Raw genomic sequence first — 144,179 nt, forward strand, 5'->3', positions numbered from 1 at the left:
CGGAGCAGCCTTCTAGGACCCACGCTCAACCAGGCGTTAAGCCAGGGGGCACTCGTCCGCTACAGACCAGAGGCTTCGTCGAGGGGGAGGGGGAAGCGTCATCAGTCGAGGAGGACGATGACGAGGATTTCCAGGAGGGAGAGGCCGAGAGAGCATTCTCAGATGAGTACTAACCTTTCCCCATACCTCCACCTTCCACCCTGTGTCTGTAGGGTTTTTGTTGATTCTTCTTTAATTTTTTTTTTTTTTTTCTCTCTCTCCTAGAATTTTCTTAGACGTCAAGAGCCGTCCATTAAGGGGGGGGGGGGGGGGGGTTCTGTTACAGTCTGCTTTCTCACTCACCTATTTTCTGCATTAACATTCCTTAGTCCCCTGGTAGTCACACCCTGTATCTCTCTCACTCTGTTACACCCATCAGCTCCATTAGTATTTAGGCCCACTTCACTTTCACCTCAGTGCCAGATCGTACTTTGCAGCATGCCAGTCTTTCCCGCATTACCCTTCAGATTGCTCTCCCGGTTTCGACCAGCCTGCCTCGCCTGCTCCCTGACCCGTTCTGTACCTGCGACTCCCATCCTGCTTTCACCTGGAACCCTCGCCTGTCCCCGACCAGCCCTTTGCCTACTATCTGCCGTTTTGTCTCCGACCAGCCTATTGCCTTCAATAAAGCTGGTTACCGACTATCCCTGGTTTCCCGTGTTCTGCATTTTGGTCCTCAGCTCGTTTGTGACAGGAACAAAGTGAACAAGTATGTTTGTTACCAATAATGATTTACATCATTATGCCATTTATGTCCTTCGTGTCACTCATAATACTGCTGTATTTATGATAAATAAAATTTGACTATTATGTGTCATTTTCCCAGTGTGAAATTATAATTTTGGTGTTACAAGGCAGCCATATAGAATCCATTTCATGCCAGCAGAAGTAATGTAAACAGTCCTGCCAATTACACAGACGACAATCCCTTTACTACACGACTCATTCAGGCTTTCATTAATATTCATATGGCAGATGTTCAATTGCCGGGACGATAAAAATTAATCGGGGACATCTCGTGGGGATCGCGTCTCAGAGTGTGACATCATAACTCATTCTGACATCTAGTGCTGTAACCGTCAAGCGAGACTTTATGAAATATGGAAGATAGCAGTTAACATACACACTCAAGCATGATTCAAAGGGGTTGGTTCATTGTTGTGGATCTGACATGGTTCACAAGCAACAGAAGGTTTAATCTGGTGATGAAGACTTCGAAAGAAAAATATTTGCCTTTTTTTTCTGTTCCCTCAACTTTTCAAGTCAACTGAGATATGAGATTTGGAGATTCACTTGAAACTCCCATATGGACTGCTAGAGTTTTATAGAAATCAATGAGAATACTATGTTGCCCTGTTGCTTCTGTTTCATCTTCCCAATGCCCATGGTGTTTGCACAGGGAGTTCTGTTGTTGGGAAGATCAAGAGTTTTTTTTTGTTGTGTGTTGACTGTGTTCTGTGTGTGTTTAGAGAACAGATGATGATAAGGGGAGCCACATTACCAGCCTCTGTCTCAGCATTCTAATTTTGTGAGGAAATGTTGTAATATTTTGTCAGTAAAGATCAAGAAACGTATCCAGAAAGATTCATTAAAATGTATAAGTAACATAATAGAAGTAACGCTTATGGATTAATGTATTTTTAAATTGTAAGAGAGCACCACAGCTAGTGGAAATGTCTCAGCCCTTAATGGATCCCAATATGTTTTCCTATAAACAGCAACAATACAATTATTGCTACAACCTAATAACTTCAAAATACAACTTTACATTTTAAAATTATTAAAACAAATTTAAAAAAATGTATTGAAAAATATCAACTCTGACTCAGTTATACGAGCAATATCTATTTAAAGTTGGCTTATGTTATCTAACAAGCCTGTAGCAGCTATAAGTATTTAATTGCATGACAACAATATGTTTTAGTAATTTATTATCCCATGAAAAATTATTCTTAACTGGAATTTAAGAGTATGGTCAAACTGGCCAGAATAATGCTTGATATTTTACATTCATCACAGGTAAATACATATATTTCAGTATGCTCACAAACAGATCAATACTATGTATATATATTAGTGCTGTCAAAATTATCGCGTTAACGGCGGTAATTATTTTTTTGAATTAATTGCGTTAAAATATTTAACGCATTTAACGCATGTGCAGAATGGCGCACATAACTGGTAGCCTACGCAGGTTATGTGCGTAATCTGAAATGCGTACCGTCACTTGTGTCACAAAGCGCATTTGCGTACCGAGTACTTGTGAAGCTTTTCCAGAAGGCGGTTAGATCACCGGACGACAGAGTCGGTCTCCGTGTGCACAGACAGGGCTGCTGTTAACGTCGGTCTGTACAACGGAACTGTACCAACACTACGCCAACCGGCTGCGGAGGGAGACTCCCCCCTTCACTGGAGAACTGCGCTAAAACAGCTGATCACAACGTTCACACTCTGTGGTCACGAAGTACTCCACTAGCGCGCCCCCCCCCCCCCCCTGTCGACTTTCCCGAAGTACTCCCCCGTTGATAGAAATCAACACGTCATGAATTAAGACCCCACGGTTTGATGATTGATAGGTGTGTGGGTTGTCTTTCATTTTGACATGCAGACAAATGTTATAATAAACATAGATACTGTATGTTAAATGGATATATCCGCCTTCTTTCATTTATCTTTCCATTCCCAACAATATACATAAATAAATGGCATATTTTGGACATAGTTCGAATGGTGATTAATCATGATTAATTAATTTTTAAGCTGTGATTAATCTGATTAAAAATTGTAATCGTTTGACAGCCCTAATATATATATATATATATATATATATACAGATGAGTAGCGAAAATAATGTTTCACACGGCTGATGGCCAGCAGTGGAGTGCACTCAGGGCACTGCCTCTAATTGGGTTTTATACTTGACCCAAAGTGTGATTATCCTTGCTCTCCATTTTCATTAGAGAACCTTCTACGCCCGGTCCCTTGGCCGCACAGCCACAGACACTTAAAGGCTTTAGGAAGAAAAACAAGAGAAAAAGAGAAAAATTACTGATTTATTACCTTTCACTGTGTCAAATAATGACTGACCTGAGGGTAACCGGACTAACTGCTTTATTTTCAAACACAAGAAAAGGGGGGAGCAAAGGTAAAGGAGAGGCTGGTGGAGAAATCTTGCAGGCTTAGTTAGTACATATGTATTTTTTCTCAGGTTTAGAGGTCTGTTGGCAGTGCCTTTGTCCCTTTTTATATTTGTCACTGTAGCATAGGGCCATACTCACTGTTTCCTCCGTTGTAATGCAAAGCTAAGCTAATCGGCTGCTTGCCATGGCGTCATGCACTATAGCAGTTTCAGTTTTTTCATTTACCTTTAGGATAGAAAGCACATTTTCCAAAATATCTAGATATTCTTTAACCACCACTTTTCTCAAACCCTGGCCAAGACAAGTTGTGCCTAAAAACTAACTAGAGCTTAAACATATAAGTGTTAGAAAAGTTGTATTTTTTATTTTCTATGGTTTTGGGAGTAACTGACAATAAATGTCATTCCATCACCAGACTATCACGGCAGTATGTGTCCCTCTTGTATGAGGGGAAATTACTGTAAGTTATGATTATCAAGTGGAAATCAGGCTCAGAATCATCGTAATCGTAATTTGATTATTGCTTTGATCTACATTCATATCGAAATAAGTACATTTCATACTGTATACACTTTAAACTGATGTGTTGTTTGACAGCATACATGTACATGTCAAGGCAATTCTGCACATTTTAATAAGTTTGGGTTAGGGGATTCACCAAATGTCTCTTAAAGGTGGGGTAGGTAAGTTTGAGAAACCGGCTCGAGATACACTTTTTGTTATATTCCATGGAATGCTCTTAACATCCCGATAGCAATGAATATCTTAAGTGCTTTGACAAAAAATCCATACAAAAATGTCATCTGTGGAAGCCGTAGTACTGTAAAAAGCATGACCAATCATTTTAGCCGGCCCGGCTAAAATAACTGGATGGCCTACCTGCCTGTCAGCCTTCCATCTGTGCACAAACCGCACAAACTTATCTCGTGTCCTTATTGGTCATGTGCGCTTTCGTGTGTGTTGGAGGAGGGGCTCTGTAAGGAAGTAGCAGATTTATTCCGGCTGTGTAGTTTCGAATTCTAGCGCACTCAGCTGGTTTCTCCAAAATTACCCCACCTTTAAGGGAGATAATGTGAAACAGTGCCTGCGCGACGGCACTGCTTCGGGATATCGCGTTGCATAATCCAATAGGACTAGTACAAAGCGATATCCCCGTGCACTCCGGTCTAATGGCCCGATGAGGTCCATACCAACTCTCTCAAAAGGCACCTCAATCAATGGTAACGGGCGCAAAGGCGCTCTGAGGATGGCCGGCGGGTTAACCAGCTGACATTCACGGCAAGATGCACACCACCGCTTCACATCTGCGCAAATGCCCGGCCAATAAAATGGGGCCATTATCCGGTGTAGTGATTTGTCGTACCCTAGGTGACCTGACATGGGGTTATAATGAGCCACCTGGTAAACCATTTACCGACGGCTTTTTGGCACCAACAACTGGGTATTTATCTCTCCTGTCTGTGTGTCACGGCTTACACGATACAGTCTGTCCCTAACCACCGTAAAGTGTGGGTGAGTGAGTGCTGCGTTTGGGTGTAGCTGGGAGCCATCAATACTCACCACCTGGCCGAAGGCGTGCTGAAGGGTCTCGTCCCTCGACTGCTCGAGGGGGAAATCCTCCACGGGAAACACCAGCGGGTCCAGAGGGACCTCCGCGGCCCCCTCCGTGTCCGTTTCCCCCATGACGTCGTCAGCTGCCTCCGACTCTCCACTAAACACAGCACACAACTCACATTTCCCTGCCGTCCGTGAACGCACCCCCATAGCCCCCGCTAGCTTAGCAAACCCCGGCCAATTCGTTCCCAAAATTAGGGGGTGCGTAAGGCGAGTGCTAACTCCAGCCCTGACTCTATGCTTTTTCCCCTTATAAGAAATGTCCAGCATCACCTCCGGGTACTGGTGAATATCCCCATGCACACACCTCACCTTCACCCACGATGCTTCAATCAATGCCCCAGGCCGAACCAAGCGCTGATGGATCATCGTCTGATTACAGCCCGTGTCCATCAGAGCCTGGTGTGTACCCCCCTGTATACATACCGGTATACGGTACGTCGCTTCCAAATCGGGGGAGGCAACTGGCGGTCCCGCAACCCGAACCAGCTGTCCGACCTCCATGAGAGGACACTCCCGTCGGAAGTGGCCGGGCTGCCCGCACCGCCAGCAATCCTGCCCCGATGTCTGAGGAGCCCCCCGTGGTGCCGGACGACCAGAAGCGTAAGCCGGACCCTGGGGAGAGATAAAAACAGGAGGGTAAGGTAGGGCTTGGGGGGAAAGTGTCGGGGCTGCGGGGTTGGGGCCGTGTGGTGGTGGGGAGGGAAGGGCAGCTGCTCCAGGAAACCTCCTCCTCGGGGCTGGGACGGGCCGGCCCGCTGAAACGGCTGGTGGTCGGGGCTCCTCTTTCATGCTCCGCCGGGGAAGCGAGAGGTGGTCCTCCGCGAGGACGACGGCTGCTTCCAGGTTGGCGGGGCGATGGCACTGGACCCAATTTGCCGTCGAAGATGGCAGGCGGCGATTAACTGCTCCAGCGCCACCTGCCCGACGACTTCCTCAGCGGAGCGCACCCCCGGCTGGAGCCAGCGGCTCCTGGATGCAGCGAGCCGCTGGCTCCAGCCGGGGGTCCACGAGTAGAATGAGCACGCAGGCCCGTTGGTGCCTGCAAACCCTGACTCGTATAAGCCAGAGCAATCGCTTCCACAATCCAGTGGGAGAGCTGTTGCCTGGTAACGGGCTTGCCCTTATGAGGGTTAGCCCAGGATATAAAGAGTTGGTCATTGCATCGAAACTCTTTTGACCTGTCCATATAGGTGCGTAAAGCACGGACTGGGCACAGCTAATTCGTCCGCTGTTCCTCAGAGGAACACAGTGGCAGAGGAAATGCCTCAATGTCAATGGGGGTACATGAGCCAACCACCTTAGGTACAAAGGCAGGGTTGGGCTTCAGCAACACTCTCGTTTGCCCCGGGGCAAACTGAGTGCATGAAGGATGTACAGAGAGCGCATGAATGTCACTGACTCGCTTGGCAGATGCCAGAGCCAGTAACAACACTGTCTTGAGTGACAGGTGTTTCATGTCAGCTTCTTCCAGGGGTTCAAATGGAGGTCGAGTGAGCCCATCTAAAACCACTGCCAAGTCCCATAATGGCACCAGCGACCTGTAAACAGGGAGGAGCCTGCGAGCCCCTTTCATAAAACGGCAGACCAAAGGATGTTGGCTAGCCGTCTTTCCCTCAAAGCCCACATGGCATGCAGCAATAGCAGCCAGGTACACTTTGATCGTAGAGAAAGCTCTGTGTTTATCAATCAGGTCCTGTAGAAATGATAGAATCACCCGAAAGGACATTGAAAAGAGTTGTCTCCTTTTTGAAGGCACCACTCCTCAAACACCCTCCACTTACAGTCATAGTGGGACCTGGTGGAAGACAGTATGTCCCTGCGTAGCGGGAGCTGCCACGGCTGCCCGCACAGCAGCTGATATATCTCTGCCAGCCAGTACATTGCAGGCCAGTGTGGAGCTATTAGGATCAGTGTGTTGTTCTCTCACTCTGGCTAGAGTTGGGGGTATCAGAGCCAGGGGTGGGAACGCGTACAGAAGGACCGGAGGCCAAGCGTGCACGAGCGCGTCCACGCCTAACTGTGCGTTTAAATCGCGCATTGAAAAGAACAGCTGACATTGAGCATTTTCTTTTGATGCGAACAGATCCACCGCGGCCCGGCCGTAACGCACCCACAGCTGAATCACAATTATTGGATGTAGAGTCCAGTCTGCATAAAGTGGTGCACCTCTGGACAGCAGATCTGCCCCGAGGTTCATCACTCCTGGTACGTGCGTCGCTCTCAGAGAGAGGAGACGTCCGCAGCTCCATAAGATCAGTTTGCGTGCCAGCATGTGTAACTGGAGAGAACGCAATCCCCCTTGGCGGTTTATATACGATATTATTACATGGCTTAGTTGAATACTCGATTCTGATTGGTCAATTCAGAACACGTGACACGTTGTTAATACCGAACAGACAGACCGCTGTCAAGGACTTATTGACCGTTGTTAAGGACGCTCACATCTTCAGAAAGAAGTCCGGTCGATTTAACTGTATACAGTTGGGCCGAAAAGCAAACTGCATGCAGTTTGCTTTTCGAACTGGGACAAGAAAAACAGCGGAGAAGTAACGGGGCAGAAACCCTCCTTTTTACGCAGCGGTCCAGACATAGACATCAAACGGCGACACATATTCACTTGCCAGTTACTTTGTCATTAGGGCAGGGATATCTAGATACTTTCCAAGGTTTGACATCATGAATTGTGCTACTTTTAAAGCAAGGAGCGATGTTTTCAAATCTGTAATCAAAAAGCTCCTCAAAAACGCAAGCAGGTCCTACCGTTGGCTTTTCAAACTGACAAGAGACGCTCTCACTGTTTTTCAAATGTAACAGTTTGAAAAGCAAGCAAACTGTTTGATTGTCTTTAGTTTTCCGCTGTCGTGTGATAGCAACATGGAGGATTTTAACATTCATTTTAATATATTTGGAGAGCACAGTAATTTGGAGTAATAGTTAGTGGCTGATGAGTCCCCAGTGAAGAAAAGAAAAAGACAAGAGGGACAAGAAAACAGCGGAGAAGTAACGGGCAGAAACCCTCCTTTTTACGCAGCGGTCCAGACATAGACATCAAATGGCAAAACATACAGTGTGCAGTTACTTTGGCATCAGGGCAGGGATATCGAGATACTTTCCAAGGTTTGACATAATGAATTGTGCTACTTTTAAAGCAAGCAGCGATGTTTTCAAATCTGTAATCAGAAAGCTCCTCAAAAACGCTATCGAAGCAGTTCCTGCCGTTGCTACGTTAGTTCAAACAGTAACATCGGACTATTTTTCTTCGCGGATGCATGTCAATTTAAATCAATACATACAACTATTTTTTAAATCAATAAAATCATTTTCTAAATCCATAAAAGCATTTCAATTAATATTGGGAGTCATAACGTTACTTTGTTGAGAATGTGGCCATGTAATAAGCGGGATAATGTGCAGCGACTTGGTCATTATGGGGAAAAGAACACCTTCAGGCCGATCTAGATCCCTCCGCTTCGCGTCGGGCTCCTGATCAGCCTGTCGGTGTTCTTTTCCCCATAATGACCGCGTCGCAGCACATTATCCCTTACTTGTGGTCGTGTTGTCTGTCCTCACGAGGACATGGTGTCCTCTGAGAAAAGGCAGAAAGCATTTCAGGGTGAGGAACACCGCTAAAAGCTCCAGATAATTTATGTGTGACCGTTGGAGGTCTCTGCTCCAGAGACCCCTCACAGGTCGACTTTCGTATATACCCCCCCAGCCCGTCAGACATGCGTCTGTGGTGACCACCTTCCGCGATAGGACAGCAGGACTGTACTCTTCCTGGGCGTAGGCCCAGGAAGAGTACAGTCTGGGCTGGGGACAACATGCTCTTTTCTGTGTTTATTACGAAACCCAGGTCGAGCAGGTGTTTTACGAGGACATTCGTCTGCGTAATAGCCTCTTGCTCCGACTGTGCGAGAAGGAGCCAATCGTCCAGATAAGTTGCCAGGCGAATACCCTGTTGTCTTAACGGGGCTATCGCGGCTTCCGTACACCGTACAAACACTCGTGGGCTGAGAAAAAGACCGAAGGGAAGTCTTCTGTACTCGTAACAGACACCCTGAAAGGCGAACCTCAGATATTTCCTGTGTGGATAATATACTGGGATGTGGAAATACGTGTCTTTCAGGTCGACTGATGTGAACCAATCCTTTTTGGCGCACGAGACGCAACAGAGATGTGTGAGTGAGCATTCTGAATTTGTATCTTTTGAGATATTTGTTCAGAGCCCTCAAATCTAGTATAGGCCGAATCCCGTTCCCTCGCCGTTTGGGAACGAGGAAATACTTGGAATAAAAGCCGCTCTGACTCTGTTCGGAGGGTATATAGGGATATAGCCTTCTTGTCTAGTAGCGAGAGGATCTCTTGCTCTAGAATATGGGCCGACTCTCCCCGGGCTTGCGAATGCAGAATGCCCGAAAAGTGAGGGGGGGTGACAGCGAATTGGAGTCTGTAACCCCGTGTTATTGTCTTGAAAACCCAAGCAGAATCTGTGAGCATCCTCCACTTTTCGCTTCTCAAAGCGAGTGGAGATGGACATCTTACTTCTTCCTTCTCTCTGTCTATACCTGTGTATTCTCATGTTCCGATTAACCCAGCTTCCCCAAATTTCTTTCTTTTTGGTGTCTATATACGCCGGGATCCGGAGTCATGGATGATCCTGCGGTCCTGTGTCCTGGATCGCGAGCCCTGGATCGTAAGTCGTGGCTGTGGTCCTGGATCATAGTTCCTGGATGGATATCCTCGTGGATTCATCTTCCTATTATACACACATGCATTTCCAAACATTTGGACTACCTATGTTGCAAATGTATTATCTTTTCAATTTACACACGGCATCTATTGCACGTCTGTCCGTCCTGGGAGAGGGATCCCTCCTCTGTTGCTCTCCCTGAGGTTTCTCCCATTTTTCCCTTTAAACTGTCGGTTTTCTTTGGAAGTTTTTTCTTGTACGATGTGAGGGTCTAAGGACAGAGGGTGTCATATTGTCATACTGATATTCTGTACACACTGTGAAGACCACTGAGACAAATGTAACATTTGTGATATTGGGCTATATAAATAAACATTGATTGATTGATTGATTGATTGATTGATTGATTGATTGATTGATTGATTGATTGATATTTAAAGGCAAATTGTTGGCAGGAACTAAAGCTAATTGTGTTATTTGGGGTTTTGAGTAAAATGTTGCTTTGTGTGCTGTATATAGTCGCAGTTAGGCATGACAGAACACAAAGGAAACTGACTGCAGCAGGGCTGTGAATCAGATGAAAGAATTGAATCTTTGAAATCATCTTGGACAGGGTGTTCTTCCCCAGAGTCATAAAGTCATGTTTTTTTCCCATGATTCACTCCACTACATCTACCAGTCTGCTAACTTGTGTCACTGCAGTGAGGAAGAGCCTATAAATAAAAGGCAGACCGATTTTTGTTCGATCTGCCAAAAGTTATTCAGGGTAGTTTATGTGGTTTAAACCGCTGCACTGCTCTCTCAGGGGTGTGTTTCCAAGCCCATCAGACAACAATATATTGTCATCAACTTCCACTGTGTGTAGATCGTTTACTCTTCAGACTCTGATGCACTCAGAGGGCACGAGATCATCGGAATCTGGTGGCGTTCACGCAGGGGGCGCGTATAATGATGACAGTTTATGGAGGAAAAGGTTATGATTAGATGTTTTAAAACATTTCCAGGCTATTATACCATTTCAAATGATGGGATGAATAACAATATATAAGTGAATGTCACTTCTGCGTATAGAAACAAATTGGGTTTTATGAAGATGTTTATGACAAGAAACTGCAATTTTAGAATAAAATGGCATATACTTTATTTTTAAAACAAGGACATTTTGGTTTGTAATATTACATGTAATGTACTATTGCCCATGTAATATTAATATTGTTACTAACTAACATCATATTTTAAACTAAATTATTGAATTATTTTCTACAACTAAACATTGGTTAAATGCTAACAGTGACACAATTACATTGTTGTGGCAATATTGGAAATATATAAAAAAGTGAAAGAATATAACATACTATCATAGAATTGTTTACGTCAGAGCCATTTGGCGCTGGTTTACGTGTGCTCTCTCTAAACACATTTGACATTGTGTGATCATGATCAAATGTGAAAGCCTCAGCTTTGGAACCTTTCGTCGCTGGGATTTGTTCCTACACGACGTTCCATTCAGAAACACCGTTTTACTTCCTGTTAGAAATCTCAACAACAGAGCCGAAGCGCTGAAGCTAAACAACTTTAGCAGCTTTTGGTCAACAAATATTAATGTAGCAAAAATACTGCGTAGCAACAATGATTCCGTACACTGTCAACATCAAACTCGCGGCTCGGACTCTGACTGGCACTCTCCATTTGCAGAATAAAACCGCTGTAGACTGGTGAGTACTGCACATCTGCCGTTAGCATCTTATGTAGCTTCTTCATTTAGTCAATGCGTGCGTATGTCATTTCATGTTTGATAAATGCTAATTATATTGTATATGCATCACGTTACATTGTTCCCTTTTATTACTACCTGCAAGAATTATTATGCCGATTTTCCCCAACAGAACATATCAACACCTAGGGCATCCTGTGTCATGTCATGTGATGTGATGTGACAGTTTGCTAGGCCTGATGCATTTTGTAACCCTTACCTTCCCATAGTATTCCAGCAGGGAGCACGACTTCACTGTGATTTCCTATGCGTTATTGCATTTCCGGGCCTGTGATAAAAACACTATACATATTAAACCTTATTATATGTTATTTAATGAGGTTGCAGATGTGTTGTACTGGAATGCTCTTTACTGAAATGTCATGTGTTTCTTATGCTTTATCCTCCCTATGTATTTATATTAGGTGGCATACTATTAACAACACCTCTATGACATCAATGCTAAATATATAATACAATGAAGATCTCTATGTCAGTGTCAAATATCGAATACACTAGATTTGGATTGTTGTAGATTCAAAGGTTTTAATGTCATATGCTACAGTGTAGAAATGGCAATGGAAATCTTATGACCCGAGCTCCTCCAACGATGCAACATATATCATAAAATACAAAAATTCAAATAAAAAATTGTGCAAAGTCATGGAAAAAGATTGAAAATGCACCAAGAAAATTCTTAAAAAGTGTTTTTAAATGGTGTAGGAATCCAATTGTCACCAAGTTGTATTGCCCATACATGAAGCTGGGAATGATTAATGTATTAATCTATGCGATAATAAGTGAGACTTACCATTCATCTTTAATAAAACGCTTTCAGTGGATATCATTCCTCATACATGTAGAAAACATGGCAATGATATGGAAGATTATTAATGGTTTAAGTTGTAAATTGTCTTCACTTGTGCACACTTCCTTTGCTCTGAGTTGTATCAGTCTGTTGTACTTTGAAAGTCCAGACAAAATAACATATTTAATATTGGAGTTACATTTTGTATGTGGAATTGATTTGTGACCTTTCTGTAGTCCCATCACGCATGCATACTGAAAGATGTAAAAGATCTAGACATGGAGTGGATGATGGTCATAGAATTTTTGCTCATTGTTAGAAAAATGTCACTAGTCACCGGCTTGAGTTTCAAAACAGGATACTTGTATTTATTATCCTTGCAAGAATTGCAGTGTGGGTTGTTTTACAGTCACAAGATGGAGAAACAACGGTTCAAGCCTGTATACACTGCTTTGTTCAGATTAGCTGAGGCCCACGTCAGAAATGATCATCTTTGTCATATCTCCCGAGAGACTGAATCATCATGTTAATCATTGCCACATAGCTTATCATACGCTTTAAACAGGGGTGGCATGCTCTTTTACTAGGTAATCATACATCTTGTCTATACACTGTTATAGACTTGGGCCATTGTTATCATATGCAACTCTGTCCTTGAAAGAGTACATTCAAGTATTTCCCAAACTTGTAAAATAAAATGAAAGTTGAAATGTTCTTCTTGGGGTCTTGTGGGTCTTGGCTCAATGGCCTGCGCACTCACAGACCCTCTGTGTTTAGTCTGTGTCGGGAAAAATGTCAGCTCCTTTTCACTTACCTCATAATTACTCTATCTTTGACTCCTCTTCCTATCATTCTCTCCGGCTCCTCATTTTCTGTAGGGGTTGGCAGGGGCTGATAGCTCAGGATGTCACTCCAGTATTCTTATCACGATCCAAAGACGTCTCAGACCATACAGGTGCTGGAGCGGCACAAGCCAACGTGGTCAAGGGTGAGTTCACAAAGTAAACTTTTTCAGCAGTTTATATTTGCAGTGTAGGGCTGCAACTTCTAATATTTGTATCCTCAAATACTATTCATCTGAATTTGAGTATCATTTGTTTAGCTTAAATTGTGTTGATACATAAAGAATGCCTACAACAGTTTCCAACGCTCACAGTGATGTCCAAGTATCCAAACAGCAAATGTTTTTTGCTTGAAAATGGGTGGAACAATTTATCACTTTCACAATTGTTCACATCACATTTTTTTTTTTTCAATTGACTTACCAATCAAGTGACTTACATTTTCAACTCTGCTCCATTGGGATACATAATAGCCTTTGCTATCTGTTAATAAGTCAAGCTGAAAACCTAAAAAATTAATCAGACAATTAACTGATTAATTCGTGTAGAATATTTCAAATAAAGGTTAATCAAACATAATTTGTTGTATGAAGACATTTTGGTTTTGGCCTCATGTTTCACTTATTTTCCAATTGATTTCTTTCTGAATCTCAAAGTGTTCATTGAATACCTGATTCCTAGATGCAGAATCATACCTGTTGCACTTAAAGTCAGCAAATATGTATGGGTATTATGATTTGGTAAGCTTTTAATGTGTCTATTGCCCCTAAAGTATGTATTTATATATATAGATATATATATAGATATATATATATATATGTATATATATATATATGTGCCAATTTCTCGTTGATATTTTGTACATTTCAGGTAAAAATACCGGAGAGGGGGAACAAGGGGGGAAAAAACTTTAAAACTTATGACTAATCTTATTCCTTGAAGCTAGGCGACTACAGAGAAGCAGAAGGAGTTTCAGTCGGCAGATGTAGATACTAAAACTGCTATCAACATAAAATGTGCTTCTCCACTGGCTCGCTTTGACACCCAGATGCTGGGCTTTGCGCTGACGTAATTCGTGTTGCAATAGCCGCTAACTGCAGGTCCATCTGCTAAACTGCTAAACGCTCTCCTTCAGGCGAGGTAGTCTCCTAGTGGTTGAAAGTAAGGCGTAAGGACCACAGGGTGCATTAGCTAGCTATTTCATGTCTTGCTTGTGGGTCTGATATACAGTAAATTCATTAAATATGTTTCCCCATATTGCAATTCACAACCTGTTTCCCAAGCACGGTAGCTGTCACATGGACCCTTAAGGAAAAAGTGTTTTGCTATTCATTGCAAAAGAAAATATTTTTCCTCCATGAAATAAAAACACACACATACTGATGGAGTATTATTTCATCAGAATATTGTTAGCATTGTGCAACCTTGAAGATAAGTTTGTTGTGGTTGCTTCTGGCACAAACACTGAGGTACCTACTGTAACACCAGACTTCTATGAGTAAATGGCACAGCCCTCTAAGGGCTATCGCTATTGGGTAATCCCCCTGCGCCCCCGCGCAGCACTGAAAACTTGTAGTCCACGCCCACCCGCAAGGTGGGCCCCACCCTCGGCTTTCTTCCGGTATAAATAGGAAGGAGGCCCCGCAATCTACTCCCATACAAAATAACTTTTCTTCAGCTATTCGTAGAGCCAGTGGGGCCCAGCGCTTAGAGGGGCTGCGCCATTTACTCATAGAAGCTGGGGTTACAGTAGGTAACCTCAGTCTATTTCGTATATTGGCTTCGCCCTCTAAGGCTATCGCTATTGGGTTAAGGGCGAAGCATGATGTAGTCTGCGCCCCACTGGGTCCGTCCAGCACTAGAAGCACAGATACAACCTGCTCAATAACACCCCCGCCTGTTGTGCCATGCGTAATGGCGCATCACCGTCCCTGGAACATAGCAAAACATGCCTGTCTTCCCGACGGGGTGAAGGCTGGGACAATACATACCGACCGCTGTGAGAGAAAGTAGAGACGAACGTCCTACCTTGCCGCGATCAATAGGGGGAACAGCAGCTCTCTGTGTGTCAGACAGGTAGGAGAGCGCCCAGCTGGATCCCTGACGTCACTCACTCTGACCAGGCACTCCGTACTAAGTGTGTCAGAGGAAAAAGGAACATCCCTCCTATAAGAGGGAAAAAGGGCCGCTTCTCCGCGTGCCGAGAGGCAGGAGAGAGAGCGCACAGCTGGCTCCCTGACGTCACTCACTCCGACAGGACACCCAGTACAGGGTATGTCAGAGAGGAATGGGAGACATCCCTCAAATAAAAATGAATAAATTAACAGGGGGAAGACCAAGATGCAGCAGTGCAAATATCTTCCACTGACATTCCTCCGTGCAAAGCCGTGGAGGAGGAAATTCCTCTGTTGGAGTGCGTATTGATGTTCTCCGGGGGCTCCACCCCAGAGGAGACATATGCCTGTGACACAGCCTCACACAGCCAGTGTGACAGCCGTTGTGCAGACAGAGGTTGCCCGATCGAGCGCTCTCTATAGTGCACAAACAGGCGCTGAGAACGGCGCCAGGCCAGCGTGCGCGCCAGGCCGGCGTGCGCGCCACATAGCAAGACAGCGCGCGCACAGGACAGAGGAGATGAGACGCGCTTCTTCCTCCGACCTGTAAGGAGGGGGGAATAAGCCAGCCAGGGTGATCACTCTTGACCTAAAAGAGTTGTGATGACCTTAGGCATGAAGCCGGGTTAGGGGCGTAAAACAGCTGAACTGCATCTCCTTGGATCCGGAGACATGACGAGCCACAGAGAGAGCAGACCAAATCACTCGCCCTTTTCTCTGATAGAGCCAAAAGCAGTACTACTTGGCTGATAACAGTTAAGGGGAACCTGATCAGGTTCAAATGGGCTTTAATTTAGTGCGCGCACACCAAAGCCAAATCCCCACTGAGGCGCCAGTGCGCGTGACACAGGTCTGTGTCTCCGTACTCCTCGCCTAACAGGCTTGCTGCGCTCTGCGAGCCCCTCTGTTAATTTCCGAGATTTAGAAAATAGCGGGGGTAAAAAACCGCGCAAGACACTGTTCCTGGGATGACAGGAGTGTTTCTTGTATCCCATGGACTGCTGGGGGGAGAGGTTTCTCTGGATGTGCCGTAATGGTCATCATGGTGACGAGCCACGCCATCGCCGCCGCTGCCCGTGAGGCAACAGGGCTGCGAGGGAGTTGCCACACGCTGCATTTCACTCCGTCTCTCATCATGAGGCGCGTACACGCCCAGGGATGAGAGGTGTGTGTATGCGGTCCACACGAGGCGTTATAACGGTGCTCGTGGATTTATTATGACCGTGTGTAGGAGGCATATCTGGGACAGAGGAATGCCGCGAGCTCTGTAGTTTTATAACCAATAGGTTAAAAACAGCAGGCTTCTGCAGCGAATGAACCACCTCTGGAGTGTCCCCCTGTTGGAAGAGACCCCGGGGGATCACCACGTGACCAGCTGACGCCAACGCCGAGCAGCTGCGTCACGGAGAGGGCTGTGTGGGTTGTGACATGCCGGAGGAGAGCTGTCAGTTCCTCCACTCGCTGCCGCGAGAGCCGCGCTCTGCTGGTTGAGTTTAATTCCACTCCAGATAAACGTTTGTTGAGAGGGAAGAGGACAGCTCTTCTTCCAATTTCTTATGAAACCCAGGCTTTGACAGATGCGATACGAGATGTACCATCTGTAAAGCGACTTCCTCCCTGGAGCGAGCCAGCAAATAGCAGGTCGTCCAGAGAAAACCACCCTCTCATCCCTCCTCTGTGTAGTGGCTCCAGCCTTCTCTACACAAAAATGGGAGGAGCCAGGAAATATCCGAACGGCAGACGATTGTCTGGTCTGATATTCCCTGAAATGGAAAACGCAGGAATTTCCTGTGTTTCGGGGTGATGGGTAGTGGAAGTATGCATCTTCAGGTGGAAGTGAACCAGTCTCCTGGTGAACACATTCCAGCACCTGTTTGATCGTCAGCATGTGGAATACTGACAGATCGAGGATGTCTCATTGCCCCAGTCTTTTTCGGGATTAGAAAAATAACGGGAGTGAAAACCCCTGATTTTCCTCCCTTTGAGGAACCCTGGAAATATCCTCTTTCAACAGGAGTTCCAGCAGCGCTGAATGGAGCGCAAGACACTGTTCCTGGGATGACGGGAGTGTTTCTTGTATCCCATGGAACTGCGGGTGGAGAGGCTTCTCTCAGATATGCTGTAATGGTCGTCATGGTGACGAGCCACGCCCTCGCCGCTCGCGCTTCTTGAGGCGAAAGGGCAGCGAGGGAATCTCCACACGCTGCATTTCACTCTGGCTCTCATCATGAGGAGTGTACACGCCCAGGGGATGAGTAGTGGTGTGTGCAGTGCTGTCCACACGAGGTGTTATAACCAGGGGTGCACATAACTTTTTTGCCCTGGTTCTCAAAGGAGCACCTGGAGATGTTGCTTGGTGCTCATCCTTAAAATGAAATAAACCGTAACTTTTGAGGGGGTCTTGACTTTATTTGCCAGACACACGGCACTGAACACACATGCAGAGGTGAACACAGAACACACATGCAGAGGTGAACACAAGACAACATTAGCACGACCAGTAATCCTACAAGCTGTCATCACTGTCTTCCTCTCTGTCAGACATGGTAGCTGATGATAGGCCTACTTCTTTCTCTCTGGATGCTGCTTGCATCCACAAGTCAACAGCTGGTTTTGGGTCGAAAGTCTCTGTTGTCATCTTAGACAAGTGGATGTAATTAAATAAGTATGTGAACATAACCAATAACCTACCATAGCCAATAACAAATTAATGTAACTTATTTTATTTATGTTGTTCATTCATATCTTATTTGACCAGTTAACATTTTTTTTTTTATCTCTCCAGTTTTAAAGGATATTTTTGGTTACTGTCCTATAGTATACATTGGAATGATTTAAAACGTGTTTATCCCAATAATTATAAAGGAGTACCTTGGAAATATGTGTTTACATCAATTGTGATCAAACCGTTTGAACTTAGACTAAAGTGAACTATCTAAACCCTCAAGAGTCCTTTACCTCACTGAGCTGTAGTTATCAGCCTCTCAGTCTGACTGGAGAGGACTCTCCCTCCACATTATTGTAGACACATCTTCTTCGAGCACCAGATTCTAATAACAACAGCGCCGGTACCGGTGCACCCTCCCTCTCTCCTCTCTCCCTCTCTCCCTCTCTCCCTCTCTCCCTCGCTCGCTCGCATCCCCGCTCACTCGCACTTTGGCTGTGAACTGCGGTTGCCAGATAAGCCAACATCCCCCATTTTCATCACTTACAGCGCCAATCGTACAGGGCAAATGAAAAGTGTAACCAGGATGAAAAGGGTGTTACATTTACTTAATTATGAATATTGTTACATCAAGGCCGAAAATTAGGATGAGCACCAACGGTCAAAAATGGGTTTTTCCCTCCCAGAGCTGCCAGCGCAGCGCCTCTCCAGATCTGGCGCCCTAGGCGAACATCTATTACGCCAGTGCTACGGGCCGGCCCTGAGTTCATATCATAGTTTCCTATGTAACTCGCAAATATATTTCTCTCTCTCTCTCTCTCTCTCTCTCTCTCTCTCTCTCCTCCTCTCTCTTTTTCTTCTTTTTTTTTTTCTTCCAGTTCGCTTCTTTCTACTCTTTCTTTCTCTTCCTCTCTCTCGTCCCTCTCATCTCTCTCTCCTCTCACTCTCTCTCTCTCTCAATGTTGGATTTATTATGACCGTGTGTAGGAGGCATATCTGGGACAGAGGAATGCCGCGAGCTCTGCAGTTTATAAACCAATAGGTTAAAACAGCAGGCTTCTGCAGCGAATGAACCACCTCTGGGGACTCCACCTGTGGGAGAGACCCAGGGGGATCCCCACGTGACCAGCTGACGCCAACGCCGAGCAGCTGCGTCACGGAGAGGGCTGTGTGGGTTTGTGACACGCCAGAGAGAGCTGTCAGTTTCTCCACTCACTGGAGCGATCACAGACAAAGGAATGCAACGAGCTCTGCAGGTTATTAACCGAGGTTAAAACCGGCAGGCTTCTGCCGCGAGCCCTGCTGTCTACTTAATCAACAGATTAGTGGCAGCCGGCTTAATTAGCGAGCTCTGCAGTTAATTAACTGATATGTTAAAACCAGCAGGCTTCTGCAGCGAGCGCTGACGCCGTGGCGCTGCGGGCGCTGCCGCTGGGAGCACTCAGCTTGTAATGGTCGTCATGGTGACGAGCCAGGCCATTGCCCTCGCCGCCGCTGCCCGTGAGGCGAAAGGGCTGCGCGGAAGCCTCCACACGTTGCGTTTCACTCCGGCTGTCATCATGAGGCGTGTACACGCTCAGGGGATGAGTGGAGATGTGCGCAGTGCGGTCCACACGAGGCGTTATAACGGCGCTCATGGGTTATTATGACCGTGTGTAGGAGGCGTATCTCGGACAGAGGAATGCCGCGAGCTCTGCAGGTTATTAACCGATAGGTTAAAACCAGCAGGCTTCTGCAGGGAGCCCTGCTGTCTACTTAATCAACAGATTAGTGGCAGCTGGCTTAATTACCGGCTCTGCTTCCTCGGAGGCTCTCGCGGAGCAGACCAGGAGCGGGGGAGCCTCACTCCCCTTTGACTCGCCGCCGGGAGACCCTGTCTCTGGGGTGTGGGGAGCGGAGACGTGGGACGGAGCCCCTGCAGCCGCCGAAGGGCGAGTCTGATGCCGAGGCGGTTGCTGTGCGTCTCTCCGCTTGCGGCCTCCTGTGGCCGGCGTGGACGCCGCAGCTGCTGCGAGCGTTGGTGGGCGCTCAGCAGGCTGGAGCCAGCTGTACATGCTGGCGAATGCCGTCCGCCTGTTCCGCGGCCGTCTTCATGGACTCCACCAGTGGGGAACTGGGGTCCGAACAGCCGTCCGGGCTGATTGGAGCGTCCTGTAGCACTTTTCTGGCCGTCTCCGTAACAGACGCCTGCTTCCGCCAGAGGTGGGCTGGATCTGTGTCACCCACACGAAATCCTCGCCTGGGAACAGCAAAGGACCGCACAGAATGAGCGCCATTGCTGGCCGCCTTGCTGATTTCCTCTGCCTCGGTGGTGGACCGCTCTACCAGTGTCACCACCGAGTTGGAGAGCAGCGCGATGTTATTCGCCGCTGTGGTGACGGAGAGGGGGAAAGCATGTTCGGCCGCCAAGCTGGCACCCTGCTCCGACTCTGTCTCCCCCGTCCGGAGGAGAGGAGGGAGGGGAAACCGAACGGTGAACCGTGGAGGGAGGCGGGGCAGGAGTTGCTTTTCTTCGGACTCCTGCCCGGCTCGGCCCCAGGGACACGAGGCCCCGTCCGCGGCTCGTAAGCCTGGACGGGTCAATCGTCCTCCTCGGCCGCAGCAAGAGCGTCCGCTCTCCGCTTCCTGTCACCCAAGGGGAGACGGGCGCAGTGTGTGCATGCTACCTGCTGGTTTAGAGCCGCGTATACGCGTGCTCCGACCCCAGGCAGGATTCGCATACTGATTTTATCTCTGCTGGTCATAATTCATTATGAACCCAGAGCCACATGAGGGACAATCACGGACGCAGTTGTTGCTCATGATGATTCTCAATTGCTGTGCTTCAGTAACTGTGCTGGTTTGCTGAAGAAAAGAGGGAGCAGATTGCGGGGCCTCCTTCCTATTTATACCGGAAGGAGGCGCAGGGGGATTACCCAATAGCGATAGCCTTGGAGGGCGAAGCCATATACGAAATAGAACTAAACGCTGCTTCAATGTGTAAGCTAAAAAGCAACACTGATAAAGGTTGCTTCTGTATTAACAGATAGCCCTTCTGTGTATATGTATGTGTGTTTGTGTCAGCTTATGTGTGTGTATGGTTTATGTTTGTGTGCTTTTGTAGAAGGGTAAATAATGGGCAATAAATCGTGTGGTGATTATCAGTGCCTGGGCTCAATCCGAGACTCTCATTCCTCACAGCAAAGCACACTTTAATCTTGTAAAGCACTGCAGCCACAGCAGCGAGCCATTCCTCACCACACAGCCCGACACAAGAAAGCTTGCAGAATAAAAGGGAGAAAAAAGGAAGGAGTTGGCATAGCACGAAGCATGCCTATTCAGGAAAAAATACACATACATAATCAATTATTTAAACACAAACTTGTTCAAAGTCATTTGTCTTTTTAGCATACATTTCTATGGTGTTAGTTCTTTAGAACTGCATAGTTTTTCTTTCCCTTAACCCTGCTTTGCACCATAGTTAACATGTAAAAGCACTTATACAGAACAATACCTGATCTGGATAGACTTACAGTACAGACAATATTGCCTCTGTTTTCATTCAAATTCATCATTTTCTTTTTTTAATGGTAAAATGTAAAAGTCTTGCAATATTTCCATAGTGTAGTGGTTCTCAAACTTTTTCTGTCAGGCCCCCCTTTGGAGAAAAAAAAAAGTCTGCCCCCCCCTGATATTTGGCAAAAAGTGTGTCTCATCACAGCATTAGTGGCTGCAATGAGCCTGTTTGCACTGCACATCTCTTCAAAACGGGGTTGCAGGCTCAGTGGCAGCGCCAGAGATTTTCTTTTGGGGGTGCTATGGGGTAGCTTGATGTTTCGGGTGCTCAAACATTTAGGGTTTCCCATTAATGTACCGGTCGCTACAGTGGAATTTTGTACTCAATCAATCAATCAATCAATCAATAGGATACGGCTGTAATAGGCCTAAGGCTTTTTAGTCGCTCATAAATAAGTAGATCACTGTTTTTTATATACTATGGATGCTGGCAACAGTCATATAGTCCAAAGTGAAGGTGATGTTTGATCAGTAATGGTCGAGGCCGGACTTGAGACAGTTAACCGTCTTGGATGTGACAACGCTTTCTGGCAGGTCATTCCACAAGTCAACCACAAGCAGGCTGAAAAAGTTGCGGCAGATAGCCAGCCTTGAGTACTGTTTCCTCGAGACAGTGTCCACGAGTCCTGGTGTTCTAATCCCGTTGTAGTGGGCATGATGTTTTGTAGATGTTGTGGAGATATTTGAAAACTTCGATCATATCTCCCCTCGCCCTTCTATAATACATACTCAGGATCTTAAGACTTTGCAGTCGTTCTTGATATGATAGGTCCTTTAGTTCTCGAACCAGCTTCGTTGCCCTTCTCTGTATTTTCTCGATGAGCTCAGCATCCTTTTTGTACATGGGGGACCAAGGGACATTCCCATACTCGAGGCGGGCCGTACAAGAGAGATGTATAAACTACGTACTACGTCACAGTCCAAATAAGTGTATGATCTGCGCATCATTGCTAGGATACCATTCGCTTTGTTACTTTCCCGGCGGATATGGTCACTAAATGTCAGGGTATTATCAACATTCACACCAAGGTCCTTTTCATTCTGAGTCTCGGATAGGTTTATAGTGTTTGAATCATCACCCATATTATACTCATATTTTGGGTTCTGAAAACCTAAGTGCATTACTTTGCACTTTGCTGCATTGAATTTGAGCTGCCAACACTCGGACCACCTCAGCAATTCTCTGAGATCTGACTGAAGTTTTTCTGCATCGTCTTTACACTTAATTACCTTGAAGACTTTAGTATCATCTGCAAACATCTGAAAATGGAGCTCACATTATCGGGTAGGTCGTTGATATAGACGACAAACAGTGCAGGACCCAGGACACTCCCTTGTGGAATTCCACTGATTACTGCAACATTCCCCACGCACATACTGTACACAGTACACCCGCGACACAATGTTACAATGAAGGCTCGATAATCAGCTCACGGCATATAGGTGTAAGCAGGGGTAAAATACTATTTTTACAAGTGGGGAGTGGACCTAACATCCTCTAGGGGGTCCGGGGGGGATGCTCCCCCGGGAAGATTTTCTTTAAAATATTGAACTTGAATGCATCAAACTGGTGCACTTTGAGAGCTAAATGAAGAGATCTATGGATACATCTCTCAACACCCATATGAAACAGAACTGTAAACAGATTGACTTTTTCTTTACGGATATTTACAAATCACTCCCCTTTTAAACTGTATTCTTGTTTTACTGTCATAGTATTTCATAACTGTTTTTCATTTATTCTCTTATTTTTTTATACCTATTATGATCATATAAACGTGTGCCTCGGAAATAATTGTTTACTTTAATCGTGACCAAACCGTTTGAGACACTGAGATAACTAATGTCAGTGGGTAATTTAAACACTGAGAGTCTTTTACCTCACTGAGCTGAGGTTATCTGAACCTCTCAGTCTGACAGGCAAGATCCCCCCACCTTGTTGTTGAAAAAGCTCCTTATATCCGTTAGCGACACACACACACACACACACACACACACACACACACACACACACACACACACACACACACACACACACACACACACACACACACACACACACACACACACACACACACACACACACACACACACACACACACACACACCACACACACACACACACACACACCACACACACCACACACACACACACACACATAGCAGAGCTTGAATGAAACACAGAGACCCAGACATACTTGTACTGTAGCATATTGTTTTCGAATCAATCATTTTTCAAATGATGAATTTCAGACATACAAAAAAAAAAGACATACATTTCTTGGGGGTGCTTAGGGGGTGCTATGGCTATCCTAGGGTGACCTGTAGCACCCCCTAGCGCCCCCCTGACGCCGCCTATTGACCTTCCATCCTCAACATGTACATTACACACCTGTGTCCTACAGCGCCCTCATAGGTTTCTAAGGTTTCTAAGTGTAACTTCCGCCGGTCATGCCAACGTCATAACCATTTGCTTACATCCTCGTGGATTCATCTTCTTATTACAGACACATGCATTTCCTAACATTCGCTCTATATGCTGTAAAATGTATTATCTCTTCGATTTACAAACGGCATCTATTGCACGTCTGTCCGTCCTGGGAGAGGGATCCCTCCTCTGTTGCTCTCCCTGACGTTTCTCCCATTTTTTCCCCTTAAACTGTGGGTTTTCTCTGGAAGTTTTTCCTTGTACGATGTGAGGGTCTAAGGATAGAGGGTGTCGTTTTTCTCATAATGATATTCTGAACAATCTGTGCTGTTGTATTTGCTGTAAAGTGTCTCTACTGTAGGCGATTTTAATGTTATGTACAGCACTTTGGCTCGACCAAAAATTGTTTATAAATGTGCTATATAAATAAAACTTGATTTGATTTTTTTTTGTCGTAACTGGTCTCACGCGCCCCGCCCCCCCTGTCATGCCTCTGCGCGCCCCCCACTTTGAGAAACACTGCCATAGCGACTGGCAAATATTAATCATATGTTTTGTGTTGGGCAGTGGTGGAAGTCTATTTACTCAATAACTGTACTTAAGATCAAATATTAAGTCCTCGTACTTCACGCTGTTTATACTTTAATTCTAGTATCATTTGGATGCACATACTTTTTTACTTGAATACTTTTTAGTTACTTGTTACTTTTTCACCTTTCAGGCAGCAAAGTGCTAAACAGAGCAAGATACAGAAAAACAACAAAACATGAACAATGATACCATTAAAATTAACCAAAATTAAAAGCCATTCAAGGATTAAAAAATCCAAGGGAGATTGCTGTTTTAAGATATATTATTACATGTAAAGCTAACCAACTGAATTCAATGTATTTCAAATAAACCCAACCCTTACCAAATGTAATGTTGAAGTTATGAAAACAATAATGCATCAATAACTATAATCCAATAATGTAATATATACGATTCTGAAATGGGCTATACTGCATAATGAGTCCTTTTCCCTTGTTACTTTAAATACATTTTCATCCTTATACTTTTGTACTTTCTTGAGTAGGAATTTGAATGCAGGACCTTTCCTTGCAGCTGTGTATTTTTACACAGTATTGCTACCAGAGGTGTGGACTCGAGTCACATGACTTGGACTCGAGTCAGACTCGAGTCACCAATTTGATGACTTGAGACTCGACTTGACAAAATCACAAAACACTTGCGACTCGACTTGGACTTGAACACCAATGACTCGGGACTTGACTTTGTACTTGAGCCTTCTGACTTGTGGTGACTTAATAATTTAATTCAGAGGTCTCCAACACGCCGATCGCGAGCTGCTGCTAGAAGAGCAGACTCCCGTCGGGGAGAGCAGAATCTTCAGCCGCTCCTACTCTTGCTGAGAATCCTTGCAGGCAGGGGCGGGACTTTATTTAGCTGGGCCACCATGCGGCCAATCATATGCGAGGATGCACTAGGATCATACCATTATGTGAAAGAAGGGTGGGGGGCACAGCAGGTGTAGTGGTACAGGCCAGCTGCACAGAGCGACGGGGAGACGAAATTAGCGAAAACCGAAAAAAGAAGCAGCATCTGGCTGCTTTTCAATGATATTGGAGAAAGCAAAGCTAAGTGCAGGATTTGTAAAATTAAAATAACCTTTTTTGGTTACCTTTATTTTGGTAAGCACTCATGGTTTACTGTTAGAGGTGGGAGAAGTTCAGATCTTGTACTTGAGTACAAAAGCACCAGAGTGTAGGAATACTCGGTTACAATAAAAAGTCCTGCATTCAAAATATTACAAGTAAAAGTACAAAAGTGTTAGCATCAAAATATAGTTAAAGTACCACCTGCAGAGGGATCTAGATGCAGGTGTTCTCTTCCCCATAGAGACCGCCTGGCTGCACATTATCCCTTGCATAAAGATAGATTGTGGGTCCCTTACAACATGTTGTACACAGTGGAAATAAACATTCTGGTCACCTCAACATCAGGGATCTTATACATTAAACTCCTTCTGAATCAAACCGTCACGGCAGCCTTACCTTACTGTTCCCTCTTAAAATAGAAAAAAACGTGTTACTTTACCAGCAGAGAGAAAATTGATTATATATTAATTATTAATGTACTAATAAAGAGCAATTTGATTATTAAATATTATTCTGTTGATCAATGTCATTACATTTGGTGAAAAACGCATAATGACTTGTTTATGACTCGTTTTGTCAAAGTTTAGGACTTGGACTTGACTTGAACTTGCCCAACCTGACTTGAGACTCGACTTGGACTTGAGCGCAAAGACTTGAGACTTGACTCGGACTTGCAAAACAATGACTTGGTCCCACCTCTGATTGCTACTTTAACTTACTGTATGTTACCTCTGGTGTTTTGTAGGTGAAATGGTCCAGGGAGAACTACTACCACAACCAGAGCTCTCCCTACTGTCTGCGGCTGGCCTCAGGAGACGCCTCGGGGAAGATCATAGTGTGGGATGTGGTCAGCGGCACCGCCCATTGTGAGATCCAGGAGCACTCCAAACCTATCCAGGGTAAGATACCTTCCACAAACCCCCCCCTCTTCCTCTCATGTAGGCTTGGATTGATTTCTTGTCCCTCAGTTCTGTAGAGGAAGGATATCAACCCCAGGGGCCCTGCCAAGGAGAAACTTGGAACTGTTGTTGACTATTTGTTTTCATTAAGAAGCTCTTACCATCATTCTCTGCCCTTTCTGTTCTGGCACTTACTTTACTCTTTATTCTCCCCTCTGTTTCTTGCTCTTTCTCTGCCAGACTTGGAGTGGTTATGGAATCAGGATGCGTCTCGTGATCTACTGTTGGCCATCCACCCTCCCAACTACATCGTGCTGTGGAACGGAGACACGGGCACCAAGCTGTGGAAGAAGAGCTACGCTGAGAACATCCTCTCCTTCTCATTTGACCCCTTTGACCCCTCCAATATGGCATGTAAGTTATCAACAAATGTGTCGAAAAAAATGTGACTCAGCCTTTGTTTATACGCTGTTTACATTTTTTATTTTGTTAACTTTTTTGTAATTGGAGGTGGAATTATATTTAAGATATATTAAGATGACAAATATGAGAGAGACTTTGCTGCCTTCCTTTTAAATTGAAATAAATATATTTTACCATTTCTCTTTACTGACAGTTGTGACAGCATATGCAGCTTTTATACGTTTTTTTTCTGTCTTTTGGCAGTGCTGACCAGTGAAGGAATAGTCTTTATCACAGACTTCTCCCACTCCAAACCCCCGGGCAGCGCTGGTAAAAAGGTCTACATCGCCAGCCCTCATGCAAGCCCTGCCCACACCAAGCCTGCCTCCGCCATCTCCCTTGCCCCCACAGGCGCCAAGAAGGCCCTCAACAAGGTCAAAGTGCTCATCACCAATGAAAAACCCACGTAAGTCAGAATTTCTTTATAAATGTATTGCTAATTTAAAACTTTGCCCATATGTCAGTAAATCCACCAGCAACCTTCTCTGCATTTTAAGTAAGGTCCCTAAAAGTTTTACTAGAACAACCTCGAATCAAGGACTTTGCTCTGGGTCAACTCACTTGAGTTTTATACAAGCAGTTCCAAGAATGTTATCAAACAATGTCTTGGTCTAAGGATATCTAAAGTGTTTGTATTTGTTGTATGCCCTTGACCTGTAGTGAATCTGCACCTGTCAGCATGTAGGTATAATATTATGTCCTCTGCTGCAGGTAAAAATGAAGACAAAAAGTTTAATTTCATGATATATGAGTTCATTGTTAATCCAAATGTGTAATAAAATGTAAACAAGTCTATCTATGTAGCACAATACACCATTGAATGAGCTCTCGGCAGGTTGAGAATGCCAATTATACACTCCTTTTGTGTCTCTGTAACATGTGCTGCTCTTACCCTTTTTTTCAATAACTTAAGGAAGACATATTCTGCTCATTTTCAGGTTCATATTTGTATTTTGTGCCTCTACTGTGACATATCTATATGCTTTAATGTTCAAAAAGCTCTTTATTTTCCTCACACTGCAGCACCTCTTTTCACCCTCTGTCTGAAACCAGAGCCCAGTCTGCTGATTGGTTAGCTGGCTGGCTCTATTGTGATTGGCCAACTGCCAAGAGATTTCCCGCCCCTAAGCAAATCACATACATTGTGTTGGAGCACTGGTGTTACAAAGTGATGTCACTATGTGGTTAAGTCTACTTGCCTCTTTGGGAGAAATGATGTTTGGTAGAATACACACAACAAAAAACAAACAAACTATTGATCACACCTGAGAGATCTGAAGTCGAAAATGATGTTTCTGTCAAAAGGATGAAATAACAGGTTTCGCTATTGGAGAATAATAATGGATTTTGGATTATGTTTTCATTTTGTGCCTTAGGTTGTTTATTTGTTCTACCCAAGCAAGATTTAAGATTGATCAATGTGACAAAGTAAAACATTGAATTTTCATTCTCAGGGTTAAACAAGTTAAAATGAGTGAATGTATTATGTGTTGTGACTTCACCTGTATTCAATACTTCAATTTACAAAAACGAGTACCTATTTTTTCTCCATTAAGTATTAAATTGAACACTGACATTTTAATTGTGTTAGACATAACTTTACAAAAAGTTTGGGTGGATCAGGGACCAAAGGCCTGTTTGATGTGCTGCCTGCTTCCTGCCTGAGTGGCTGTGGCTGTCACACAGGCTTATTTATAGCCGCCTCTCTTTCCACCTACTCAACCAACTCTAATAACAACCACTCCATTAATCTTACTTTCCTTTATTCTCTCTCACTTCACTCGGCCGCCGTGTCCATTTCACTCTTTGTGTCTTCTGTTGGTGTGTGACACGTTCTCATTCATAACACTCTGTTCGATGTCTCACTATGGGATGTGCCTCAACGCGTATGCAAACAGAAGCATCAATCTCATTACGCCAATCCTGATTGGCTGGTGATCTTGACGTCTACGTCAGGGAATCCACCCACCCTTTAAGTAGCTTGCGCTACGTCGCAGCGTCATTCAAACACCTCTTCTCGCTTCAGAGCACATCTCGAATATCAGTAGCCGGGCTAGCTTAACGGTCCACAGACTGAACCCAAGCTAACATTCGGTCGACGGGCGCTTGCCGGTTACTTTTTTGCTTTGCAGAAGAATTGAACAAATATTAACACACCAGTTAATATTGTAATTTGCCCCGCCGTTTTTTCTTTCGGAATAACGATAAGGTTGGATTTCTTTATTTATTTACTCGGTAACATACCTGTTACTAGCTTGTCCCTCTGCGCCGACACCCCGGCAAACGAGGATGGACCCTTCTCTCCCTCACACCAGAGGAGTCGGAGGCTCGGCTCTGCGGCTGCAGGTTTAAGATCTCGGACTCACACCAGGTCTGCTCGTCCTGCCTTGGGCTGGAACACGCCCAGGAAGCTATCGATACCCCCGGTTCGTGCGGGCATTGTGCCCGCTTCACCATCAATAGCCTCCGCCGACGGCTAGCGTGCCAAGCTAGCCTGTCGGGACAGGACCCCTTCATGTCCGTTGATTCGCCGGCCGGCAATCGGGACATGGTGGCGACCGCCGCGGAGATTGAGCCCCGCACTGTGTCAGGCTGGGGCTCGAGAACGGCGGTAGCCGCGGAATCGGAGCCCCGCGTCGTGTCAGGCTGGGGCTCGAGAACGGCGGTAGCCGCGGAATCGGAGCCCCGCGCCGTGTCAGGCTGGGGCCCGGTGGCGGCAAGAGCGGAGCCCCGCGTTGTGTCAAGCTGGGGCTCCCAGCTGGATCTCACCGTGGTTCCACCCGTGGAGGATGTCCTACAGCTGGATTATATGGAGGAGGATGAAGAGGATGCCTCTGAGTTCCTCTTATCCGACTCGGATGAGCACGAAGATGACATCCTTGTTTCATCTGCCCGGGTTGTCAAGCCGGAGGCGATGTCCGCTCCCCCGGGCGAAAGCACACCAGCTTCGCGCTGCCTCAGTATGGACTTGCAGGCCGTGTGCCAACGCACTGTGTCCAGGCTGGACATCCCCTGGCCTGAAGTGGCCAAGGAGACCTCCAGATCTCGCAATGAGGGGAAGAACTTGCCCCAAGCAGCGAGGATGAGGAAGCAGCTTCTCCCAGTCTTTCCAGAGATGCTGGACGAGGTGTCGGTCTCGTGGAGAGACCGCCCTTTCAGCAACAAGACCCCAATCCAGGGTACCTCCTCTTTGGACTGTGACGGTATGGAGAAGCTCAGCCTGCTCCGCATGCCGCCCATGGAGCCGCTGGTGGCAGCCCACCTCCAACCGCGGCTGACTTCGGCACCAAGCAGGAACCCCACGCTACCGGCAAAGGCAGACCGCTTCCAGTCAGCAATGACCGAACGAGCCTATAAAGCCGCAGCTTTGTCCGCCAGGGCGCTCAACGTCTCCTCGCTGCTGACCGCCTACCAGGCGGAGCTCTGCGAGGACATGACGGTCAAACCTGAGCCTGCCGTGTGGGACGAAATCGCGCGTGCAGCGCTGTGCAGTCCAAGCCACGGGCAAAGCACTGGGGATAATGGTGGTACAGGAGAGAGCCAGGTGGCTTACCCTGACGAACCTTCCAGACCGGGAAAAAGAGGACGTCTTGGACATGCCTATTGTTCCCGAGGGCATATTTGGCTCCGCTCTAGCTTCGATGCAGCAGCGGTGTGAGTCCAAAAAGAAGGAGGATGAGGCTCTCCAGCTTTGTCTTCCCCGAAGGGTCCAGCCGCCGCCTTCAACGGCCCCACGGCAGTCCTTCGCTCAGGCTGCCTCACGTCCTGCCCGTTTCAAGATCCCGAAACAGCAGAGGCCAGAGCCCGCCCCGGGTCTCCAGCCCAGACACGAGGCGAGGACGGGCTGGCCAAGAAAGTCTCCGGTTCCGGCAGCAGCCGCTTAGGCACAGCCGGCCCAGACTTTCAGCCACCAGACGAAGAAGAAAAAGAGGGCGGCCTGACAGCCTCCTCTCCTCGATAAAGGAGCTCTGGAAGTTCCCTGTTCTCCAGCTCCAGAACACGTTCCAGTGTTAGATGCTCATGTGTTTCCGGGGTGCAACCATGCCCCCATCTTCCCTCCGCCTCGAGTGATGTCAGAACGTCATCCTCAAGTTCGCGCCATGAGGGAACTGGACTTAACATCAACGACAGCAAGCTCCGCTGCTCGTTTAAGTCACACAAACACATGTCATCAATATTGTCTTTTAATCATTTTCCACTGTCGTTTCCAGGCTTAAAGCCAAGGGCGCAGTCAATAACAATGAAAAGAAAGACAATAAAAACAATAAACAGTCTGACGTCTACCCCCCCTTCTAAGAGTGGCTGCTACCTCTCTCAGAAGGCGGACGATGGACGGGGCTGTGAAGGCATCACCGCCACGCGCATGCGCAGTGTCGACCGGGGTTGTCAACCTGGGGTACCATCGTGTTCAGACACAAGAGGGCCCCATAACACAACAAATAAAGACACAGAGTGCAGACGACAGAGATGTGACATCTCCACTCGCTTTGAGAAGCGAAAAGTGGAGGATGCTCACAGATTCTGCTTGGGTTTTCAAGACAATAACACGGGGTTACAGACTCCAATTCGCTGTCACCCCCCCTCACTTTTCGGGCATTCTGCATTCGCAAGCCCGGGGAGAGTCGGTCCATATTCTAGAGCAAGAGATCCTCTCGCTACTAGACAAGAAGGCTATATCTATAATACCCTCCGAACAGAGTCAGAGCGGCTTTTATTCCAAGTATTTCCTCGTTCCCAAACGGCGAGGGAACGGGATTCGGCCTATACTAGATTTGAGGGCTCTGAACAAATATCTCAAAAGATACAAATTCAGAATGCTCACTCACACATCTCTGTTGCGTCTCGTGCGCCAGAACGATTGGTTCACATCAGTCGACCTGAAAGATGCGTATTTCCACATTCCCGTATATTATCCACACAGGAGATATCTGAGGTTCGCCTTTCAGGGTGTCTGTTACGAGTACAGAGTACTTCCCTTCGGTCTGTCTCTCAGTCCACGAGTGTTTGTACGGTGTACGGAAGCCGCGATAGCCCCGTTAAGACAACGGGGTATTCGCCTGGCAACTTATCTGGACGATTGGCTCCTTCTCGCACAGTCGGAGCAAGAGGCTATTACGCAGACGAATGTCCTCGTAAAACACCTGCTCGACCTGGGTTTGTAATAAACACAGAAAAGAGCATGTTGTCCCCAGCCCAGACTGTACTCTTCCTGGGCCTACGCCTGAATTTGGTGTCCTTTACAGCCCGCCTGTCAGCAGAGAGAGTGAAAGCCTTCAGGGCTTGCCTCGCTCATTTCCAGCCACGCAAATATGTTCTCTTCAGATCATGTCTGCGGTTACTGGGGCTCATGGCGTCAGCCGTCCTGGTGGTACGACTGGGACGCTTACACATGAGGGAATTTCAGCGCTGGGTGGCTGCCCTCAGACTGGACCCCGTGCGTCATGGCGCGCGGAGAGTGATGGTCACTATGAAATGCGTAATGGCACCACCCGACTTTTCTAGTACGGGGCGTGCCTATGGGTGCTGTCCTATCGCGGAAGGTGGTCACCACAGACGCATGTCTGACGGGCTGGTGGGGTATATACGAAAGTCGACCTGTGAGGGGTCTCTGGAGCAGAGACCTCCAACGGTCACACATAAATTATCTGGAGCTTTTAGCGGTGTTCCTCACCCTGAAATGCTTTCTGCCTTTTCTCAGAGGACATCATGTCCTCGTGAGGACAGATAACACGACCACAATATCGTATATAAACCGCCATGGGGGATTGCGTTCTCTCCAGTTACACATGCTGGCACGCAAACTGATCTTATGGAGCTGCGGACGTCTCCTCTCTCTGAGAGCGACGCACGTACCAGGAGTGATGAACCTCGGGGCAGATCTGCTGTCCAGAGGTGCACCACTATATGCAGACTGGACTCTACATCCAATACCCCCAACTCTGGCCAGAGTGAGAGAACAACACACTGATCCTAATAGCTCCATACTGGCCTGCAATGTACTGGCTGGCGGAGATATATCAGCTGCTGTGCGGGCAGCCGTGGCAGCTCCCGCTACGCAGGGACATACTGTCTCAGGCGGGGGGGACGATTTTTCACCCACACCCAGAGCGCTTGGCACTATGGGCCTGGCCCGTGAGTGGTATAACCTGAATACAGTGGGACTCCCTCAGAAGGTGATAAACACTATTCAGAGTGCGAGAGCTTCCTCCACCAGGTCTCTCTATGACTGTAAGTGGAGGGTGTTTGAGGAGTGGTGCCTTTAAAAAAAGGACAGATCTCTTTTCAATGTCCTGTCGGGGTGAATCTGTCATTTCTACAGGACCTGATTGATAAACACAGAGCTTTCTTTACGATCAGAGTGTACCTGGCTGCTATTGCTGCATGCCATGTGGGCTTTGAGGGAAAGACGGCTAGCCAACATCCTTTGGTCTGCCGTTTTATGAAAGGGGCTCGCAGGCTCCTCCCTGTCTCCAGGTCACTGGTGCCCTTATGGGACCTGGCAGTGGTTTTAGATGGGCTCACTCGACCTCCATTTGAACCCCTGGAAGAAGCTGACAAACACTGTCACTGAAGACAGTGTTGTTACTGGCTCTGGCATCTGCCAAGCGAGTCAGTGACATTCATGCGCTCTCTGTACATCCTTCATGCACTCAGTTTGCCCCGGGGCAAACGAGAGTGTTGCTGAAGCCCAACCCTGCCTTTGTACCTAAGGTGGTTGGCTCATGTACCCCCATTGACATTGAGGCATTTCCTCTGCCACTGTGTTCCTCTGAGGAACAATTTGCAGTGCCCAGTCCGTGCTTTACGCATATATATGGACAGGTCAAAAGAGTTTCGATGCAATGACCAACTCTTTGTATCCTGGGCTAACCCTCATAAGGGCAAGCCCGTTACCAGGCAACGGCTCTCAGGGTTTGCAGGCACCAACGGGCCTGCATGCTCATTCTACTCGTGGACTGGCTACATCCTGGGCTTTGTTCAAGGGTGTTTCCATCCAAGACATTTGTGCAGCAGCGAGCTGGTCCTCAACGCTCACTTTTGTCCGCTTTTACAGGCTAGATGTCTCTGCTCCAAGTGTGGCCCGCGCAGTGCTGGGTCCCGTGTTGAGACAGGGTTCTACCTGTTAAGTTCTGGTGTTTTGGTGATTTTCGAGATAAGCATGTCTATCAATACGGGAGTTTCAATATCCCGTATGTGAGACATCGAACGGAGTGTTATGAATGAGAACTATAGGTTACTTACGTAACCCCAGGCCTCAGAGTAACATGAAGTGAGATATCTCACCAGACAGCCCTTCTTGCTAAGGCGAAGCGAGAAGAGGTGCTTATTTTGAATGACGCTGCGACGTAGCGCAAGCTAATTAAAGGGTGGGTGGAATCCCTGACGTAGACGTCAAGATCACCAGCCAATCAGGATTGGCGTAATGAGATTGATGCTTCTGTTTGCATACGCGTTGAGGCGCATCCCATAGTAAGACATCTCACTTCATGTTACTCTGACAACTGGGGTTACGTAAGTAACCTATAGTTTGGTCTCTTCAAACATGTCTTGTTTGCTGTGTCTAAAACAAGAATGGCCAACGTGTAGGAAATACATTAATACATCATTAACCCTTTTTTTCGAGAACATTTTCCCAGTTCAGATTACCTGACACTGAAATTAATTAGATTTTTCTACTTTGTGTGCATCCCCCGGTCCTCCTCTTCCTGTGGCGCTGCAGTGCGGAGGCGGTGACGTTGAACGACTGTCTGCAGCTGTCCTACCTGCCGTCCAAGAGGAACCACATGCTGCTGCTCTACCCCAGAGAGATCCTCATCCTGGACCTGGAGCTCAGCCAGACCGTGGGGGTGGTGGCCATCGAGCGCTCCGGGGTGCCCTTTGTTCAGGTGAGGCACGCCATACAGTACATGAACAGCAAAAATGATATAATCGTTATCTATGTATAGCTTGAAAGAATCAAAGTTTGTGGAAATCGCAAACCTGAAGAGAGTTAACCTAGTTTTTGGTGGAGAGCAGGTGACTCATTTTGCAATTGCATTAATTTTGTATTCACAGAATTCTGTCTTAGGGAAAGACATTCCTTCTTTGCATTTCAAGGCTCACGCAGAGACATGTTTCCCAATTTTTGCTCTGACGTCTTTGTTAGTTCGGGCGAGATAAAAGAAAGCACGGCTGCACTGTCTCGCTCCAACACGCTTCCTACATCACCTTCTTTCCCCATAATATGATCCAGTTTCTACCTTCATTACTTTACTCGAAGGGCTCTTTTTTATCAATGATTCTCCCAGGGAGCCAATTCCGCCTGCTGTATATAATAAAGTTCTCTACTTTTCTTCCTCCTTCTCAGTGCTCACTCATTAAGGTCTGATGTCTGAACAGCAATGCCAGGCAGTGCTTAGCGTTAGCACAGAAATCTCACTGTCCTTACATATTGTCTGACCTTATGTCCTTTCTACGGCCCACATTCTTCAGCACCGTGACTTTAGGTGACTTTCCCATTTTTTTAAAGTCTGGAGAGGCATATCTGGGACAGAGGAATGCCGCGAGCTCTGCAGTTTAAACCAATAGGTTAAAACAGCAGGCTTCTGCAGCGAATGAACCACCTCTGGGGACTCCACCTGTGGGAGACCCAGGGGGATCCCCACGTGACCAGCTGACGCCAACGCCGAGCAGCTGCGTCACGGAGAGGGCTGTGTGGGTTTGTGACACGCCAGAGGAGAGCTGTCAGTTTCTCCACTCACTGGAGCGATCACAGACAAAGGAATGCAACGAGCTCTGCAGGTTATTAACCGAGGTTAAAACCGGCAGGCTTCTGCCGCGAGCCCTGCTGTCTACTTAATCAACAGATTAGTGGCAGCCGGCTTAATTAGCGAGCTCTGCAGTTAATTAACTGATATGTTAAAACCAGCAGGCTTCTGCAGCGAGCGCTGACGCCGTGGCGCTGCGGGCGCTGCCGCTGGGAGCACTCAGCTTGTAATGGTCGTCAGGTGACGAGCCAGGCCATTGCCCTCGCCGCCGCTGCCCGTGAGGCGAAAGGGCTGCGCGGAAGCCTCCACACGTTGCGTTTCACTCCGGCTGTCATCATGAGGCGTGTACACGCTCAGGGGATGAGTGGAGATGTGCGCAGTGCGGTCCACACGAGCGTTATAACGGCGCTCATGGGTTATTATGACCGTGTGTAGGAGGCGTATCTCGGACAGAGGAATGCCGCGAGCTCTGCAGTTATTAACCGATAGGTTAAAACCAGCAGGCTTCTGCAGGGAGCCCTGCTGTCTACTTAATCAACAGATTAGTGGCAGCTGGCTTAATTACCGGCTCTGCTTCCTCGGAGGCTCTCGCGGAGCAGACCAGGAGCGGGGGAGCCTCACTCCCCTTTGACTCGTCGCCGGGAGACCCTGTCTCTGGGGTGTTGGGGCAGCGGAGACGTGGGACGGAGCCCCTGCAGCCGCCGAAGGGCGAGTCTGATGCCGAGGCGGTTGCTGTGCGTCTCTCCGCTTGCGGCCTCCTGTGGCCGGCGTGGACGCCGCAGCTGCTGCGAGCGTTGGTGGGCGCTCAGCAGGCTGGAGCCAGCTGTACATGCTGGCGAACGCCGTCCGCCTGTTCCGCGGCCGTCTTCATGGACTCCACCGTGGCGTGGAACTGGGGTCCGAACAGCCGTCCGGGCTGATTGGAGCGTCCTGTAGCACTTTTCTGGCCGTCTCCGTAACAGACGCCTGCTTCCGCCAGAGGTGGGGCTGGATCTGTGTCACCCACACGCAAATCCTCGCCTGGGAAACAGCAAAGGACCCGCACAGAATGAGCGCCATTCTGGCCGCCTTGCTGATTTCCTCTGCCTCGGTGGTGGACCGCTCTACCAGTGTCACCACCGAGTTGGAGAGCAGCGCGATGTTATTCGCCGCTGTGGTGACGGAGAGGGGGAAAGCATGTTCGGCCGCCAAGCTGGCACCCTGCTCCGACTCTGTCTCCCCCGTCCGGAGGAGAGGAGGGAGGGGAAACGGAACGGTGAACCGTGGAGGGAGGCGGGGCAGGAGTTGCTTTTCTTCGGACTCCTGCCCGGCATCGGCCCCAGGGACACGAGGCCCCGTCCGCTCTCGTAAGCCTGGACGGGTCAATCGTCCTCCTCGGCCGCAGCAAAGCGTCCGCTCTCCGCTTCCTGTCACCCAGGGGAGACGGGCGCAGTGTGTGCATGCTACCTGCTGGTTTAGAGCCGCGTACGCGTGCTCTGACCCCAGGCAGGATTCGCATACTGATTTTATCTCTGCTGGTCATAATTCATTATGAACCCAGAGCCACATGAGGGACAATCACGGACGCAGTTGTTGCTCATGATGATTCTCAATTGCTGTGCTTCAGTAACTGTGCTGGTTTGCTGAAGAAAAGAGGGAGCAGATTGCGGGGCCTCCTTCCTATTTATACCGGAAGGAGGCGCAGGGGGATTACCCAATAGCGATAGCCTTGGAGGGCGAAGCCATATACGAAATAGAACTAAACGCTGCTTCAATGTGTAAGCTAAAAAGCAACACTGATAAAGGTTGCTTCTGTATTAACAGATAGCCCTTCTGTGTATATGTATGTGTGTTTGTGTCAGCTTATGTGTGTGTATGGTTTATGTTTGTGTGCTTTTGTAGAAGGGTAAATAATGGGCAATAAATCGTGTGGTGATTATCAGTGCCTGGGCTCAATCCGAGACTCTCATTCCTCACAGCAAAGCACACTTTAATCTTGTAAAGCACTGCAGCCACAGCAGCGAGCCATTCCTCACCACACAGCCCGACACAAGAAAGCTTGCAGAATAAAAGGGAGAAAAAAAGGAAGGAGTTGGCATAGCACGAAGCATGCCTATTCAGGAAAAAATACACATACATAATCAATTATTTAAACACAAACTTGTTCAAAGTCATTTGTCTTTTTAGCAACATTTCTATGGTGTTAGTTCTTTAGAACTGCATAGTTTTTCTTTCCCTTAACCCTGCTTTGCACCATAGTTACATGTAAAAGCACTTATACAGAACAATACCTGATCTGGATAGACTTACAGTACAGACAATATTGCCTCTGTTTTCATTCAAATTCATCATTTTCTTTTTTTAATGGTAAATGTAAAAGTCTTGCAATATTTCCATAGTGTAGTGGTTCTCAAACTTTTTCTGTCAGGCCCCCCTTTGGAGAAAAAAAAAAGTCTGCCCCCCCCTGATATTTGGCAAAAAGTGTGTCTCATCACAGCATTAGTGGCTGCAATGAGCCTGTTTGCACTGCACATCTCTTCAAAACAACGGGGTTGCAGGCTCAGTGGCAGCGCCAGAGATTTTCTTTTGGGGGTGCTATGGGGTAGCTTGATGTTTCGGGTGCTCAAACATTTAGGGTTTCCCATTAATGTACCGGTCGCTACAGTGGAATTTTGTACTCAATCAATCAATCAATCAATCAATAGGATACGGCTGTAATAGGCCTAAGGCTTTTTAGTCGCTCATAAATAAGTAGATCACTGTTTTTTATATACTATGGATGCTGGCAACAGTCATATAGTCCAAAGTGAAGGTGATGTTTGATCAGTAATGGTCGAGGGGGACTTGAGACAGTTAACCGTCTTGGATGTGACAACGCTTTCTGGCAGGTCATTCCACAAGTCAACCACAAGCAGGCTGAAAAAGTTGCGGCAGATAGCCAGCCTTGAGTACTGTTTCCTCGAGACAGTGTCCACGAGTCCTGGTGTTCTAATCCCGTTGTAGTGGGCATGATGTTTTGTAGATGTTGTGGAGATATTTGAAAACTTCGATCATATCTCCCCTCGCCCTTCTATAATACATACTCAGGATCTTAAGACTTTGCAGTCGTTCTTGATATGATAGGTCCTTTAGTTCTCGAACCAGCTTCGTTGCCCTTCTCTGTATTTTCTCGATGAGCTCAGCATCCTTTTTGTACATGGGGGACCAAGGGACATTCCCATACTCGAGGCGTGGCCGTACAAGAGAGATGTATAAACTACGTACTACGTCACAGTCCAAATAAGTGTATGATCTGCGCATCATTGCTAGGATACCATTCGCTTTGTTACTTTCCCGGCGGATATGGTCACTAAATGTCAGGGTTATCAACATTCACACCAAGGTCCTTTTCATTCTGAGTCTCGGATAGGTTTATAGTGTTTGAATCATCACCCATATTATACTCAATTTTGGGTTCTGAAAACCTAAGTGCATTACTTTGCACTTTGCTGCATTGAATTTGAGCTGCCAACACTCGGACCACCTCAGCAATTCTCTGAGATCTGACTGAAGTTTTTCTGCATCGTCTTTACACTTAATTACCTTGAAGACTTTAGTATCATCTGCAAACATCTGAAAATGGAGCTCACATTATCGGGTAGGTCGTTGATATAGACGACAAACAGTGCAGGACCCAGGACACTCCCTTGTGGAATTCCACTGATTACTGCAACATTCCCCACGCACATACTGTACACAGTACACCCGCGACACAATGTTACAATGAAGGCTCGATAATCAGCTCACGGCATATAGGTGTAAGCAGGGGTAAAATACTATTTTTACAAGTGGGGAGTGGACCTAACATCCTCTAGGGGGTCCGGGGGGGATGCTCCCCCGGGAAGATTTTCTTTAAAATATTGAACTTGAATGCATCAAACTGGTGCACTTTGAGAGCTAAATGAAGAGATCTATGGATACATCTCTCAACACCCATATGAAACAGAACTGTAAACAGATTGACTTTTTCTTTACGGATATTTTACAAATCACTCCCCTTTTAAACTGTATTCTTGTTTTACTGTCATAGTATTTCATAACTGTTTTTCATTTATTCTCTTATTTTTTTATACCTATTATGATCATATAAACGTGTGCCTCGGAAATAATTGTTTACTTTAATCGTGACCAAACCGTTTGAGACCCACTGAGATAACTAATGTCAGTGGGTAATTTAAACACTGAGAGTCTTTTACCTCACTGAGCTGAGGTTATCTGAACCTCTCAGTCTGACAGGCAAGATGTCTCCCTCCACCTTGTTGTTGAAAAAGCTCCGAGCGAGACACACACACACACACACACACACACACACACACACACACACACACACACACACACACACACACACACACACACACACACACACACACCACACACACCACACACACACACACACACACACACACACACACACACACACACACACACACACACACACACACACACACACACACACACACACATAGCAGAGCTTGAATGAAACACAGAGACCCAGACATACTTGTACTGTAGCATATTGTTTTCGAATCAATCATTTTTCAAATGATGAATTTCAGACATACAAAAAAAAAGACATACATTTCTTGGGGGTGCTTAGGGGGTGCTATGGCTATCCTAGGGTGACCTGTAGCACCCCTAGCGCCCCCCTGACGCCGCCTATTGACCTTCCATCCTCAACATGTACATTACACACCTGTGTCCTACAGCGCCCTCATAGGTTTCTAAGGTTTCTAAGTGTAACTTCCGCCGGTCATGCCAACGTCATAACCATTTGCTTACATCCTCGTGGATTCATCTTCTTATTACAGACACATGCATTTCCTAACATTCGCTCTATATGCTGTAAAATGTATTATCTCTTCGATTTACAAACGGCATCTATTGCACGTCTGTCCGTCCTGGGAGAGGGATCCCTCCTCTGTTGCTCTCCCTGACGTTTCTCCCATTTTTTCCCCTTAAACTGTGGGTTTTCTCTGGAAGTTTTTCCTTGTACGATGTGAGGGTCTAAGGATAGAGGGTGTCGTTTTTCTCATAATGATATTCTGAACAATCTGTGCTGTTGTATTTGCTGTAAAGTGTCTCTACTGTAGGCGATTTTAATGTTATGTACAGCACTTTGGCTCGACCAAAAATTGTTTATAAATGTGCTATATAAATAAAACTTGATTTGATTTTTTTTTGTCGTAACTGGTCTCACGCGCCCCGCCCCCCCTGTCATGCCTCTGCGCGCCCCCCACTTTGAGAAACACTGCCATAGCGACTGGCAAAATTAATCATATGTTTTGTGTTGGGCAGTGGTGGAAGTCTATTTACTCAATAACTGTACTTAAGATCAAATATTAAGTCCTCGTACTTCACGCTGTTTATACTTTAATTCTAGTATATTTGGATGCACATACTTTTTTACTTGAATACTTTTTAGTTACTTGTTACTTTTTCACCTTTCAGGCAGCAAAGTGCTAAACAGAGCAAGATACAGAAAAACACACAAAACATGAACAATGATACCATTAAAATTAACCAAAATTAAAAGCCATTCAAGGATTAAAAAATCCAAGGGAGATTGCTGTTTTAAGATATATTATTACATGTAAAGCTAACCAACTGAATTCAATGTATTTCAAATAAACCCAACCCTTACCAAATGTAATGTTGAAGTTATGAAAACAATAATGCATCAATAACTATAATCCAATAATGTAATATATACGATTCTGAAATGGGCTATACTGCATAATGAGTCCTTTTCCCTTGTTACTTTAAATACATTTTCATCCTTATACTTTTGTACTTTCTTGAGTAGGAATTTGAATGCAGGACCTTTCCTTGCAGCTGTGTATTTTTACACAGTATTGCTACCAGAGGTGTGGACTCGAGTCACATGACTTGGACTCGAGTCAGACTCGAGTCACCAATTTGATGACTTGAGACTCGACTTGACAAAATCACAAAACACTTGCGACTCGACTTGGACTTGAACACCAATGACTCGGGACTTGACTTTGTACTTGAGCCTTCTGACTTGTGGTGACTTAATAATTTAATTGAGAGGTCTCCAACACGCCGACCGCGAGCTGCCGCTAGGAGAGCAGCCTCCCGTCGGGGAGAGCAGAATCTCAGCGCTCCTACTCTTGCTGAGAATCCTTGCAGGCAGGGGCGGGACTTTATTTAGCTGGGCCACCATGCGGCCAATCATATGCGAGGACACACTAGGATCATACCATTATGTGAAAGAAGGGTGGGGGGCACAGCAGGTGTAGTGGTACAGGCCAGCTGCACAGAGCGACGGGGAGACGAAATTAGCGAAAACCGAAAAAAGAAGCAGCATCTGGCTGCTTTTCAATGATATTGGAGAAAGCAAAGCTAAGTGCAGGATTTGTAAAATTAAAATAACCTTTTTTGGTTACCTTTATTTTGGTAAGCACTCATGGTTTACTGTTAGAGGTGGGAGAAGTTCAGATCTTGTACTTGAGTACAAAAGCACCAGAGTGTAGGAATACTCGGTTACAATAAAAAGTCCTGCATTCAAAATTACAAGTAAAAGTAAAAAGTGTTAGCATCAAAATATAGTTAAAGTACCACCTGCAGAGGGATCTAGATGCAGGTGTTCTCTTCCCCATAGAGACCGCCTGGCTGCACATTATCCCTTGCATAAAGATAGATTGTGGGTCCCTTACAACATGTTGTACACAGTGGAAATAAACATTCTGGTCACCTCAACATCAGGGATCTTATACATTAAACTCCTTCTGAATCAAACCGTCACGGCAGCCTTACCTTACTGTTCCCTCTTAAAATAGAAAAAAACGTGTTACTTTACCAGCAGAGAGAAAATTGATTATTATATTAATTAAATGTGACTAATAAGAGCAATTTGATTATTAAATATTATTCTGTTGATCAATGTCATTACATTTGGTGAAAAACGCATAATGACTTGTTTATGACTCGTTTTGTCAAAGTTTAGGACTTGGACTTGACTTGAACTTGCCCAACCTGACTTGAGACTCGACTTGGACTTGAGCGCAAAGACTTGAGACTTGACTCGGACTTGCAAAACAATGACTTGGTCCCACCTCTGATTGCTACTTTAACTTACTGTATGTTACCTCTGGTGTTTTGTAGGTGAAATGGTCCAGGGAGAACTACTACCAACACCAGAGCTCTCCCTACTGTCTGCGGCTGGCCTCAGGAGACGCCTCGGGAAGATCATAGTGTGGGATGTGGTCAGCGGCACCGCCCCATTGTGGAGATCCAGGAGCACTCCAACCTATCCAGGGTAAGATACCTTCCACAAACCCCCCCCTCTTCCTCTCATGTAGGCTTGGATTGATTTCTTGTCCCTCAGTCTGTAGAGGAAGGATATCAACCCCAGGGGCCCTGCCAAGGAGAAACTTGGAACTGTTGTTGACTATTTCGTTTTCATTAAGAAGCTCTTACCATCATTCTCTTGCCCTTTATGTTCTGGCACCTTACTTTTACTCTTTATTCTCCCCTCTGTTTCTGCTCTTTCTCTGCCAGAACTTGGAGTGGTTATGGAATCAGGGATGCGTCTCGTGATCTACTGTTGGCCATCCACCCTCCCAACTACATCGTGCTGTGGAACGGAGACACGGGCACCCAAGCTGTGGAAGAAGAGCTACGCTGAGAACATCCTCTCCTTCTCATTTGACCCCTTTGACCCCTCCAATATGGCATGTAAGTTATCAACAAATGTGTCGAAAAAAATGTGACTCAGCCTTTGTTTATACGCTGTTTACATTTTTTATTTTGTTAACTTTTTTGTAATGGAGGTGGAATTATATTTAAGATATATTAAGATGACAAATATGAGAGAGACTTTGCTGCCTTCCTTTTAATATGAAATAAATATATTTTACCAATTTCTCTTTACTGACAGTTTGTGACAGCAGTATGCAGCTTTTATACGTTTTTTTTTCTGTCTTTTGGCAGTGCTGACCAGTGAAGGCATAGTCTTTATCACAGACTTCTCCCACTCCAAACCCCCGGGCAGCGCTGGTAAAAAGGTCTACATCGCCAGCCCTCATGCAAAGCCCTGCCCACACCAAGCCTGCCTCCGCCATCTCCCTTGCCCCCACAGGCGCCAAGAAGGCCCTCAACAAGGTCAAAGTGCTCATCACCAATGAAAAACCCACGTAAGTCAGAATTTCTTATAAATGTATTGCTAATTTTAAAACTTTGCCCATATGTCAGTAAATCCACCAGCAACCTTCTCTGCATTTTAAGTAAGGTCCCTAAAAGTTTTACTAGAACAACTCGAATCAAGGACTTGCTCTGGGTCAACTCACTTGAGTTTTATACAAGCAGTTCCAGAATGTTATTCAAACAATGTCTTGGTCTAAGGATAGTCTACAGTGTTTGTATTTGTTGTATGCCCTTGACCTGTAGTGAATCTGCACCTGTCAGCATGTAGGTATAATATTATGTCCTCTGCTGCAGGTAAAAATGAAGACAAAAAGTTTAATTTCATGATATATGAGTTCATTGTTAATCCAAATGTGTAATAAAATGTAAACAAGTCTATCTATGTAGCACAATACACCATTGAATGAGCTCTCGGCAGGTTGAGAATGCCAATTATACACTCCTTTTGTGTCTCTGTAACATGTGCTGCTCTTACCCTTTTTTTCAATAACTTAAGGAAGACATATTCTGCTCATTTTCAGGTTCATATTTGTATTTTGTGCCTCTACTGTGACATATCTATATGCTTTAATGTTCAAAAGCTCTTATTTTCCTCACACTGCAGCACCTCTTTTCACCCTCTGTCTGAAACCAGAGCCCAGTCTGCTCTGATTGGTTAGCTGGCTGGCTCTATTGTGATTGGCCAACTGCCAAGAGATTTCCCGCCCCTAAGCAAATCACATACATTGTGTTGGAGCACTGGGTGTTACAAAGTGATGTCACTATGTGGTTAAGTCTACTTGCCTCTTTGGGAGAAATGATGTTTGGTAGAATACACACAACAAAAAACAAACAAACTATTGATCACACCTGAGAGATCTGAAGTCGAAAATGATGTTTCTGTCAAAAGGATGAAATAACAGGTTTCGCTATTGGAGAATAATAATGGATTTTGGATTATGTTTTCATTTTGTGCCTTAGGTTGTTTATTTGTTCTACCCAAGCAAGATTTAAGATTGATCAATGTGACAAAGTAAAACATTGAATTTTCATTCTCAGGGTTAAACAAGTTAAAATGAGTGAATGTATTATGTGTTGTGACTTCACCTGTATTCAATACTTCAATTTACAAAAACGAGTACCTATTTTTTCTCCATTAAGTATTAAATTGAACACTGACATTTTAATTGTGTTAGACATAACTTTACAAAAAGTTTGGGTGGATCAGGGACCAAAGGCCTGTTTGATGTGCTGCCTGCTTCCTGCCTGAGTGGCTGTGGCTGTCACACAGGCTTATTTATAGCCGCCTCTCTTTCCACCTACTCAACCAACTCTAATAACAACCACTCCATTAATCTTACTTTCCTTTATTCTCTCTCACTTCACTCGGCCGCCGTGTCCATTTCACTCTTTGTGTCTTCTGTTGGTGTGTGACACGTTCTCATTCATAACACTCTGTTCGATGTCTCACTATGGGATGTGCCTCAACGCGTATGCAAACAGAAGCATCAATCTCATTACGCCAATCCTGATTGGCTGGTGATCTTGACGTCTACGTCAGGGAATCCACCCACCCTTTAAGTAGCTTGCGCTACGTCGCAGCGTCATTCAAACACCTCTTCTCGCTTCAGAGCACATCTCGAATATCAGTAGCCGGGCTAGCTTAACGGTCCACAGACTGAACCCAAGCTAACATTCGGTCGACGGGCGCTTGCCGGTTACTTTTTTGCTTTGCAGAAGAATTGAACAAATATTAACACACCAGTTAATATTGTAATTTGCCCCGCCGTTTTTTCTTTCGGAATAACGATAAGGTTGGATTTCTTTATTTATTTTCTCGGTAACATACCTGTTACTAGCTTGTCCCTCTGCGCCGACACCCCGGCAAACGAGGATGGACCCTTCTCTCCCTCACACCAGAGGAGTCGGAGGCTCGGCTCTGCGGCTGCAGGTTTAAGATCTCGGACTCACACCAGGTCTGCTCGTCCTGCCTTGGGCTGGAACACGCCCAGGAAGCTATCGATACCCCCGGTTCGTGCGGGCATTGTGCCCGCTTCACCATCAATAGCCTCCGCCGACGGCTAGCGTGCCAAGCTAGCCTGTCGGGACAGGACCCCTTCATGTCCGTTGATTCGCCGGCCGGCAATCGGGACATGGTGGCGACCGCCGCGGAGATTGAGCCCCGCACTGTGTCAGGCTGGGGCTCGAGAACGGCGGTAGCCGCGGAATCGGAGCCCCGCGTCGTGTCAGGCTGGGGCTCGAGAACGGCGGTAGCCGCGGAATCGGAGCCCCGCGCCGTGTCAGGCTGGGGCCCGGTGGCGGCAAGAGCGGAGCCCCGCGTTGTGTCAAGCTGGGGCTCCCAGCTGGATCTCACCGTGGTTCCACCCGTGGAGGATGTCCTACAGCTGGATTATATGGAGGAGGATGAAGAGGATGCCTCTGAGTTCCTCTTATCCGACTCGGATGAGCACGAAGATGACATCCTTGTTTCATCTGCCCGGGTTGTCAAGCCGGAGGCGATGTCCGCTCCCCCGGGCGAAAGCACACCAGCTTCGCGCTGCCTCAGTATGGACTTGCAGGCCGTGTGCCAACGCACTGTGTCCAGGCTGGACTGAAGTGGCCAAGGAGACCTCCAGATCTCGCAATGAGGGGAAGAACTTGCCCCAAGCAGCGAGGATGAGGAAAGCAGCTTCTCCCAGTCTTTCCAGAGATGCTGGACGAGGTGTCGGTCTCGTGGAGAGACCGCCCTTTCAGCAACAAGACCCCAATCCAGGGTACCTCCTCTTTGGACTGTGACGGTATGGAGAAGCTCAGCCTGCTCCGCATGCCGCCCATGGAGCCGCTGGTGGCAGCCCACCTCCAACCGCGGCTGACTTCGGCACCAAGCAGGAACCCCACGCTACCGGCAAAGGCAGACCGCTTCCAGTCAGCAATGACCGAACGAGCCTATAAAGCCGCAGCTTTGTCCGCCAGGGCGCTCAACGTCTCCTCGCTGCTGACCGCCTACCAGGCGGAGCTCTGCGAGGACATGACGGTCAAACCTGAGCCTGCCGTGTGGGACGAAATCGCGCGTGCAGCGCTGTGCAGTCCAAGCCACGGGCAAAGCACTGGGGATAATGGTGGTACAGGAGAGAGCCAGGTGGCTTACCCTGACGAACCTTCCAGACCGGGAAAAAGAGGACGTCTTGGACATGCCTATTGTTCCCGAGGGCATATTTGGCTCCGCTCTAGCTTCGATGCAGCAGCGGTGTGAGTCCAAAAAGAAGGAGGATGAGGCTCTCCAGCTTTGTCTTCCCCGAAGGGTCCAGCCGCCGCCTTCAACGGCCCCACGGCAGTCCTTCGCTCAGGCTGCCTCACGTCCTGCCCGTTTCAAGATCCCGAAACAGCAGAGGCCAGAGCCCGCCCCGGGTCTCCAGCCCAGACACGAGGCGAGGACGGGCTGGCCAAGAAAGTCTCCGGTTCCGGCAGCAGCCGCTTAGGCACAGCCGGCCCAGACTTTCAGCCACCAGACGAAGAAGAAAAAGAGGGCGGCCTGACAGCCTCCTCTCCTCGATAAAGGAGCTCTGGAAGTTCCCTGTTCTCCAGCTCCAGAACACGTTCCAGTGTTAGATGCTCATGTGTTTCCGGGGTGCAACCATGCCCCCATCTTCCCTCCGCCTCGAGTGATGTCAGAACGTCATCCTCAAGTTCGCGCCATGAGGGAACTGGACTTAACATCAACGACAGCAAGCTCCGCTGCTCGTTTAAGTCACACAAACACATGTCATCAATATTGTCTTTTAATCATTTTCCACTGTCGTTTCCAGGCTTAAAGCCAAGGGCGCAGTCAATAACAATGAAAAGAAAGACAATAAAAACAATAAACAGTCTGACGTCTACCCCCCCTTCTAAGAGTGGCTGCTACCTCTCTCAGAAGGCGGACGATGGACGGGGCTGTGAAGGCATCACCGCCACGCGCATGCGCAGTGTCGACCGGGGTTGTCAACCTGGGGTACCATCGTGTTCAGACACAAGAGGGCCCCATAACACAACAAATAAAGACACAGAGTGCAGACGACAGAGATGTGACATCTCCACTCGCTTTGAGAAGCGAAAAGTGGAGGATGCTCACAGATTCTGCTTGGGTTTTCAAGACAATAACACGGGGTTACAGACTCCAATTCGCTGTCACCCCCCCTCACTTTTCGGGCATTCTGCATTCGCAAGCCCGGGGAGAGTCGGTCCATATTCTAGAGCAAGAGATCCTCTCGCTACTAGACAAGAAGGCTATATCTATAATACCCTCCGAACAGAGTCAGAGCGGCTTTTATTCCAAGTATTTCCTCGTTCCCAAACGGCGAGGGAACGGGATTCGGCCTATACTAGATTTGAGGGCTCTGAACAAATATCTCAAAAGATACAAATTCAGAATGCTCACTCACACATCTCTGTTGCGTCTCGTGCGCCAGAACGATTGGTTCACATCAGTCGACCTGAAAGATGCGTATTTCCACATTCCCGTATATTATCCACACAGGAGATATCTGAGGTTCGCCTTTCAGGGTGTCTGTTACGAGTACAGAGTACTTCCCTTCGGTCTGTCTCTCAGTCCACGAGTGTTTGTACGGTGTACGGAAGCCGCGATAGCCCCGTTAAGACAACGGGGTATTCGCCTGGCAACTTATCTGGACGATTGGCTCCTTCTCGCACAGTCGGAGCAAGAGGCTATTACGCAGACGAATGTCCTCGTAAAACACCTGCTCGACCTGGGTTTTGTAATAAACACAGAAAAGAGCATGTTGTCCCCAGCCCAGACTGTACTCTTCCTGGGCCTACGCCTGAATTTGGTGTCCTTTACAGCCCGCCTGTCAGCAGAGAGAGTGAAAGCCTTCAGGGCTTGCCTCGCTCATTTCCAGCCACGCAAATATGTTCTCTTCAGATCATGTCTGCGGTTACTGGGGCTCATGGCGTCAGCCGTCCTGGTGGTACGACTGGGACGCTTACACATGAGGGAATTTCAGCGCTGGGTGGCTGCCCTCAGACTGGACCCCGTGCGTCATGGCGCGCGGAGAGTGATGGTCACTATGAAATGCGTAATGGCACCACCCGACTTTTCTAGTACGGGGCGTGCCTATGGGTGCTGTCCTATCGCGGAAGGTGGTCACCACAGACGCATGTCTGACGGGCTGGTGGGGTATATACGAAAGTCGACCTGTGAGGGGTCTCTGGAGCAGAGACCTCCAACGGTCACACATAAATTATCTGGAGCTTTTAGCGGTGTTCCTCACCCTGAAATGCTTTCTGCCTTTTCTCAGAGGACATCATGTCCTCGTGAGGACAGATAACACGACCACAATATCGTATATAAACCGCCATGGGGGATTGCGTTCTCTCCAGTTACACATGCTGGCACGCAAACTGATCTTATGGAGCTGCGGACGTCTCCTCTCTCTGAGAGCGACGCACGTACCAGGAGTGATGAACCTCGGGGCAGATCTGCTGTCCAGAGGTGCACCACTATATGCAGACTGGACTCTACATCCAATACCCCCAACTCTGGCCAGAGTGAGAGAACAACACACTGATCCTAATAGCTCCATACTGGCCTGCAATGTACTGGCTGGCGGAGATATATCAGCTGCTGTGCGGGCAGCCGTGGCAGCTCCCGCTACGCAGGGACATACTGTCTCAGGCGGGGGGGGACGATTTTTCACCCACACCCAGAGCGCTTGGCACTATGGGCCTGGCCCGTGAGTGGTATAACCTGAATACAGTGGGACTCCCTCAGAAGGTGATAAACACTATTCAGAGTGCGAGAGCTTCCTCCACCAGGTCTCTCTATGACTGTAAGTGGAGGGTGTTTGAGGAGTGGTGCCTTTAAAAAAAGGACAGATCTCTTTTCAATGTCCTGTCGGGGTGAATCTGTCATTTCTACAGGACCTGATTGATAAACACAGAGCTTTCTTTACGATCAGAGTGTACCTGGCTGCTATTGCTGCATGCCATGTGGGCTTTGAGGGAAAGACGGCTAGCCAACATCCTTTGGTCTGCCGTTTTATGAAAGGGGCTCGCAGGCTCCTCCCTGTCTCCAGGTCACTGGTGCCCTTATGGGACCTGGCAGTGGTTTTAGATGGGCTCACTCGACCTCCATTTGAACCCCTGGAAGAAGCTGACATGAAACACATGTCACTGAAGACAGTGTTGTTACTGGCTCTGGCATCTGCCAAGCGAGTCAGTGACATTCATGCGCTCTCTGTACATCCTTCATGCACTCAGTTTGCCCCGGGGCAAACGAGAGTGTTGCTGAAGCCCAACCCTGCCTTTGTACCTAAGGTGGTTGGCTCATGTACCCCCATTGACATTGAGGCATTTCCTCTGCCACTGTGTTCCTCTGAGGAACAATTTGCAGTGCCCAGTCCGTGCTTTACGCATATATATGGACAGGTCAAAAGAGTTTCGATGCAATGACCAACTCTTTGTATCCTGGGCTAACCCTCATAAGGGCAAGCCCGTTACCAGGCAACGGCTCTCAGGGTTTGCAGGCACCAACGGGCCTGCATGCTCATTCTACTCGTGGACTGGCTACATCCTGGGCTTTGTTCAAGGGTGTTTCCATCCAAGACATTTGTGCAGCAGCGAGCTGGTCCTCAACGCTCACTTTTGTCCGCTTTTACAGGCTAGATGTCTCTGCTCCAAGTGTGGCCCGCGCAGTGCTGGGTCCCGTGTTGAGACAGGGTTCTACCTGTTAAGTTCTGGTGTTTTGGTGATTTTCGAGATAAGCATGTCTATCAATACGGGAGTTTCAATATCCCGTATGTGAGACATCGAACGGAGTGTTATGAATGAGAACTATAGGTTACTTACGTAACCCCAGGCCTCAGAGTAACATGAAGTGAGATATCTCACCAGACAGCCCTTCTTGCTAAGGCGAAGCGAGAAGAGGTGCTTATTTTGAATGACGCTGCGACGTAGCGCAAGCTAATTAAAGGGTGGGTGGAATCCCTGACGTAGACGTCAAGATCACCAGCCAATCAGGATTGGCGTAATGAGATTGATGCTTCTGTTTGCATACGCGTTGAGGCGCATCCCATAGTAAGACATCTCACTTCATGTTACTCTGACAACTGGGGTTACGTAAGTAACCTATAGTTTGGTCTCTTCAAACATGTCTTGTTTGCTGTGTCTAAAACAAGAATGGCCAACGTGTAGGAAATACATTAATACATCATTAACCCTTTTTTTCGAGAACATTTTTCCCAGTTCAGATTACCTGACACTGAAATTAATTAGATTTTTCTACTTTGTGTGCATCCCCCGGTCCTCCTCTTCCTGTGGCGCTGCAGTGCGGAGGCGGTGACGTTGAACGACTGTCTGCAGCTGTCCTACCTGCCGTCCAAGAGGAACCACATGCTGCTGCTCTACCCCAGAGAGATCCTCATCCTGGACCTGGAGCTCAGCCAGACCGTGGGGGTGGTGGCCATCGAGCGCTCCGGGGTGCCCTTTGTTCAGGTGAGGCACGCCATACAGTACATGAACAGCAAAAATGATATAATCGTTATCTATGTATAGCTTGAAAGAATCAAAGTTTGTGGAAATCGCAAACCTGAAGAGAGTTAACCTAGTTTTTGGTGGAGAGCAGGTGACTCATTTTGCAATTGCATTAATTTTGTATTCACAGAATTCTGTCTTAGGGAAAGACATTCCTTCTTTGCATTTCAAGGCTCACGCAGAGACATGTTTCCCAATTTTTGCTCTGACGTCTTTGTTAGTTCGGGCGAGATAAAAGAAAGCACGGCTGCACTGTCTCGCTCCAACACGCTTCCTACATCACCTTCTTTCCCCATAATATGATCCAGTTTCTACCTTCATTACTTTACTCGAAGGGCTCTTTTTTATCAATGATTCTCCCAGGGAGCCAATTCCGCCTGCTGTATATAATAAAGTTCTCTACTTTTCTTCCTCCTTCTCAGTGCTCACCTCATTAAGGTCTGATGTCTGAACAGCAATGCCAGGCAGTGCTTAGCGTTAGCACAGAAATCTCACTGTCCTTACATATTGTCTGACCTTATGTTCCTTTCTACGGCCACATTCTTCAGCACCGTGACCTTTAGGTGACTTTCCCATTTTTTTAAAGTCTGGATTTCTAATTGGAAATTGATGAATGCTGTGAGGGTATTATATACAGAGCCAGTAATGGAACAGAAACGGTCTCTTAATGTCACTCTGTTCCCACTCCCTACTCTCTGTCCCTCTGTGAGTGAATAACCCTCGTAATTGTTGTGTATCTCACGTTTTTCATTGTGGTAGTTCTACTCTATTTTAGCCATAATATGCCATTTGAAATATATAACATAGCTATGCATATATGCAAAAGCAATGCCCAGATTACTCTTCCTCCATTTATCACAACAGCCAGTTGACATTTTCTGTGAGCGTGAAATTGTAAACTTTATCGCGCTCCCATAAATCATACTTGTATGAGACTGTCAGCGATCTTGTTTTTAATAAATGTCCATGGTTAAAGAGTACAAAGATGGAGAACAAGCCTTTGTAGTCGAGGAGTAAGTCCTGAAGTCACAGAGCCAGGTGTCCAGGGGTATTACTCAGCCGCCCAGGCCCTGTCCGGCCAACACCTCCCTTCTCTAAGTGTTATAAAGTGCTTGTCTCTCGGCCAATTTGCATGACTGATGACACCGCTGCAGCAAAGGTCCAGACCAGTGTAGACGCTCCAAGGAAAGACAGGGAAATATAGACACATCGATACTGCACGCTGTCAGATCTGGCACATATCCCATTTATTAGGTGTTCCTTCAGTTGCTGTACATGTAATGCAATCCATGGGGGGGATCAGGGTTTAAAATGATTATAACAATGAAGGTGAGGCTCATAATTGTAAAAAAAGGTTGATTGACAATTCCATATAAGTACTTAAACTGGCCATAATTCATTTTTCGATCGATGGATTCTGCTCAGTGGCGTAACAAGGTTGTGATTGGCCCCGGTGCAAATATTTGTTGGGCTCCCCATTTTGGGCCCCCCCATTGCCCCAAACCTGATGCGCTCACACATGCACAGACATACACTCTCTCTTGTCCTTTCTCTTTTGAGCGCCGCTCTTGTGCTTTGGTTTGCTGTACATTATAAATGCAAGCTATTACATTTTTATAATGCTGCCGAACTTGCTGCTGCTAGCTACACAGTACAGTACAGTTTGATTAAACGGTTTGCTCGTCATGCAAAGTATCACATGACATGAAAGGGAGCAAGGTCATTGGACAGACAAATTACAAATGCATAGGTTACTTGGTTACTTTGAAGACTGCGTGAACCGGTCAATGCCATTGGGGCCCCCAAAAAACCCCCATTAATATAAAAGTTATTAGGTTCCAGCTAATTGGTCCTTTTGTTATAATCAGGAGCACAGACAACGTCAGGGTTGAAGGACCCTAATAGAAGTGTAGCCGTTATGATTCTGCTAAATATCATTTGAGCATTTTAGTAATACACTGGACATCAAGGGCACACTTATTTTGTATTTGATTTTAGTATTTTATATGAATATTGTTATGAAAATTCAGGACTTTTTTAGAAAATTCCCCAATTTTTTTTTAAATAGCTCTCATAGCTCACAACTTGCTCCTTTTTCCGATAGCTTATATGCATTTAACCCTATGAATATAAGTCAATGCTGCATGGTACTTTTACACTGGACAAGTAGGACACACCCCTTATTACGTTTTTCCTATTTTATGAGAATAATGTTATACATTGTATGCAGTTTATTTTTGTTCTTCAAATCAAATCAAATTTTATTTGTAAAGCACATTTAAAAACGATTTTGGTCGAGCCAAAGTGCTGTACATGTAATTTAAACACATAAAAACATATTACATCACAATAAAAGACAATAAATCACAACAGATAAAAACAACACATGGAACAGTCAGGAGTCGTGACCCCACTCTAACTAGAAGGCCAGAGAGAAGTAGTGTGTCTTCAGTGTGGATTTAAAAGCCCCTAGGGTCTGGGCCGACCTCACATGGAGGGGAAGAGTGTTCCAGAGCCTGGGGCCAGCTGCTGCGAAGGCTCGGTGCCCTCTGGTTTTGAGCCTAGTCTTCTTCTAGTTCTTGTGACTCCGAATCAATGCAGTATTGTATTACAACACTGAACAAGTATTACTGTCCTTTATTTTCATTTTGTATGAATACATTTATAAAAATTAAGAACGAAGCCTACAAAAAAAGCCTCAACTTGTTTCCCTTAGGCATCAGAAAAGTGTAGACATTTTTATTCACCAAAAATAAATTCATCATAAAAAAAAGATTAGTAATTGAATCCATCTGTGCAGAGCAAAGAATACAAGTAAATGTATTGTTTTTCCTATCTTGTTACATTTGGGTTGGTTCTAAATAAAGAAAATGAAAGATACACACACAATGATGCAGTGCTACAAGCAAACTAAATAACCACCTGTTCAAGTATTCAAAAGACATGTTGGCATTTGATTCTGAACACACATTGCTCCCTGGGTCCAGGTGATTCCCTGCGCTCAGCGGGACGCCCTCTACTGTCTCCACGAGAACGGCTGTATCACCCTCCGAGTGTGTCGCTCCACTACAACCCAAGAGGAAGCAACAGGTAATAAAACCTCTTCATGGTACATGCTAACTGGGTTGTACTCTCTCCCCCCATCCTCACTCCTGTGTTATCCCCGTCATCATCTCTTCAGACACACTGCAGTCAGAGCCTGTAGCCTTGCTTTATGCTCCAGTGAGCATTTAGCCTCTTACTCTCATTTATCTTTGGCTTTGTGTTATAGGCCAGTGGGAGTCCTCTGTTGCTGAGTCTCCCTCCTTTCCTCCCCCCACTTACTCTCCTTGCTATCTCTTCCATGTTACTCCATTTCTTTTCTTTCCTTCCATTTCCTTTTGTGAGCCATTTATTTCTCGTCTTATTTTATTATCTCCTTAAATCCCTCCTCATATCTCCCGTTTCTTCTCACACTTACTTAAAACATTTTATTCACAGGTGTCTCAATCAGACTTTCTCACGCTGCTATCTACTTCCAATCTACCTTTTTTATTTTTCCCTTTTTAAAATGACATCAACTCAATGTCTTTATCCACTTTTCCCCTTTTTAATTTCCTTTTTAATTTGTTTATCAATTTGTATCTCCCGCAATAATCCTTATTTTTTGATCCATCACCCTCCCATCCTGCCCTTTTGTTCTACTTCTCAATTTGTTAAACTTCCTCCATCTCTCCTCCTCTCCCTCAGACCCCGAGCAGAGTACCCACGAGCTGGTGTACGACCTGCGTTCTCAATGCGATGCCATCCGTGTCACCAAGACAGTCCGGCCATATCGCATGGCCATCTGCCCCGTCAACGAGAACAGCGCTGCGCTAATGGTCAGCGACGGCAGAGCCATGCTGTGGGAGCTCAAAGCCCACACTGGCAGGGCTGTCACCAATCAAAGGTACACACACACACAGATCATTTGTGACCCGCTCTATCGAAATCAGTCGGAAGTCGCAACGGCTCATTTCAGAATAAACGTGGATTTACGTAAAAAACTATTTTTTCAGGGTTCGGGTGTTTTGTTTGATTTTAAACAAACCAAGTCTTGGCTTTCAGAATATGAAACTTTTATTTCCAAAATCACACGATAAATACATTTTTGAAGCTTGTGAAGGGACGAAGACAGGCACCTCTCACTCGCACTCTGCTCTTCCAGCAGCGCCGCCCCCCTCCCTCCGGCTGACATTATGAACGTAAGAGTAAAGTAATCATAGATAACACGGCAGGATCCGTTACAGTTTGTTTTCATCTGATTTAAATTAAACAGAGTCTTGGCTTTCAGAATATTAAACTTGTTTCGGCAAATTCAGATGATAAATATAACTTTGAAGCTTGTAACGGCATAATTACAAGCGGAGAACGGAGTAATTTAACGCCACAGCAGGCACAACAACAGCCGGTGTTTCTCGTGAGGGTTTTCCCCGGGAAACAAACACAATACACACAAACGCAAAAATACACAAACACACACACGTATACACGCACACTCGCGAGCTTCCCCTCCAAACGAAAATATCTTCCCTCCGTAGTATTTTGATCATTTGCTCCACTAATAACCAATCAGATCGATGGATTCCAGAGAAGAGGAAACTTTAAAGGCCTTTTTCTCAAAATGAGGACTCTGTGACAGTCATTATATAATGTGACATATTTCGCATAATATTTGGAGTACAAAAACAATCCTGATATCATTAGAAAGCTAGGAATCTCCTCTTTCCAACCGTGTATACAACTCAAAATGTGTCTTCGGGTCAATGCGACTGATTTCGATGGAGCAGGTCACATTTTTAACTTCAACTTCTTATGTTTTGTAAAATATTTGTTCCAAAATGTTGCAACTGTCACGTAAACCGGGGTAAATAGAGTTATTCTGGGTCTCATTCTGATGAAATCCCCAAAGCTACATAACATTTTTTTAAAGGTTGGGACTGAAAAGCAGAGAGCGTTTTAAAGGACTTTAACAAAATAATATTCTGACCTACATTTAGCCTTCTTAGTGACTAGCGAACTAAGGAGGTGCATAGAGATGTGTGAGGCAAGGAGAGATTTATCTGCCATTGTGCTGTGGTTAAAAACACAATAATCTGCATAAAATAAATAAAATATGGTTGGCATGTCTTTGTTTTTTGACACTTTGTGATTCATTATTTTATTATAGTCTTGAATATGGTTCGGATGTTTTATTCAGGTGAGCTTTCTATTTAAGGACTATTGAAATGTTGGCAGCTGTCTCATACTACAATATACTGGACATCTGGTGTTCTTTTTTAAAGAGGCCATATTGTGCTTTTTGGATTTTCCCCTTTCCTGTCGTCAGGCTTGACATTTCGTCATCTTAGGGGCAAGGCCATTTGGCCTTTGGTGTCACACATTTTTTCATGGCGCAAAGGCCACATGCCAGGGCACAAAGGCCATTGAGGGAAACATTTGGATTTGGAGCTTACAAATATATAACTTCACTTTCTGATAAGAAAAACACACGAATGACATGGGGAAAAAAAAAATATCACTTTTTTAATATCATTAATGTCAAACATTATATCCTCATATAGGTCTATGGCTCCTTAGTATTACCGTATATACAATGAAATACTCTACTTTGAATAATTAGTGTTTGGTGTCTTTTCCATCTACTACTTCTCCCATTCACAAATCCAAAATCAAATCAAAAATTCTATTAATATGTAACAAACATATTCCATTTCCGACCAGATGAAACAGCCTTCAAGGTTCAATCTCTGCACATAAATCATTCAGCCGTGCACAGTGAAGCTCAAACATTCAACTGTATGAACAAGCAATACTTTGGTGTGAGTGTGTGTGTATACAAGAGTCTCTTTAATAAATGTTTTCAACTCAAGCATCAAATTTGCCTGTCACGTTCTCGTGGTAGCTAATCAGCTGTGAGGATCTCAGCCTGCCGTCACTGACGTTGAATCAGAAAACCAAAACATCAGCCGTTACTGTAGCTGTGAGCACTCAGAGCTCACAGCTCCTCATATCTGTTCAGAAACTGGACAAAAGTTAAACATGAACAAACCACAGACTGTCTGTGTCATGGCGAATACAGTCGCTGCTTTATTTCTGTCTTTAGGACATTGTTGTGAGTGTGGACGGAGCAGCTACAGGTTTTAAAAGGTTTTTCGCCTGCCTGACGCAATGCGAATATTCGCGTTGCATCCGTGTGAATGCAGCATAATGCAGTTCAGAGACCAGGGGCCTCATTTATAAAGGGATATACGCTAAAAAAAATGGCGTACGCCAGTTTCTACGCAATGTTTGCGATTTATAAAATACTAACTTGACGGTAAAATGTGCGGTCCTCCATGCAAACTCTAACCCATGCGTACACACTAAGCACAAAAACGGGAGAGACGAGAAACTGCGACTCCGTTGGCAGAAGGAAGAATGGAGAGAAATATGTGGAAATAATACCATAAATAAAATGTTACCTCATTTATATGAATAATTCATCTTCACACATTGATTAAAGCCAATCTTAAAATGATTTAACAAACGCCAGTTTGAGACTCCTCAGTGCACACAAAAACATAACTTGGAGAAATAAATACAGATATGTTATTTAAAACCACCTCAAATATGTTGTGTTAATGTTATGAAATGTTTTCTCATAAATGATGCGGTAAGCAGGAGGACAGAATTACGTCTAAACTGATGCCGTTTTGCATTTCTATAGGTTGTAGATACGAGCATGATTTTATATACTATCACGTTTAATCATGTTTTATGCCGTTTGCCAAGACTTGATAAGTCGCTCGTAAAACACAGGAGGTATAAACTAAGACCACCCTATGTGGTAAATTGTACAGCTAATATAACACATCACATTAGTTTCATTTCCTTTAACTGGTGGATTATGGATATATAGTTACTGATCGACAGCTGGAACACAAACCACCAAATACAAAAAAATAATTCAGATCCAGTCGTCATGACTCCACTCCGGAGGGATTCCCCGATCATTTCTGCAGTTGCTCATCAAGGGGGGTCTCCTGTCCCCGGTACAAACACACTGCCTGAGGAAGGTTAGGCTATGTGTATTTATTTTGTCATTAACCTTTTTCGGACCACTTATTTATTTATTTTGGTGACGATCCGACCTCCATGCTGCTACTCTGGTTCAAACGGCATCCACCAAACAATATGATTTATCTCCACCTCCCCAAAATAACCAAAATCTGATACGGTGTGAGATGTCTTTTTTAGGTGTTCTGTCGTCATTTCCTGCGATCTTCTTCATGCAGTCAGTCAGAATGAATGAATGAATGGGCATTTCTTTGACTATTTATAGGCAAATATGGGCGTTACGTGAAGCTGCGCCGCATTTCAAGTCGATTGTGATTTATAAAGGGAAACCCGCGTAGGAAGTTCCGTACGCACTTTCCTCGCCGGTACGCAATGTTTTGTGAATTGGAAAATTTCTGTACCTATTTTTTGGATTTATATTACGTAAGCAACCTTCCCACGTGAATCCTACTCACGGCGTTATAAATGAGGCCCCAGACCACTGCTCTGATGCTCCAACTTTGAGATTTTAACGGTGTGAGGGGCACAAAGGCCATGGTGGCCGTAGGACGTACAATTATTTTAACGACGGCCATGGCCATTCCTACCCGGTGACTGAGTCAAATGGAAATATGCCTGCGTGGCAAAGCCAGGAGAGTGTCAAAGTGGCAAAGCCAGGAGAGTGAGTGTCACATGTCAGCCTGCGTAAGATTTTGACGCCTGATGTAAAAGAGCATGTGAGGGCTGTCATGTGACTGACACCTTCAACCTGAAACCCCGCAGGAGGAGCTGTGTCACACACAGCGGACGGCTGCTCTGGAGTTTAATGCAGCTGCTTATGTTGTATATGCCTAGTAATGGAGGGACTCCAGGAACAGGAGTAACAATGAATCAATCAATCAAAGTTTATTTATAAAGCCCAATATCACACATTTTACAGTTTGTACAAAATATGAATACGAATACAATACCCTCTGTCCTTAGACCCTCACATCGGACAAGGAAAAACTTCCAAAGAAAACCCAGAGTTTATGGGGGAAAATGGAAGAAACCTTAGGGAGAGCAACGGAGGAGGGACTCCTCTCCCAGGACAGACATGGAATAGATGATGTGTATACATTAAAAAGATAATACATCCAAATACTTGCAAAATGCATACAGTATATAAGAAGATGAAGATGGATCCAGGTGGATGTCAACAATCCTCTGGGTGCCATTAAAGCGGTAATAAGGTGAGCACCAGGCAGTTCCACAGGCACAGTCATCAAGGTTCATTTATTTGTATAGCACATTTTAAGACACAGGGGCAATTCAAAGTGAATCACATAGGCATTCAACACATAATAATTAAAAACAAAACAAACACACAATCAAAAAAAAAGAAGACAATTCATAAAAGGGATACAATACTGGCTGCAACTAAAAGTGCAATGATAATAATAATAATAATAAATAATCTTTCTATAGCGCTGTTCTTGAACCCAAAGACGCTTTACATTATGAGGGAGGGTAGACAAACAAGGACAGGCAAAAACAAACAACAACAAAACAGAAAAAGCAGTCAGGAGGAAGTTGGTTGAGAGGGAGGGGGGGGGCTTATGGATATACAGAGTTGAAGAGGTGGGTTTTGAGGCGGAACTGGAACAGGGTGAGGGACTCAGACTCACAGAGGTCTTTGGGGAGGAAGTTCCAGAGCTTCGGGGCTGCCACAGAGAAGGCTCTGTCCCCAAAGCTCTGGAGTTTGGCCTTGAGGATGGAAAGCAAACCGGCTGAGGTGGATCTGAGGGACCGGGGTGGTTGCTAGAGGATGAGGAGGTCAGTGAGGTAGGGGGCAGCCATAGTGGAGGGCTTTGTAAGTGAGGACCAGGAGTTTGCAATGGATGCGGTGTAAAACGGGGAGCCAGTGGAGTTCTTTGAGGACCGGGGTGATGTGATGCCATGATTTGGTGTGGGCGAGGAGTCTGGCGGCTGCGTTCTGGACACGCTGGAGTCTATTGAGGGATGTAGTGCTGATGCCGTAGAGGAGTGAGTTGCAATAGTCAAGGCGGGAGGAGATGAAGGCGTGAATGAGTCGCTCAGCTGCAGGGTAGGTGAAAGAGGGACGGAGTTTGGCAATATTGCGGAGGTGGAAAAATTAGGTTTTGACAACTTGGCGGATGTGGGGCTCGAGGGAGAGGGTGGGGTCAAATATAACGCCACAGTTGCGTGCCTGGGTGGAGGGGGAAACAGGGGTGCCATCAATGGTGAGTGTCAGGTTGGGGGTTTTGCTGAGGGTGGATTTGGAGCTGATGAGGAGGAGTTCAGTTTTATTGCTGTTGAGTTTGAGGAAGTTGTGTTGCATCCAGGATTGTATTGCAGTCAGACAGGATTCGATGTGGGTGATGGGGGGGTTGTGGGGGGATTTGGTGCTGATGTAAATATGTGTGTCGTCTGCGTAACAGTGAAAGTCCAGGTTGTAGTGGCGGACAATCTGACCAAGGGGGAGGATGTAGATGATGAAGAGGAGGGGGCCGAGTACTGAACCTTGGGGAACACCTTGGGTGACTGAAGCTGTGGCAGAGGAGTGGTTGTTGAGGGAGATGAAGTGGGATCTGTCGGAGAGGTAGGACTGGAGCACGGTTAAAGGATCTCAGGATAGGCTGCATTAAAAAGAAAGGTTTTTAACCTTGATTTAAAAGAACCCAGTGCCTGTCCCCTGATGAATACCTTACCCTTTTTGAACAACAACAAAACAGCAAACATTACATATTTTCACAGTTAATTCATTCCTTCAGCGTGGAACTGTAGAGGCAGGGCAAGAGCTTCTTAAACCAGTTGCTTCTTCTCTCCTTTCTGGTGACCTGGCTCTCCAAACCTTCCAGCCGAGCGTTCAGGGAGCTCTGTGTCTCCTTCCACTCGTCCTCCTTCTCCTGAATACTCTGCTGGAGGCTTTCTTTCTCCTGAAGGAGCGTTGACTTCTCTTCCTGCCACTGCTGCTCCAGATTCTGCCTCATTCTCTCTTTGAGCTGAAGCAGGTTTGACTTCAACATCTTCCACTCCCCCTGTCTTTTCTTCATTTTCTTTATTTCTGTGTCTGTCTCCTTGAGGAGCTGTGCTTCGTCCTCCTTGTACTGGATGTGGTTGCTTTCCAGCTGTTGCTCCACCTCCTTCAGATCACCTGCTAGTTTGTCGTTTGCGTGGAGCTGAGCAGCATATGAGGCCTCTGATTTTTCAGTCTGCTGCTGCAGGGAGGTTCTCTCCTGCTGCCAGAGGAAGCGCTCCCTCTCCACCTGATCTTCCAAGATTATCTGAAGAGCAGCCATCAGGCTCTTGCTTTTCTTCTCCTGCATCTCCACCTGGGCGAGATGGAGGCTCTGGGATTTATGCAGTGCAGTGAGGGCAGTATTCTCCACCTTCCACTCCTTCTTCTTCTCCTGCAGACTCTGCTTGAGGCTTTTTTTCTCGCGAAGAAGCGTTGACTTCTCCTCCTGCCACTGCCGATCCAGATTCTGCCTCATCCTCTCTTTGACCTGGAGCAGGGTTGACTTCAACCTCTGCCACTCCTGCTCTCTTTTCTTCCGTTTTTTTATTTGGGTGTCTGTCTCCTTGAGGAGCTGTGCCTTGTCCTCCTCGTACTTGATGCGGTTGCTCTCCAGCTGCTGCTCTGCCTCCTTCAGAGCAGAGATGTCTTTTTTTGCAAGTCCAAGTCAAGTCTCAAGTCTTTGGTCACAAGTCAAGTCTCAAGTCTTTGTGGGGTGAGACTTGATCAAGTCTCAAGTCTTTGGTCACGAGTCCAAGTCAAGTCTCAAGTCTCTAAAAAGATAAAAGTCTCATGTCTCTTCTGGTTGTAATAAGCCTTCTATTGTCTGCTGCTATCCAGTCTGTTAAGAATACTGTACAGCTATATCTAAGAAATTCAAAGCATTTACTGTGTTATTATCACTCCTATATCTATTAGCATACAGTATCAGTACTGATTAGTTGTTTGTTATATGATCACTTTAAACAGGCTATTGCAATGCAATATGAGGAAAAACATCACACTTTAGCTAAATGCAAACAACTTATAAGCAAAACACTTCAGAATCAGAAATCAGTAAGCAAGCAATTCACTAATCTTTTCAAATATTCAGTTACAAAGCTAGTAGCAAGCTAAGTTAACATTACATAGCTGATGCTGAGCTAAACATGTTTGCTAACCGTCCATATGCGTTATGTGACTGACCTCTCCGGGTGAGTTTTCAAGTGCCTGATGAAATTCGACGTTGTTGCGCCAGCATCCTTGATTTTGATATTGCAGACTTTGCAGTGTGCGCTCCTTTTGTTGGTGCCGCCGGCGTTTTGTTCGAAGTTTTTGTAGTTGAACCTAATTACAAGCGGTACAGCCGCAGGTGTGCCGCCGGTCGCCATTGTGTTACTACGAGGTAGTAACAGAGGCGCGCACGTCTGCGTAATGAGCCCGGCTAAAATAACTGGATGGCCTACCTGCCTGTCTGCCTTCCATCTGGGCACAAACTTATCTCGTGCCCTCATTGGTCATGTGCGCGTTCGTGTGTGTTGGAGGAGGCGGGCTCTATAAGGAAGTAGCAGCCTCGAGCAGATTATCTCCGGTTGTGTATTTTCAAATTCTAGCGATCTCAAGCCGGTTTCTCTCAAATGTACCTACCCCACCTTTAATACGCCAAAAATAGAAAACACAATGATTGTTCACGAGTCCCAACACACGAGTCCAAGTCGAGTCTGAAGTCTTTTGGTCACGAGTCCAAGTCAAGTCTGAAGTCTCTGTGTGTGCGACTTAAGTGCGACTCGAGTCCGAGTCGCAGACTCGAGTCCCCATCTCTGCTTCAGAGTAGCCGATAGTTTGTTGTTTGCCTGTTTCTCCTCTTGGAGCTGGGCAGCATATTCAGCATTCAGACATTCAGACTTCTTTAGAGCAGCAGTGAGGTTAGTAATCTCTCCCTCCTGCAGCTTTGTTTTCTCCCGGTTTTCTTGGAGGTAATCGAGAACGTTAGCCAGCAGGTCCTCCTGAATGTCCAGATGGACTCTGCCCTCAGACTTCCCCAGTCTCAGCCTCGCCTCGCTGTCCTTCAGCTCACAGCAGACCTGCTCTTCCAGGAAGCTCAGGTAGAAGTTTATCGGAGGTTCAACCTCTCTGGAAATGAAATCCATGTCTCCCACGTTTGTGTTTGACTGGATCATGGTGTTTCTCTCCTGTGTCTTTTGTTTCTTTTGCAATCTGCACTTTGTGTAGTAAAGTTAAAACACCAGAAGGGGGGTCTTCTCCCAGGAGATTTTTAGAAATACTAACATATAAACTACGCATTCTGGTACACTGTGAGAAGAAAAATAAATAAATCTATTACTACCTGTCATAGCAGTTTTAAAATCAGCTGTGGTCTAGAGAGAATAATCAGTAAAGTAACAAACGTACAGCAACACAATATTCGTATTAAAAGAAATAAGGATCTTTTATACTTGCAAGTATGACGTCTCCCCCAAAGAGCACGTACCTTTCTGAGTAAAACAGGCTCTCTTTATAAGAGGACATCATAGCAGATTTACATTACAACATCATTCTGGCAGGCCAGCTGAGACCCCCTGGCACTGTATGCAAAACCTTCACTCAATACAGAGCCAAAGGGATACAGATAACACCTTATCCTAACTTCCTTCCCCTCATCCTTCCTGTAAGCCCAGGGGTCGGCAACAGGCGGACCGCGATCCGGACCCAGACGCCGACCTATACGGACCCGGACCTATAATCAATACATTTATAGGTGATTTCAATTTTGACGGGGCGATTCTATTTTAACCGCCGCCGACAGGGGGCGAAAGAGACGAGTGAGCGACACAGGGAGAGAAACAAACACAGAAGAAGAGATGAGAGCGCGGCAGAGAGAAGCGGAGAGGAAAGTGTGAAGAGAATAATTATTAGCGATACAGCGAGAGGAGAGTGAACAGGCATGTTAGCGGCAGACAGGGAGAGACAACTAATTACACATGGCCCTTTCCAAGAAGAGGAAAGTGGACAGTGAGAACAGAGCTTTTAACCCCGAGTGGACGGACTCATTCATTTTCATCCTGCCCACTGGGAGAACAGAACCAGTGTGTCTCATTTGTTCAGAGACCGTGGCGCTCATTAAAAGTTCCAACACGCCAAACATTCCCTCTCAAGTCAGAACTGAGGTCACAAAAATTAAATATTGTTCCAGCGCAGACTAACCGAGAATAACCAATGAGCACCTGCATGTGTGTATGAGAATGGCCCTGACACCATTTCAGCCCAGATTTAAACTCCTGGCAGGACAAGCTCGAGCTCAATTCTTGCACTGAACAGAACAAAGTGACTGAGGGACTGCAACTTAAGAGCGAAAGAAAGAGAAACTTTAAAACTGTTCAATTGTTATGATGTGTAAAGACTGATATTGTTCTATAATCGTCTGAAACTGTTAAGTCATGATGTGAAACGGTTAACAAAGAAAAAGAGAAACTCAAGCTGCTGCTACACTTTATTTTATTTATCTAAAATTAAGCACTTTTAAGATGCACACATTTTCAAAAGCTATTATTTATTTTCTCTATTTTATTTTTAAATGCAGCCAGAGAGGAACATTACACATATCCACAGTATTTGCTGTATATCTGTACAGTTCAGTGTTAATTGACAATACATATTGTTGTTTATGAATTGTACTTTCTTTATTTGATTGGCAGTCAGTTGTTGATTACATGCAGACGTTGATAAAGCTACAGGCTACTTCAATATATATCACACTAATTCATAAAGCAAGTTAGAAATTTTGAAGTTCCGGACCTTTGCATGGGGAGATTTTCTTTAACTGGATACCCCTGCTGCAGTGTCATAAAACCCCCTTGCAAAAACATCTGTTGATCACTCACACACATTCAAAGGTCACTCCAGGGATTTTACCTAATCAGTCAAACCGTTGACATGACATTTTCAGAATACAGCAGTATTTCATTAGGTATACACTGTATTAAGCTTTAGTACCATAATTTCCATCACATACCCGACATATTAATAATATGTTCTGCCATTGTTTGTTTTTCACGGGCCTTCAAAATAAAAGTTTGAAAAACAAACAAAAAAAAGAAATTCAAAAAAACGTTTTTTTGGCAACCCACCAGTTGAAAACCACTGATCTAGAATGATGCTGCCCTATGACATCATAACAGATTATTAGAGTCAGAATCTGAATACTTCACTATGGCAACCGTCAGAATGTTGTTTTTGTCATATTTTTTACAAACATATATTTAAATTCAAGAAATTACTGAATAAAAAATGTGCAAAAGAAATTAAATGGAATAGAAATATTGATATGGTTCATAATAGGTTGCATTTTAAATTTTCAATAGAAAATACATTACATTACATTACATTACATTGCATTTAGCTGACGCTTTTATCCAAAGCGACTTACAATAAGTACATTCGACCAGGAAGACACAACCTTGAGGAAAACAGAATCATATAAGAACATCAGGTTTCAAAGAGCCAATCGTTTCAAGTGCTGCTCAACTGGCTATAGATAAGCCAGTCCTTTATTAGTATATAAGTGCTCTGTTAGCAGTTCTTTGTTAGTCATTCTATCGCTCGAAGTGGAGTCGAAAGAGATGAGTTTTCAGTCTGCGCCGGAAGGTGTGTAAGCTTTCTGCGGTCCTGATTTCAATGGGGAGCTCATTCCACCATTTTGGAGCCAGGATAGCAAACCCACGTGTTTTTGCTGATGGGAACTTGGGTCCCCCTCGCAGCGAGGGTGCAGCGAGTCGTTTGGTTGATGCAGAGCGTAGTGCACGTGCTGGGGTGTACGGTTTAACCATGTCCTGGATGTAGGAAGGGCCAGATCCATTCGCAGCATGGTACGAATACAATAAAAAAAAAAAAACGTGTTATTATTATAAGGAGTTTAAGCAAAAATGTGCAATAAAAAGCCAAATAAAATAATAACAATATTTTAACGAATAAAAGGAGTTAAAGTAACATTTTAATACAAAATAGTATCTCTGGGCCTTGTTCTCGAGTGAGGGGACAATGGAGTTGTGGTTGAGGTGGCTCGTGCACCTGGTTAGGATCCACCATGCATGTCCAGCTGGGAAGAGACCATGGGGCAGACCCAGGACCGGGTGGGGGTTTTATTTTACAGAAACATGTCATTATTCTGAAATTCGTTTCCAAACTACTAGATTTAAGTTTAAATAATGCCATTCATATTCAGTTTTCTCCATAATTATACAAAGTGTATAAATACTAGTGTCATATAGGTTTTTGTGCATATACACTGTATATATACAGTGGGGCAAACAAATATTTAGTCAGCCACCAATTGTGCAAGTTCTCCCACTTAAAAAGATGAGAGAGGCCTGTAATTTTCATCCTAGGTATACCTCAACTATGAGAGACAAAATGAGAGAAAACAAATCCAGAAAATCACATGTCTGATTTTTAAAGAATTTATTTGCAAATTATGGTGGAAAATAAGTATTTGGTCAATAACAAAAGTTCATCTCAATACTTTGTTATATACCCTTTGTTGGCAATGACAGAGGTCAAACATTTTCTGTAAGTCTTCACAAGGTTTTCAGTGCATGACATTAAGGATTTTGGGCCATCTAAGCTAATTTACAGATGGCCCTGAGCCCAATAGAGATTGCCCTGAAAAATGCGCGCGGAAGAAATGACACACAAAGGGTTTGGGGGGCCTCCCCCTAGAACATTTAGATTTGTGCAGGTCTTAGATACTGTCTGGTGCATTCTCTAGATTGAATTATAAGATGAACCACCACAATATTATATTGTACAATTTAAAAAAAAAATTCACCCCGACAGGGCCCTCCTGGAGTGAGAGTGTCTTGTGATAATGGCCGAAACACTCGATGATCCCGAGGTCCACAACTGATGATGTGTCAAAAAAAGGAAATCAATAATTAATTAATTTGAAAAATATTAAAATTAATGAATTTGAAAAATATTAAAATGTAATGAAAAATCAAGAGCAGGATTATAATCAACATTTAAATTAGATCAATCTTAATTAATTATTTAAACGTGGTGCCGACTGACCTCTGTTACCCTAGTCTACAGGGATAGCACTGTTCAGTGCATATTCCTGGTTCTCACTTCTTTTTCACCTTTTCCCACTTGTTTAGGAGAGTGTATTTACGTAGTCTCGTTGTGCCTCTTCACTTTTACACTCTGGGGGTCAGAGTTCATATGGTGAGGGATTCCATTGGCGGTATGCGCCGGCCTGTGCCTTTAACCGTGGACTTCTGGTAGAACTGCTCAGGTCTTGATAGATTGAGTGGGGAAGTTCATGAGACCTTTCTTGAAAAAAAGTTGTTTGTTTGTTCTTGTTTGTGTTTGCTCACTTGAATGCCCTGCATAGCTTTAAGAAATACTTAAGTTGTTGGTCAAGACACTTTCCATCTGATGAAGGCAAATGCCTTCCCAGATGTAAACAAGTAGAAAACATTACATTCAGTTATAACTGCCAAATCAAACATTATTTACACTACTATGGCCCCTGTTAAAAATGTTTGTAATGTTATCTACTGTAAGTTGGTCGAACGAATGCCTCCTCATCCGGAAGCTGACCGAGCAGACCTGAGCAGCAGTCGAGAGGACCCGAGCGCATCCGCGAAGCACACAAATTGGCGACGTCAGAGTTCCCGTTAGCCGGCAAATCTAAATCTCTTCGGTCAAAATGTCCAGTCAAAATAATTTCCCTTTAGCGCAATACCGCTTCAGTTGCGTCACTTATGTGACAGACAAGAAAGTATGTGACAGACAATAATAGTCAATTCTAATGTCTAACACTTAATGTGGAGAAAGAGATGTCCTGTATGGGTTGATTGTGCGTTGATCTGTTGGTAATGCCTCAGGGTTCCGGTGGTCATGTAAACAAATGCTAAATGCTATACTTTGTGGCCTCACCCAGTTGCATAGCGACACTTATTGTTTAGGTGTCTTTTAATAAGCAGGTAGAAATATCATTAGCTAGAACTAGCTGGATCTGATCGATATGGACATAAACGCGAGTGAAGTCTAATCTGACGGGAGAGAGAGAGAGATCAGCTGCTGCTGACGAGTCGACACGCAGCTCTGCATGATCACATGCAGCGGTGAGCAGAACAAAACACACACTGCAGGTTAGAATATCACACGTAGTTATTTTAATTACCTCTCAAATTACCTAAAATAGTTATAGATATGTTTAGTTTTACTGTCGGGTCACTCATTACTGGATCCGCGAGCTGCATGATACTGGCATAAAAGATTGCCTGATCGGGCAACCAGCAGGTGAGGATTCATTGCCCGAGCTAAATACTAGATGGTCCCGGGCCATCGGGCAGTCCTTAATGTCGAGCCCTGTTTTCACATACTGTTGCTGGTATTTTGGCCCATTCCTCCATGCAGATCTCCTCTAGAGCAGTGATGTTTTGGGGATGTCGCTGGGCAACACAGACTTTCAACTCCCTCCAAAGATTTTCTATGGGGTTGAGATCTGGAGACTGGCTAGGCCACTCCAGGACCTTGAAATGCTTCTTACGAAGCCACTCCTTCGTTGCCCGGGCGGTGTGTTTGGGATCATTGTCATGCTGAAAGACCCAGCCACGTTTCATCTTCAATGCCCTTGCTGATGGAAGGAGGTTGTCACTCAAAATCTCACGATACATGGCCCCATTCATTCTTTCCTTTACACGGATCAGTCGTCCTGGTCCCTTTGCAGAAAAACAGCCCCAAAGCATGATGTTTCCACCCCCATGTTTCACAGTAGGTATGGTGTTCTTTGGATGCAACTCAGCATTCTTTCTCCTCCAAACACGTCTCGTTGAGTTTTTACCAAAAAGTTCTATTTTGGTTTCATCTGACCATATGACATTCTCCCAATCCTCTTCTGGATCATCTAAATGCTCTCTAGCAAACTTCAGACGGGCTGGGACATGTACTGGCTTAAGCAGGGGGACACGTCTGGCACTGCAGGATTTGAGTCCCTGGCGGCGTAGTGTGTTACTGATGGTAGCCTTTGTTACTTTGGTCCCAGCTCTCTGCAGGTCATTGACTACGTCCCCCCGTGTGGTTCTGGGATTTTTGCTCACTGTTCTTGTGATCATTTTGACCCCACGGGGTGAGATCTTGCATGGAGCCCCAGATCTAGGGAGATTATCAGTGGTCTTGTATGTCTTCCATTTTCTAATAATTGCTCCAGTTGATTTCTTCACACCAAGCTGCTTACCTATTGCAGATTCAGTCTTCCCAGCCTGGTGCAGGTCTACAATTTTGTTTCTGGTGTCCTTTGACAGCTCTTTGGTCTTGGCCATAGTGGAGTTTGGAGTGTGACTGTTTGAGGTTGTGGACAGGTGTCTTTTATACTGATAACAAGTTCAAACGGGTGCCATTAATACAGTTAATAAGTGGAGGACAGAGGAGGCTCTTAAAGAAGAAGTTACAGGTCTGTGAGAGCCAGAAATCTTGTTTGTTTGTAGGTGACCAAATACTTATTTTACCGAGGAATTTACCAATTAATTCATTACAAATCCTACAATGTGATTTCCTGGATTCTTTCCCCCCATTCTGTCTCTCATAGTTGAAGTGTACCTAGGATGGAAATTACAGGCCTCTCTCATCTTTTTAAGTGGGAGAACTTGCACCATTGGTGGCTGACTAAATACTTTTTTGCCCCCCTGTAAATGGTCTGCAAACGCAGCCCCAGAGAGAAGGGTGAAAAGAGGTGCTGCAGCACGCAGTATGAGAACAAATAAAGAGCTTTTTGAGCATTAAAGCATGGAAACATGTCACAGTAGAGGCACACAATACAGATCTGAATCTAAAATTGAGCATAATATGTCCTCTTTAACATTCACTTGCTCACTATTTAGGAAAAATCCTAAAAAGTTGGTTTGCGTCCAGGTTGGATATACTGACATGAATAATAAATATTCGGCCATTTCCTCCGTGAGGGTGGTGTTGTCACAGTGTGCCAGCTGCAGAGATAAATTAAAAATAGTTATTAAGAATGGAACATTCCACTCCGCTGTATTTGCTCGATTATAGGTCAGGCCCCGAGTGTATAAGCTCCTTCACTGTAGCGGTTTTAAAAATAGGACCTACGAAGCGGCTCTATTTTTTATCGAGCAGCATCTAATCAATGCAAAATACAAATCAGTAGACATGTCTTCCTCTACTAAAGCTGCCATCTCCCTCTGGTTCAGTAATTTATTAAAAGGCGAATCACATTCATCATTTGCACAAGCAACATACATTTTTCACTCTCCATTCACTTGGTTTAATAAGTGATCTGTGCCATGCTTTCAAAACGATGTATTCATTATCTCTTCCTCCCCCCCTCTCTTTCAGTTCTGGGCTCTCGCCGCTCTACACCCCCATTTCGTTTTGTGGATCTCCACTGGGCACAAACCAGAAAAGGATTCAGGATCTGTCTCTCAACAGCATGATCGGTACAAACACTCATCACAACACCTTGTAGCAAGCACCAGACATGACAGGCTCTGCATATCCACCACGTTTCTGAGGCAAAATCTCACATACAGTGGGTACAAAATGAATACACCCCCTGTAGAGTGTCCTTGTTGTGTCTTTATTAGTGTTTTATTTATTTATTATAACATCTCAGCTTAGTTGTGAAGGTTTCTGAATTTTTAGCATGAAGTACTTTAATGCTGTGATTCCCCTATAAAGTGCACTACACAGGGCATATGCTTGTATTTTAGTAATGTTACTGCCGCTATCATATTACGAGTTCTATGTTTTTACAGAGTTGATCTTGTCTGCTACCTTCTTCAGTATTCACCAGACCTAAAGCGAGTAGTAGTTATGGTTCTTACTGATGTCTAGTCAGTGCAATACATGTAGTTTGCACCAATTTCTGTGCTTTCTTTGCCTTTACACTGCTATGGTAAGAATCCGTTGGGGTCAAACTTTGTAAATTGGTGTTAATGTTTTTATCTTGTTACGGTTTTTATATTAATCTTTAGGGTTAACACCTTAATGCCGACGGCTCTAGTATGTTTATTAATACATGAACATGGGACTTGTTTGGTCTATATGGACTATATGTATTGAAATCAACAAAACTTACATTTATTAATTTCTAAGCTTTACACCCTTGCTGAGACAATACGTGTTAGAAGCAATTTGCCTGGAACTACAGCTAGCAGTCTTTTGGGTAACTCCGTACAGGGTTGGCACACCTTTCCATGGATTTGGTTTGATCTGATGGACCGCAACCTTAAATAAACTGCTTAATATATTGGTATTTAGGTCCGGGCTATGATACGGCCACTCCAGAACATCGCCCTTGTTCTTTGCTAGATGGTAGCTTTAGGTCCAACCCATTTTCAGTCGTTTTTCAGACATAGGCTGCATCTCAGGTCGATTAAATGGAATCCTTGCGTCCCTCACTTGTGTCGTTTCCCTTGCGTTTAGTCCCTCCCACCAGGGAAGCATGGAGAGACGCAAGGAAACCACGAGAAGCAGGGAAATTAGTTTTAAGAGCAATGGGACGTCCTTTCCTCCGGAGCGCCACGTGAAGCGACGTCCGTTTGTGATGACGCTGCACAGCTGATTGTCTGACATCATCTCTGTCCCCGTTATTTTCACAAACACCCCCGCCTCTGTTAGTACACATTTACTGACATATACATTTGTATCATCTGTTGTAGATCCAAATAAATAAAATAAAATAAGAACTCATTCTCAAAAAAGATAAACGCCATTCTTAAAATGTATAAACGAAAAAAGCGATCATGAAAATGTTGCCAATAAATGAATAAAATAATTTTGGATCACTTTGTTGTTCAGATATATCACATATTTGTAACTAAATGATACATTAATTGAAACAAAACACGGTATAAACTGAGGAGTGACTCTCGTGAGTTTCATGTGTTTTCTTCACTCCGCTGGGAAACTGCTCTCATGTCAAGAAGCATCAGATCAGTGCATGCACTGCATTGTCCAATCAGTGAGCGATACACAGTAAGGGGGCGGGGTGAGTATCTGAGGATGTCATCGTAGGATGGTCTGGTGGTTCCTCCATTATCGCTCCTCCATTTTCGCTCCTCGGTCCTCCGGCAGAAATAAGAGCCATGGGACGGTACTCAAGATGGCGCAGACAAATCAACTTCCGGTGAGACCGAGACCGAGGAGCGAGGAAATGAAAATAATCGACCTGAGATGCAGCCCTTGTCAGGTTATTGCAAATGGCTGCTCTGGCAAAAACTGTGGCCGGCTAGGATAATAATGACAATTTTAAATATATTTCTAATAGCTTAAAATAATTAAGTGATTGATTTGACATTTCGGACAGACAAGGACGACTTCCAATTGCAGGCAGTAATTAATTAGTTCTGGATGATTTTTATAGTTAGTTTTTTACCTTGATGGCCTCCCTAGATGGATGACTTTCATTTTAGAAATCAAATGTGAAAAGCATAAAGCAAGACAAAGCTGTGTGGGGGTGTTGTTGTGCACATTGCCCTGTCATATCTCTGATTGTTTCTCACTTAGTTTTGTGGGCCTCAGGGCACCCCTTTTCTTTCTGCTGTAATGTGTGACTGCGCACTACACAGGCCGGAGTTATTTCCCAGGATGCACCGCTCTGCACAAACTGTCCTGTGGGTGCATGGCTCTCTCTTTTTACCTCGATCTCTTAATCATCTCATCCTTTAGCTTACGATGGGTTTCTTTCTTTTTATCTCTTTAGTCTTCTCCTTTTGCCTTTCTTCTTTTCCTTCCTGTTTAGTAAGAGCATAAGGACCTGCCAAAAGAGGAATGTGGGTATAAATGAGATCCCAGAGTTATTCACTTTTGTGTATTTGTTTGTGGTTGTTTTTTCCCTTTGTGTTTTGGATTCAGTGACAGTCAAGGGAATCGTAGTTAGTTATGAGGGGAAGACACACACACACACACACACACACACACACACACACACACACACACACACACACACACACACACACACACACACACACACACACACACACACACACACACACACACACACACACACACACACACACACACACACACACACACACACACACACACACACACACACACACACACACACACACACACACACACACACACACAGAGAGACAGAGACCCAGGTCGTCGCACCCATCTCTGCTTGTTTAGCTGACATCTCTCAGTGGATGTCCGCTCATCATCTCAAGCTCAACCTTGACAAAACTGAACTGCTTTTCCTTCCGGGAAAAGATGGTCCCACTCTTGACCTGACTATCAACATTGGCACCTCTGTTGTTTCCCCGACTCAGACTGCAAGGAATCTGGGTGTGACCCTAGATAACAACCTGTCCTTCACTGCAAACATAGCTGCTACAACCCGTTGCTGCAGATACATGCTCTACAACATCAGGAGGATACGTCCCCAGCTGACCCAGAAAGCCACGCGGGTTCTGGTCCAGGCTCTCGTCATCTCACGCCTAGACTACTGCAACTCCCTCCTGGCTGGTCTACCTGCATGTGCCATCCGACCTCTGCAGCTCATCCAGAATGCAGCGGCTCGTCTGGTCTTCAACCTTCCAAAATGTTCCCACACCACTCCTCCGCTCCCTCCACTGGCTTCCGGTAACTGCTAGAATCCACTTCAAGACACTGGTACTTGCGTACCATGCTGCGAATGGATCTGGCCCTTCCTACATCCAGGACATGGTTAAACCGTATACCCCAGCACGTGCACTTCGCTCTGCATCAGCCAAACGACTCGCTGCACCCTCGCTGCGAGGGGGACCCAAGTTCCCATCAGCAAAAACACGTGGGTTTGCTATCCTGGCTCCAAAATGGTGGAATGAGCTCCCCATTGAAATCAGGACAGCAGAAAGCTTACACACCTTCCGGCGCAGACTGAAAACTCATCTCTTTCGACTCCACTTCGAGCGATAGAATTACTAACAAAGAACTGCTAACAGAGCACTTATATACTAATAAAGGACTGGCTTATCTAAAGCCAGTTGAGTAGCACTTGAAATACTTGGCTCTTTGAAACCTGATGTACTTATATGATTCTGTTTTCTTCAAGGTTGTGTCTTCCTGGTCGAATGTACTTATTGTAAGTCGCTTTGGATAAAAGCGTCAGCTAAATGCAATGTAAAAAAAAAAACCACACCACACACACGAGCCAGTTAGTGCCCATGGCTCTGTCTGACAGTTGCTGAGTAAAGCTCTTGTTAGGAGGGAATGTCACTGTATTGCATGTTTTTAAATGTTGTCACAGCGAGCTTGTTGTTTAGACATGGTGCTGATTGTCTGACACAACAAGAGAATGAGGCGGGTAATGGCGACTTGATTATGCTAAGGGCAAGAGCTGCCACCTGTAAAACCATAAAGCATTCTATATTTTCAATTTCTGCACATGGCAATCTGTTGTATACATGATTGTTTTTTTTATTGCAGTATCAGTTTATGCAGACCTGCCCTCATCTCATTACCTCTGCCAAGAAGGTAATGTTTTTATTCTGTGTGTTTGTCTGTTTGCTGATAAAAGGAGGTAGCATGGACCAAAAAAGACCCTATTGCACTTATACCTTATTTTCTTACTAATGGAAAGTGGTCTGCGCTTTCAGAGTGTCCCTATAGTTTTATTATGTCTTTAAGCTGCATTGATCATTTAGAAAGACCAATGCAAAGAGGGTTGTTATGGAGCATGAAATGAAAGCTGATTTTCCATCAGTACCAATTATGAGTTCAAGGTGTTTTGGATTTTAAGAGGTGCCCTATAGCTCTGCAGAAGCAGATGATTTGTAAGAACTTACATAATAAGTAGAATTTAAGATTTGGAAGCGTATGGGTACTCTTGTGTGAAACATGGGTCGTGGCTTAATTGTCTCAAATCACCCCTACATCCTGATCCTTTATTAAAAATGCACCACTGCTCTTAATGAAAAAAATTAAATTAGCTTTTTTTATGTGAGCTTTTCCACTTCAGCCAAAATACAACTTTGGAATAAAGCCAAGTTGAACGTTTTCTTTTGTAGGAGGGCTAATGAGCTTTGTTACAAAATGATGTCTAGGATTCTGAAAAAAGAGTGAAAGAGAGATAACCACACATTTATCTCACAAATGAAACTGTGCCGTTCGATGTAAGATAACACCTGTAGAAAATTAGAACCCAGTGTTTGCGTCAGGTATATGCATCCTCCTCTGGAGTTTAAGCAGGAGCTACTTTACTTTACAAGCTGTTGGATACTGTAGCTGAAGTTGTTGCTGACAGTCTATTGGCTTCAGTTGGTGGTAGTTTGTGTCATAAAGAGTACATATTATGCTCATTTTCAGGTTCATATTTGTATTTTGTGCCATTATGTCTCCATGCTTTAATGTTCAAAAAGCTCTTTATTTTTCTCATACTGCCTGTGCTGCAGCACCTCTTTTCGCCCTCTGTCTGAAACCAGAGCCCAGTCTGCTCTGATTGGTTAGCTGGCCGGATCTGGTTTGATTGGTCAACCACCTGTTCCGGCAATTAGTCTATGACATACAATGTGTTGGAGTGCTATCCAATAGAAGCACGACTGTTATGTAGTGATGCCATTATGTTATGGAAGTAAACAAAGGAGTTCAATGGAGCATTTTAGGCAGGGGGGCAAACTCCCTCTGGAGAAAACTTGGGGCTTTAGACTTTGCAGACAAAAACGTACAACACACTACAAGAAGGGGAGAACCCCAAAAAGCATAATAGGGCCCCTTTAAGTTTAACTACATCTTTGTGTTTAATTTATCCATTCATGTTTATTGTAACGCAGGTATGACAGTTTAAATGTGTCAGATTGTGCTTTGTAGTTATGGTGTAAAACCACGTGCTGCCTGCAGTTTTAATGAGATATCTCAATGGATGGTTGCTTCAGAATAGAGATCCAAAAATCCTGTCCAAACCTTCATCCCAAACATTTACAGGCTGAGACTATCCACAGATATGAAACAAAATACTGTAGAACACAATATGAAAGTTAAAGGGAATGATTCAAATGAAGTTGTTATGTAGCCGTCAGATGTATCATTGGATCAGCTCGACTAATTTTATATTGGTCACAGTTGTATCAACACATACACAATAATAACGGACTTGGATCGGGGGCAAACAGCCTTTTAGCACAGAAATGGAGCTTCAATCCCATAAATTGCTCTGTAATTTTGTCATACCATTTCAGTTGTAATATTGATTTATTGCGGATTGCATGCCCAGGGAAAATTGAAATAAATGACATTTAATCACATACTCGTAGCAATACTCAAGATAAACAGATTTGATCAAGCCTGACAAAGATCTCTGTTTTGTCACATACTTGCTTTGTAGCATGCTATATTCAATGTGTTTGATTAACAAATGTTGTGGTTTATCTCCAGGTCAGACCTTGATAGCTGGTGAAGCCCTTCCTCCATCTTCCATCCAGCAGGAGGTCCAGTTGAAGTTCCTGCTGAGCGGTCTGCTATCCGGTCTGCCACTGCCACCATTTGCTCTCCGCATGTGTCCACCACTAACCACCAAAAACATCAATCACTACCAACCCCTGCTGGCTATAGGTAGGTAACAATGCACAATTGACACACATGCGCATAAGAAGTTCTGTTCTGTGTAAAGGAGTTGGTTTTCATCCTACTGAGAGTGGAGTATTGTGAAATATAACTAAAAGTAAGGAGCTCAGCATTACTATTTCACCGCAGGGTTTCTCAAAGCCTGTACCAGGTCTGCTTTAACAATTTAAAAGTTTCTGGAGGTCAGTTTTTTTCCACTTGTGTGCAGTATGTTATTTTGTTACATCATGATTTGTAGTTGTTTCCAAGCACAACCAGTTGCATCAGTGCTGCAGAACCAATAAATGAACTGCTTTTTGTTCATAATGAATGAACCGTTCGTTCTGACGTCTGTTGACAACAAGTAGTTTAACTAAACATTACTAAATGTGTCATAAATGTGATGTGTTGCTATGGAGTCAGATTATGGGTCAATATTCTAGCGCGTAAAACAAGCTACTCACGAGTGGAAAATGTGCTTTTACACGCGCGTGAAATGACCCCCGCGCGCAGATTAAACCCCCGCGAGCGAGCAAGAGGGCTGTCTCTCTCGCGAGCGAGCGCATAGCCGCTCGCAGGGGTTTAATCTGCGCGCGGGGGTCATTTCACGCGCGTGTAAAAGCACATTTTCCACTCGTGAGTAGCTTGTTTTACGCGCTAGAATATTGACCCAAATCTGACTCCATAGTTGCGCATTCAGATACAATTCCATCGAAAACATACTGAACGTTCTATGCATATGAACTCTATCATCTGATGATAGAATTTCAAATTTCAAAACATGAAGTGTAATAACTGCAGTTAGCCTCCCTGTCAGAATGACAAAGATCCTCAGGGAAGCTCAAGCCCATGTTTCACTACATTGTAAGTACAACTTATTAAAAAGATCAGTTCAATGCAGCTAATGTCGTCTTAGTGTTATTGCATGATGCTAAAATTGGTTTGCCATGAATTTAGTGATGGATTGTAAACATTTGAAATGTAGCATTTAAGTGTTTCTCAGTTACAAGGTTGTTGTTTTAATAAATCAGACACTGATGGTGCAGCGCTGTACTGTACCTCTTTATATAGGCTTGTTCCCCCTAACAAACAGTTTTTGCGCTGATCAGGGGGTACTTGGCTGCATTTTTTTTTCAAAAGGAGTGCATTATTGAAAAAAGTTTGAGAATCACTGCAGTAAACCTTCAGTTTAGATGTCAACCTCCTAAAAAATACCTACATTCATTCCCCTGACAAAGCCAACATGACTGAATCATACCTCAAAGAAACACTACCACTGACAGACCCAATGGCAAGCAGATGAATAATAACACTCTCAACCTACACATCTTACTACCATTTCAAATCTGTGTTTATGTCACTGTGAACACATCTACAACAGTGGGACACAGATCTCTTAAACCAAGATTACACATTATTACGTGGTGACTATATACTTCATACAATCCTAAAGAGGCCACTGCTGTTCTCCAACTGTTATTTTTAATCTTTTGTTTAAAGTGAATTGGGATTTTTTACTTAAAAACCACCACCACCCTTCTTTCAAAAGCAGCCGTTTCAAAATCAATTTCAGTCATAGACCTATTTGTATTTTTTTAGAAATCCAATCAGTGAATTTTGGAGCGAGGGCAGTAGGAGCCCCTCACACGCAGATGGTGAGGGGTCGACTTGGCACAGCTGGTTCCCATTGGCGTTCTCAATCTGAAACTAGAACAAGGCGATTTAGTTTTCTCTTCATCCTTTGTCAGATCCCCAAAGTCAGCTTGCAGAGCCAAGTAGAGAAACGGTCTCTAGTTTTATTTTTCAAATGTGTCTTTTTTTCCACAACCTATGAGCTCGTTTGTGAATAGTACGTTTTGTAGACTGGATAATTATGTCGGGGAATTAGATGGAAGGCACATCTTTGCTGAAAGGTGGAAAAGATGTCCTGGCGATTCAAACGCAACAGTATGTTTAGTTGAAATTGTATCACAGTCTAAGCACAGTTAGATATAACACATATACTATTGCGTCAATGTAGACGTTCAAATAACAGTAGAAAAAGCCTCATTTGGAGCCTTCAAATCTGGTATTTGCCTCACTGTCATGCTGTAGAAATTGGTTACATTCCTGGCTTACAGTTGCTGTACTCTCTCCCTCAGTAATGATGCCAAGCTTGGTACTGTCACCGAAGATCTGGCAGGCTTTGGCATCTGTCACCTCTTTTGTTTACCAAGAGCCAGAGAATACACCTTCTTGGCAGATACTGCACTGTCTCTTCCTTGGCTTCCTTTTCCATTCTGCATTAGGGTTTGTCACTAATGTGTAGTTGAGTTAAAAGGGGATTCTCAGTTCCTCCAACACCACATGCCGAAACAGCCAAGGGAAACTGATATATTACACCTTCCTCTAGGTGCAAATTAAGCATGAGCTTTATGCTGACGGTGTGAAAAACACTAGGAGTTGAAATTGCCAAACACATTTTCTTTACAGTTCAATATAAATCAGGCTTCCCTTTCTCTGTTTTCTCAATTGCTGTGTCTCTCTTCCCCCTTCTCAGTCTCCTTGCTTCCAAAATAAAGGTTACAAGCTGTGAAAGCCAGCCTCACTCCCCAGAAGCAATGTGGTCTGGTCTCCTGTCTAAAAAGCATTAATCTCTGTGAGACTTGACAGCTCCATTACTGATAGGTGCATTGCCCGGAGCCTTCCTTTTCAGTGACATGTACGCAAACACTGACTAACCGACAATACTCCCAATCATCTAAGTTAGGCATACCTAATTTATTTATCCGTGCTTCCCCGACAGCTATTCTTTGCTGCATTGTTTGGATCTGCTAAATGAAACCCCATTTAGATTAGAATAAAGAATCGACACATACGTTTGTCAATTGCAATGCGAGAAATTAACTTCTTCTCCACTGATTTGAAGGCAGCGACTGAGGCATGCAACTCTAAAAGCAAAACAATTATAAAATGGATTGATTCTCATTATCGTCTCCAGTGGTCCGTCGATGGGAATTTGTATACATTTGTAGATCACTACAAGACCCTATACCAGGCCAAGAAAGATATGATACCTTTTGATATAATTCTTCCAATCCAACTTTCGTCAATAATTTAAATGAAGGTGGGTAGGAAATGCAGTTTTAAAAAAAACCCTGATACATTATCAATCCATTGTTAAAACATTTTAAAATGTTTTAACACTACCTTTTCTGAGCATCGGAATGACAGATCACTGTTTTGCATTATTTTTTGAAAATACAATGGAGGGACAAACTGCTAATGCATCTTTTTGATTGGTGTGTTCAATGTTTCATCTGAATCTCACCACACACTGCCCTACGGAAGGGCGGCATCTTCTTGGTCATTTTGATGAAAGTAAACAAACATTGGCTCTGAGGCAACTCATGGTCGGGAGTGTCTATGTTTATCTCCATCTACCCACTTCAGCTTGACAGAAGTGTCCAACACTACATGCCATCTTTCAGCTTCTCAGGGAGTAGGCAGGGAAGACGCATACAGATTGCTTTGCAGCACTGCCTCTCTCCACCTCCAGATGTTGTGTCAGCATGTGGTTGTCTTGTTTGAAACCAAGTGCAGTCCTTTTGCAGAGGGACTGGCCACATCAGCGGAGCTTCATCACACTCAGGATAACTATAAAAGCAAATGGGTTCCTGCACCTGTCTGTGTGTACCACAAACATCAAAAATAACCCCCCCCCAAAAACCTTTGTAAAACAATGTCCAAGCGTCATGAGAATGGGCTTTTAAATGTGCTTTCACATCTGCTGGAGGTTGTTGCTTTTCTTGCTCCACAATTGAGTAATTATTTTAATTGTTGCGGCTTTCAGCTGCCTTGCTTGGGTTATAACCTCAATTGTTTTTGCCTGTTCACAACTGCTTGTTCTCTCGACTAATGTTAAATAAGCACGGGGCATTTTATAAAACCCATGACAAAGCTGTTGTAATCATTTAAAGGAAATGACCATAATGTAAATAGGATGTCAGCATTTTATTGCCTAAAGCTGAAAGCGTAGATAAGTGCTTTTATAACTTGTTTTGTTAAAATATAAAAACATATATGAGAAAATCCCATGATACACACATACAATGATTATAAGCATATGCACTGTCGAAGCCAAACATTACTTGTTTGAATCCCCAGAAGATGACAAAAGTCTTCAAAACCATCACTGCCAGGATACACTTCAGATTTTGAAACAACATCTTCCTTCATTTCATTTCATTTCAAACCTTTATTTATACAGATAAAATCCCATTGAGATCATTGATCTCTTTTTCAAGGGAGACCTGCTCAAGTAGTTCCACATGAAACATAAAAACATAAACAGAACAACAAAAGGACATCATACAGCATCATTTACATAATTATCCACATAAACAGGTACCAATAGCTTCCGATTGAGTAGCATCCAACCGAGCTTTAAAAACATATAGTGGCACCAGATTGTTCAGTTTCCATTTGCAGACTATTCCAAGACAGAGCAGCTGCGCATCTAAAAGCTGTCTTCCCTAAGACAGTCCTAGCAGTCCTTACATTTTCAAAACCTCTAGGATGACTTTAGGTTTAATTTAACCTTGGTACACATCAAAATAACTTTAAAATACATTCGATGTTCTCTTTCAAAGTATGAACATCACTTTGTCAAACCTCTTTAGAGTTTTCGATCAGTGTCAAATGTCACATGTTATATTTAATCGAGTGGAGTTTAGGGAGGGATGAAGCTGTTTCCCTCGCAGCAGATGAAACGGTGAAATGTTCTAGGGCTGTGATCTGAGTGACACAGGGTTGGATGTGCTGCCTCAATCCACACCCACTGCAGTGACAGGGAACGCACAGGGGTGTCACAGTGACACACCGTCCTTCTGATCCTGGATGGTAAAGGGATGGGGAAGTTATGTAACGTATGCCTTGTGACTGTCATTATTCTTATGCACTGCTCTTCTCTGTTTCCTCTCTCCAGGCACCAGTAATGGGTCTGTGCTGGTCTACAACCTGACCAGTGGCCTCCTCCACAAAGAACTCAGTGTCCACTCTTGTGAAGTCAGGTAAGATTTGTGTTGCTGTGAAGTCACAACAAGGCAGGGGTTAGTGGTTCAGTCCCCTCTGGATTACATGAAATATCTGTAAAAGGACAAGATGGATGAACCCCAGTGGCTAGTCAATCTGCTCGGGTGGATGGTTTTTGTGTTGATTGTTTTCTGGCTCATTAGTGCTTGTAGAGGCAATTGGCAATCACATAATTAGAGTGCCTTCTCAGCTCTTGTGTTTGTCTTAGCTTGCTTTAGGTTTGTATGTGAACACCGGCTGAGTATGGTAATCTTGTCTCAAGGAAATAAATAGGACAACCACTAGAGCAAAATAAAATAACCCAGAAGATATCAAGGTTAAAGATATTGTGTAGCTGAACAGGTTTTCACTTGATATGCTTACTGCATAATGCACTTTACAAAGCAAATCAAAGCAAAATCATGCCATGAAGCTGGTCATACCGTGTTTATATGCTAATTAAATCATGGGGACCATAAATACAAATGCCACCTGGTGACATAAAATATGTTATATACCCAGATCTTATTATTTTCAAGTACAACAACTACACACTCCCAATGAGCGGAAAATAATCAACTCTGTATGTTTATTCCAACAAATAACTGCATGGTGAATTTTTTTTCCGAAGTGTGTGTGTGTGTGTGTGTGTGTGTGTGTGTGTGTGTGTGTGTGTGTGTGTGTGTGTGTGTGTGTGTGTGTGTGTGTGTGTGTGTGTGTGTGTGTGTGTGTGTGTGTGTGTGTGTGTGTGTGTGTGTGTGTGTGTGTGTGTGTGTGTGTGTGTGTGTGTGTGTGTGTGTGTGTGTGTGTGTGTGTGTGTGTGTGTGTGTGTCACAGTGAAAAGCTTAGTTGCACTTGAACAATGGGACCAGCTTTGCATACCGTGTAAATCAATTCATCACAACTACACAATACATGCCCAGTGTATGTGCTTCTGTGTTTGTGTTCAACTGGCGGTAGACAGAAGAAAATGGTGTGTTAAAGTGATGATGTCCACTGTTGCAATATCTACTCACAGCAGTTGATGTTACAAAATTAGTGAGTTAGTGTTGTATCTGTCTAACCCTAACAGTAATACCATCACAGGGAAGTCTCATTCAATTTGTGACACGTGTTACTGATTTTTACTAAAGTACAACGCTGTTACTCCTAGATCTTATATACCAATGCCAGTTAATACTATATACAGATGTTTCACGTGTTCACTTGTCAAACAGGTAAACTAAATCACATTAATGCAGTGCTCTGTTTTTGATATGCTGTATTATATGCTCACTTGAACATCGCCATCATTAATAATATAAGTTACACCTGGGTTCTTCCAGCAACGACAAGTCCAAATGTGCTGGGAGAAAGTTCTTTAGATTTCTGGGTGACATGCATAAAGCAAATAAAATATAATTTTCCATGATTTTGGAAATAAAATGACTTTAACCTCTGAACACTACACAATTCCCTACTATTCATTTTTAAGTATGTGTTTCCCTTGATGTCCTTGATGCCAGCTGGCCAACAGTGATTGTGATTTGAGAATAATGTGTTTTTTCTTAATTTTCCCCAAAAATAATGGTCGACGTGTTGCCAGCATAGAGGTAGAATGAGAGTAGAACAGACATATATGCTATTTTATGCTATATAAATCAACATAGCAGAAGGGTTAAAGAGCCTGTGATGAAATATTGGGCTACTAGTAATCTCGAACCGTCAGTTTAAAAAAGAAGGTGCGATACCGTTCCGATAAATATCAATAATTTCGAACATCGCGGGGAAATTCCTTCGACTCATTTTGAAGTTTTGGGGGAAGTCGGAAGTGACGTCAATGCGGGAACGCTTCACTGTGCGGCGAGAGAGCCTAACACGGACAAAGTGTGTTGTCATGCGTAGAAATGGTGAATTACTGAGTTTAGGCACGTTAATAACGTTTTAATGAAGTTGACTACAGTGTATTCATATTTGTCAGTGCTTTCATGTCAATTCGGCGACATAAACATAAATGATCGTGGTGAAGATGATGATTACATTAGGATTAAAAATCGGTAGTGAGAGCTGCTGAATTTCCTCCCGTAGGATGTGATATAAAAACAAATCTATTATTTTTGTGGTTATAAACTCAAGTGGATGAAACTACATGTATTAGTGCTTTCATGTCAATTCGGCGAACATATGATACATTAAATGATGAGTGAGGATGATGATTAAAAATCGTTTGAGCCGGTCTGTTTTTCCTGATGAGAAAACAAACCGATGCTTTTTGTAGTTGTAGTACACCAACGTGGATTAAACGTGTGTTTTTTTACCACAATGTTGGGGAAATTAATGGATAAAATGCACAGATTATTGTTATTATTCCCACTCCGATCGGGACACTAGGTCCACCGTTTCCCCGCAGCGAGGCTCCCCCCGTTGACAGTTTACGTGGGCTGGGTGCAGTGGCGGACTGGCCATCGGGACGAATCCCGATGGGCCGGTCGGATAAGTCACTAGCACATCCCCCATAGGCGGCGCGTGAGGCTCAGGTTTGAGAAGGCTAAATAACTTCTTTTACCTGACGCTGCCCGCCTCCGGCGTCTATAGAAAAGAGATCAACTCAGTGTGCGGAGTTTAAATCTCTCAAGTCATATTACAGGATAAAGGAAATACAGTTTAAACTGCCGTATGTAGAGAAGACGCCGACGTGTCGCACTTATCATTCATATTACATCATCAATCAGATAATGGATCATATAATATCATAATATATCATATATTTCCTTATCTGAGTCAGCTTCTCCAGCCGTATCTGGCTGTGCAACACTTAGTGTCACAGACTGTATGCAGAAGTATTATTTTAAGCAACACATTATGTTGACGAAACACTCCAGTCAAATGTAATTAAAGTCAGATCCACTCGTGTCTTAGACGGGGCAGTGATATCATAAAACTATACGCTTTCAAACACTCTGTAGGCCTAGTTATTTTTTAACCAGTTGTTCCGTATTCACCTTGCAGGTGCAACTCTGTGGCTTGTATCCTGGATTATATGTTTAAGTCATGGATGTTTAAAGCTCATATTTGTCTAATATTAGTTTACTTTTCATTAATGAAGTATGACGCTGCGCTGTCAGTACACTTGTCCCTGTTTGTGTTTGGTCAAATGTAGCTAACCCCGCCCCTTTCACGTGAACGCGCTCTCAGCTGGAGAGAGAAACCCTGGCTTGATTTACCGAGTTGATAACCAGCGTCGTAGGACCGCTTAGCGAGATCTCGTTTGTTAGTTTGTTGTTGATAGTTTGTTTGTTACTCAAACATATCCAGGGTATGTTGAACTGGCTTCGTAGTACAGGGCACAGCTGGCTAGCAGCGCTAATGTCAAAGACACAGACATTATATTTGTATTTTACCAGGATGCAGTGACACAAATATTTGGGAAGCCTTCCCTAGCCTACAGCACCCGCCGCCCCTGACATCCCCCACTCCCCCCGTTGACAATTTACTAGCGGTACCGAAGTGGGCCGGTCGAGAGTCCCGGGATGATTTTTAGTCCCATAATTTGGCGGGACTTGAAGAATCCCCGAGAAGATCCAGAAAATGGTCAACATTGAAGGGCAGATTAATGGTTATCAAAGTACAAATATCCAAAATCAGTTCAGTAACGGTTTTCAAGGGGACAATATGTACTCAAATTGATGGGTTTGGATGATGGGGGAAACTCGTGTCACAGGCTCTTTAAAGTCCTATTGTAAAGAAATATGACCATTGTTGCCGGCTAACTTCTGCATAAAGTTCTTCATAATCTGCTGAGCTGAGGTTTTGCTGTAACGACTACATTAGTGAACTATTAAAGCATGGAGATGACTCTTTTGTGCACCATCTCTGTTGCCTGAGAGGATAAATGTAGTGGTGCAGTAATGAGTCCTAAAACCTCCAAATAATTTGTACCACATCCGGTTGCCTTGTCTTGATGTTATGGGTCTTTTGAACATGTGTTTGGTGAGAAGCCCTGAGAGAAGCCCTCTCCAGTGTACTGAAATCCATTGGTTAATTCCCATAGATTTTTGTGAAGGGAGCCCTTGTGATGCAAATTTCAGAGTTGGCCTACCAAAATACATCATCCTTGCACCAATCCATTGATGATTGCTGTATTTTAATTGCTTCATATTTCTATTGGCAAAATCATTACATTATTTTTATTGAATTATATTTTAATACAGCCAAGACATAGCTCAAAAACCAGTGATTTTGACACACTATATTTTACTTCACTCACTCACCACTGTCGCAATGTTCCTTTGAACTACTCAAATGAGTGCAACATACTTCAATGGCTATACTACTCTCATTATATTGCTATGGTTACCACAGTGATTGCAGAGAAATCCAAGGATACATGGTTTGCAGTCTACTCTGAACGTATTTGCCTAGAAAAATATAAATCGACCAGTAAACCTCATTTTGTTATGTTTTCTAAATGAATGGATCAATCTGTTTTTTTATTTATATTGATTGAGCCTACTAAACACCACTTACAACAAAGCAACTCATTTAGCACACAAAGTGAATATCAAGTAAGTTTAGACTATATATTCTAATTAGGACATGAACTTGCTTGTGTAGCATGTATTGGTTAATAATGGGGTGCGATGCAAGCCACAATGAAAAGCGACCAACTCCAAATCTCACACCACCTTCTGAGTCACCCACAATGCAACAGCCAAACATCAACAAAGAGCAGGCTTTGCTTCATTAAATTGGTATTCTCTAATGAGCAGCACGACTATTTTACCAGGATTAATTTAGCACAAGATTGAATCAAGTAATGCTGTTAAAAGATTGATCGGGAGATAACACTATCTGTTCAAGCAAAGCCAGCCTTTAATGAGAGAAGTTCCACAAATGTGAAACTCCAACAAACTTTAATGAGCCGTGCAAGAAAAGCACACGTTTTTTGAAATGTCTGTCGCTACCCTCTGGCTGTTATGTGTGGATTACAAATGAGTGTGGAAATTAAAGCGAGAGAGGCAATGTTTTTTTTTCTTCAGTTGTCAATGAGAATTGTATCTACAGTCCTGACACTCAACAGATGTCACCTCATCTTTCACTCAAAGCCACCGTACCTCCTGCTCACATCCTACATGTGCTATTTAACACCACTCATATTAGTTTTGAAGGTCTATCATCAAAATTAATGCGCAAAGCGAGAAATGTAAAATGAATGGATTCCATTAGACCAGACATTATCATTACAGGAATGGCATCAGATCAGGGCTTTCTCTTGCAAACCTAACTATTGGATTGTTCTCTTTTCCTGTTCAGGCTCTGCTTGAGTATTACTGTAATTTCCACATCCAAGATTAAGATCAAAGCGGTGTGTTTTTCTGTGGTGGAGAGCAGAGGTACTTTATGGAAATGAGCCTGGCAGCCCTTGCCCTGGCACAGCCATGCCAAACGAGCCCTTCCTGCTTAGCATCTCATTTACATTTAGTGGGGAAATCGACTAATTAATCATTTGGCTATTTACCATCTCATTACCGTGGAGTTTGTGCTCCCTGAGCTATGCCCCGCTCTCAGAAATATTCATATCTCACACTTCCTGGCGTGACTTTCTGTGCTCCACCTTCCCGATGGATTTTGTAGAAGTTTTAGGTGTCTCATTGACCTTTCTGCCTGCGAGGATGCAGCGGAGGAATATCTGACCGCTACACTTGCAAGTATTAGATAGAAATATTATTACTAAAACCTGTGTATGTGTGTGCTTACTCCACAGGGGAATTGAGTGGCTGAGTCTTACCAGCTTCTTATCTTTTGCTACTTCTGCACCAAACAACATGGGCATGGTGCGGAATGAACTGCAGCATGTTGACCTGCTTACTGGTAAGAGACACACACATTCTCACCTGTATCTGTTGGTAAGGCTAGTACCAACCAACACTTTTTATATCTTCCTTTGATAATGATCAGTCAATTAAATTGTATGTAAATACCCCAATATTACAAATGACACATTTCTCTCAGGGGGCTTTACAGTGTGTACAACATACAACACCCTCTTCCCTCAGTCAACAAGGAAAAACTTCTCAATATAAACACAATTCATAAATAAAATGGAAAAAATACTTAGGGAGAGCCACAAAAAATGGGATCTCTCTCCCAAAATAGGCGTGCAAAAAAAAATGTGTATAGATTAAACAAATTACAAAAACACTATCAAAATCTTCCAAGTGCCTTCAAACAAATAATAGTAAGGTGAGCATCGGGCAGGACCAAGTAACCTTTGATACTGGCAGGGGAGAAACACAAACACTCTGTTGGATTCTTCTGTTTTGCTCAGGCTCCCTGCAGCGTCAACGACAAAGAGCATATAGACACTTCAGTCTTTCACTCTATATGTGGTTTTTCTAAGAGACCCTTCTTGTTTTTCTCCAGAGGACACTTACCTCCAAATTAGGTCCAAACTAAACAGTGTTAGGGAACCACCAAGGTGCCAAGCTGAAAATGAGATCCTATCATGAGTGCCTGCAGAGCAAATGATATCCCCAGTGACGGCTCTATAGAATTACGGCACGAGAAACTTCCTCCAAGGGGTGGAAAGAGAGAGAAAGTAATGGATGGTCGGAAAGAGATGGTTTTAGTGGTGAAATGTTTGCACAATATAATGTGAGAATCAATAAATATGGTTCTAATCTTGGATAGGAATAATTGAGGAGCACTTCACGTGTCTGCTTCATATATATATATTTCAGGTCATTAGGATGTATGAGTGTACATATACACAGTCGGTGTATGATTTAAGTAGATGGCGGTTGATGCACCCCCAATTTGGAGAAACAGACTGGAATATTGGCACGGACCATGAGCAATCTAGTTCTGTGGACGGGTTGCAGTAAACAATCAATATCCGTTTAAGTATACAGTACCATTAGAATTGTTTCAACACTGTACTTTCCCATTTCTCTCTGGGAACTGCATTTCTTATTCAAAGCCACCAGCCTCCATTGATACATTTTTATTTGTCCTCACATTGTGCAATATTGCATCACAATTCTCAGGAATGATGTATGAGACAAGGACGTGTGTGTGTGTGTGTGTGTGTGTGTGTGTGTGTGTGTGTGGTGTGTGTGTGTGTGTGTGTGTGTGTGTGTGTGTGTGTGTGTGGTGTGTGTGTGTGTGTGTGTGTGTGTGTGTGTGTGTGTGTGTGTGTGTGTGTGTGTGTGTGTGTGTGTGTGTGTGTGTGTGTGTGTGTGTGTGTGTGTGTGTGTGTGTGTGTGTGTGTGTGTGTGTGTGTGTGTGTGTGTGTGTGTGTGTGTGTGTGTGTGTGTGTGTGTGTGTGTGTGTGTGTGTGTGTGTCAGACACAGTGAAAGCTTAGTTGCACTTGAAAAATGGGACCAGTGAGAAAAGAAAAAGAGGGTTGGAGGATGAACTTTTGCACCAAGTGTTTCTTTAAATTATTAATAACTTCCTTGGAGCACTGCTTTGTCAGTTTGTGACCCTCCCACTCCAACCCTGTGGGCTATGGGTTCACCCACGTCTCACTAAAACAGTTAAAATATTTTAAATATAGCCTATGCACTTTAACTGATATTGCTTTTAACTCAACCTTAAACAATCTTTTAATGGCTACAGAATTGTTAATCGTCCCTAAAAATATGGTCTCTATAATGTTTGGGTAACATAGCCTTCATCCCCAGTTCATTCAGAACAATGATGAGGGTAAATCACCTCTTAATGACCTTCTCTAAAGCACCTGAGTCATCAAAGTTAACAGTCCCCTGCATTAGCTTTGGTTACAGGCTTGCTCACGTTCCAGCACACATTAACATTATTTATTATTTTATTTTTTTTATTTAGAATTCTTTAAGGAGCCTGAAGTCCTCTAAGGAGTCTTAACTGAACATGTGTCTGCTGGTGGTGCTCTTAGGCTCTGTGTTTGCTTCTTCGTTTTTGTAAATATGCTTTTTATTGCGGTCATATTTACAGAGAAATTAAAAAGATCTGTGTGTTTAATACAGAGATACCATTAGTTTGGGACTTGTTTAGCCAGGGAAGCATATACGCCTTCAGGAGCTCATTAGCAGTGGTTTAATGTAACAAAGTATATGTACTCAAGTATTCAACCTAATTACAATTTTGAAATACTTGTACTTTACTTGAGTAGTTTAAATTCATGCTAGATATACTTTTACTCCACTACATTTTGCATTTTTTCTTCATTAGTTATTTAACACTAATAGTTAGCTAGCTACTTTTACATATAAAAACACATTATATTATGTAGTACTGTAATTTTATATATGCACGTTATTCAAGAGCATGTATTTGTTATTGATAGAAACTGAATAATAAAAAAATGTAACACTGTAAAATGTGCTAGAGAATTTGCAGACTGACTACTTTTACTTTGGAAACATGTAGTACATTTTACTGATAAAACTTATCTTCTTCTATTTAGGTCACTTTTTATAATTAGGACTTTAACTTGTAATTGAGTAGTAAAAGACTATAGTAATTCTTCTTTTACTTAAGTAAAATATCTAATTTCTTCTTCCACCACTACTGCTCATAAGATGTCCGACAGTATTTACATGTTACAAAATCTTCTCTACTTAGAAGTAAAAACCAAAATATTATGATTTTTCTTCTTTTTTTTGTACCGAGGAAATCAGTTATGAGATATATTTCATTGAATGTTCTAATGTAAGATGTATACATTGGCAATTCAACTATCCAACATTTAAATTGCTGCTACACCTAGACTACATTCAGTTGTCTGCAGGCAGATTTGCAGGATATAGTTTCTGTTTGTTGCGTGTAGGTTCATACCTCTCATTTAGGAAAGGTGAGTATATTTTTGCAGGATCAAGTTCTCAACTAGAACTGCGAGGTAGCAAGTTGAGTACTTAAATCCTCTGTGCTTCAGCTGATAGTATAATCCACCAATGCAGACAACTGGTGCCCTTTACAGCATTTTCTGATTAGATTTCAGACCCCAGGATAGAAACTCATCTTCCTCACTCGTCTTACTAAATTGTGCTGATACCTGGTCTCTGCAGAAATGATAGCAGCTAGTCTTTTTTGTTATCTAATAAAAAATATGTACCGTGTCCGTATGCTGTAATAACTCGGGGAAGGCTGGTATTGAGAAGTTGTAGTGAACTCTGTTTTCATTGCCTCACAAACAGTAAATATGTATGATGTGTGACAGTGATAATTACACATTATATTTAGTGGATGATCATCAGCTCAGCTCTTTAAAACCTATTTCCAGTAATCATCAGCAGTAAATAAAGGAATCAATCAAACTTTATATATAGGACCTTTTGAACAAATCAAACGCACCCTCAAAGTGCTCCACAAATGTGGTTGTTAAAAGTAATAAAATGCACAGATATTAAGAGAGAACTCATAATGATCAACAGTAAAGTGTTAATCTAGCAAAATACAATAATCTAAATGTCATCAATGAAAAAAAAAAGTATTAATATAGAAACCATAGTAGTGAAAATCATGCCTCTTCCCATTGCATACAGCCGATTGAAAAAATGTGACGTAACATGTTTGTTTTTTGTAAACGCACATTTGACCAGTTTTTAAAAAGTGTAGGCTAAAGAATGTCAACTCTTTGGTTTCAAAAGAAAAGCATTAGCCTCGAATGCAGCACAAGTCTCCCAATTTCCCTCTACACCATATGCCTAGCGATTTACTTACCTTCTGGAACACACCGACTGCAGTCCTGAGGAAACTGTTAGAGGTCACCCCCCCACCCTCTTCCCCACAGACTGCTCTGCACATTTTAAACAGGCCAACTTCCTGAGTGTCCTCAGCGAAAATCAGGTCAGCACTTCCTTTGGCAAATATGATCATCTGAAGGTTATTCTTGTTTTGTTTAAAGGGGCACCTTGAAGCCCTGCATAATGTCAGCTCGGTGGATGGCGACTTTGCGTAAATGTAAAGCAGGGATTAAAGCAGCTGGTGAGAATAAGTCGTCGGCAGTTTGCTCTTTCCGCTCCGGCGAAAGAGATGAAACCAAGATGCCCTGCCACTAAATGTAAAGTCAGTCTCTTCACAGGTGTGAGGAAAGATACCGTGTCCTGCTTTCTTTCATAACTCCCCCTCTCCCTCTCTCTGTCTGTTGTGATTTCCAGGCAGATGCTTTGCATTCAGAGGCGAGCGAGGAAACGACGAGCCACCCATTGAGATGATGAAAGTGTCTCATCTCAAGTAAGTCGGCTCTCCCCTCCACATGTAAAACCAAACACAAGCATCACTGTTCCTAATGCTTTTACCTGAGACACAAACACTAACTGTACATTTACATTATATTCAATGTACACCCACATACTCCTTCACCTTACTTGCAATAACCTTGGAACAATGTTATCCCTTTCCTTCTTTTTCTCTTTTTGTCTCTTAATATATCATATTTTAAAGGTGTGATGCTCTTGCTTGCTTTTTTTCCGAGGTGTCGAAATAACCAGAATTCTTTCTCTGAATATCACATATCTACCACTATTTGACAATGCCAAGCAACCTTGCTTAGCCCTGTGTATCAATTGCAAAGTAGGTGTGTAATGTGTTATACTGAAAACGTTCATCTTTGAATATTCTGCCTTAGGTAACTATTGCATTTTTGCTCTTTTGCTAAGAAGAGCAAAACTCCCTACATTTCTTTGCTATGGAGGCGATGAATACAATGCTCTAGGTGGCCAACCAGTCAGAGGTTAAGAGCCACAAATGTTACTATGTTACTGCAAAGAGCCGGATCAAGCACAGTCACAGATGCGCGTGCACCCCCTCCTTCTCTCTTTTGTTCTCAGCCTTTCTCTGTGCTCCTTTACTTTCTTCCTCCCCTCTCTCTCACACAGATAAAATGAAAATCTAAAACTTTACACACACACACACACACACACACACACACACACACACACACACACACACACACACACACACACACACACACACACACACACACACACACACACACACACACACACACACACACACACACACACACACACACACACACACACACACACACACACACACACACACTCAAAGACCCTCCCCACAGAGAGACACACCAGGGTTCATACACTTTTTCACCAATGATTTTCAATGACTTCTCCATGACCTTTACCTAATTTTCCATTACCAAAACAATTACTCTTTCTCAGCGGTGCCACTAAAAATGGGTTATTTTAACATGGAACAGGAAAATAAGCAAAATACCGCGACAGTTAAATGCCATTTTACGTTTCATTACTATACGATACAGTATGTATTATCATTATAGTATTACTATTTCGGCGATTAGATAAAATATAAATTATAGTTGATGCAACTTTAGTTACATTTCCATGACTTTTCCTAAACTTTTGGAAAAATATTGTTTTCCATAACTTTTCCAGGGCCTGGAATTAGTACTTTGAATTTCCATGACTTTTCCAGGTTTTTAATGACCGTAAGAACCCTGACACACATAGCTCTGCTCAGACAGATTTATTGTAAATGTCACACACCATAATATTGACAGAAATTGAATCAAACCGCTCCTACCAGTATTCAGAGGCCAGTTAACATAACAATGAACATTGTGTGCACTCACACACAAACTCGGTAAACAACATTTAAAAGGTTTTTTATCTTACTTTTTTATCTTACTTTAAAAGTGCTTCGTTATATTTTTGAAAAACTGTGTCTGCTTTTCTGCCTGACTTTTCAAGGTGTTTATCTTCTGCTTGCGAAATTCCGTACCCTTTGGGTAGTCCTGGTTGATGTTAGCACGGAGTGAGGTGAAATGGCGCTGAAGATTTGAAGCCTTGAAATGGGTTAATGCTGTCTGGCATACACGGCAAAATGGCTTGCAATTGCGTTCGATAAAAAAACATGAACTCTCCCACTCTACTAAAAACGTCCTATGTTCGTCTTCATATTTTCACTTAGCGGTGCATTTCTTCCCTGCCATTTTAGGATCAAACTCAATTCATGGTCAGTGTTTAATCAACGATAGGTTGTCCCCCCCTCAAAGGTGATTGGTTCACTGCATCACAGGTATTATTGTGATTGGCTCTTGGGCCACATCAAAATTAGACGCGCTGTCATCCTCTCATACTGACACCACACATACACACGTAGGGAGAGCCGGGACGAAAGTAACACGGGACGAAAGTAACGGAGCGATTTTATCCGAGCCCAAACAACTTTGACCGGCCAAATTACGTCAGAATTATCAGCACTCAATACTTAACAGACCTACTAAATATCAGGTTTAGCGGTCAGGAGTCAGTGTCTCTCCCCCACACTCACACATATAGAATTCGATATGAACTGAAGAGCCGCATGAAACTGGGCAAAGAGCCGCAAGCGGCTCGAGAGTCGTGGGTTGGCCACCCCTGCTCTAGGTGAACATACTATAGTATATTGTATCACTTACAATCTGCTTCACAAATGCAAGTAATACACTTCCCATACGGATACAAAGTTAAATATTAGAGCTTTTGAAACGCATTGCTTCTCATTTCAACACATTCAGGGCTGTTGCTGCAACAGCCTCACTTGGTCTTGTATGATCCAAGCTGTAATATAATGGTAATGTTAATACACTGTAGGTAAATATTGCTGTGTAACGGACATGAGTGTGTCAGTTAAAAAGGTCTTTATTTTTCTCAGCACCTCTTTTCACCCTCTGTCTGAAACCAGAGCCCAGTCTGCTCTGATTGGTTAGCTGGCCGCCTCTGTTTTGATGAATCAACCGCTCACAGATGTGTCGCAAACGTCCCCCCATTAGCCTACCACGAACAATGTGTTGGAGTGCCAGCCAATAGTAGCGTGAGTTTTGGGTAGTGATGGCACTATGTCACGGAAATAAACAAAGGAGTCCCATCAAAGCATTTCAGGCAAGGGTGTGAGAGAGAAACAGGAATTGGGAATGATGGGGCTTAACCTCTGCAGAATATTTACATGCACAAAAACCTATAAAACACTACATTAAAGAAAAATAATAGGGCTCCTTTAAGCTACTCTTACAACAGCTTAGAATTTTAGCTAAATGCTAAATAGAAGTTTAAGTAGTTTTACCAATTCAAGTAATTTTTATTTCATTGTGCATTGGGTGCCAGGGTGCATAAAGAATAACATCAACAACAATAGACTTTAATAATTTGTTTATCCAAAGAAGAAAGGAGAGGACCTTGGCCTTATTGTCCTCAACTCCTAGAAACACTCTTGTGTTATAGGAATTAGGGGGTTTAATATGAGTAATGTGCCTTTATAATATAATGATATCGCCTGCTGTCATTCAAAACTTGCCCCTGAACAAAGCAAATTGGGTATTGAAACCATATAAAGTTCAAAAAGATGTAATTACATCATATCTGTCTTTTTATCGGTTCTATCTTTTTCTTTTCAACCAGGCCTCTACAGATCACAATCTTATAATAGCATGGGCCAGGGGATGGAGTTACAGAGAGAGGTTCACCTGCTTTCATACACCGTAGCTGCAGTGTTTCACTCTGTTGAATTCTGAGTTTCTTCTCTGAAGTGTTTCAAGAAGGAGAGCTTGTTTCTTGGCCTGATCTTTATCCTGGGTAGGTAAGCGGTTTAAAAGTTGGACACATAGCAAGAATTGTTTTGAAAACTCATCATTGTTGCATTTACGCTTTTGAGAAATAGTTGAAAATAATCTAAAACGTATTGTACCCTATGGATAGTAAAGACATTTCTGAAACTATTCAATGTATTTGCTGGCAATATGACACATCATTAACGTATGTGGGACAGTCAACAGCCAACATTAAAGAGGCCCTATTATTCTCTGGGCTTTTCCCTTTCATGCAGTGTGTTATATAGGTTTTTGTACATGCAAATGGTCTACAAAGGCTCAGATTTCCCCTAACATAGTGACATCACTATGTAACACTCACGCTTCTATTGGCTAGTTCTCAAATACATATATTCTAAGGGATGGGACATTTCAAAGCGGTTGACCAATCACAAACGAGTCGGCCAGCTAACCAATCAGAGCAGACTGGGCTTTGGTTTCAGACAGAGGGTGAAAAGAGGTGCTGAATCACAGACAGTGAAAAATAAAGACCTTTTTGAACATTAAAGGATTAAAGCATGTCACAGTAGAGGCACCAACAAAAATGAACCTAAACATTTGCATCATATGTCCTCTTTAAGATATCCAAGTCACCTGACTGATTTTAAGAGCCCTTTTCAATATAGAAATAACCCTATAAAAGCCCTATAGACAGGGCTGCACATAACTGGTGCACATGCGCACCTCCGCCAAAAAAAGAGCACCGTGTCATTTGAAAAAAGGCGCATTTGCGTACCAACATTGAGAGAGAGAGAGAGGGAGAGAGAGAAGAGAGTGAAGGAAGAAGAAAAAAAAGAGAGAGGAGAGAGAGAGAGAGAGAAATATATTTGCGAGTTACATATGAACCTATGATATGAACTCAGGGCCGGCCCGTAGCACTGGCGTAATAGATGTTCGCCTAGGGCGCCAGATCTGTGGAGGCGCTGCGCTGGCAGCTCTGGGAGGGAAAAAAACATTTTTGACCGTAGGTGCTCATCCTAATTTTCGACCTTGATGTAACAATATTCATAATTAAGTAAATGTAACACCCTTTTCATCCCGGTTACACGTTTCATTTGCCCTGTACGATGGCCGCTGTAAGTGATGAAAATGGGGGATGTTGGCTTATCTGGCGCCCGCAGCTCACAGCCAATGTGTGAGTGAGCGTGGGAGCGAGCAAGGGAGAGAGGGAGGGTGCACCGGTACCGGTGCTGTTGTTATTAGAATCTGGTGCTAGCTGCTCTAACAGATATAAGAAGAAGATGTTTCTACAATAATGTGGAGGGAGAGTCCTCTCCAGTCAGACTGAGAGGCTGATGACTACAGCTCAGTGAGGTAAAGGACTCTGAGTGTTTAGATAGTTCACTTTAGTCCAAGTTCTAACGGTTTGGTCACAATTGATGTAAACACATATTTCCAAGGTACTCCTTTATAATTATTGGGATAAACACGTTTGAAATCATTCCAATGTATACTATAGGACAGTAACCAAAAATATCCTTTAAAACTGGAGAGATAAAACAAAAATGCATAAATAAAAAAATGTTAACTGGTCAAATAAGATATGAATGAACAACATAAATAAAATAAGTTAGCCTACATTAATTTGTTATTGGCTATCGTAGGTTATTGGTTATGTTCACATACTTATTTGATTACATCCACTTGTCTAAGATGACAACAGAGAGTTTCGACCCAAAACCAGCTGTTGACTTGTGGATGCAAGCAGCTAATCACAGACTCAACCAGAGAGAAAGTAGTAGGCCTATCATCAGCTACCATGTCTGACAGAGAGGAAGACAGTGATGACAGCTTGTAGGATTACTGGTCGTGCTAATGTTATCTTGTGTTCACCTCTGCATGTGTGTTCTGTGTTCACCTCTGCATGTGTGTTCTGTGTTCACCTCTGCATGTGTGTTCTGTGTTCACCTCTGCATGTGTGTTCTGTGTTCACCTCTGCATGTGTGTTCAGTGCCGTGTGTCTGGCAAATAAAGTCAAGACCCCCTCAAAAGTTACGGTTTATTTCATTTTAAGGATGAGCACCAAGCAACATCTCCAGCTGCTCCTTTGAGAACCAGGGCAAAAAAGTTATGTGCACCCCTGCTTATAGACCCTATAGTGGGGTCTTTAATTGGCAGTGTATGTTTTGAGATTGAATGTGTGTGTGTTTGTGATGTTTTTCCTCAGGCAATACCTGGTGGTTGTGTTCAGAGACAAACCTCTGGAGCTGTGGGACACCAGGACGGGGACGCTTCTCCGGGAGATGGCTAAGAACTTCCCCACCGTTACTGCACTGGTAGGAACCTACATAACAATGAACTTATTTTATCCATTCTGAGGTGCTAGTAAAAAAAGAAGAGAAGAATGCAACAATAAAACTGAAATATAAACAGAAAGAAAACATGTTTAGGTATGCTTCTTTAAATACACTGCTGCATAACTCCAGTTAGGATATTTACTGTAACAAAACAAACTGAAGGTGTTGTCTTAGCACCCATTGTTGACTCTTTCCTTTGTGATAATACCCTCTTGCTGTGGAGTGGGCCATTTGAAAGATTAGTCTGAAAATTTTTCCCAAGCTCAGCAAAGAGCAGCGGCTTCATTAGGCCAGAGAAATGCTCATAAAAGAAGAGTTATGCTGGACAAACTTTACAGTGGGGCAGTAAAATCCTCCACAGCACGAATAAAAAACCTTAATAATATATGCTGGCCTCCCTCAGCCTCGTAATGCTGTCTCATTTCCATATTGATTACAACCTTGAGTCAAGCAGACTGCATTCACAGTGCTCCAGCAGTTAGACAGGAAGGCTGCTCTCCTGTGGGCCTGAGCTTCATTTATGTGAGCAGATCCTCAGAATGCAAATCACCCCTCCTTACCTCCAGTCTCTGTCTGTCTGCTTTTCGTCTGTTGTTAGTCCAGAAAATGAGTGTGGGTCTGATTCTGTAACTGCTATACCCTGTGTGTCTAATCAGGAGTGGTCCCCTTCCCACAACCTGAAGAGCCTGAAGAAGAAGCAGATGGCAGCGAGGGAGGCCATGGCTCGGCAGACCGTGTCAGACGCTGAGCAGAGCATCGTGGAATCCTCAGTCATAAGGTCGGCGTTATAGATCTCACAATTTAGTTTTATGAAGTCTTTTGCCAGGATAGAAAACCCTCAGTCAGAGCTTCAACGGTGTGCAGTGTTTCCCCTACCATTGTCTTGGAGGGGCGCTGCGCCCCGCCAACGGAGCCCCCCCTGAACCCCCCCTGAAATTCGAGGTGTTTAAAAAAAAAAAAAAAATAATTAAAACATTAGTATTTCTTTATTAATTTTTTTATATATATATAGCACCAAATTGCAACTAATCTATATCTACTGTCACTTTTCACATTGAACATGTGCTCTTTTATTAAATAAACTAAACACTTTCATTTTAAGTTGTGAGTTTAGTGTTTTAGACCCTAAGAAACACTGATGCATTAATCAATAACAATAATCCACAGCTCCTCCCTCTGCTCCAGAGGATTTAAAAAAATATATATCCCAATGACACCCCCCATCCGCTCAGGCAGCACCCCCCCAAAGCAGTAAACCTAGGGGAAACACTGGTGTGTGAGGAATTGAAATAGGATCTAAAGAGACTTTGTGGCGGACTGCAATTTATTCAACTAATACCAGATTGTGTATTAAACAGTTAGTCCTTCTTATTCCAAAACGACTTTCTTATCTTTTATCATCTTCACAAAATGGAGTCTAAAATCTAGTACTTTTTTCCAGACATAAAAAAATGTGGCTTCGCTCAGGGCCATCCCCAACTCATGTGAGATTAACTTAAGCAACCATACAGTAGGCCACCAGTCATGCTCAGTCATGCAAACTGTATGCTATTTAACAGTAATCATTATACAAAAGTACATAGTATTGAGACCATGCTTTTAGACTGTCCTCGTCAGTTTGGTCAAATAAGTCAATTTATTCGTTACTTCTAGCTAACTATGTCAACTATTAGCCATTATATTATGCAATTTTCGCATCATCTTTTATTGAAATGACTTGTAGCTTTTCTACAATCCTTTCATTCCCCCCTGAGAATCCGTGGTTGGAAATCACTGGCCTAGAACTGGTTTACACTCTTTCAAATGTGAAATATTTGAAAGAGTGTAAAACATTACCACTGTCATGTTTCTCCTCCACAGTCTCCTGCAGGACGCAGAGAGCAAGTCAGAGTCCAGTCAGGCCATCTCAGCCAGGGAGCACTTTGTGTTCACGGACACTGACGGGCAGGTGTACCACATCACCGTCGAGGGCAACACAGTCAAGGATGGTGCAAGGATTCCCCCTGATGTGAGTGCGCAGACTGTGTCAACTGTTATGTTTCCTTAAGCTTCATATCCTCCTGGACTTTGTCAAGGTCATCCACATCCTCGCACGAGGCTATTCCCAGTGGTTCTGCTAATCCTTACTGTACACAAAGATGTAAAACCGTCCTCTTCTCTGCACAGGTCCCTCCCCCATGGAGTAAAAGCAATCATTCCCCCTCCATATACTGTGTCCTTCAGGTTCATTTTGTGTATCTTGTGTGGGGGGGTTGATATACATGTTGGCTGAATAATAAAAAGTGTGCACCCTCATGTGCAACAGCTTCTACAGCTTTACATTTGTACTAGATTAACTGAATGCGAGTGATTTGGCGTGTGTCATCACGTTGTCCCAGATATTGTTTTGCACTCCGCGGGTTCAGAGCGTGACTCAGGCTCAGGGGAAAAGAAAGAACATGTTACTGTATTTATTTACCTGAATGGCATCTAAAGCTATTAGTTATGCTGTGACAGCTAAACAGCCCAGCTGGTAAACAGACACAAGCTGTTACTGAAGACGGGGTTTATTTTTGATTACTTTGCAATTAGTCGTGTCTCCAAACAAGTTGCTTTTTATAATTGATTATAGAAAGGTGTGTAGTTGCCCAAGCGTCCCCCCCCCCCCCAAGGTAACATAACATTGAAGCTATTGTTTAAGATGTCTTTGTTTTCAGGAACCTTTTTTGGACTGCCTGTAATGTTTTCAAGCTGAGTCATGATGTAAAGTAGCAGCACCTTCTGTTGTTTTTCCTCGATTGCCTACATCTGCTCTCAAAATACTAAGTGCAATTTCACTTTACCTGGAGGATTTTTAAAGCCGTATTTTTCATGATGGCTGCAGATTCATCGCTCACAGATTTGCATAGCCTGGAGGTTTATAGTCCTTTCATATCTCTGTCAGGAAACTGACAGATTCTCCCCTAAAAAGTTTGGTCCTATTATCCACTGAGTGCACACTGAAGCAGAGCTGACACTAAATGTCTTCACATCAGCACTCTGTCTTCCTGCGCAGCCCTACTTAAACTCAGATGTCGTGCTTGTTTAGCACTTGGCTAGAGAGTATCGTGTTGTTATAGCTAAAGGAAAAGGCCTTTTATATGCTGTTGGTATTGCACTTTTTAAACGACCCATTTCTTGGCTGTCTGAAAGAGAAGACCTGTTAAAAGCATTTTTTTTATGTCCTTCCTCTAATCATGTATAAGATGATTTTGGACATGGATTTTTTTTGGGTTGCCTTAGTAGGGTACAACTTCAGTAACCACTACTAGATAGTGTAATTCCTACTATATCATTTTGTTTCTTTATATCAGAATCTGAATCAGAATACCTTTATTAGTCCCACAGATGGGAAATGTACGTTGTTACAGCAGAAAAAGAGCCACAGACAGCTTAATGTTACATATGTTACATATATTACATGCATTAAAAAGTATTAAAGTTAAAAAAAATCCTGTAACTGTCCTTAGGATTTAGCAGCCAGGTATATATTGCACAGTTATTAACGATATATTATATAATAGAAGATTACCATATAGGAAAGATGCTCACAATCAAGCCATGCTGTCAAAACTCTTAGTTATGAATAGATTTGTATTATTATTATTATTATTATTAATATGTCTTTATTGAAAAAAGACCATGCATACAATACATTCACCTCAGGGAGAGACAATATACTATATGCCAGATTATAGCTCAAATGAATTTGCATCTGCAGTCCCTGGGCTGGTACACAGATAACGATCAACAAACACTGAACACATTTCTTAGTTTATGAGAACACAATGAGATTTATAAAGTTTAGGAGATGGTATTTGGACAATATATTGGAATGATGGTGTTTTTAATTGTTTCTTTATTTAATTTAGCAGGGGTAAAAACCCTTCCTACTTTGTCCTGTCTAACTGTATATGTGCATCCCTTCTGTGTTGCAGGGCAGTATGGGTAGTATCGCCTGCATTGCTTGGAAAGGCGACACCCTGGTGCTCGGGGACGTGGACGGCAATCTCAACTTCTGGGACCTCAAAGCCCGTTTGTCCAGGTATCAACTTTAGGTTTTAAGACTCCTATAACATTGTACCTAAAGTATATTGCATTACTACCTTCAATTTTTCCAAAGCATTTATTTGCACTCGGTTGTTTTGTTTTACGGAGGTGTTTTATGTTGTTATATTCATTTCGGCAACAGTAGGCTGCTTTTGTTTTACGTGCTTTCACAGACAAACACAAAGTTAGAGTTTATTTCCAACCTGTTCCTCAGATAACAAAGGAACATTTCCATTTTATGGACCAAAAAACACATTTAAAAGTTCAACCTGGAGGTCTCCCTTGAAAAAGAGATCTATGATCTCAAGGGACAATCTGTATAAGTAAAGGTTTGAAATGAAATGAAAACTGTTTTTCCACCTGTTCTAAAGTCCTGTTTATGACTTAAAAACAGGTGGAAGAAAAGGTCAGATCAACAGTTTGTATCAGGTTTAGAGAGCAGATCATCTGAATTAATGTTTCTTGCTTGCCTCTCTTGGCTTTTTTCAGTTTTGATATATTCATTCGATTTTTGAATCAAGACCAAAGCAGACTTGCTCAGAATATTCATGGATCGACTGTCTATACTTATTATTTTTTTCTAACTCAAGAGTGAGTAAATACATTTGGTGAGGCAATACAAAATGAAAATCAATGCCCGAGGTGTTGATGCTTTCAGGGGAATACCAACGCATCGTGGTTGGGTGAAGAAGATCCGCTTTGCCCCGGGGAAGGGCAACCAGAAGCTGCTGGTGATGTACACAGATGGAGCAGAGGTCTGGGACACCAAAGAGGTGAGGCTACGGAACTAAAAACTCCCAGCATGCATCACCTCACTGCACTGCATAATACAAGTAAAACATCTGCAAGGGGCTGCAAGTTAATAGGAGAATATCAAACATTTAAACAGATTAACCATGGCAGAAAAATGTGTTTGCATAGCAGTGTAATCACTGAAGCACTAGGCACTGTGTTGCAATATATTCCACTAATATCCTCTCTCAAACTAACGCTGTGGTGATAACTGTAATTGTACTCTTATATTAAAGAATCTTTGCAATGCGCTGCACACATACACAAGAGCTTAAAGCCTTTTCAGTGGCGTAAATAAGCTCAACCATAACAGGATGGATGATCTCGTTTCCTGTGTGCGACACGCTTCCCCGCCTACTCTTTAACTGTGTTTCCCCGAAGTCGTCCCAAACTAGAAAGTCCTCTCTTTGCACTGTCTTCATTTCACCTCATCTAAGAATCCCTAAGGCTAATGTGCGTTCCAGTTCATCATATGATCTAATGTCACAGACTGGATTTTTCTTTTTTATACCATATCCACACCAAGATATGTGTGATCTTAGCCAGCAGCATTGTGTATACAAGTGGAAAAGCAGATGGATTTAGACAACCAAGAGATGATCCAGTTAACTAGTGTGAGATGGAGGGAGAGGGTATTGTCTTTCTGTAAGGGAGCTGAGATAAGACAAAAATGTTTGACCCTGATCGTAAAAGCCAGACAACGGATGGAAGAGGGAAGCGAGCAATACGGCTGGAAAGAGATGGAGAGGGAGGAAGGGAGGAGCAGGGGAGAGTGAGGGAGGAAGGGAGAAGCAGGGGAGAATGAGGGAGGAGAGGGAGGAGCAGGAGAAATCTTGGAAATGCTTTAGTGCTCTGCTGACAGCCGGGCTGCAATGACTCTCATAAAAAGCCAGTGAAAGAGGTTTGTTCTGAATAAAGGCTGTTTGTCCACTGAGCCTACCCAACATAAATTACTTTAATGTTACACACATCCTCTGCTTATGTTGAATCCAAAAATCCTTCCATATAGTTCCTTCCTTTCTCCTCTGAAATTCTGCTGAGAAATATTTAATATCCCACCATCTTCCTAGAGCTATTGCCCATGCTTTCAAATGAGCTTTAAAGTGACAGCTCGAGCATCTTGACCCTCCTCCTCTTCTCGCAGGTCCAAATGGTGAGCAGCATGCGGATCGGGCGCAACGTGAACTACCGCGTCCTGGACATCGATTGGTGCACGTCAGACAAGGTTGTTCTGGCCTCTGACGACGGCTGTATCCGAGTTTTGGAGATGGCCATGAAGTCCGCCAGCTACCGCATGGATGAACAGGACCTGACCGGTGAGCTAGTGGAGCGAGGACGGAAGGAAAGAGATGTGCATATTGAATTTTGATTGGGGAAATGAGTTGGATAAAGGCTTATTATTTAAGAAATAATTCATTAAAAATACATCCAATAACACAATGCAGGACATAATGACATATGATGTAATACAAGTTGGCATTAAAGGGGCCCTATTATGCCCATTTTCAGGTTCATATTTGTATTTTGTTCCTCTACTGTGACATGTTTAAATGCTTTAATGTTCAAAAGGGTCTTTATTTTTCTCATACTGCCTGTGCTGCATCCGTTCACCCTCTGTCTGAAACCAGAGCCCAGTCTGCTCTGATTGGTTAGCTGGCCGGCTCTGTTATGATTGATCAACCGCTTAGAAGCATGCGTGTTACGTAGTGATGTCACTATGTCGCACACGTAACAAAGGACTACAATGGAGGTGTTTCAGGCAGGGGGGGGGGGGGGGGGGTGTGTGGGAAGGACATTTTGTATTTTAGCCTTTGTAGATAATATATATGCACAACAACCTATAAACCACATTACAGGAAAGGGAAACCCCAAGAACCATAATAGGGCCTCTTTAATATGCCTGTTCCTTTCGATGGGGTGAATATCTTTCAGATCCAGTGTGGTGTCCTTACTTGCTGGTGCCCCGTGCTGCCCTCACTCTCAAGACCTTCCTCCTGCTGCAGCCCTGGTCAGGAACCTTCACCATGGACATCACTCAAGTGTAAGCATCAACTCCGAGTGACTCACCGTACAAGTGTCCACTTTTAAATTACCCCCTTTTAAGATCTCGGTGTAAGTTTTCAATTTTAAGTTTTTCTACCTCATCTGACCTGCTGTTTCAGGACCCAGGAAATGCACAGGAAAAATAAATACTTGGAGAATATATAGCAGCCCACTGCATGGCCCAGAGACACAAATCCAAGTCATGAGATGATTAAGATCTTTTATAAGCAGTACTGTGAGAACAGAGCACTTTTTTACAGCTCAAAATGCCATGTGCCAGTCTTCAACATCAATACCAGTGTTGATCAACGCGTTTTAATTTATTTATAAGACCTATGAAAAGTCTGAATTAATTTTGTGAACTGATGTTGAGTAGACCAGCTGTCAAATTAAAAACAAATACTGGCATCAACGTGTTTCCCTAAAGAAGCAGAGCAACATATTGATATGAGCCAGTGTTTCATTTATTTATATCTACACAGACGTAAAATGTAACTGCATTTGAACTCCCTCTTACCACAAACAGTAAAAAATGCTGCCCATAAAAAGCACTAGTGGAGGAAGAATTCAAATCCTTTTCTTTAACAGATATAATAATACACACTGTTAAAATGCTTTTCTACACATTGAGTAATTTATATTAAAGGAACGTATAATTTACAGTTTTGGATCAACATATGGTTTAACACACAGTAAGGCTTATTCCTTCAGTTCATCACATATATTCAGTTATGTCGAAAATGAACTAATGCTGTCAATCAAATCTAATGGAGTAAAATGATTCTGCATTCCTTCAATGATAAAAGATTATTGGCTGCCTATTTTTGTGTTTTTTGTAGGTTATTTTTATTTTTATTTGATATATTTTCAAGCTTTAGTCTCGGTTTCACCAGAAACATGAATAACTCGAATTTAGATTTTTGTTAAACTTGATATTGCCATTCCTATTAATACAATTCCACACTGATTTTCGTTCAGTTCCAACATCTAAACTTGAATTACAGGAATGACTTGTATTCATCAATACATGTAAAGTAAACTTATTTGTAAGTAATTAAGTTTTGAAAGATTCCTACTTAAGACCCAGGATGAATAAATTAACAAAAGTTAAGCCTTGGTGTGTTCTCCTATACCATCACACCATCTTCCAACCATTCAAGCATTCAGTCTGTGTAAAGAGATTCTGAAAGTTTCAGGAAAAAAGATTCGCTCACTTTTTGTCCTGATCCATTTATATAAAAACTGAAGATGAGCTGATCAGATTTTGGCCACTTTGTGATGTCATAATGTTTTTATTACACCTTATCGCCTGAATCTCCTCCTAGAGCACCATTGTGTTCTTTTTAACCAAATATCTCTCAGAGGGGCGTGGGGAGTGGCTCCTTATTTCCATCTAAAGTAACAGACTTTAGACTTTTAAAACAGGGCTGAAACAGAGGGTTTTATGGGATGCTACAATGCACGATCTGTTTGATATTTGGAGCCAAACACTTCAGATACATCAAATCAAGTTTTATTTATATAGCACATTTATAAACGATTTTTGGTCGAGCCAAAGTGCTGTTCATATAATAAAAATAGCCTACAGTAGAGACACTTCCTATTAATACAATTCCACGCTGATTTTCGTTCAGTTCCAACATCTAAACTTGAATTACAGGAATGACTTGTATTCATCAATACATGTAAAGTAAACTTATTTGTAAGTAATTCAGTTTTGAAAGATTCCTACTTAAGACCCAGGATGAATAAATTAACAAAAGTTAAGCCTTGGTGTGTTCTCCTATACCATCACACCATCTTCCAACCATTCAAGCATTCAGTCTGTGTAAAGAGATTCTGAAAGTTTCAGGAAAAAAGATTCGCTCACTTTTTGTCCTGATCCATTTATATAAAAACTGAAGATGAGCTGATCAGATTTTGGCCACTTTGTGATGTCATAATGTTTTTATTACACCTTATCGCCTGAATCTCCTCCTAGAGCACCATTGTGTTCTTTTTAACCAAATATCTCTCAGAGGGGCGTGGGGAGTGGCTCCTTATTTCCATCTAAAGTAACAGACTTTAGACTTTTAAAACAGGGCTGAAACAGAGGGTTTTATGGGATGCTACAATGCACGATCTGTTTGATATTTGGAGCCAAACACTTCAGATACATCAAATCAAGTTTTATTTATATAGCACATTTATAAACGATTTTTGGTCGAGCCAAAGTGCTGTTCATATAATAAAAATAGCCTACAGTAGAGACACTTTACAGCAAATACAACAGCACAGATTGTTCAGAATATCATTATGAGAAAAACGACACCCTCTATCCTTAGACCCTCACATCGTACAAGGAAAAACTTCCAGAGAAAACCCACAGTTTAAAGGGAAAAAATGGGAGAAACGTCAGGGAGAGCAACAGAGGAGGGATCCCTCTCCCAGGACGGACAGACGTGCATTAGATGCCGTGTGTAAATCGAAGAGATAATACATTTTACAGCATATAGACCGAATGTTAGGAAATGCATGTGTCTGTAATAAGAAGATGAATCCACGAGGATGTCAGCTACAATCCTGTGGAAGCCATCAGGGAAGCAGCATGACAAGACCCAAGGCAGGACCGCACAGACAGGTTCAGCCACGACCCGAAGTCCACGACTTAATCCAGAACTCAGGATAGAGGATCCGAGACACAGGACTACAGCAAGAGGATCTGCCTCGACTCCGGATCCCGGCGTAGATATAGATACAAAACAAGAAAAAAGATGTGGCTGGGTTAATCGGAACAAGAGAATACACAGACACAGACAGAGAGGGGAAAGGTCATTGGATAAAAGTTATTCTTGATAACGCTCTAGAAAGATCTCATGAACTTCCCCACTCAATCTATCAAGACCCGAGCAGTTCTATTGGATATAAGAAACAGAGATAGGGAGCACAACAACATATTTTGTATATATGGAGACCTATAATATACTGATGAAAAAGAGTATAATAGGGGACCTTTTAAAGGTAGGGCAGGTAAGAATGGAGAAACCAGCTCGAGTGCGCTAGAATTTGAAACTACACAACCGGAAAAAATCTGCCCCTTCTGTCAGACATCCTTACAGAGCCCCTCCTCCAACACACTCGAACGAACGAACGAACGTGCACATGACCAATGAGGGCACGAGATAAGTTTGTGCACAGATGGAAAGCTGACAGGCAGGTAGGTCATCCAGATATTTTAGCCGGTCCAGCTCAGATGATTGGTCGTGCTTTTTACAGCGCTACGCCTTCCACAGATGAATTTATTTTATGTATTTATTGTCAAAGCATTTAATGTATTCATTGCTATCGGGATGTTAAGAGCATTCCATGGAATATAACACAAAGTGTTTCTGAAGTGAATTACCTACCCCACCTTTAATATCAGGTCATGTTTTATTTTAGTGAGACATGTGAGTTTGACCCTTCTGTTTCAGAGACTACACCGAGAAAGACGAGATAAAAGGCCTGATCCAGGAGCAGCTCAACGCCATGTCTAAGTGAGTAATTACACTTTGTAATGCTGATGCTTAAAATAGCGTATATTTTTTTATGTTGTGATTCAACAATCAGATGTTTGCTAAATGTCAGTTTCCATTTAAGAAGTTTTCACTTGCGCTCAGATTCATGTTTAGACAGCAGGCCCAGAAAGCATGTAGTGTGTGGGTAGATGGATAAAAGGGAATCTCCCGTAACAGCCACGCTGGGCCCGCTGTGTCTGAGAAGTGTAATTGGCGCTCGCTGTGTTCTGATTGTCTGCCTCTGATTGGCTCCCCAGTGATATGAAGAGCGTGCTACAAGACCCGGAGCTCACCCTGCTGCAGCGCTGCCTCCTGGTCTCACGGTGAGTTTAAACTCAGCATGGAGCTCTAACACTGTTTGGTGTCTAGTCTACACATGACGCACTGTGTCAATGAGGTACCCCGGCGCGACTATTGTCTTAGCATTCAGACGGTGTCAAAGAAGTTCTGAGTCACTGAGTTCTAACAAAAGTATAGTTTATATAAGCAGGGTAATATTAAACAACAAACAAACAGCTGTTATCCCGGAAGTGGAAAGACGCTCTTTGAGGATACAAACACGTTTTTCTTACCAACATAGAAAAAACCCTCTTTTTGCCTCCATATGTTTCCCCCTGCTAGTGTCTTCCTATCTTTTTGTATAATCGCTACTACTGATCAATCTGGGATCGGGGACCTAATTAAACCAAGCGAGCGTAATTAAATGGAAATCAGTACCTATCATCATTACAGTTAATTGTGTACTAAAAGTATACAAATTAGATCTTATTAGCTGCTTTCCACAATATTTTCTCCTCCCTTTGTGGACCACAGTTTTTACCCGAGGAGGCTGGAGATTAGTATCTAGGTAAAGTGGTTTTAGCTATTGCAGATTTGCACTTGATTATTTATTTGTTACATTTTAATTCATTCAGATTATGTAATGGAAAATATAAGATGTATATTTTAAACTGTGAAATAATCTGCCTAAATAACAGGAGTTATTTTTTGCCGCAACTGTGCAGCCTTGTTTCTGTATCCCCACAAACAAGGCATGACACGAGAGCTGGTGTCAGCAACTCTGATCTCATCTCTGCTCCACTTCTCCGTTCCCTCGAGCATCCGACGTAACTAGAGCAGCCAGTCTGAGTAAAAATGCAATCCCCCCCTCCTCCCCCCCTGTTTGCATCCTGTTATTTAAGCCTAGAACATCCCAAAGAGCCCTTTCCTACGGTGATTGAATACAATGTCTCCGCTCACATTGAGAGCCCATGATTATGTCTCCACATCTGACTGACCGCCCAAGTTTTTCATGCCATGGATAATGTGGCAAGGTAACCTAGCAACAGCTGTGTGCCTCTGCAGATATGTTGAAAGGGATGCTGAGGGAAGTAAATTACAAGAGAAAAGGCAGTGTGTGGAGAGGGGGTGGACGGGAGCTGAAAGGGCAAGGCGTGGGCTGGAAGATGCAGGAACTGTGGTCATTAGTGAGCGAACTACAAGAAGAAACTCGCAGAATGTCTGACCTACACTAACTTCTCCCGAGAGAACATCCGCTAAGCTGATGTGATGTTGTGGTAAACCGCAGGCTGTTCGGGGACGAGTCGGATCTTCACTTCTGGACTGTGGCGTCCCACTACATCCAGGCGTTCGCTCAGGCCCGTCTGTCCACCGCAGAGGGGAACACCCAGGGTGAAGGAACCAAGCCACCGCCGCCTCAGAACCACCTGGACATCTGCAATGATATCCTGTGTGAGAGCTCTTACTTCCAGGTCAGTAAAACAACAAAACATTAAGTGTCAGCATCCCAAATCTGATCCCAAGTCAGACATGTGGGCTTGTGTTGAACCACAACCAGTACTCTTCCCCAAGCCACATCACAACCTTAAAAACGTTCAAATAATTCAAATAAAAAATGACCATTGATACATTTTTTAGGGAACAAATATTGACATCATCTGCTTAAGTGAAAGCAGCACTACCTGTCTCCCCTGTCCCACAGTTAGCCAATACAATAAGGCCAAAAAGAAGCCTTTCTCAAAGAATGGGTTGTACTTTCATGTCTTAGATATTATGAAACAACCAACTTTTTTCTGCATTATTGCACTCAAATGTGCGAAGTAAAAAATGCCTGATACCTCCAAACACGTTCTTTGCTTTCTTGCAGGTTTATAAAAAGTGTCACCTTGATTAAAAAATATAGTACAAGCCGTTTAAAAGACATAGTCTGAAATCTGGTTAGCCGGTTATTGCTTTCTCGGTCTCTGTTTCACTGACACAATGGAGACAAATACCTGATCCCTGCAGTCGACATTTAAAGATTCCCATAGGATTCCTCACAGAGACAGTTACTCTCCTGAAGTCAGAGCACACACAAACAAGCCCCTACCATGCTGTGTCTTGTCATCCAAAGTGTCAACACAGCACAACACAGTATATTCCATTATCAATGACATCGTGTATTAGGGCTGCTCGATTATGGCAAAAATCATAATCTCGATTATTTGGGTCAATAATTGTAATTGTGATTTATTAAATGCGATTATTCATTGACTTTGAAAACATCCATTTATTGGATAAAAAAAATGTGAACAGTATGTTTTTAACAGTTGATTACCCTGAACTTTAAGTATAATTCAACTGAAAAACCCAAAAATAAAAATATAATAAAAAAATAATCGTTTTATTTGTATTACGTTGTTTTCGTAATCGTTGCAAGTCATCATTGTAATCGCGATTAAAATACGATTAATTGAGCAGCCCTATTGTGTATGTATCTCTTCTGTTGTCTCACTAAGCCTCACTCTTTTAGGGAAGTATCTCACACTTTCAAACCTATCTTTCACTTTGACCCCACTAAAACATTTCCTCAATCCCACCAACATTTCCTCCAATGACTCTAGCCCACCCCAGGCTACGCTCAATGAGAAAAACATCTCTTGTTTGCTCCGTGTCATTGCTCGGATCAATTCGCTTGCTGATGGCTTTAATAAACAAAACCTTGGATCCCTTCTTTTTTTCCAGCACTAATTATTGACCCAGTTTATTCTGGAGAGTGTTGAAAAGATGTCTATTGATCTGTCCTCCTCCTCCGCCTTTTTCTACCTTTGCCGGTCAACACAGCACCATCATAGTCCATTTGAATAAAAAAAGAAATCCACCTTCATGTTTTCATCAGGAATGCATCTGTTTTCCATTAAAAGAAAAATGTTCCATGTTAGATCTTATGTGCCCTAACATTGTGTTTGTGTTGCAAGTACAAATCTACTTCTGCGGACATAGTTATACAAATAAAACAAATGGAATAGTTGTTTAAAAGTTGGTTGTCCAAGAGAAGCTAGACTGGATTTCTTCACCTACAAAGCTACATAATGTTCCTCGACCTTTTTTGATGAAAGCCAGTTAAGGAAAACGTCAAACGGCTGTTACTATTAAAGCTTAAATTAGCATGAATGGACTGTCTAATTTCATGGATGTTCTATTAAAAAACCTTTTATAAAGTCTTTTTTTCTCTCTGAGTGTCTTTCGAGGTTAATTTGATGGATTATGCACTATTCTGTTCTTTAAAATAGTTTTAACTTTTAATGAGCAGCCAGAGAGTGATCCCAAAGTTTCAAAGTGCTGCCCAGACACTCGGCAGCTACTCTCACAACTGTTTGTCATAAAACAGCTTCAGTGGCAGCAGCCTGGCTGTAATTATAATATCCACGACTCCAATACAGAGCATGCGGTTACTAAACTCATCTTGTATCTCTGCAAGGATTGTAAGCTCACGGCTGTGACTCACTGAAGAATTCATCATAATAAAGTGCAAAGAAAGTACTGCCTGTGTCGGATAAAGATGTCCTTGGGCAAGACACTTCACCCGGATTTGCTCCTGTGGGTATTGTCCACAGTACATGTATAATATCACTGTGTACTTGTAAAAGCGCCTCGATGACGGCGTGAAGATGGACGGTGTGGCGCAGTGCGCTGTGCAATGATCATCAGATCAAGGGGTGAAACCCGCCACTGCTGCGTCTGTAAAGCCGGTGTGTCCTTGGGCAAGACACTTCACCTGAACTTGCTCCTGTGGGTATTGTCCACAGTGACCATTGCATGTATAAGAAATATGTGTAATGTGTATCTGTAAAGCGCTTTGAGCACTGGAAAAGCGCTATAATAAATGCAAGGAATTATTATTATAAAGATACACCCTGTATCTTTATAATAATAATTCCTTGCATTTATTATAGCGCACACACACACACACACAAATATCCTGTGCAACTAATTTTCTACTATGCTGTTATCGCTCTCGTTATTGAACCATTTTCCCTCTAGTCCTCATATAAAACTCATTCTTTAAAATAGCTATCGCTGTTTAAATGTTTCAAGCCTATCATTTGCTCTCTGAAAAAAATATCTGAACTCCCAATTTGGCACATGTAATGAAATAATGGGGGGGAAAGCACTGATATTAAGTATGGGTGGCTCTGGCACCAGGGACACTGGGAGAACTCTTGAATATTTTAAGGGCTTTTTAATTGCGCTCTCCATCTCGGCTCTCTGTATTTCTATAATTGTCCTCCATTTCTTTTTTTGCACATCATTACTCTTTTTCTGTCCAGAAATGATACATCTCTACTGCTCACCCACACACACGCTTATGGATCTATGGAGGCATTTTGTTAAAATAAGCTAACTTTTGTCTTCACTTTCCTGCCCAACAGAAGTTCCAGTTGGATCGGGTCCACCTGCAGGAAGTGAAGCGCTCCAGTTATGAACACACTAAGAAATGTGCGGACCAGCTCCTCCTGCTGGGTCAGGTAGGAACTGCACCACACAGACTGTTCACACACTACAGAAACAATTATAACATAGAAGAGTGTCATTATAGAAGGGTTTTGGCTCACATTCCCCAGCCTTAAAATAACCTCGGAGATGATCAAACATGTCTTCTGTAATTGACATCAAAGTTACTAAAATATTCTGATCTACTTCAGTGCCCCACTACAAATAAACATCCTGCATTCAAAACCTTCCTTATGTCATGTAATTATGTAAAATGTTCCCTGCGAGTGTTTTATATGATGTTTTGGGATAAGTATTGCTGCTGCATTAATGTGTCTGTTGCCTTTAACCACTGCAGATGTTAAAGGTTGTCCATTGTGACTGTGGTAGTTTTCTCTACAGCAATGCATCATATATTATAAAATCACATGTTTGAAGCATTGTTGTCCAATGATGATGAAATATCTCTAAAAAGATGACTTCTTGTGTGTGACCAGCTTTGTGTGAGTTGCATTTAACAGCTTAACCAAGAGGCTTTTTAAATATGAGTAAAGTGCAATATTTGCCTTTAAGGGCAAACCTCCTTTTGATATTTCAAAAAATAAACCTGGCAGAGGTTTTGCTTTTACTTCTTTCTTGCTTAAAGCTTCCAGACTATATGCCACCATCCTGTCTCCCACAAAAACACTAACTAACACCTTCACACTCTATAGCTGGACATACAAGCATATTCCCATGAGGGTAAATAGGTGATGTCGCTGCTGTGGAGCCTAATGAGGCAAGATTGACGATAAGTGCTGCCTGTGTCCCCCCTGCTGTCTCAGCCTGTGGGGATTGCAGTCACCCCTCCCCACTGTGGCTCTAATCACAGGCTGCAATCAGCAGGCTGTACGTGGAGGCGCTCCCCTCCAATCGGCAGACAGGCTGAGGCCAGCATGAGCTGACCCTGCCTGAGCCTCATCCCCTCCAGATGAAACCCTGATAATGAACATAATTTCCCCTTGTTACTGCTGTTGTTTGTCCTCAGTCATTACATCCTCATCTCTTTGTTGTGGCTCTCAGACGGACCGGGCAGTGCAGTTACTGTTGGAGACGAGCGCAGACAACTCCAGCTACTACTGTGATTCCCTCAAAGCCTGCCTGGTGACCACCATCACCTCCTCAGGACCCTCTCAGTCCACCATCAAACTAGTGGCCACCAACATGATCGCCAACGGCAAGCTAGCAGGTAGAGTTGCTGTATGTCTGAAAAACAAAAAAACTTCTCCTCTGGGTTTTAATGAGTATCTGCAGCATTCATTGTGTGGGTGGCTGCAGCCTCAAAAGCACTTATCCTTAACCCCTGTGCCTCATTGGACAAGTTTTGGCCTTTTTCATTTTTTTATTAAATATGGCATACATTTTGGCAAGGGTGAGATTTTCTTTAGTTTTAACTTTTAACTATTCCGACTCTTAAGGACCCGTAAAAACCACTTATTTTGAGGAAATTCGAGGCATCCATTTTGTTGTATCAGACTTCATCTAAAGCCCTGGGCTGCAGTCGAATAGTCCATTTAGCTTAGGAACCTTCCTAATGGAGTGAAATGACCCGGAAGTCCCTCAGTGGCAGCCATGATAAGTGCCGTTCGAATTCTCTAGATGATAGGAAAGGAGGTTTCAAACTTCCTTTATAACCTCCTTTAGCTTAGGAACCACTGGACCTCCCTAATCGAAAGGAGAGGAGAAAATGCTGCCCCACAATGCCTTGCGGCCGCAGCATTTGCCGTCACACAACAGTCGGCCGTTCACGGAAACAACCGATTATGACCGAGAAATGATATCATGAAAGTTACGGTGCTTATTAAGCATTTTAAAACATAGGTGGTAAGTTACAAAGTGCTTTGTTCTGAACGTTCATCAGTATTATAATCAAAAAGAGAAATATGAACGTTAGTTTTTACTGAAATTATCAAATAAAGTCAACATTTCAGTCTTTACTGAGCTGTGTGGAGTTTGTTCAACTTTTAAAAGATGTTTGAATGGTGATATACACAGTGATAGATGTTAAGGACTAACGTTTATAATAAATACATTTGTATTGATTTTAAGATCTTTAGTTCATACAATCATACGTATTGGGATCATTGGTATTAATGTGGACCGGGGGGAGAGGGTGACGAGCATAAGTTTCACTTTCCTTTTTTATTTCAATTCCAACTTTGGTCATGAAGAATATGTTTCTCTGTTGTCCACGTTCATAAAGCAAAGCAGCAGCATCAGAGCACGGTGCAGAGTCTCTCGATGAGTTTACATCAGTCCCTCGTTCTTATTAAACATCCATGTTGTAGTCCGCTGTATAGAAAACTGTAGTTTCCATAGTTCCCCCACAGCAGCAGACGCACATTCATGACGTCCGCTGGCGCATCATAAACACGTTGGATTCTCTAAAGTACCGCAGTCTCTTCTCCTAAATCCTTTTGAATTCTCCTATCCACTATCCCTTAACCACGTGACGTTTCACTCAGAGGTCAAGGAATAGACGATAGGGTTAGAACTTAGGAGCTGATTTTTGGACTATTCAACTGCAGCCCTGGCTTAACATTTTTTGATTTCCTCCAGATAGAGCCGTTTTTCATGTTTGCCCTTCAGGACAAATAGATGTATTTTCCTGATTTTCTGTAAAAACAAAACCGCAGCAGTTTTTCCAACATTAATATCCTCGAAGGACATCAAAATAACTTTTTTTCAAAGTGAGGCACAAGGGTTAAATATTTATAAAAATATTGGATTCAACTTGATCCAAATATTGCATAATGAGTGTGGCTATTGCCAGCAGTGTGTAAATAAATAATCACACTGGTTTCCGGTCTTGCATAGAGATAGGCTATTATATCTCCATTTCACATGCATACACAAACTCTCCCCTTCTGCTGTCCGTCAGAGGGTGTCCAGCTGCTGTGTTTGATTGACAAGGCGGCGGATGCCTGTCGCTACCTGCAGACCTATGGGGAGTGGAACCGAGCCGCCTGGCTGGCTAAGGTAACTCAGCATGACGGCGTCCGTCAACAGGAAGCATCACACACTGTGAAATGTTTGGATAGTGTCAGAGTGAGTTGTGCGAGTTCAGAGTGTACTAACTGTGTACATTGTACAGTATGCTTGAGTTTCATATTATCTGTTGGTAATTGCAAGAAGAGTTGTGACAGATTATTCACATTTATAATCATAATAAAGCTGTATTTATATAGCACTTTTCATAGCACATGCAGCTCAAAGTGCTTTACAAAATGGCACACACAAATATAAACAAGAAATTCCCCTCAGATCAGATGTTAAAACCTTTACAGATACATGCAGCAAAATATAACATTTTAACATGTTAAGAGACAAAAGGAGGTCAAATGTATGATAATACAAATAAATAATGATTTATCTCGGAAAGATAAGACACAAGACAAGTGAATAGATGCAACAATATAAAACCCTACAAAATAAAGTGAACATATAGGTACAACAGAAATACAAATTAAATGATAATAGTAATAAAAAAGTCATTATTCTAATAAAGGTTAAACGATTAAAATATTTAAAAAAACAACATCAAAAATAAATGTTGCTATTTAAAGTCTTAAGTAAATAATATAAGATAACATGTTTGATTTATACTAAGCCACCGATTTGAACTTATCTTATGAATGTAATTATTTTAGCTTATTTGCAAAGTGTGTGTGTGTGTGTGTGTGTGTGTGTGTGTGTGTGTGTGTGTGTGTGTGTGTGTGTGTGTGTGTGTGTGTGTGTGTGTGTGTGTGTGTGTGTGTGTGTGTGTGTGTGTGTGTGTGTGTGTGTGTGTGTGTGTGTGTGTGTGTGTGTGTGTGTGTGTGTGTGTGTGTGTGTGTGTGTGTGTGTGTGTGTGTGTGTGTGTGTGTGTGTGTGTGTGTGTGTGTGTGTGTGTGTGTGTGTGTGTGTGTGTGTGTGTGTGTGTGTGTGTGTGTCCAGGTGCGTCTGAACCCAGCAGAGAGCTCAGATGTGCTGAAGCGCTGGGCGGAGCACCTGTGCTCCCCGCAGGTCAACCAGAAGTCCAAAGCCATCCTGGTGCTGCTGTCGCTGGGCTGCTTTTACAAAGTAGGAGAGATGCTGCACGGGTAAGACCCTGGACTGATGCCATTATGAGCCTATTGTATAAGAATAATAATAATACATTCGATTTTGATGGCGCTTTTCCTAATGCTCAAAGGCGCTTTCCATATATATATATATATATATATAATCGCAGACATAGCTCAAAAAACGTGCAAGACCATGGCATGGGCTTAGAATGAAGTCCTATGAAGTATTGCTTTGGAAAATATGAAGAAACCCTGGTCTTTCTTGTATTCATTACATTCCCAGAAATTAGGTAAATTAAAAAAGCCATCATAATTAGGAATACCTTTTAACTTTATGTCTTTTAAAATTCCAAATGTTTTACCCTGTGACTTTTTTCCTTTCCTTTGCTCCATTCTCCATCTTTGAGTGTATGGCAGTATAAATGGTCTGACTGACCCCATATATTTTTCCTGAAACGATTCCCTTGGTTTGTTTTTCTACTTCTCCTCCTCTTCTGAGAACTGACAGTGAAAGCTCAGGGAATTAAGGGGATATCGGGGCAGATGTATGCTTTGGGATCCCAGCCATCAGGGCAGGGATGAGGCTGGGGTCTGCCAATAGCTCTCACCTCCTCATGCCTGTGTCTTTGTCCTCCTCCATCCATCTCCCGGGCAGCATGCGGTACTTTGATCGAGCCGCGCTCTTCATCGAAGCCTGTCTGAAGTACGGGGTGATGGAGGCCGATGACTCTTCCAATATCCTTTTTGAAAACCCATTACTGCACTCCGAGGGACATTTATAACCAGGGTTAGGTTCCCTCTTAACGCTGTCCATCTGTACTGCAGATGTGCACTCCGTAGTAGAGAGCTCTTCACAGTAAAGGACATTTAAAAGCACATCGTATCTCATGAGAGAATTTTTATAACTTACTTTAAAAACGTCTGAACATAGACATACAGAAAGAATACATGTGTTGTAGTTTAGCCCATCCTGCAATGTTTTTCCTCAGATGTATATAAGTTTACTTTATTGCAACTGCATACATAAGTTCTACTAGTCAGCCTTTTTTTTGGCTTATATTATATTCTTATTTGTATCTTGTGTGATCAGCGTAATGTAGTAATAAACACACGACAGAACAAAGGATAAGGGGGTGGGAAAAGGTAAACCTCTAAAGTAATATTTCATCTCATGAGTTGGAAACATCCCCCCTGGCTTGTTCATTGGTCAGATCTGGCCTGAAGCCACTAAGTGATTTATCATTTATGGAGAGCAGACCAGGAGCACACTAAGCCTGCGCAGGGCCAAGCTGTCTTTCGAGTTTCCCAGTGTATTCCTTAATATCCTCCTTTAAGAAAGTGACATATCTATTTTAAAACCACTATAAATGTGGCCTAACTACAAACTCAAGTGTCTGTTTCCATCTAATCTTTAGTATTTTTGTGACCATCAAAAGTAGCCTAAACGAGGTGGGCCGCAGTGCCATCAGATAAATGCTGAATATATTTAGTTGCACTTGCTAAAACGTAATGCAGTCAAAGCAACAGTTCTGAAAAAAACAGGTCGTCCCTTCATTAAGGGGATAAAGACCTGTTGATGTGAAGCATTTTAAGGGAGGGTTTGATCTCCTACTCTTTGTCTTGCATGATGTTATGCATATAAGTGTTCCTAGTATTGTAATGACTGCAAAGATCTCTGTATATGAGATTCACATTATTTATTTTCTCACCAAACTGTTCAGTGGTGTCTTCATCCCGCATTCATTATATTAGTCAGGTGTCTGTATGTGATAATGATGATAAACATGACACTGTGCAGTGCATCTAAATCTGGCTGACTGGCTTCCTCTTTCTTTTTTGAAAGCCTTGGCAGCAGACTTTTGGACTAATTATGGTCTTGAAAAAACATTACAGACACTATTACAGTTATCTAACGTAATTCAAATCAATTCAGGAACTCTGAATCTTGTTGGGATAGAGAAGGCTGTACCTTTGCAGTCCCTTTTCTGTGGGATTTAAAGAGTACTTCTGAGTCAAGGATAATGCCCAGCGTCATTATGTTCATCATCGGCTACTTTTCCTTGGGTCTTTCTAAAAAAAAAAAAAAAGAACATTATCACAGATACTTACTAAAACAAACAAACATGTGATGTTAAAATCAGAGTATACTTTCCTGAGGGGGAATGGAAACTTTCACTGTGTTTTCTTCTGACTTATTCAATGTTATGAGTTCTCCTTGACCTCCTCCTGCACATAAACTAATCAAGTCTGCGTTTCTGGAGTACGCTCGGCTGCTGCGCTCCCTGGGCCTGCGGGAGGGCGCCGCTCTGTGGGCGTCCCGGGCCGGCAGCGCAGGGGAGCAGCTGATGGAGGAGCTGTTCCAGGGGGAGGGCAGCGTGCCAGAGAGCGTTATCAGCGAAGACAAAGAGCTGGGCCAGGAGAGCACCGAGTGACCTCTGAAAGATTTGGAGAAGAACGGATGATGGTGCAAATCAAGGATCCGTCATTCATTCTTCCTTCTAAACCTCGACCAGTGTGAGTGAGCTCTGTGTCGGCGCCCAGAGGAGTCATGATCCTCATCCGTAGAAGAGAGGAGATGTTTCCGTGTGGAGTCCGTCTCCCTGTTTCTATGACTACAAAGAGTTTCTAAATGTTTGGTATGACGTGTGTGTTTGTGCACATTTGTGAATGCATGCAACGGCCCCAAAAGAAACACTCTTCTGTCCTGATTCCCCCCCAACACGTGAAGTGATGCGCCTCGTGTTTTTGTAGGTTAATGGATTTAACTTTTTATTTATGGTTGCTTGGTAAGCTTTATTTTGCGTGCCTGTGTTAATGACTTCAAAGTACTGTTGTAGCTCTACGGGTTTAATTTGCCTTTTCTCTGCTGGGATGAAATACGGCAGAGTTAATTCATCCAAAAATAATACGTTCCATATTTCATTTGCACTGCCCTTGACGGCCCACATTACTACTCCATGACTGGATTCCCTCGTAAATTAACCAAAAATACCACATTATTAGAATGCTAACTATGATTCCCTGTACAGAGACACAGTATTTCTGTTGGCAGACACACGACAGACTGGGTGTTCCAGCCACAGCAGGAGGTGCTGTATAATTGAGTGACCAAAGCCTGCTGCCTCCCAGCCTCCTCAGCTGTAACTGTTGAGCGGCAGGAAAGTTAGCCAGGCCACCTTGCTCCTAATTCACCCGTATTATAATTGAATGTCCCTGAACACAGAGGCGATAGGAGTGATGCCGTTTAATTAGTTTGTGCAGAGTTCACATTAGTTGAATAGATCATTCCACTAAGGATTTTTCGTTTTCTACTTTTATGAAACCTTGAAACGAAAACTACTCTTGATGTTTGTGTGACGCGGTTGTTCTATGATGTGTATTACAAGATGATCTGTCAAAAATGTGTCTGTACTCATTTGAATCAGACTTTTGACATCATTTACACACAAACGGTAATCTCTGTGCTGCCCATCACAATTACAAAGGCAGACACACATATTTTAGGATATGACCCACTGCCATCCGTTCTGCTTTTCTGACCATCATACTCATCCTAATGACGATGCAAAATACATATTAAGTGGTTGTGTTTTTTATTGCGTTGTAGCGTGTTAACTGGTCCTGAAACGAGACAGTAACTCCATCCGTGGGACCATTGTTTGTTGTGCGGTTTTGTGTTTCATAAACACGTCAGTGCTGTTTCTGTTGTGTTGTGTTACGTATAACCCCGAATCACTATGGCAACCCAGGCCTATTTTAGGGCACTACATGCTCCTGTAGATCCATTTCACTCCCACTGACATACTGTAGGATCTCACACCCAGCAGATAATCAGCTGTAGTTTACCCATGCTGTGTTTCTTCCTCCAATCGTCATGCAGTATTGTGCAATGAACTGTACTTCCTCTTTATGATTAGTGTGACTAACACAGAGCAAACTATAGCCTTTGTTCATTGTTCTTTGTTCATTGTTTGTACAGTGATCCTAATGCTTTAAGCTATATAAATATGACAAGAGAAAAAAAATCTGTATATATGGATGGAAATAAAATCAATATTATTAACTTTATATGTCCTGTGTGCTGTTATATGTTGACTCAAGAGGGCGCTCTTGTCCCTCCAATGAGAGGCAAAGTGGCTGTGTAATGGCACTTTGAGAGAAAGACCTGTTATAGGTAGATTGGATTTGAATGTTCCTTCATTTGTCAAACTGCCCTAAAAGTGAATTAGTTCCTGCATGAGTCGCTTCCGCCTTTAATGGCTTATTTTCTGCTCAGAAGGAGGGCCAACAGCTGGCCGCAGCTCGCTGCCCAGGTCTAACGGTTCTCACTCTTTTCCTTTCTCCTTGGATTTATTCATTGAAGTGCATTCTGTTTCTTCTCTCCTGCGAGAAAGGCAGAGCACAACGAGAAGAAAAACAGTCTGAAACAGAAGGCCACACAAATGATTGGTTGTGTTCCCTTTTAATGGCCTAATGAATAACTGCCGGAGAGCCGATCCAGCCGTTCCCGCCAGGCCATCGGTATGCAGGCCGCACTGCGCCTCTGTTCTGTCCCTCTGTTTTGTCCCTCTGTTTAAACTCTCGGCTACCACCCAGCTCGCCAAATGGCTCTGATAACTCTCATCCTGCCATCCACCTCTTCCCCAACTTATATGTACTTAATCCTTCTTTTTTGCTTTGTAAAACAGGTGGACACCATGCCAACTCATGTTGCTGTTGCACGATTTCCTGGAAGCCTTTATTCCATCTGCTGTTTGGCTTTTTGTACCCCCATTCAGAAATAAACATTCAAAGTAGTTTTAAAAAACACAAGATTAAGAGTGTTTGGATCCAAAGCTGTGAGGAGAATGTGTGTTCATTTAACAGATGGAAATCCCACGCTGCATACGGGGCAGAATTAACCAGTGGCGTTTTCTCCTGGAGGCCAAGGGAAGCCAGGCTTCCCCTGTTTTTTCGGATTGTAGTTATAATTTTAATAAATAAATAAAAACACTTCGTTTAGTTTCGGAAATTCTTTGTTGTGTGTTGCTGCCGGCCCGTCTCTCCCCCATTCTCATTGAGTATTTTACAAAGAGTGAAACAGCGCCCCTCTAGATGTTATGGTGAAACAGTAGATTGCACTCTGTTGCGAGAGGAGGCCAGCCGAAATAGACTGGCGAAGTCCCTCCCCTTCCGGTGGACCTCCATGGGACCTTATCTCGGAAAAATTATGTATTGAACTCAATGGAGAGAGAAAGATTATCTTTCGATCCCGTTTGAATTGTGCCACGAATTACACATATGTTTGTCAATTTAAAAGATAATTTTGCAAGTCAAAAAAAAAAAAGATGTGTCGTAAAACTGTGAAGTAACCAAGGATTGACTACCCTCACTATCACCACAATGAAACACGTCCAGAAAAATGTCATGCAAAGCTGCCTGCCTTCCTTTGATTCTCTCTGAACTGCCTGGTATTTTTAATGTTTAATGTCAACCATTTGTGCAGATAGCGTGAAGTAGAAAATATCGCAGATACTAATGTAGTGTTAGCATTTCTCCCCCGGGCTTAAATTGTGTATTATAGAATGATCACACCGGTGACAGTACTCTTCAAAGGGTTCACGAAATATGACTACTACTCTTACTGTTTAACATGTTGGGTTACTTGATGTTACTTCATATTAAGGCTAATAAAAATGACAAGGCTGTAATGCTAACTAATGTGCTAGCTACTAGCAAGGTAACTAACTTGATCCAGCCACTCTTGGTCCTTTCATCAGACGGGAAGCAAAAGAACGAACAAGACCCATTGCTGGTATGATAACAACCTCGTACTAAGCACACAGGCATCTTGTTAAAGTTATCTTAGCCATCGCCATATAGATAACTAAGATCAGCGCCATATAGATATAATCTATCTCTTAGTGGATGAAAACAATTGTGACATCACTTACGCGACTCTGGGATTTGTAGTCTTTCTAGTTGCGTATTTTTCAGTAGTCTTTTATTTCAACAGTTTTACGACAAACTGACTTTTTTGACATGGAAAATATTTTTTAAGATTGACAAACATCATATGTGTAATTCAAACGCGATCGAAAGATAAGTTCTCTCTCTCCATTGACTTCAATACATTATTTTTCCGAAATAAGGTCCCATGGACCGGAAGTAGATGGGCGTGACTTCGCTTCCCTTGGTGAAAACAAATGGAGGGATTGACCAATCAGACAAGGCTCACGTCATGCCCCTGCCAACGTGTGATTAGTCAGGGCCATGCCAAGGGAAGCCAGAGGCTTAAACATTGTCACAGCTCACAGTACCTGTCAGCCAATAAGACAGATGTTTATTTCCATTCAACTCTGGTTGGTCTGGTGTCTTGCCTCTGTTGCATTCACTGAACACGGGAAATTACAATCCTGCCGTCCTCTCTAGTGTCATGATGAGGTTCAGGTAAAGCACGCTTAATGTATTATATTATTGACTCAATAATATAATACATGACTTTGAGAGTAGGCAATCTAGGCATATTAACACAATTCATTAAACATGCTTATCACGGCGACGGTGTACTGAGATTCTTTTTTTTCCTTTCTTTTTTTTCCATTTTTGCTAGGGGGCCCCTTAGTGGCTGCGGGGTCCTAAGCGCCCGCTTATGTCGCTTAATGAGTCGGGCCGGCTCTGACTGCACCACTCTCAACGCCGTTAGAAAGTAGCAAGCAACTGAAGCAAGTGCAGTTATGGAGGGTGGAGATTTGGAGTATTTAATCAAAAATGATTGTACTAAACTTCCGCTACAGCAGCAACAACAAATACAATCTGATGACAGGCCAATGCCCAAACTGGAGCTGTGTACAGCGAGGAAAAAAAGAGCGAATCGGACGTAAAACGTTAAAGGTCTCCTGATTTAGTTTGTGAATGAATGCTTATTAGAGTTTCGGCTAGAGAGTGCGTGCGGACCTGTCGGTTAGATAACAGGCGTGTGTAAGTCCTGCATCTACAAATGTGTGTAAAATGATACCGGGTGCTGTAATCACTCATCTGGTTACGTTATTACATTGACCACCACACCCCCGACCCAAAAGAAAGGATGTATTATAGGCTTCCCCTAATTTTTCCCCCACGCCACGCTACTGGAATTAACAGCCTTCGCCAAATCAATCATACACGGTATTCTCGCTGCTACGCATTCTCAATCATCTGTGTAAGCAGCCATCGAACTGGGGCCTTCGTGTGCAGCCGAACACTGCAGTCTGTGGTGGAGAAGTACAGCAGGTCATCCATTTCCCATGAGCATGTTCTCCTCTGGTGCTGACAGATCTCTTCGTCCAGGATGGACAGGTCCATGCCTGCTCGCAGTACGAAAAGCCAACACGTCTTCCTCTGAATGTGTGTTACGTAGTGCTGTAGCGACGCGTCGACTTCAAAATATCGTCGACGACATATTTCCGCGTCGACGCGTAGCTACACACACGTGGGTCACCCACAGCAACAAGCAGTTCTAGCTGTGGTGGCTACCATTAGCAGCTAGCATTTGCTCTCCGATTTTACATTAAAATGGAATTATGGATTATAAATTCAATCATTTTTTTATACATAGACGTTAAAAACCTATGGATTCACCGATTCAGCCGCGTTTTTTCTCATTTTAATGCCATTGAACACGTCTTTTGATCAGATTGACAGCTACGGTGGTGAGACGATCTCCCTAGAAGCTCTGTAAAGGTACGTGTTGTGATGACTGTATTTTCTTCCCCTGTCGCGAGTCCGGATCACTCAGTGATGATACTATATACCTACATAATCTGTGGAGTCTCATCTTTAATTGGATATCTTGTATGTGCAGCTACGATAAGTAATAAGGGTACTTTTATCTTGAGTTCTGTGCCAATGTCCGTTAGCATTTTTCGCTCAGCGGTCATTTAGATGCTTCTTATGAGACTTGTGTTTTGTTTTGGTAAAAATGGTTTGTATCGTCAATTAGCTGAGATTATTGCCGTTAATCTGGTATAACACATTAATAGGTTCTTAAATATTAAGATCCACTGAGACACAGTATCGTGACATTTTTTTTTTTTACATTACGTTTTTTATGAATTGAACAACAGAAAAATAATCGTTAGATTAGTCGACTAATCGATCAAATAATCGCCCGATTAATCGTTTTCAAAATAATCGTTTCCCCCCAGCACTAGTGTTACGCCCATAGACTGTATATAAATGGACGTAGGGTCCGTGACGTCACCCATAGGATTCTGCAGAGTTGCCGTGAAGCCCTTAGTAGGCGGAGTCGGCCCCTAACGGCTCAACGGTGATGTCAGAGTTCAACTCCCGCCTTCTCCAAATAAGGGCAAAGAGGCGGAGCCGAGGCGGGACCTGCTGCCACCGAGCTGTGACGATGGCATTTAACGAGGAAACTAAAAATCATAAATGCCACAACGACAGGGAGCGCCAGAACAGGAGAAGGGCAATGTTTGAGGAGCCGGGCAATGCCCTTTGCCCAGTAGCTTCGTTCGAGGCCTACCTATCAACACTGCCTGAATCAGCAAAGGCTTTCTACCACCATCCAAGGAAGTCGGTGAAGCCTGGGGATGCGGTGTGGTATAGCATGGAGCCCTTGGGGGTGAACAGCCTGGGGTCCATGATGACCCGCATTAGTGAAGAGGCTGGCACTGCTACGCGTTACACAAACCATTGCGTCAGAAGCACCTGCATACAGTGGCTGGCGGAGGCAGGGTTGGAGGCCAGAGAAATCATGTCCGTTAGCGGGCATAAAAATGAGTCATCGCTTCGCAGCTACTGGGCTCCATCTCTGGACAACAGAAAGATGTGGAGCAACACGCTTTTTACCGGTCCGGGACACGCCATGAAACGGCCACTGGAGGAAAGCTCTTCCGATAACCTACCCGTGAACACCACAGCACCACCTGCAAAAAAGTCTGGCATGGAGTTCATGGAGAGCTGTTTCAAAAATTGCACTTTTAATGGCAGCATGAACATCCACCTTCATTCTGAAGCCAAAATGTTAAATATGTAAATAAATAAATAAATAGCCTAATTCAAGAATTGTTGTCAATAAATTGTTTTCAATAAATTGGTTAATAATATATTATTTACTATAATTATATCAATAACTGTAAGCGGGAAAGCAGGAGTGTTCGATTGATCGGCTAGCGTTACCAAGGGAACTACTTTATAGGAACTACTTTCTGACGGAGATTAACTCAAGCAGAAAGTGTAGGTTTGGGAGCAAATTAGCCGACATTATGAAATTATTTTACGATATTGTTGATTACAATGGTCCTCGGTCTCACCGGAAGTTGATTTGCCTGCGCCATCTTGAGTACCGTCCCATGGCTCTTATTTCTGCCGGAGGAGCGAGGAGCGATCATGGAGGAGCGATAACCGAGGAACCACGAGACCATCCTCCGATGAAATCCTCAGATACTCACCCCGCCCCCTTACTGTGTATCGCTCACTGATTGGACGAGGCAGTGCATGCACTGATCTGATGCTTCTTGACATGAGAGCAATACCCCAGCGGAGTGAAGAAACTACATGAACCTCACTGACCTGCTTAGCTTTTAATTCAGCTGCCAAACCGCAGTCATTAAGTCCTATTTAAAATGTTAATTTGCTCCACACAAACAAACAAAGTGTGCAGTCCAATGAATGTTAATCTAACTGGGTTTTGATAGATAACATATCTGTTTTTGTTCTTTGAATAATTGTATTCCTATTGTGCACTCTAATCAATATTAATCAAACTATTGTTCGTTTAAATACATTTTAAGAATGGCGTTTATCTTTTTTGAGAATGACTTCTTATTTTATTTCATGTATTTGGATCTACAACAGATGATACTAATCTTTATGTCAGTAAATGTGCACTAACAGAGGTGGGGGTGTTTATGGAAATAACGGGTACAGAGCTGGCTGCTGCCAGACGAACAGCTGTGCAGCGTCATCACAAACGGACGTCGCTTCACGTGACGCTCCGGAGGAAAGTACGTCCCATTGCTCTTAAAACTCATTTCCCTGCTTCTCGTGGTTTCCTTGCGTCCCTCCATGCTTCCCTGGTGGGAGGGACTAAACGCAGGGAAACGACGAAAGTGAGGGAAGCAAGGATTTCATTTAATCGACCTGAGAAGCAGCCATAGAATCGCAATCATACACTTGAGGCCGTTCTTGAACGTCATTATTGGTACGACAGTACTGCGGCAGAATAAAGCACTCGAATTTCACTTACCGCATTCATGCACCATCTGTTTTAACCGCAGAGCGAGTCACAATAGTCCGATATATAAGCATGAAGAACAAACAACCACGGCCGGCTACAAGTTGTGTTTCCTGGATGAGCTGAGCAGGCAGAGTCCCTGTAGCTAGCTTCACGGAGCAGCTAGCAGAGAGACAAGAAGCTAACAGCGGCAGGCACTTGACAGAGCCGTCACTCAATGTGACCACGCCCTAATTAATGCAAAAACTTTAAGACCTAATTATAAATAAAAGGGTCGCGTTAGAAAACAATTCACTCACAGATCCATAATCATGAAGGTGGAATCTAACTATATCGATAATAAAAATGTATGGAGCCAGGGGTAGAAACATAGTTTTTTTCTGCTATAAAATTGGGCATTTTAACATGGGGGTCTATGGAAATTGCTCCTTTCTGCAGCCATCGCCTATCGGCCAATATATGAACTGCAGTGTGTGGCACTTCCGTATTGGCGTCCCGGCTCTTCCCCAGAGTGTGCCGCTTGGTTACGCCCCGTCTAGACTACAGGCATCGAAAAATGCTTTCAACGCTTCGCCCATTCATTTGAATGGGGTGACGTAGAGGATTTTGAATCTTCGCCAAACTGTATTGTGGGGAGCATGGCTTTGCAAGCATCGTGAGCATCAAAAGTTGAGCAATGTTCAACTTTTGATGCTTCCGATGCTTTCGAAGCTGGCATCAGCCAATCAAATCCCGTTTATGCAAATCCCGCCAGTACAAGCGCTAGCCAATCAAACCGCGTGCAAGCTGGGAGAGCCAGACCGCAGTTAATTTCCTCATATTCCAAATGAGAAATTACGGTAGCAAATCACCCGGTTCTTTACGACCAGAACTATTTACCGGGATACAAACCGGAGGAACCAGGCATGGAGGGAGGTGGCAGAGACAGTGGGTGAAACTGGTAGGTTTTCGCCTGTTTGGGGAGTTTATATCCAGTTTACTTCGTTTTAACATTGCTATTGCTTTGTATGCCGGGGGCGGGCGGGAGATTCCTGATTTGTTGTTGGTCGCCTTGGGCGAGAGAAATCGCCAAGCCTCAGACACAGTGGCGGCGCCAGAGTTTTTCTCTAGGGGGTGCTGTGGGGTAGCTTGACGAGGGTGCTCAAACATTAAGGGTTTCCCATTAATGCACCTGCGCTACAGTTGAATTGTCTACTGCAACACTCCCCACATGCACACACAGTGCACCCGCGACTGTTACAATGAAGGCGCGATAATCAGCTCACGACATATAGGTGTAAGCAGGGGTAAAGTGCTATTTTTACAAGTGGGGGGTGGACCTCACCTCCTCTAGGGGAGTCCTCACCTCCTCTAGTGGGGTCCGGGGGCATGTTTCCCCGGGAAGATTTTTTTAAATATTGAAGTTAAAAGCATCAATCTGGTGCACTTTGAGAGCAACATTAAGAGATCTATGTATACATCTCTCAACATCCATATGACACAGAACTGTAAACAGATTTTCTATTTATTTATAGATATTTTTTAAATCACACACCCTTTTAAAACAAACCGTTTGAGACCCACTGAGATAACTAGACTAGAGTTAACTATCTAAACACTGAGAGCCCTTTACTTCACCTGAGCTGAGGTTATCTGAGACTCTCCGTCTGACAGGAGAGAGTTCTCCCTCCACCTTGTTGTTGAAAAAGCTCCTTATTAGGAGGAGTTAGCTTGGCTAGCTAGCACCAGATGCTAACCACAACGATCTCCGGTAGATACCCACCGGTGCGCGAGGCAAGCTCTCGCTCGCGCACGCACGCACACAAAATGGCTCGTGACACACACACACACACACACACACACACACAGAGAGCAGAGCTTGAATGAAACACAGAGACCAGAGAAGCTACTTGTAGGCTACTCACAACGCTAGGCTATTATGTGCAGAATCCCTCTCGCTTTCAGGTGGTTTTGATTGAGTGTCCACACGTGGACGTTTAAGGACTAAAAAACGATCCATCTTTCACTTTGCTGTTAGCAAATAATTTGGTGCTCTGGCTAACAGGAAGTCACTCAAGTGTCAAAGTAATTTAGCCTATGGGTAGGTCAAAAATCGAATGGGTGCTGGCCATGATTGGCCTAATCATATCACCTGTGTTGGCTTTATGTTTTTGGTCAAAAATGTGTTTGTTTCACATTTGCATTGATGTAATCAATAATGTTTCTAATTTAATAAAAATAATAATAATAATAATTACAAAATAAATAAAAATAAAACATATTTCTTGGGGGTGCTTAGGGGGTGCTTTGGCAATTCTGGGGGGTGCTTCAGCAGCTCCCCCCTGGCGCCGCCCCTGCTCAGACACGCCCAGCTTCAAGATTTTTTGATGAACATCACACCTTCATCACCTTCCTCCACACAACTATCAACAGTTTCCTACTCCCAGGCTGCTCCACGGGAAATTGATCTACACGAGTAAAGGTCATGTTTCTCTCAAACATCCCCTCTCACCCCCGCATCACCTCCTCTCACCCTCATCTGTGGGTAACCGCTGGTGTGGAGGGAACCCACAGCTCTGACCTCATCTGATATCACAGTCAGCAGCTCTTCAGATTGGTGAGAAGTGACTTCCCTCCCTTCTTTCATCCTCTGCTATTGGTAGATCTCTCTGTCTTCCCAGATGTTCACAGACTCTGATTGGCCGATGTGTGCTGTCGAGGGCCCCTGTTGCTGCTCCAGGTGATGTTTATGTAGAAGGTATTCATGGCCCCCATGTTTATCTGATTCCATTTAGATGAATGTCACAGTGTTTAGCCGACCATGGCCTCACCTCGCCACAACACCACCCTGCTCCCATTTAAACAGAGGCATGAGTGAGAGAGAGTAAATCGGGGATGGGGGGCTCGACAGGGGCAGCATAGGGGAACAACGGGATCTATGGAACATTACCACTCGATGACAAACTCTTATCGAGGCCCCGGTAATGACTTGAGGACAGGATAATCTTTTAAAAAGCTCCTGCTATCTCTAAAACCGCTCTTTTGTGGCTTCCACGTGTGCATGTTGCGGTGAGGGCTGTTATTTACAAAAGCAAAAAGGAATCAATGAGTGCATTGTGTCAGGAGCGTGGAGCTGCAGTGTGGTCTGCAGCTCCTGCACAGGCTTTTACATGATTCTACCACTGCTAATCCTCACAGAATGATCAGGGATATGAGAGTGAGAAAGACACAAATGATTTGTTTAAATGTGAAGGCTCACATAGACAGTGTACAGACTTCAGAGTGACACACCTATTTCACTATTGTAATCTGGGAGCAGGATGTTTATGTGATGATATTAATCCCACATATCATAGGAAATCTTCACGGCTATGTCAACAAGCTGTAAAGACTTGGCTGAAAGATGTCTTCCCCTGTTGTTGACAAAACTACATCCAGACCCTCTGGTGATGTGTGTTTTACATGTAAATATCAAATAGACACTGCAGAGAGATCCTATTAACAAATTCACAAAAAACTAAACAAAAGGGTGGTGAGAGAAGAGGAAAGAAAAGGCCTTAACCAAACAGTATGCATACTAGGAAGGAGGAAAAAATTGAGGAACAGTTTCGAAAGTACATATTCCTCTTATCTTTATTGTATGGTGGCCGACTGGTGCAAACGCGCTACAACGGCCAAACACAATTGCATTAGGAGAAGTGCGATGCAATTTAAAAACTATGCAAGAAACAACAACAAATGTGCCAAAACACATGCACATTATGAACCAACTAAACAACACACAGTGAAGCTCAACAACAATGTCTCTACACAGACATCATATTCAAGATAAAAGAAACAGACTTGATGTGAGCAGTTACACGTAGGAACTACTTTCTTCCTCCGTATATCCGCGCAGAAGGAAGTGTGCATGCCATGCACTCATGGATAAGAGGTAGAAGCATGCTTTCTTCTGCGAGGTGATACAGATGATGGCTGTAGTTCAAAAGATAGAAAAAAAAAAATGATATCTTGATTTTGAGGTGAAATGTACACAAAACAGTACACATATTAGAGTAGAAAGAAGTTGAAATATGCAGACATGAGAGGACTCGAGGGGACCCAGAAATCCAAGCTGTGTGTGTGTTTTATGTGTGTCAATGGAAGGCAATGAGGTAATAAAGATGCCACAGATGCCCCTACTACAGTGAGGCCCTCCCCAGGCTAATTGTCACTGTCCTTTGGGAGATTATAGCAGGGGGAAGGCAGGGATGATTATGAAGGAAATGGCCTCTTATAAGCCGCTGTGCGCTCGGCCAGCTGGGCCCAGGGCTGCAGACCGGGGTGTTCCCTTTCACTGGAGGACAGTGGGAGCCAGTGGAGGATGTAAAGGATACCTGTGCTGCAGCTGACCCATTTCCTGTATTGTTGCTTGTGTATATGTGCATGTATGTGTGTTTATCTGAGGCTGTGTATCCATGAATATGTGCTGAGCGTACAGAGTGATCCCAGTTTAACTGCCCTGGCCTCTTTCCTGTGAGCGCAGATAGACTATCCTGCTGGGTTGGGGTCTCTCGCGGAGCAGTGTGTTTTTATTTCTAGTCAAGCGGAGTACGTGTGTTTCCTCTCCGTGTAGTCCGGCCGGACACACTGGGCCTGTGTGTGAGAGCGGGGCCATTTGGGGGGGGGAGGAGCTGAAGCTGGCTGTTTTGCTGCGGCCCGTGCAAGCCTTCACTCCTGGGGATAAGCACGTGCGGCTCTGCCAAGAGAGAACCGGGTCCAGGATCAGTGTTTCTCCTGTGATTTTAAAGGATAACATCAGCTGTGTTGTTAAATTGAGATGACGATCAATCACAGAATGCTTCCATCTACAGTTTCAAGTGCAGAAATTTGTTTTATGGCTGCACTTCCTTATTTTTGCTCATTTGAGACTAGCACTGCGTCCCATAATGCATTCTTAAAATTCTAACCATGTCTTGAGTTTCTAGCAGTGGCGGCCGGCCCATAGGGGCGCTAGGGGCGCCGCCCCACCTCTTCCCACATACAAAAAATGTAATTAAAAAAATATATATATATTTTATATTTTTATTTTTAATGAACAAGGTAAATATCATACAATTGGTATCACTAAAATGTATAATCTACAATAAAATCTCGTTTAAAATTGTGTTACGATCTAACACAAAAGTTACTGATAAGTCACATGTTTCCTGCCTGGCCTTGCCCGTGGCATTAGTTTATCATTACCGGGCGGAGCCCCCGAGCCAAACAGCAGCAACCAGCACGTTGCAAAAGTCTCAATAGTAAACTGTGCCGCCGAAACATAATTTCAGCCAATCAGCGCCGTCAAATATTTTGGTCACGAGGACGCTCACGTTGGAGCCCACGTTGCTTACGTGAGTTGTTGTTTAGACTCGTGAGTGACCAAGGTGACGCAGTAGTTGGATGAGAATGGTGTGCAGGTGGAGTCGGCGGACCTCGGTCCGCACCCAATTCCGTGCAAGAGCTACTCTCCAATCCTTTCGAAAGGAGAAGTTTGGGAGATAAATTGATACTTAAAGACCTTGGACCGGACCAACCCGATTTGTATATATCGCAGCAAGCTCGTGAAAAAGACAACGTATCAACAAGGCTTCTCACAAGGCTAGCTGGATGCAAACGATGCAAACAGGTAAATGCTATCTTTTGTTTCCCATGCTTGCTCTTCAAACAGCCGGGGACAGATATACGATCTGTTCAGAAACTAGACAAAAGTTAAACGAGTACAAACCACAGACTGTCTGTGTCATGGAGAATACAGTCGCTGGTTTATTTATGTCTGTAGGCCGTTGTTGTGAGTGTGGACGGTCGGATATAACCTTAGCTTAGCCAAGCTCCATTCAGAAAACAAGCATTCTAAAAGGTTTTTCGCCTGCCGTCTGTCTGCAGACTTGTCAAAGCATTAATTCATGGTTTTTACTAACCGGTATCAGTATGTTGTTACGTTGGCATCATTTAGAAACGTGTATTATAATTTAATCACGGTAAAATATGTTCATTTTGTTGTAGTTGTAGCTCCCGAGCCAGCGCGTCTTGTTTGAATGATGCGAGTAAACACAGCTGGCAGCCGCGGTGAAACTCGAGCAACTAGAGCGATGCGATAGGAGCGTTTAGAGCGAAGCGAATATTCGCATCGCGTCCGGTCTGAACGCAGCATTAAAGCGAGCTCCGCGCTGCACTGGAAACGCGCCATTACATCACCAGAAGTCCTAATTTAAGGGGTAATTTCTCCCAAAAAAAAACGTTTTACTCACTATATCAACAGCCCCACCAAAAATATTTTCCACCAGCCGCCACTGGTTTCTAGAATAGCTGAAGAAAGAATTAAGGATTTTTGAGTCGGCCATCATTTGTGACGGATGTCCCACGATGCAACAGAAATGGAAAAAAATGTACAGAATCAGAGGGTAAGTTTGTACAATTATTGTATTTGCTTTAGTGTATCAGTATAACATAACAATTGTACTGTAAGATAATTAAATCAAAAGAAATCCCCAAATGTGGGCATAGATTAGAAGAAGACATTTAAAAGGAGAAAACTATAACAAATATTAGCTCTACATCTGCTTTAAAATAAAGCTGCTTGGTTAAAAAATGTGGACAGGTGTAACTATTTTTGTAAACAATTGGCAATACAATGTTCTAAAGTTGTAGTTTGAATAACACTTGTCCATGCACATATTGTGTTTCTTGCTAAAATAAATGCCACAGCTAATTAGTGTGTTGTGCACTACCTGCCAACATACAGTATCTCCATTAGTACAACTTTAGGACTGATATATTTATTATATCTCCACTAGGGGGCGGCAGAGGACTAGAGAACAGAAGTGTGACGTGTCTGGTATCACTATCTCCCTCCAACTCCTGAGTAAGGGTTTGGGGATTCAAGACCCCCCCCCCCCAGACTTGTTTCAAGAAGTTCTGTAGAAATTAGCTGTCTGTGCAACAACTTAAGATGATAAAAAAACATTTGTTTTAAAGTCCAATTAAAACATTGTGTTACCTATGCTGCAGTTCATTGGCACATTATTTCACAGCTTCTAAAAACACTGCATGCATGTTATGTTTCATTCATGTCATTATTCAGTCAGTTCAATGTGTGATTTTCACCACCTGGGGTGCTAACTAGGCTGTGGGGTCTGTGCCTGCATCCCATAGCATTCTGCCTGCTGTGTGTTTGTCGTTGGCTGAGGTGTGTGAAAGCCTCTTAACCAGGGCCAAATTCACCATATACATTGGGAGGGGGACATCCCCCCCAATATTCAGATACGCTCAAAATGTCCCCCCAATATATAGCCTAACTGATACAAACAAATTAAAATAAAATTGCTATTCTATGACTTTTTTTATTTTGGCTATTTGTATACTTGAAAATCTTTATTTTCTTCACCAAAATGATATTTTCTTTTCATATGTAAATTGGGTCCGCCTTTGTTTGTTTATGCTACCTTTATTTTGTACCCGGGGGGTGTATTTCGCTGTCGCACGTCCGAGTCCAGCTTCAGTTAGCGTTGATGCTCCAAGCAGGGTCAGTTATGTTTTAATTTGCCCTCCATTAGTTCTGGTATCTTTTTCTAGTTAGCCCTAAACTATATTATTTATTTCGTAATGGTAATGTTAATGAACCATCCGGTTTAGCTTCTTTGTGTAAATAAAAAGAACACGTCCCGACGGAACACGACTGTTGTGTCGCCTCACGTCTCCTGCGTCTTGGCCAACAGTCGCACTGGAACACACCGCAAAGACTTAAGCCGACGGCCAAGTAGCACGTACGAACTGCGCATGTGTGAGTGGCAATAACTCTCCTTACCAGCAGGCGGCGGTAGTGTGTATTCGTCATTCAAAAGAGGCAACAACCGGAAGACAGACTGGGTGATACACCAAGAGAAGAAGAACAGACAGCGTGATATAAACAAACAACAAATAGCGTGTGCGTTCCATTTTCACTCTACAACAAGAAGCTCATGGGGCTTTCCCGAACCTGTGTCGAGAGCTGGAGTTAAATGAAATCTCAGATGTGCTTTCTTAATAGTTTGTTTGGGTCCCTCACTTCCGTTTCACGTCTCATGCACTGATTCGCTAGCTGAACAGCCAATCAGAGTGATTTATTTGACCGACAGCCTTTGACCGATTGGTAGGTTTTCGGGCCAAAAAGGTGTCGGCACGGCCAAAAAGACACGGCGGTGCGGGACACACCAATCTGAGTAGGGCGGCAGGACGCTCATCGTCGGCCTGACATCATTCGACGGCCAAAATCGGCTTGGTGTGTCCGGGACTTAAGGAGCTTAAGTGAATCATGCAGCAGGAGAGCCAACCAGAAGTCGCAGGTCCATTTCATAACAGATCAATGTGTTTGTGCATGACGGCGCCATGTTCCCTCTATCAGAGAGACAATCTGACACCAGCACTACTGCCTGTTGCCTAATCTGGGAATCAGCGTAGCAGCAAGTCATATAGCTGCTGCTCATGAGCAAAGAAACCTCCACTCAGACATGCCAAGCCAGCACTTGGAGGTCACCGCTCTCTGACACTGCTGCATGCTCTCTTTGAGGGGACTTTGAGTGATATTTGATTCAACACAGCTGGGAGAAACACTGGCACACTAAAATGTATTACATCAGACTTTATAGAAGTGTCACAGTCGGGGAGAAGAAAGGGAGGATTGAAAGGTTAAAGTGACGAGGAGACAGAGGGGAGAGAAGCAGGATGACAGAAGAAGTGGATGGAAGGGTGGCTGAGGGAGGGGCCGGGTGCTGACAGTGTTTTGTTGGAGTTATGTAGATGTAATCCCTTCTGATGGGCAGGTCAAGCTGCCTGCTGTACGCTGAGGCACCGGCCGGCCGTGGGTGCGCACACACACACACACCAGTGCAAGAAGTGTGTGTTTGTGCTGGGCTGTGTGTGCATGTGTGTTCGTTGAGCCCCTTGTTGCAATCTGGCAAGGCTCATGAAAGGGGTGGGGTGGGGGACAAAGGGTAGATTTTCCTTTTCTTTAAGCGGTGAGGGCTAGCCCGCGGAGGAAAGAGAGATGGATCTTCTCCAAATGCCACCATGGGCGCACTAATGCCTGCTTTGTTCACCACGGTAATTCTATTATGGTAATGGAGGGATGCATCCCCGCTTTCTTGCCCTTCTTGCTTCATCCCAACTTTTCCAAGTCTCCTGTCCGTGCACCCCCACTGGAGAGTTTCCGGCACAAGAACACAACAGTTAAATGGCCCCTGAGGGATTAGATGCAGAGTCCTACTGTTGCATGGATGTAGTGAGTGGTGCAATAGCTTGTTTTTTTCCCTCTGCTACTGATATTTCTGTGTCCAAAGCAATTTGTATTTATCATGATATCATTGGGAAATTCACATTTATCAATTGGTCATTGTTCGCAAAATAAACAGCAGATGAGATAGTGATGTTATGCCTCAGTAAAGTAAACAACAAGGGCATGAAAGATTTGGAACTCATCCATGACATTACTTCACTATTGTGCAATCCTCTGGGACGGCCCTGCATGATGCCATGCTGGGTGGAGCGTACGGGTGACTCTCAGGCGGGAGTCTCCGGACCGCGAGGCCACGCAGCGACTCGGTAAATATCCAGTAATGTCCCCTCCACTGGGACTGGCTTCTCTCTGCTTTTGGGCAACAATCCACCGTTTTACCCAGCGGCCCCTAGAGAGCCTCTAATCCCTCGAAGCCTGGGAACAACTCCAACTTGCAGTCCCTTTAAAACGTCTTGGTTTGTGCATTATTAGATGCTATGAATTACACTTGGGGACGTATGGAGGGAAAAACACGGCAACTGGCAAACATGGCAGTGATAAATCTGAAATAATGAAACAGCGCTCTAAGTGGAACCAGAAGGGCTTCGCTGACCCAACATCGGGGTAACTCGATAGGCCTGCGGAGTTGCTGGAGGCAGGGCTGCTAGTAAAGCCCAGCTGGACCTGCGGGTACCTAACCTCTGTACAATGTGGAGCTCATTGGAGACCTGGGCGATGTGAGGAGGGCCACATTCCTGGCCTTCAGAGCCACCCTGGGAGGGATGCGTGTCAGACAAGGTGTTACTGAAACTGAAATTCCTTGCGTGGCTCTTGCTATATTTTTTCTTCTTCAGGCTTTCAAGAAAAGTTATGGTCCTTTCAAGAGCATAAATGATGGCAAGTTGGGGTAAGCTGACTAATGACAGGACGTTTAGCTTTTATCTGTGAAAAGTTATTGCTCCACATGGGATGAATAAATGACTTAACCAAGACAGTCAGTAATATACAGGAAAACCAGATAAGGTTTTTCAGCGTGTGTTGACATAACTGCCCTGCTGTAATTCCCTGTGTGTGTGTCACGGCTTTGCGTGGATCCTGAGCCCGGTGTGTGCGAGGGGCCTCACTTCTGTGCAGCCATAAAGGCGTAGTTGCTTTTTCATTCTGAAAGCGATATAAATTCCCAGCCAGTAATATAACATGTTGGGGTTGGTTGGTTTGGTGTGTGCGAGGAGGAGAAGAGGGCATGTGTGTGTGTCAGAGAGAAAAGGGTAGTGCACGGCAGAGAATGAATGGCTCTGTCACAGAAAAGGCCAGCTAATAAAGTAGGTAGTTGAGGGAGGGGGTAAAAAGAATGCAGCTCGTCTTTCGTTTCTTCGTCGTGGGTTGTCATCGAGGGTGAATTAGTTTTTATGCCGAGGCGAAGGCAACCAATAAAGCACCGTCCACTGGTCAGCCCATTCCCAACATCCCCCCCAACCTCCTGCCTGCCAGTGGAAATTGCATTGGCCATGGTTTAGGAGACGCATGCGGCTCAAGTTTCAACCCCTTTGAAATTTTCATCGTCAATAAATTGCTAGATCAAGCAGATTAGTTAAGTGTATTTTGGCTTCTTTTCACAGCTGGGCGACCTTAGTGAGTGTGTGTGTCTGTGTGTGTGTGGTGTCTTTGAGGTTGTCTAAATTAAAAGGTGGTTGTTCTTGGACTTCACTTTTGCTTTCCCAGAGTCCTGACCCCTATGTGTTGAGCACTGGAGGAATTACTCAGAAATTAAAGTTTAGAAACACTGACACATTGTACTTTTTATCTTTTCCTCCTCAGTAAAGTATACGCTGTCACTTTGAGTAATTAGTGACGCAGTATCTCATTTTTTCTCGGAGTTTGATAGCAGTTCATAACTGCCATTTGTCTTCTTTTATGCCCCAGGGAGATTCCTTGCATCCGTCTGTGTGAAAAGTGTAGTTTATCTTGAAAAGCTATGATCCCAACATTTGTCAAAATAAGTCTGAGAGACGCACTCAGACGGATGGCAGAGCTTTAAAGCTACTGTTAAATCTACTAATGCCATATGCAACAAGCACAATACATCACTTTAAATTCACATGACGCATAACACTTTCACAGAGAAGCAGGCCGTTCTCCATCAGGCTAACAGTCTCACTTTACTCTAAACAGCTCAATTCCCAGGCCTTTTCTCCGGGGGAGGGGCCTAAAAGGGAGGTGTCCGGGTTGATGACCTCTCTCCATCACACTGACACTAAAAACAGAGCATGAATAAAGATGTGGCCCAATGGAGTGGTCAGCTTTGGATTTGGAGGAGGAAGATTGAGAGTGAGGGATGCAAAAGGTGGGCAACAGGGGGTGATTGATAAAGAGTGAACGATGGAGGTCTAGGTGAGAGTTATCTGTTTGCTCGTATGTTTGACAGACTCTCTCACAATCACTCACCCTGTCATGTGATATCAGCTCTGCCACGGCGCCGACTCGTTATCAGAGGCCGATAGGTTTGTGCACATTTTGGTTATCAGAAATGTGCATTACTACATACCTATTGTATGAGCTACACGGATAACACTGCTATGCTGGGGTCGATCAGCCTTTCACTCTCTGCTGATGGATGTGTGCAAACATGGGATGCCTGGGTCACACATGCAGCTATACTTCCATATATATATATATATATATATATATACACACATATATATACATGGGAGCGCTAACAAGGGAAGGACAGACTCCCGCTGAGCACGCTGCTCAACAAATAAACATCAGTCCAGATCCGTAAGCGTGGGGAGAAACGCCATCTGTCACCATCAGAGGAGGAGGTAGACGAGGAAGGAGCTTAAATGGATACCAAGGCAGTCGCATGATAGATAACACATTTCACAAGGGGGAATGAGGGAATACCATAATGTGAAGCAGTCATGAGGGGGGAGCAGGGGCTGGGGTGGGGGGCAGTTGCAGCTGCACTGACCAGTACAGCCCCAGCATTACACACACAGCCACTGCTGCTCTGACTCTGCAGCAGGAACCATAACTGAGAATGATCTTATGCAACAGTGTTATTCTATACCTGACATGTTGGAGCACAGTAACCGCTCCACCTGCCAATTAATTGCACTGTACCTCTGCTACCTGTTTGCTAAAAGACATAGTAACACAGTGTATTGGTTTACATATTTATAGCAACCCCAAAGCTGGGTAAAAGTAGCACTTTGTTACCGGGCAAACATATGTTCTCAGCACATTTCGTGCAGGGACAGGTGAGCCATGGTGGAGCTACACTCTGTGGAGGTTGGGTGGAAATAAGGGGCTGAGCAAGGCTTCTGTTGGAACGGGCTGTTGTGATTTCACACTTTGCTTCCCGATGCCAAAACAATTCCTTTTTCACAGATGGTTTGTTTTAAGCCTTTACAAGAAAAAAGAAACATTAAATCAAATAAAGGGATGATTTAAAAATGTAATGTATCAGAGCTGGTTGATGTCGCCAGGGAAAAGAAAGTTTGGGGCTCTCTGCTGGAACTGCTACCCCCGCGACCCGACCACGGATAAGCGGGAGAAGATGGATGGATGGATGTATATTTTGAAGTCATGTTAATAATACACATATGGTGATATTGTTTGAATGATTAATCACTTTTTAAATCATTTATTTTCTCTCTTTGTCTCCCGAAGTAATTCTGTTATTTTTTTATATACAAGCATAATTATAACAATGAATTATTTTACCAACGATAATCTTATATTGAAATTCGATGGCATATGTGGCAGCCTTACCATCAATAACTAACGTTTGGTAGTTATGGTAAATGATTCCACTAAGTTTATTTTATTAATCTGTAAATTACCCACAGTGCCATATTGTGCTCCAGTTCTGGAAAAACTATTTCTTTGGACAAAAAAACATCTTTCCCCATCTTGGAAACCAGCTCTCAGAAATGCATGTCTAATCTGTTTCCATGTTCATTTTGACAAATGAACAGAGACGTGGAGGTTTGAAGAGTCTTACGATCCATACACTGCACCGCTGATTGGGCTTGTTTGCACATGTAGCATGCAGGCTGCACTGCTTGGCCTCCTCTCCTGTTATTGCGTAGCACGACTGAAATGTCACAAAAGGAGTGGGGATGGATTCAGCTTGTTTTTTCAAATCAAACAAGTCATCCTTTCCCACTTCTCAATCAACGTGTGTGTCTCATAGCAAATGTAACGTGCTATTAATCAAAGCTAACGTAAATAAGTTGTGAAGGGGGAAGTTTAATGGTCTCCTTGAGTGCTGGCAGAGGGTTTTAGAGTAAACAAAAGATAAGAAAGGGGAACCAGACAAACACGGCAACCCCAGACGCGACCACAGACCAACCTACGTCTCCTCACACAGGCTTAGCTGCCTTCTAATGCTACGCGCCATTTGAAATCCCCATTGTGCCAAGGTGCTGCTGACATACAAAGATTGATGTCTTTTTTCTCCCATGCACCGCCCCCGCAAACTTCCCTTGAAATTGTTTTGCTCGAGGTAAACACGTCAGTGTGTGTGTTTTAGAAACCCACACGAGTGAGAAAAGAAGGAACGACGTGTTCCAAGGATTGGATAAATATGTAACATTGCAAAGCCAGGCCACACCAAAAGCATGATGGAAGATCAAAATGACGCGGAAAATGCACGCAATGTCTAAATAAAGGGAAAATATATGAGTGTATTTTTATTAAAGTCATGATTCCTGCGTCTGGATTTGTCAGCTTCAAAGCTTTGGCATCCCAACAAGCCCCTTGGAGAACAAAAGAGTCTCTGCATGTTGTCATTGTAGAGCCGAGTTAGCTGCCCAGCTCTTGTGTTTTCAGAGGAATTATCATTTGATTTGAAAGCCTGTGCCGTGTGTATTTTCTCTGTATGGGTTTGAACTGTGCTGTTCTCTCTGGATCCCGAGCTGCTCCCCTGCTCTGCTCATGTTTGCTTTCTCCTGGCTCGCTTCAGCTCCTCACGTCATGGGCCACTGATGCTCTAACGTGGTACACACACCCACCTTTCTTCTTCTCCTGAGCGCCTCTCTTGATCCTCACGAGTGTGTTTGTTGTCGTTAACTAACCTTCCGGACAGGAGGACATGATTCTGTCTGAGAATCCTGTGAGTAAAAGAGCTCTAGGGAACTTTTTACAGTCACATCTTCAAGTGTGTTTCATACTTTTCATTCTAAATGATTCAGTGTGCAACATTGTGGAGGTAGATTTTAATACCTCACCCATAAATGTCCCCCACCACCATCTACATCATTCCCAAATGTGTGTCTGCAAGCGAATGCATCTGAAAGCATGAACGCGGAGGTCTTTGCTTCTTTGTTCATGTCTGTGTATATGCTGCGGTCTGTCTGTCATGGCTTGGGAATCGGGGGTCAGCACATGCTTTTAATCAGGCAACCTTTGCTTTGCCAGACGACTGTACGCTGCCCCCCCCTCTCTCTTTTCCCCTCACAGCTTCCCTCCCCTTCTCTGGAACTGTTTCTCTCTGCTGCAGGGGAAATGGCCCACTGGCTCCACACGGTGGTGGAGACAGAGCTCATAAAGCCAGCCATATAACATACTGCATCTTCATTTGCTTTCATTGATTGAAACCAAGCACTTTTTCTCAAGTATTTTCATTTTGTATTCATTCAACTTCAAAATCACAAACATTCAGGGGATACTACAACATTTATTTTCCCAGGTAATTATATGTAACTTTTCAGCGTCAACTAATTTGATAATGACTTAATAAAGACTGCTCCACATGTTGCGCACCTTTTCAGTTTTTACAGTAAAACAGTATCTTTTTGAGGCGCTTTGACACATTTCAGATGTCTATGAGTTGTACATAGTGAATGATTTCCCCCTCTACATTTCTCACATGGTTTCATTTAAAGAAATATTTTAGGCTCAAAGAAAAAAGGATCGCCAATATTGCACATTAAAAGCAGAAATTAGATCATATTCCAACAGAAAAATCTAATTTGTGCCGAGGACTTTGTCTTTTCTTCTTTCCTACCCAATTTATCATCTCATGATCTCTCAGATTTATGCTGTGGCCCCCAAGCCAGGAATCAAGTAGTAAAAACTATAAACTCCCGTCCCGCTATGAGTATAAAATGCTGCTTAATGTCTTATATTATTTCAATTGTTATAGCTTACTGTCAAATTCAATACATTGTGAGTGCACCATTGTTTATATAAAATCCTCCTTGTCTATTTTATTCTATTGTTTTTCTCAATTTCTTTCTTCAGTTTAACTGATCTAAAGTTGGATCTCTAGCAATGTATTTAGTTTTGTTGTTATTCATATTGTAAGATGATGCAAGTGAACAGTTTGAGCCTTTATGGAATAAAAGCGGTGTTAGAATTGAAATAAATGTTGAGAGATGTTGTCTGAAGTGATCCGATTGTAATAATCTTTTCTACTTTAATCCTTTCCCTCATTAATTTCTCTTTCTTTTAATTTCCTGCCACTTTCAGCCTCACCTTTTTACCCTGGGGTTCCCCCCTTTATTGCTGTGTCTCTCAGGTGAGAGCCAGTGACAGTTTGAGTGACAGGCTCATTAGGGCTTCATTACATGGCTGCTCGGACAGGAGGAGGAGAGAGGCCCAGGAGATGAGCTGTAAAGCAGGACAGGCTTGCTTTGCGACCCCAACCGGCCCCCAGCTTAAGGTTCACTTGACGGGCCCCCGGGTGGAGAGCACACCTGGGCCAGGTGAGGCTTGCCATGAAGAAGGGCACTGGGTGCACGTCTTCAGAGAAAGCAGTGGCGGATTACTCACATTCAGCTCAGGGGGAGACCCGAGGGCGCTTCTTCATACTCACTGCACAAACTGACATGCACATACATATATCCACACATGCACACACACTGTCTGCCAAGGATATTAAAGCACCTTTTCAACAGGTCTACTTAACCAAAAGAAAACAGTAAAGCTGCTTTCCAAGCTTGAATAATGAGAATTAAGACACAAGTCATGACATGGGCTCTTCACATTACATCTCTCGAGCTGCTCCTCTTTTAACTGCGCCACACCTCTGAGTTCTGTCAATCGTCGTGATTTGAAAAGCCGAGGCAATTGTTCAGCAGTTGGAACAAGTTGAACGCCTGGCAACAAATCTCAGTCAGTTGTGTGTTTACATGGGGAGCAACTGAGAGACATATATCCCGAGCAGCGGTGATTAAGGCATTGAGAGACCATTATGTACTTAAATTAAGTGGTTGAATGGAGACCAGCTTGTCAGGCCTTTCTGAAAGATTTGACGGCGGAGATCTGGTTACAACTCCAAATAAAGTGGAGACCTTGTTTGCACATGATTTAGGCTATAAAGTTTAGAGAATAAAACTTGTGGTTTTCAACAACTTAATAAACAAATGGAGGTATTTAGGCCACTTAAAGCTGATATTACAAATATTTTCCACTGGTAATTTGGTACAGTTTAATGGTCTAACAAAAACACTGGTTCAGGGATAAACCTGCTCCATAGTGCTGTTGTCCACTTCATATTAGTTCATTTAAGCAACCTCAATACTTCAGCCACTGTGCAAAATGCTGATAGTGTTTTGTGTCCAAATACACGGAATGTTCTGTAAGCTGGTTTCAGCACCTGTCCTGGGCTTCTTTCACTTCCTCATAGTGATAAAGGAGCCAGGTTGAGTCTCCTGGGGTCTTATTGAGACAGGCTGCACCCAGAACTGTGTGCCAGCGAATATATATCTTAATGAAGGAAATGTGGCTTCACTGGGACTTACAGCTGCCGCAAGTATGCACTGTAAAATGTAGTGTGAGTGAGTGAAGAATT

The 144,179-nt window shown here is 43.6% G+C and overlaps 1 protein-coding gene across 1 annotated transcript; it reads left to right on the forward strand.

Moving 5' to 3' along the window:
- Positions 1-10,997: 10,997 nt before the first annotated feature.
- wdr11 (WD repeat domain 11) lies at positions 10,998-120,980 on the forward strand. Its single transcript, XM_034100489.1, is given in 31 exon segments — positions 10,998-11,201; positions 12,926-12,945; positions 12,948-12,971; positions 12,974-13,035; positions 26,055-26,208; positions 26,449-26,622; positions 26,875-27,076; positions 34,391-34,556; positions 54,095-54,197; positions 54,837-55,035; positions 70,522-70,622; positions 76,546-76,722; positions 81,680-81,764; positions 87,509-87,615; positions 91,885-91,960; positions 97,507-97,615; positions 98,293-98,414; positions 99,497-99,644; positions 101,593-101,699; positions 102,363-102,477; positions 103,641-103,812; positions 104,429-104,537; positions 107,992-108,054; positions 108,333-108,398; positions 109,643-109,826; positions 112,767-112,862; positions 113,890-114,055; positions 115,748-115,845; positions 116,803-116,948; positions 117,568-117,647; positions 119,145-120,980. Coding segments are annotated over 31 exon segments (3,717 nt in total). The 5' UTR covers positions 10,998-11,115; the 3' UTR covers positions 119,345-120,980.
- The last annotated feature ends 23,199 nt before the right edge of the window (positions 120,981-144,179 follow it).

This window comes from Pseudochaenichthys georgianus, chromosome 15, assembly GCF_902827115.2.
Source record: "Pseudochaenichthys georgianus chromosome 15, fPseGeo1.2, whole genome shotgun sequence".
NCBI classification, from domain to species: Eukaryota; Metazoa; Chordata; class Actinopteri; order Perciformes; family Channichthyidae; genus Pseudochaenichthys; species Pseudochaenichthys georgianus.